This window comes from Martes martes (assembly GCF_963455335.1).
Source record: "Martes martes genome assembly, chromosome: 15".
Taxonomy (NCBI): domain Eukaryota; kingdom Metazoa; phylum Chordata; class Mammalia; order Carnivora; family Mustelidae; genus Martes; species Martes martes.
In genome coordinates this window covers 62,043,135-62,153,236 of record NC_137903.1, presented here as the reverse complement: position 1 = coordinate 62,153,236, position 110,102 = coordinate 62,043,135, and the positions used below count along the sequence as shown (strand labels likewise).

At 42.6% G+C, this 110,102-nt stretch overlaps 3 protein-coding genes across 5 annotated transcripts; 1 reads left to right on the top strand and 2 right to left on the bottom strand.

Moving 5' to 3' along the window:
- Positions 1 to 14,364: 14,364 nt before the first annotated feature.
- On the top strand, positions 14,365 to 60,942 carry KMO (kynurenine 3-monooxygenase). 2 transcript variants are annotated; one of them, XR_013967984.1, is made up of 16 exons: positions 14,365 to 14,486; positions 32,247 to 32,316; positions 32,609 to 32,706; positions 33,911 to 34,000; positions 40,743 to 40,791; positions 44,591 to 44,678; positions 45,590 to 45,755; positions 47,767 to 47,838; positions 48,629 to 48,750; positions 50,449 to 50,593; positions 52,422 to 52,479; positions 54,658 to 54,740; positions 57,505 to 57,593; positions 59,049 to 59,150; positions 59,237 to 59,296; positions 60,605 to 60,942. XR_013967984.1 is itself a non-coding variant. In XM_080824046.1 (15 exons), the coding sequence occupies exons 1-15, from the start codon at positions 14,433 to 14,435 to the stop codon at positions 60,776 to 60,778; spliced, it is 1,431 nt and encodes a 476-aa protein (XP_080680172.1). In that variant the 5' UTR covers positions 14,365 to 14,432; the 3' UTR covers positions 60,779 to 60,942. The 2 variants fall into 2 exon arrangements, 1 of the variants encoding a protein (XP_080680172.1); XM_080824046.1 differs by lacking the exon at positions 57,505 to 57,593.
- A 326-nt stretch (positions 60,943 to 61,268) lies between these two features.
- Positions 61,269 to 106,122, bottom strand: OPN3 (opsin 3; the record flags this gene model as incomplete). 2 transcript variants are annotated; one of them, XM_080825135.1, is made up of 4 exons in its annotated part: positions 61,269 to 63,531; positions 66,830 to 67,081; positions 74,373 to 74,692; positions 105,750 to 106,122. In XM_080825135.1, 4 exons carry the CDS (start codon positions 106,120 to 106,122, stop codon positions 63,268 to 63,270), a joined length of 1,209 nt encoding a protein of 402 aa, XP_080681261.1. In that variant the 3' UTR covers positions 61,269 to 63,267. The 2 variants fall into 2 exon arrangements, with proteins under 2 accessions (XP_080681261.1, XP_080681262.1); XM_080825136.1 differs by lacking the exons at positions 61,269 to 63,531; positions 66,830 to 67,081; positions 74,373 to 74,692 and adding an exon at positions 98,782 to 101,857.
- CHML (CHM like Rab escort protein) lies at positions 95,644 to 101,852 on the bottom strand. Its single transcript, XM_080825134.1, has one exon. The coding sequence runs from the start codon at positions 101,518 to 101,520 to the stop codon at positions 99,556 to 99,558; it is 1,965 nt and encodes a 654-aa protein (XP_080681260.1). The 5' UTR covers positions 101,521 to 101,852; the 3' UTR covers positions 95,644 to 99,555.
- Positions 106,123 to 110,102: the final 3,980 nt, after the last annotated feature.

Genomic DNA, 110,102 nt, shown 5'->3' with positions numbered 1-110,102 from the left:
CAGGAGCGTTCCAGGCAGATAGCTGCAGGCATGAGGGCTGTGGTAACATGAATAAACAATTATTGAGCAAGCCGAGTTCATCAAACAAATATCGTCAACTTCAACTCTACAACAATGACGAAAACGGCAAAGCAAATATTATATTAACCTCTGCTAAATTTTTAATTTTTTACAAACTTTTCTTTTTCCCAATAATACCAATTTATTAGGTGTATCAATATATGCAGAGAGAAGTGGAAATATTCAGTGTCTCTTGTAAAGCATACTATAAATTATGCTCTTCCCGGAGTCATTCTGTTGGAAAGGACTGGTTTTAGGGGTCAAGTAACTGAATCCCCATGAGGAGGAATTATTTCTGCCTCTGACACAGCAGTTACCCTGTAAATCTCTAGCTCGTCCCATTGCCTCAAGTTCTTCAAGCTCAGAGAATGGAGGAAAACCAGTTTCTTAATTTCTCTTCGCCCTCAAGAAAGCCCTATAGAGAAGGTGTGATAATCTTTAACTTTCCTGAGGCCTCTCTAAGGCAACTCTTTCTGACTTTTAGGAAGACTAGAGGGATAAGTAGCCATGCTCAATAATCTTTAAACTTTATTTAAGCTTTTTTTAAAAAAAGATTTTATTTATTTATTTGACAGATCACAAGCAGGCAGAGAGGCAGGCAGAGAGAGAGGAGGAAGCAGGCTCCCTGCTGAGCAGAGAGCCCGTCCAGGGCTTGATCCCAGGATCCTGAGATCATTACCTGAGCCGAAGGCCGAGGCTTAACCCACTGAGCCACCCAGGCACCGCTATTTAAACTTTTGATACCCTCTTCCCTTACTGGGCACCCAAGGGCCCTCATGCTATCCTTCAATTTCTAAAAGTTAACAAAATGTCGTTCTACCCAAATCTGTTTTCTCCCACCCAACCTTATACAGAAAGTTGATTATCTCTTCCTTCTTATAACCCACAGAACATCAAATCCACAGTATTCAGATATTGTTATAAAATGTAGCTACTTTATAAACTCAAATTTCATTTAGATTTGAATTACTCCCCCCCCCCAAAAGGCAAGATGAGACTTGAAAATTGTCATCTACCAGGAGGAATAGTCATGTAATATTCACTCTTCTTATTACAGGGGCTGGGGAAACTCCTGGAAGTTATAGTACAAAGTAATTTTATCTGTTCCACTAAGAGTGAAATGAGAAAAGAGCTAAGACTTATAGCAAAATAATAATAATTGCTACCTATCCAGTCTATCACCATGTTGTTTAAAGGCTACAAAGAAATGTATGATTCATTGTTAATCTTTTTTATCTCTTATATTTGTTTGACGTGTTTCCTTGGCCCATAACTGAAAAGTAATTTGACCCACCTTATACATAATCTAGAAATGTCATAGAACAACAGCTACCAACATCCTTATAGTCAATCTCAATGTCATAAATCGTTTTAATGATATCATTTGTAAGGTGGGTCAACAATGCCACACATAACTATTAAAGTATCAAAATTTAAAAGTTATTTTTAAATAATTAGATACTATGTAAGTATTACTCAGATAATAATATACTATCAGATGTGCTTTCTTGAGTAGAAGTGAAAGGGTGTGTTTCCAGCTATTAAATAGGGAATTCCATGTAAACATCAGGATATATTATCTGTGCCCAACCCCCAATATGAATATCGCCAAGAGTTTGTCTTCCAGGTGAGTAATATTCAAAATGGGCATATCACATGTTGTGAAAAAAGTTTTGATTCCCTAGGGTGAAAGAGAGCAAACAGAATGAAAGTCACTAGTTTAGTCTCATCTGGGCCAGTACAGATACCAAAGGAAGAACTTTTCTAGAGACATACAGATCCTGCTAACTTTACGCAGCAAATAAGTTCTGGATCACTCACAGGAAAATGGCAGAAGCAAAAATAAAACCTCTCTAAAGCATTATACTGATATCTGAGGCTTCAAACTACTCCTATTTCTTTTCTTTCAAATATGATTTTGAGCACTCAGTTTAAAATGAGCACATGGAGGGGCACCTGAGTGGCTCAGTCAGTTAAGCAACTAACTCTTGATTTTAGCTTGGGCCATGATCTTGGAGTCTTGAGATTGAGCCCTGCATTGGGCTCCATGCTGGGTATGGAGTCAGCTTGGGATTCTCTCTCTCCTTATTCCTCTGCCCCTTACCCTGTGCTTCTGCTCACGTGCACGCACACTCTCTCTAAGAGAAATAAATGAATAAATGAATAAATAGATAAATAAATAAACAAAAATGTGCACATGGAAAATAGACATCATGGGTATCTATCCGCCTCCCCCAAAATAAGTAAATAACCATCAGAATAAACCCACAATAAGAATTATAGACACAGATCCTAAGGCAATCATGTTTGTTATGTTAACCTACAAAACCCAAGCTTCAGAATTTTGTCAAGGATACTAGAAATAAATACTAGAAACTAAAAATAGTGCAATATGTAAAAGAATCAAATAATCCCAGAACTCAACATTACAATAGTCAAAATTGCGACCTCCCTAGATGGGTTTATCAACTGATTAGACACAGAAGAAGAGAGAATTGGTAAATTGGATTATATTAAAAGAAGTTATGCATAAGGAAGCACAAAAGGCAAAAAATAAAAGTAAAGATGAAAGGGTAACAGCATGGAAGACTAAACAATATTTGGAGAGGTAGTAGCTGAGAATATTCTAGAATTGATGAAAGAAACCAATCCACATATTTAAGAAACCCAGTGATTCCTTACTGGGATACATAATCTTTACCTATTTACATCTTAGTGAGACCCCAGAAAACCAAAGACTCAATTTAAAAGATAACAATTATAGATTGGATTTTTAAAATATTCAAATGAATGCTGTTCCCAAAACCCACATTAAAAACACACAGATCCAAGATAGCTGAAATGGAAAGGTTGGAAAAGGTATAACATGTAAATACTACAAAAATAAAGAAAAGTAACACTGATATCAAGCAATTAAACTTTGAGGCAAAAATCATACCTTGAGATAAAGATTCCCTCATTATGATAAAAGCTTTGTTTTGCAAGTAACATATAGCAATTTAATTTTAATTTTTATTTTTTAGAGAAGGTGGGGATGAGAGGGAGAGGGAGAGAAAGAATCAAGCAGGCTGCATATTCAGCATAGAGCCCAACACGGGGCTCAATCTCATGACCCTGAGATCATGACCTGAGCAGAAATCAAGTTGGGTGCACTTAACTGACTGAGCCACCCAGGAACCCCAGAATATAGGCATTTCAAATGTGGATTGTTTCATGTAGAGAGAAACTCTTGAGGAAATAGATGAATACTAATCAAACATGAGTTTAAACATAACTCTTTTAGTAATTGACCAAATGAGCAATCCAAATTTTGAACACATGATTACTAGATTTGACATAACAAATATGTATAGGAAATTGCACACAGGAACTCAGAGCACACCTTTTTTCCAGGCACAGGCAAAGAAAAGCTTTTATACAGATTTACCTTTTGCTGACCATAAAATGAACCTCAACTAATTTCAAAAGTTTGAAAATGTATAGAGCATATTCTCTGACTTCAGTGAAATTTTGCTAAAAATCAGTACTGGTAGGATAACTAGGAAATCCCATCTACTTAAAATGGAAGAAATACATTGCTATTCCATTGAACTGTGGGACTAGCTAAAACAGTAGGGCAATCATTCAATTGATAGGAAAAAAAAGAAAAGAATAAAACACTATCATGATGACTATGGTGGGAAAAAACACAAAAGAAGCTAGAGGTTGTGAGTATTAATAAGAGTTTAGAAATGTTGCTAGACATAAAATCAACAAACAGAAATAAATTGTAGTTCTATATACCATCAATAGCAGAAAATGAATTTAAAGATATCATTTACAAATAAAATGAGAAACAAAACAATAATTACCTAGAAATAAATCTAAGAAAAGAAGAGTGAAACTTCTTTCATATTTTGTATAAAACTGTAGAGACTTTGGAGAAGACCCAAACAAACAGAGAGATAGCCATGTTTCTGGATTGAAAAACTAAAATGTGCTAAATATGGTATGCTTCTCAGATAGAAATCCTCTCAGTAAAAAAAACAAAACCAAAAACAAATAAAACAAAACAAAACACCCAGCAGGGTTCTTTGTTTTTGGTTTTGGCTTTTTGTTTTTGTTTTTGTGGAATTCACTGATTAGTTCTAAAACTTAGATGGAAATGCAAAACACAAATAGTCACATAGACTATTGAAGAAGGATGAAGCAGGCAAAATTCTTTAAGATATCAACGCTTATTTCCTGGGTGCCTGGGTGTCAGTCAGTTAAACATCTGGCTTCAGGTCAGGTCATGATCTCAGGGTCTTAGGATTAAGCCCTACATCGGGGTTCCTGCTTAATGGGGAATCTGCTTTACCCTTTGTCCCTCTCCATGCTCCTGCTCTCTCTCTTTTATTTATTTATTTGTTTTTTTGTTTATTTATTTATCTTTAACATATAATGTGTTATTTGTTTCAGGGGTACACGTATGTGATTCATCAATTTTACACAATTCACAGCACTCACTATAGCACATACCCTCCCCAATGTCCATCACCCAGCCACCCAATTCCTCCCATCACCTTCACCTCCAGCAACCCTCAGTTTGATTCCTGAGATTAAGGGTCTCTTATGGTTTGTCTCCCTCTCTGGTTTCATCTTCCCTGCCTTCCCCTATAATCCTCTGTCTTGTTTCTCAAATTCTTCATATCACTGAGATCATATGATAATTGTCCTTCTCTAATTGACTTATTTCATTTAACATAATACCCTCTAGTTCCATCCATGTCGTTGCAAATGGCAAGATCTCAGGGCTTTTTAATGGATGCATAGTATTCCACTGTATATATGTCTATCACATCTTCTCTATCCATTCAACAGTTGGTGGACATCTAGGCTCTTTCCATCATTTGGCTATTGTACACATTGCTGCTATAAACATTCAGGTGCGTGTGTCCCTTCAGATCACTACATTTGTATCTTTTTTTTTTTTTAAAGATTTTATTTATTTATTTGACAGACAGAGATCACAAGTAGGCAGAGAGGCAGGCAGAGAGAGAGGGGGAAGCAGGCTCCCTGCTGAGCAGAGAGCCCGATGCGGGGCTCGATCCCAGGACCCTGGGATCATGACCTGAGCTGAAGGCAGAGGCCTTAACCCACCGAGCCACCCAGGCGCCCCTACATTTGTATCTTTAGGGTAAATACCCAGTAGTGCGATTGCTGGGTCAGTCATAGGGTAGCCCTATTTTCAACTTTTTGAGGAACCTCCATACTGTTTTCCAGAGTGGATGCATCAGCTTGCATTCCCACCAACAATGGAGGGTGGTTCCCCTTTCTCCACATCCTCTCCAACACCTGTCAGTTTCCTGAATTGTTAATTTAAGCCATTCTGACTGGTGTGAGGTGGTATCTCACTGTAGTTTTGATTTGTATTTCTATGATGCTGAGTGATGAGCACTTTTTCATGAATCTGTTGGCCATTTGGATGTCTTCTTTGTGACATGTCTGTTCATGTCTTCTGTGCAATCCTTGATTGGATTATTTGTTCTTTGGGTGTTGAGTTTGATAAATTCATTACAGATTTTGGATAGAAGCCCTTTATCTGATATGTCATTTACAAATATCTTTTCACCTTGTCTTGGTTGTCATTTGGTTTTGTTGACTGTTTCCTTTGCTGTGCAAAAGCTTTTGATCTTGATGAAGTCCCAATAGTTCATTTTTGCCCTTGCTTCCCTTGCCTTTGGCAATATTTCTAGGAGGAAGTTGCTGTGGCTAAGGTCGAATAGGTTGCTGCCTGTGTTCTCCTCAAGGATTTTGATGGATTCCTGTCTCACATTGAGGTCTTTCATCCATTTTGAGTCCATTTTTGTGTGTGGTGTAAGAAAATGATCCAGTTTCACTTTTCTGCACATGGCTGTCCAATTTTCCCAATGCCATTTGTTGAAGAGACTGTCTTTTTTCCATTGGCGTTCTTTCCTGCTTTGTCGAAGATTAGTTGACCATAGAGTTGATGGTCCATTTCTGGGCTCTCTTATTCTGTTCCACTAATATGTGTGTCTGTTTTTGTGCCAGTACCATGCTGTCTTGATGATTCCAGCTCTGTAATAGAGCTTGAAGTCTGGAATTGTGATGCTTCCAAATTTGGGTTTCTTTTTCAGCATTCCTCTGGCTATTCGGGGTCTTTTCTGGTTCCATATAAATTTTAGGATTATTTGTTCCATTTCTTTGAAAAAAGTCATTGGTATTTTGATAGGGATTGCATTAAATGTTTAGATTACTCTAGGTAACATAGACATTTTCACAATATTTGTTCTTCTAATCCATCAGCATGGAACATTTTTCCATTTCTTTGTGTCTTCCTCAATTTCTTTCATGAGTACTCTATAGTTTTCTGAGTACAGAGTCTTTGCCTCTTTGGTTAGATTTATTCCTAGGTATCTTATGATTTTGAGTACAATTGTAAATGAGATCAACTCCTTAATTTCTCTTTCTTCTGTCTTGTTGGTGTATAGAAATATAACTGATTTCTGTGCAATGATTTTATATCCTGACACTTGACTGAATTCTTCCTGTATGAGTTCTAGAAGTTTTGGAGTGGAGTCTTTTGGGTTTTCCACATGAAGTACCATATCATCTGCAAAGAGTGAGTTTGACTTCTTCTTTGTCAATTTGGATGCCTTTTATTTCTTTTTGTTGTCTGATTGCTTAAGGTTTGGATTTCTAGTACTATGTTGAATAGCCATGGTGATAGTGGACAGCCCTGTCATCTTCCTGACCTTAGGGGGAAAGCTCTCAGTTTTTCACCATTGAGAATGATATTAGCTGTGGGCTTTTCATAGATGGCTCTGATGATATTGAGGCATGTACCCTCTATCACACTGTGAAGAGATTTGATCAAGAAAGGATGCTGTACTTTGTCAAATGCTTTTTCAACATCTATTGAGAGTATCGTATGTTTCTTGTTATTTCTTTTTTTAATGTACTGTATCACATTAATTTATTTGCAGATGTTGAACCAACCTTGCAGCCTAGGAATAAATCCCACTTGGTCATGGTGAGTAATACTTTTTCTGTACTGTTGGATCCTATTGGCTAGTATTTTGGTGAGAATATTTGGATCTAAGTTCATCAGGGATATTGGTGTGTAATTCTTTTTGATGGGATCTTTGTGTGGTTTTGGGATCAAGGTATTGCTGGCCTTATAAAATGAGTTTGGACATTTTCCTTCCATTTCTATTTTTTTGGAGCAGTTTCAGATGAATAGGTATTACTTCTTTACTATTTGGTAGAATTCCCCTGGGAAGCCATCTGGCGCAGGGCTCTTGTTTGTTGGGAGATTTTTGATGACTGCTTCAATCTCCTTACTGGGTATGGGTCTGTTCAGGTTTTCTATTTCCTCCTGGTTCAGTTTTGGTAGTTTATATGTCTCTAGGAATGCATCCATTTTTTCCAGATTGTCAAGTTTGCTGGTGTAGAGTTGCTCATAATGTGTTCTTTTAATTGTTTGTATTTCTTTGGTATTGGTTGTGATTTTCCTCTTTCATTTATAATTTTATTAATTTGGTTCCTTTCTCTTTTTTGTTTTTGTTTTTGGATAAGTCTAGCCAGGGGTTAATCAATCTTCTTAATTCTTTCAAGGAACCAGCTCCTAGTTTCATTGATCTGTTCTACTGTTCTTTTGGTTTCTATTTCATTGATTTTTGCTCTGGTCTTTATTATTCCTCCTCTTCTGCTGGGGTTAGGCTTTCTTTGCCATTCTTTCTCTCCAGCACCTTTAGTTGTAGGGTTAGGTTGTGTATTTAAGACCTTTCTTGTTTTTTGAGAAAGCCTTGTATTGCTATATACTTTCCTCTCAGGATGGCCTTTCCTGCATTCCAAAGATTTTGAACAGTTGTATTTTCATTTTCATTTGTTTCCATGATTTTTTTAAAATTCCTTTTCAATTTCCTGGTTGACCCATTCATTCTTTAGTAGGTTGCTCTTTAGTCTCCATGTATTTGAGTTCTTTCCAACTTCCCTCTAGTGATTGAGTTCTAGTTTCAAAGCATTGTGATCTGAAAATATTCAGGGAATGAACTCAATCTTTTGGTACTGGTTGAGACCTGATTTGTGACCCTGGATGTGATCTATTCTGGAGAATGTTCCATGTGCTCTAGAGAAGAATGTATTGTAGTCTGTTGCTTTGGGATGGCATGTTTTGAATATTTCTGTAATGTCCATGTGGTCCAGTGTGTCATGTAAAGCCTTTATTTCCTTGTTGATCTTTTGCTTAGATGATCTGTTCATTTCCGTGATGGGGGTGTTAAAGTCCTCTACTATTATTGTATTGTTATCCATATGTTTCTTTGATTTTGTTTTAATTGGTTTATATAATTAGCTATTTCCTATGGGCATAGATATTTAAAATTTTTAGATCTTCTTGTCAGATAGACCCTTTAAGTATGATATAGTGTTCTGCCTTATCTCTTATTATAGTCTTTGGCTTAAAATCTAATTTGTTTCATATAAGGATTGCCACCCCAGGTTTCTTTTGATGTCCATTAGCAGTGTAAATTGTTTTCCACCCCCTCACTTTAAATCTGGAGGTGTCTTTGAGTGTAAAATGAGTTTCTTACAGACAGTATAACAATGGGTCTTGTATTTTTTATCCGTTCTGATACCCTGTGTCTTAATTGGGGCACATAGCCCATTTATATTCAGGGTAACTATCAAAAGATGAATTTAGTGCTATTGTATTGCCTGAAAGGTGACTGTTACTGTATATTGTCTCTGTTCCTTTCTGGCCTGTTACTTTTAGGCTTTCTCTTCGCTTAGAGGACCACTTTCAATATTTTCTGTAGGGGTGGCTTGGCGTTTGCAAATGCTTTTTGTTTTTGTTTGTCCTGGAAGCTTTTTATCTCTCCTTCTATTTTCAATGACAGCCTAGCTGAATATAGTATTCTTGGCTGCCTGTTTTTCTCATTTAATGCTCTGAATACATCATGCCAATCCTTTCTGGCCTGCCAGGTCTCTGTGGATAGGTCTGCTGCCGATCTAATATTTCTAACATTGTAGGTTATAGACTTCTTGTCCAGAGATGCTTTCAGGATTTTCTCTTTGTCACTGAGACTTGTAAGCCTTACTATTAGATGATGTGGTGTTGACATATTTTTATGGATTTTGAGGATGGATTCTCTTTTCCCCTAGATTTTGATGCTTGTTCCCCAAATTCTCTGCTATAATTTGCTCCAATATACCTTCTGCCTCCTTCTCTCTTTATTCTTCTTCTGGGATCCCAATTATTATAATGTTGTTTTGTCTTATGGTATCACTTATCTCTTGAATTCTCTCCTCATGGTCCAGTAGTTGTTTACTTCTCTTTTTCTCAGCTTCTTTTTTCTCCATCCTTAGGTCTTCTATATCACTAATTCTCTCTTCTGCCTCATCTATCCTAACAGTTAGAGCCTCTATTTTTTATTGCATCTCCTTAATAGCTTTTTTGATCTCAACTTGGTTAGATTTTAGTCCTTTTATTTCTCCAGACATGGATACTCTACTATCTTCTATGGTTTTTTTTTCAAGACCAGCTAGCATCTTTATAATTGTCATTTTGAACTCTAGTTCTGACATCTTAATAATGTCGTATCAGTTAGGTCCCTAGCCATTGGTACTGGCTCTTGTCTTTTTTTTGAGGTGAGTTTTTCTGCCTTGTCATTTTATCCAGAGAAGAACAGATGAATGAGAGAACAAAATACTAAAAGGCTAGCAATGTCCCCAGAAAAATATACACTAACCAAAACAGAAGAGACCTGAAACTGGGGAGAGAAGAAAGGAGAAAATTAATATATGATTAGGCTGGTGAATAGAACAGAGCCACACACTTGGTTTTGGGTGTATTTTGGTCTGTTAGAAGAGACTGCCTCCCAAAATTGTAAAGAAAGAAAAGCATATATATACAAAAATAAGGGTAACCAATGATGGAGGGTTGGAATATGACTGTAAAGATGAAAATTTAAAAAGATTTAAAAAAGGAATTGATAAGATAAAAGTTCATTGAAAAAAGAAAAAAAAAGAGAAAATGTGATCAGGATGGAGAGTAGAACAAATCCATATCCTAGATATAGGTTGTATTTTGGTCTGTTAGAAGCATGTGTATCCCAAAATTTTAAAGAAATAAAAACTTATATGTGTACAAATAATAAGGTTAAATACAATGAAGGGATAGAATATGACCATAAACACAAAAATTAAAAAGGATTTTTAAAAAAAGTATTTAGAAGATAAAATAGTTAAATAGGTTAAAATAGAAAAGAGGGAAATTTAAAAAATAGAAAAGGAAATAATAACAAAAATTTAAAAAATTTAACTTTGAGAGACTAAAGAATCATGGGGAAAAAGCCATGCATTCTATGTGCTGTGTTCCTATAGCTCTGAATTGGTGGGTGAACTTGGTCTGGCTGGATGTTCTTGCTGATCTTCTGCGGGAGGGGCCTATTGCCCTGATTCTCAAGTGTCTTTGCCCGAGGCGGAACCTCACAGCCCTTGCCAGCGGCTGCGCTAAGCAATCCGCTAGGGGTCGCGCTCAGAGCTTTTGTTCCCTGAGCGCTTTCCCTACCGCTTTGGAGGACGGGAATGAAGATGGCGGCCGCCCAGTCTCCCACCGGAGGAGCCGAGAGCTCACAGCTGCACTCCTCAGTCTGCCTTCAGAGAAAAGCCGTCAGTCCCTCCCGTCTCCCTCCTCTCTGGCCAGGCTCCAAGCTCACCCGGGCTGTGACGGACTGTTTCTATCTCTGGCGCCCAGGCCCGTTTGGAGTCTCCAAACCCAGCAGATTCCTGCCGGGCTCCTGCACCACTCCTCCTAGAGAAGGTGAGTTTCCCCGGATCTGCCGCTCGTGGGGTCCCTGCTCAAGGAGTAATGCCCTGACTGTGCATCAGATCATGGTTTAAGGTAACCCCAAGCTGAGAGCCCTCTCCTTGGCTCTGTCTTTGCCCCCAGCTTCTCCGCTCCAGTACCTGGGAGCTCTGCTGCACTCAGACACCCCCAGTCTTTCTGTGACCCAGCGGGTCCTGAGACCACACTGTCCCTGTGAGGGCTCCACCCCCCACTTAGCCTCTGGAGCGACGTCCCTCAGTGGAGCAGACTTGTACCAGTTCCGATTTTGTGCCCTGTTGCTCCCCCGCTTGCCGGGATCCAGCCTGCCCCCCACCATGGTTTAGCTTCCCGTTTATCACCTTGCATTTACTTCTCTGCATGTCCTGCCTTCCAGATAGTGGTCGTTTTTGTGTTCATAGAGTTGCTGCTGTTCTTCTCTTCCATCTCCTGTTGAGTTTGTAGGTGTTCAGAATGGTTTGATAAGTATCTAGCTGAACTCCTGGGACCAGATGAAACTTAGGTCTCTTGCTCTATCTCACACCATCTTGCTTCTTCTGCCTCCTGCTCTCTCTTCCTCCCAAATAAATAAATAAATTTTAAAGGCTTATTTTATAGTCACAGTAATTCGGCTGGAATAAATGGTATAAACTAGAATAGAAACCTAGAACCAAGTCCACGCACACATAAACACTGTACAGACCCAATAGTGGCAGAAGGAAAGTCTTTCACTAAATAGTACTGGGGGAAAATTTGTATTCATTTGGAAAAGAAAAAGAAATTCGACCTATCAAAACATTTATAAAACCTGACATAAAGCAAAAGCCAAAAGACAGAGTGATAAATTTGCCTATGCCAAAATTAAGAGTATCGTATCATCAAGGAAGGCCACTAAGAAAGCAAAAAGGAAAAACATATCAGAGTATAAGAAGGAAAGTAATTATTTGCAACATATATAAAGAATAAAACTCAAATCCTATGTCAGTTTTTTTTTTAAAAAAAAAAGGTCCACTGATAAGAAAAGAAGCATATGCAAAAGAAGAAAAGCAAATTGTGAACAACAGATGAAAAAGTACTCAACTTCATCCATAATGAGTACGAATTAAATTGGTCATGAGCGAGAGCATGAACTCACCAGACATTCACAACCTAACACTTGTACATGTCAAGTAAAAGTGAGTACCACACTTCAGAATATAACTCTGGTTTATTTAGAAATATTAAAAATGTGCACAACAAGCTTCTGTTTCTAGACATACTCATATGTGTGTGCACTGCAGTGTATATACAAAATTAATCAGGGCAGTGGGATTATTCATAATATTAAAATATTGGAAATACCTAAGTGTTCATCCACAATAGAATGGATAAATAACAAGCGATGGTAAAGATGAACTAGAACTACATGCAAAAGCTTGGGTGGAGGGGCGCCTGGGTGGCTCAGTGGGTTAAGCTGCTGCCTTCGGCTCAGGTCATGATTCCAGGGTCCTGGGGTGGAGTCCCTCATCGGGCTCCTTGCTCCGCAGGGAGCTTGCTTCTCTCTCCGCCTCTGCCTGCCTCTCTGCCTGCTTGTGTGCTCGCTCTCTCTCTCTTTCTGACAAATAAATAAATAAAATCTTAAAAAAAAAAAGGTTTGGAAGGAGCTTAAGCACGATTCCGAGAAAAAGAAGCAGATCGCCAAGAAAAAAAAGCATGAGTTTAGTAAAGTTTAGTAAAGTTCTTCAAAAGGTGAAATGAAACTATTTTAGGGATGCATATATGTCAGTGAAATTATAAATAATAGCAAGAAAGTGCTAAAGTCAGGATGGCAATTGCCTCTGTGAAGGAGGGGTGGTAGGCAAAGGCCACATATAGATCTCCAGGGTTCCCACAGTGTTCTTTTTCTGGACCTAAGTGATGGCTACTTTACAGAAAGTTATTGTACCTACTGTATACTGTTTGGTGTACTTTACTTTTTTGCATTATGGCCCATGATTAAAAAAAGAGAGAGCGCACTGTATATATTGCCATGGAAGAATTCTCCAGCTATACGTTGTGAAAAGATAGGGTATAGGAAAGTATAAAAGTGTACAGAATTTACTACTATTTGTGGACAGGAGTGGAGGGGGCGAGGCTTTAGAGGGACAGACAGCATGACCCAGACACCAAAACACTGGTTGTCTCTGGGCAGGAGAAACAGGAAGCCTAGGGACAGGGTCAGAAGACTTATTTACTCTAAGACCCTTTTGTTGTGTCTTTTGAATTTCATATCATGTGAATGCATTACCTTTTCAAAATAAGTAAATAAAAACGCCGAAGGGCAAAGTACTTTTCTAACAACGCTAACCATCCTTGTCCACAAGGGGCCGCTGTTCAATGGTTTTTTAACTAGTCCCTCACGGGGGGGGGGGGGAGGGGGGAGGGGGGGAGGGGGGGGAACCAGCAGGTTCCCTGCTCTTACCAGGAGGTGAGGAAGTGGTCATTCTTACTTTATTTTACACATCATGTTCCAGAAAAAAAAAAAAAAAATCAAAGAACAACAACAACAAAACACACAAGAACCCTCAATTCACAAATATGCACCCAAAATAAATAATATGCATATAAAATGGGATGAAAGAAGACAAAGTGGAGAGATCATAGGAATTCAGGGATGAGGTGTTTTTTGTTTTTGGTTTTGTTTTTAAGATTTTATTTATTTATTTGACAGAGAGAGACAGATCACAAGTAGGCAGAGAGGCAGGCAGAGAGGCAGATGTAGGGCTCGATCCCAGGACCCTGAGATCATGACCTGAGTAGAAGGCAGAGGCTTAACCCACTGAGCCACCCAGGCGCCCCTGTTTTTTTTTTTTTTTTAAATTTATTTTTTTTAGGGTTGAGTTTTTTTTAAAGAACAGCATTAAACATCTCCCCTGGAGTCAATGCACACATTAGATTCTAAAGTTTCTAGCATCTGATGCCAAAAAAGGGAAGTATGGTTAGTGACAAATTCAAAATCTTGCTTGGGAGACTATTAATACTAGAGGAAAAAAAAAATCTTCCTGGCGGTCTGTTAGAGACAATCCGTGAGGACCCTCGAGGTGTGCTTCCTGACTGGTTTTAATAACCAGAATAAATCATACAGCAGTTGTGACACCAAAACGACCTCACTCTCCCAGAGAAGTGTAAGATGCTTTAGGACTTCAGATGGGGGAAGTTTCATTCATGGTTAATCATGAATGAAAAAGAAAGTAAATATCCATGCTGCAGAAAACAGAAGAAGAAAAGCCGAAAGACCACGCTTTAAAAAAAATTCCCCGTCTGACACGCAAGACGGAGAGTGGCTGTCTTCACGCGGCTGGATTTTTCAAAATTTGTTTATTGCAGTGAATTCTTTTTGCTTCAGGTTGAGCTGATTGTGCTTCGAGCCACTAAGGAGTTAAATGCTGTCCTCTAAGTTCAAGGGGAAATTAGCCCTGCTCAAACACAGAGCTGGCTCACAGGACAGGGCTCTGGGCAGTATAAAGGCTAGGAATCAGCAGCCAGGAGACACAGTCTCCTTTGTGACAGGAGGTACAACAATCACAGAAATACTTTGGCAGTTATGGATTCATCTGACATTCCAAGGAAAAAAATAGCTGTCATTGGTGGTGGCTTGGTAAGACTCTATTTGGATACATTATTCCTGTTAGTGGTAATTATATTATTATTAGTCTTAATAATTATTATAAGTCGCTTGCACTAACTGTCCATCTTCTTGTGAAACTTCTCTGATATTTAAATACACCTATTTTAAATATGGTATTAGTGGTAATTTGCTCTTTTCTGTGAAAGGTATTTTTATTTCCATTAAATACAAAGGTGTCTGTTTTCCCTGGTCATTTTGGTTTAGCATTTCTTAAGAACAGAAATCAGGGCAAATTGAATTTGATGTATCTCCATGTTGGTTATGTTTTTAAAACAGAAATTAGTAGTCATTTTAATCCAAGCGTTTGCTTCCTTTGGTGAATACTCAGTTTATACTAATAATAAGAATAAAAGCGAATTCAAAATTGTTATGTAGGATGTTGGCTAGTTATTTATTTGGGTCATGGGGAATAGCACCTGTTTGGTGTCCTGACTTATTTGGGTGATCCCACAGAGCATGTTAGGTGGTGGAATGAGAGGCTCCCCTGTCACTGGGCACAAGAGACGAACTGCAGAGCCTTACCCCACACCTAGAAGATGTGGCAGGGGTCTCTTATCCACTGCCTTTGTTATCTTACCAAGCTGGTCTGTTTCATGTGGCGCTGCCCCAAGTAGACTATGTTTTAACCCCCTCAACAGAACTCTCTTATCTTGGAATAAAAAAGTATCACCATTGGTAAAAGCTTAACCATTTTGTTTTCGCCTTTGCTTTACCCATTTATAGGCTTTTAACTCCTAAGTATTCATTTATTCATTTACTCAACAAAAATTTCTTCTTCTTCTTTTGTTTTTTTCAACAAAAATTTCTTAAGAGCCTAGTACATGTCAGACACTGTTCAAGGCTGCATAGAAATTAGTGTAGTTCATACCACACATTTATTTATCAAGTCTATGCTAATTTTTGTCTTTTGTTCTGCCTTTCTTATGAGCTTTTCACCCAAAGCACTATGACAGTTCCTCTAACATTTCTGGTTTTAGATTTCAATTTGCTAACGAATGCTGTCACCTGCCATGTTGGTCAATGCTTGTGACATATGTTGTCATTTCTTTATACTGGGTCTCAGTCCAAGTCTTTCCTATAAAAATCTTGCAGGAAGTGAGATGTATGTATTCACCAAAATGTCACTGCGTGCCCACTATTTGCCAACACTGTTTTAGTTACTAGGAATACAGTGGTGAACATTCCTGGAAAGTGAAAGAGTGGAGAAGAAAACAAATAAATCATTTCAGTGAGAGATAGACATTGTAAAGAAATGCAAATAGGACGGGACTGCAGAAAGTCTTTGCGGGTATCTGTTTAGAGTCTGGTCAGGGACGGCCTCTCTAAGGGGAGTATATGACCAGAGACCTGAATAGAAGAAAGCAACCTTGTGAGGGGCTACAGAAAGTATTTCAGAGAGAGGAAATATCTAGAAGAGAAACCCTGAGGTGTTCAAGGAGCAGACAGAAAGGCAGAGAGAGTGAGGCTAGAGAAGAGGGGCTCCTGAGGAAGGTGAGCTGAGAGTCAGGTCCCCTCAGGTCTTACAGGGCAGGGCAAGAAGACTGGATTTCACCCTGAGCATGACGGGAAACCACGGGAGGACATTAGGCAGGAAAGTGAGCTGTGATTTTTTTTTTTTTTAAGATTTTATTTAATTTGACAGACAGAGATCACAGGTAGGAAGAGAGGCAGGCAGAGAGAGAGGAAGGGAAGCAGGTTCGCTGCTGAGCAGAGAGCCCGATGTGGGACTGGATCCCAGGACCCTGGGATCATGACCCGAGCCGAAGGCAGAGGCTTTAACCCACTGAGCCACCCGGGCGCCCGTGAGCTGTGATTTTGAAAAGATCCCTTGAGCTAGTGTGTGGAGAAGGAGTGGAAAATTTTAAGACAGGATAGACTAGTTAAGACACTGTTGTGTTTGTCCAAAACTCAGACTATGGGAGCAGCGGGGACATCTCTTAGAATGCCTCTTAGCAAAGGGGAGGTGACAAATACGTGATTGCATATATGATTTGGGGAGGCATAAAAATGTGGGCGTCACCCGTGGATTTCTTGCTGAGTAACACTTAAAGTCTCTGTCATATAACCACTTCATTATCTGAGCACATACCTGTGCTGGAACGTAGAAGATGTGCAGTAGAAGCAACTAAAATTCCAAGCACCTGGGTGGCTCAGTTGGTTAAGTGCCTGACTCTTGATTTTGTCTCAAGTCATGATCTCAGGGTTGTGAGATCCAGCCCTGAGTTGAGCTCTGTGCTGAGCGTGGAGCCTACTTAAGATTCTCACTCTCCTCCTCGTCCCCACTCACGCGCGCTCTCTCTCTCTCTCTCCAAACAAAACAAAACAAAACAAAACAAAACAAAACAAAACCAAAACCGAAAAAAACCCAAAACAAAAACTGACTAAAATTCCTCTGCAAAGGAATTCATCCACCTTATTGCAGAGGCTCAAGCCCAGGAATCGTGTTTGAGTCCCCTTTTCATTTTATGTGCAAACCTCCCTTCTTCTTTTACTCCACCTGTAAACCTTCGTGGCTCTACCTCCAACATCGGTGTCAACTCTGGCCATTACCACCACCCGTCCAGACCATCATCACCCCTCATCCACCTCCTGTGTGGTCCCCCAGCTTCCACTTTTATCCACAGACAGTCCATTCTCCACCTAGCAGCCGCAACCATCCTTCTAAAACCTAAGTCTGGTAACTATAACTCTTTGCCAATACCTCGTGATGGTTTCCCGTTGCAAATGAGACAAAATCCAACTCTTTACCGAAGGCCCCACTAGAACTGAGCCTGGCTACCTGCTTGGCTTCATCATTTCCCTGTTTGATGTTTTATTTTTTTAATATTATCCATCAGTACCAGAAATTACATACTTTATTTATTTTTGAATTTGAACCTATTAAATATCTACTCCAACTAGAACACAAGCTTGTATTTACCAATGTATTCCAGTGCCTAGAACCATGTCCAATATGACTTACTGTTATTATTTAGTTATATTTGATAGATGAATGAACGAGAGGGATGGAAAACTCTCTTAAGGACAGGATGAGAAGGAAATGTCGCAATAGACAAAACCTTGAATACTGAGCATATAATGAAACAAAATATTAAATAAAGCAATTCAAGAAGGTTAAATTAAAACACAGAGGATGAATTAATTTTCTCACTCAACTTCTTTCTTGTGTCTTTCTTTTCACCTTTCCCAATCTCTTCCTGCCAATGGGCCATATCCTAGTATCTTACACTGCCTAACGCATTAAAGGCTCTCCCCAGCCCCTAAAGGGAAAAATGCAACAGAATTGAGAACTTTTCCTTTGAAGTCCAAAGGAAGGCACCTGGGTGGTGCAGTCAGTTAAGTGTCCAACTCTTGATTTCAGGGTCAAGAGATCGATCCTGATCAGTGGGAAGTCAGGCTTCCCACTTAGTGTGGAGTCTGCTTGAGATTCTCTCTCCCTCTGTCCCTCCCACTCATTCTCATTCTCTTTCAAATAAATAAGAAAATCTCAAAAAAAAAAAAAAAAGGCCAAAGGATACAGTGAATTCACGTTATTTTTTTCAGTAGTAGCCTTGCCCACTGAAAAGTCACCCTAAGAATTTGTCCTTGCCCCACTGTAAGAGATCATCTGACCCCGTGATAGACCAATTAATTTCTTTTCTTTAAAGAAATTAATTTATTCTCAATTCAAGAAGGTCAGAAATCAACAGGTCAAGGAAGGAACTCTTACTGAGAAATGAAAGGTGACAGAAAAGAAATCACGATCTTAAGCTGGTCAAAGTTTAAAAAAAAAAAAAACACAACAACTTTAATCTGAATATTGAGAAAGATCACTGTATCAACTTAGACATTTTCCTCCTTGTGTGAAACACCGCTCCCCAAGCCCCCCGGCCAATGTCATTACAAAAGGGTCATTTCAGCCTGTGAAGACCTCTTCTCTCCTGGAAATGTCCACAAAGTTGTTGGCCTTTATCACATGCTGTGTCCTATAAAAGTTATTCATATGCATGGTTTATTTGCCCATAAAATATATTTTATTTTCTAAATCTTGAGATTGTTTTATCTTTGGGTCCCGCTCCCTTCCCTTTTATAAAGGTTATCTCAGTGCCTTATACTGTCAAACACACTAACATATTTTGTGTGCGTGAGTTTGCTTTCAGAAATGGGGAATCGTGCGCTTACAAGTTGTGGGCAATTAAAAGAAAGACAATGTTTTCCACCAGAATGGTGTCATAAGGAATGTAGTCCTTGCAGGATGATATTGAAAACAGATTTGAAAAGCAACCACTCCCTTTCAGGCTGGAAGAAAGTCTACGGGGGTAGCTTTCTGATTCTGTAGGCTCCGGTGGTGGAGGGAGGCGGGGAGGAAAACGGCCACATTAGTGCTCTTACTCTGTGTTAGTGATCTCTTTCCTGTTTTTACAAAGTGACAAGCCAGTGAAGTCAAAAGAAAGTCTAACTAACCTGTCTGGTATCTGAAGCTATGTTCATACTCAGGTCCGTGGTTTTCAGAAATGCTGCTTCTGCTGACTGTTTGCAGTATTTACCTGTGGGGTAGAAACGAGCAGAGTCATGAGACACTTTCAGCAACAGCTACAGTTCCTTGAGCCCTCATGTTTGGGGGGAAGCCAAGAGCTTTAGCTGGAAGAGCTATTGAGGATTCCAGGCTCAGCTGTAGCCTGCTGTCCAAGCACACGTTCAAAGAGGTATCGTAGGGTAGCCTTGAAGCCTTTCTTCTGTCTCCCTGCCCACAAGCAGCCCCACTACACAGTGTTTGGTGATCCGTCATCCCTGGGTTCGACCAGCAAAATTCTCCTTGGAAAAGTATTGAGAGGGTGAAGTCATTCAAACCATCAGAATGAGGAGACACATTTGTGATCCGTATGACTTGGTGTCCATAATCGTGCCGTCTCCTAGGATTCGAGTCAGGTTAGTGACCTCTGTTCATGAAATTGCCTTTGAAGCAACTTCATCTTGACTCTAGGAGAGTGTGTCACAGGCATATTCGCTGGAGTCTCTTGCGGGTTTATAGGGTCAGAGTGGTCTTGATGCTGGGCTGGCTCTAGACTGTGTTCCGTCCTGGGTTCCTAGGATCTCTCCACCTCACCGCTCACACTCTACTCACCTGAATGGGACAAAGCAGCTTCTGATAGTGAGGGTAAGGCATCAGCTGGAAGCCCAGAAAATCCCTCAGAACACCAGATCGCTGTGTCTTTTAACTCTAAAATTCGACTGCTTCCTTTTCACACTTCGTATCCACTCATCTCTAGCTTTGTTCTAATCTAGCCGTTATAAAAACAGAAATCAAATATCACCCAGAATTTTCCCTTCTGCCAAAGTCCATATCCTAGACACACAGAAACCATCGAACGTTTTATAGTCTTGGGTCAAGGCCTCTATTTCATTCTTCTGCAAATAATATTATTATTTTATTGATAAGAAAGTAAATTAAACTCTGTTCACTCCACTCTTGATTTCCACTCCCCAGACGCTGAGCCCTGTATGTGAGAAACACTCGCTTCACTTCTGCACTAGTATGGAGGACCTTCTGCCAACAGAAGGGGAGTGGGTTTCTCTGTGGCTGTAGAGGTCATCCTGAATTTGCTCCAGGCTAAGGACGAGTCTTGGTCCCATGCTCTCGTTCTCCTCAATCTCTTGTGTAGCTTTCCTTGTGCTCTGATCCGACTCATCAGAGGAATTTATTCTAGCCGTCTCCCTTCTCATTCAGCCGAATCTCTGCCGCTTTGGGAGGTTCGACTGACGCCTTGAGATTTTTTTGCGACCCAGACAGATCGGTAAGGTGTCTTGTAAATCCGGCTGTTACCTGTGTGATACAGAGAACTCACCCTTCAGAGCCTGCTTCATGTACTGCCTTGTGAGCCGCACCAGAGATGAAACCAGGACCTTGAGGCAGCTCAAAACTTAACTGCCTGTTTTTCTTTCCTTGTCATTTGGCCCCAGATATGGTCAGTCAGTCAGTCCATATCCACGCGTGCGTCTGCCCATGAATCTGTCCACTCAAAGAGGCCAGCTACCCCTGTCTTGAAGCTGGTCTCAGGGAGGCATTGGCTTGAGACAAACAACTGTCCTTCAAAATAAAACAAAATGCAATGAAGAATCTTTAACACGGTCTCTCAGAAACACCCGGTCTGGAGGCTGTTCAAAACTCACAGCAAAACTGTAAAAAGAACTCGTCCCGCGCACCCTCGGTTTCTCCCACCTGCTTTGCAGCTCTTCCAAAAACCAACCCAGAGATCAGACCCACTCCTCCAGCCCTCGAGGCTGGCAGCCTCCTCTCCCCAGCTCGTTTGTTTGCCTGCCTCCTCTCCTCTCTGTCCGCGTTCGTTCTGCTGTTCTCTTTATTTCCGCCTGGTGCTGGGGCTCAGCCGCCGCCGGGGCACCATTTCATTACTGCAGTCCAAAAAATTACATATTAAATATAATTAAATTAAATTAAAATAAAATAACTTCAATGTCCAAATATAAGGGCATTGCAGACAATGAACGGTAATGCGATTGTTTCGTGTTCTGATTTAAAATATTTTCTGACATGGAAATATATTCACAGAATCCTATTTATTTTTTAAAACAAAATCACAAAATAAAATATACGACATGGTGCCATTTTTAAAAGAAGTATTATATATTTATATATAATACTTTATATATATAATATATACCCATATATGATTATATATGGATATATAATATATATCCATAAATATCCAATAATTTATATCCATAGAAAATTTTAACATTGTAAGATTGTGGAGCATTACTTTTTTCCTTCATGTTTATCTAATTTTCTATTTTTTTAATTAAAAAATGCTGGGTTCTTACTAAGTATCAGGTATTATGGTTTGGACTAGAAATAGATAGAGTGATAAAATATAAGTCTTAGAAAAATTATTATTCTCAGGGCACTTACAGCCTGTGGGAAAGTCAGACAGGAATGTAATAATTCAGTTCTTTGTAGAAGGTATCAAAACACATATATCCATACACACATCTGTGGAATTACAGAAGAAAAGGCAAATATGTCTTTTGGAGGAAGAGAGGTATCAAGAAGAATTGTACTGAGGGGCGCCTGAGTGGCTCAGTGGGTTGAGCCTCTGCCTTCGGCTCGGGTCGTGATCCCGGCATCCTGGGATCGAGCCCCACATCGGGCTCTCTGCTCAGCGGGGAGCCTGCTTCCTCCTCTCTCTCTGCTTGCCTCTCTGCCTACCTGTGATCTCTGTCTGTCAAATGAATAAATAAAATATTTAAAAAAGAAAAAAAAAAGAAGAATTGTACTGAAAACATGAGTCTTTTTTTCTTTTAGAGATTTTCTTTATTTATTTGACAGAGAAAGGTCACAAGCAGGCAGAGAGGCAGGCAGAGAGAGAGGGGGAAGCAGGCTCCCCACCGAGCAGAGAGCCCGATGTGGGGCTTGATCCCAGGACCCTGGGATCATGACCTGAGCTGAAGGCAGAGGCTTTAACCCACTGAGCCACCCAGGCGCCTGAGAATATGAGTCTTAAAAGAAGACATAACCTTTTCCAGATGGAGAAAGCAGGAAAGGATTGTTCAGGCAAAGGGAACATTGTATTGAAAGGCATCTAAAGTGTAAAAATGAGTGGTATATTCAGGAAATAAGCAGTGACTTCGGTATGCCTGTTACAGATAGGGAATGGCAAAGAATGAACTGAATGAAAAGAGAGGTTGGGGTCACATATAAGGATCTTTTAGGTCATATTGAAAATTTGGTACTTTCCCCCGCAGATTTCTGTGGAGAAAATAAAGGACTATAAGACAGAAAATGCATTCTCTCATTTTTGTTTCCGGAGACACCCAGTCTATGGAGAGTGGCGTGGATAGGTAGAGACTGGGAAGCCGATGCCATCGTTCAGGTGAAAGGTCGTGAGAGCCCTGAAAAGGGAATGGAGGGTAGGGTAGGGCGTCTGTTTTGAGAGAGGCTCAAGGGAACCAACAAGACTTGTTGTCTAATTCAATGTATATTGGCAAGTAGAACGGGATGTTAAGCATTCCCTGAAGTGTCCTGGTTGGGTGAACTAGTAGGCAGCGCTGCCAGACTCTAAGCTATGCAATCCAGAAGGAGGAGGAGGAGGTTTGAAGTTTGAGGGAGGGGAATAAGTTGGATTTGAGGCACATTGAGATGGAGAAACCTGTAAGACCCCCCAGGTAGAAAGAGGTTTGCTAGTCAGAGATGAGTTCACGAGATGGATCAAGGCTGGAGAAAAAGTCCCAAGAACCCCCACAGAAAGCATCATGAAGGGAGGAGGGTTGAGACTGCTGCTTGCCCTCAAAGACCAAGTCCAGGTGATACAAGCTGGCATATTCAGGGTAAGGTTTGAATATACAAACTCAGAACATATGCAATTCTAGCAGATGGAATCATTACTAACAAAGTGTGAAGACATTTTTATGTGCTTATTTCATGGAAAGTGCAGTTAACATTCTGGTTCTTTTCATTCCATTCATATGTTCAAAGATCAAATTCTTGAGAAATCAAAATATAGTTGGATGAGTGGGAGGTATAAACAGGCTTTTCTGTTTGGGGACAAACTCAGAAAAGCCTAGGAATCTTAGGGAGAGTTTTATACACTTCATAAAGTCAAAAGGAGTTGACACGTGTTTGACATACTATCGGGTTAATTTCAAACACATTATAATCATGAGGCATAAAATGCATGACATTTTTATAGTTGCAGTGCCCCTTCCTACTAGGACCAGCATTTATAAATTAAAAGGTACAGTTTTCTCATTATCATTGGACACCTGAATGATCATTGCTGGAGAGGTCACATGGGAACCCACAGAAATTTGGCAAATCCTCTTGATAAAAGCAGGCTGCCCGTGGGGCACCTGGATGGTTTGGTGTTAAGCTTCTGCCTTTGGTTCAGGTCTTAATCCCTGGGTCCTGGGATAGAGCCCTGAGACCAGCTTCCTGCTCATCGGGGAATCTGCTTCTCCCTCTCCCTCTATACCACTCCCTCTCCCTCCCCACGGCTCCTGTGCTCACTCTCTGTGTCACTTAAACAAATAAATAAAATATTTAAAAAAAAAAAGGCAGGCCATCGAAACACTGGAGCATTTACATAGAAGAAGTTTTCAAACAATGTTCTAAATGGTAAGTTAGGTGCCCATAGAGCAGACCAGGGTGGGGTCAACCAAAACCCATGACTTACAGAGAAGGAAGTAAGAGGAGACATGAAAAGAAGGCAGAAAAACAGAACAACTGGGTCAAACCGGAATTATGTAACCGAGGAATCTCCTCAGAGCTCTGCTTATGCACAAACAGGCTAGACTAGTTGTTACTAAAGCTTTCAATTTGCAGGGACACCTGGGTGGCTCAGTGGGTTAAGCCTCTGCCTTCAGCTCGGGTCATGATCTCAGGGTCCTGGGATCGAGCCCCGCATCGGGCTCTCTGCTGGGCAGGGAGCCTGCTTCCCCCTCTCTCTGCCTGCCTCTCTGCCTCCTTGTGATCTCTGTCTGTCAAATAAATAAATGAATAAAATCTTTAAAAAGGAAGCTTTTAATTTGCAGATTATTCTATGATCAAAACAATCTACTCTTGTGGACTTCGGATGCCTCAGAACAAATAGACGTTTCATCATTGCCCGTGAACTTGAGAGAGCTGTCCTACCCCTGTCAAGGCAGAACTCCCAGAACGCCCATCACAGAAAGTGCGGATTGTTCCCAAGGGTCCAGCCCTGTCCCATTTCCTCTCTCCCCTCACCACCCTCATCTCTGGTTATGCTCAGAAGCCGGCTGAGCCTTAACGGAGAGTTTGTGGTGGGCTCGCCGTGGTGTACGCACGTTTTCCTTCCCGTTTGTATCTTCATGTCTAATAAGCCTTCCTACTGAGCAGACCGTCCCCATGAAGCACATTTTGTAGAAAGCGAGGAGGGGAAATAAAAGTAAAGTGGGAAAAGCACTTCATTAGCCATGTTACTAATCCTTCTGGTTGGACCATTATGCTATCTACCGGTATGCTTTTCTTTTATTTTAGTCCAACTTTAGTTACACAGAATTGGAATTACAATCTTTGTGTTGTTGTTTTAAAGATTTTATTTACTTATTTGTGATAGAGAGAGAGAGAGAACACAAGCAGGGGGACCAGCAGGCAGAGGGAGAAGCAGGCTTCTCACCGAGCAAGGAGCCCAATACGGCCCTCGATCCCAGGACCCTGGGATCATGACCTGAGCTGAAGACAGACGCTTAACCGACTGAGCCACCCAGGCGCCCCTGGAATTATAATCTTTATTTCAGAACAAACTCTGAACATATCGTGGTCTTGGAGAAGACTTTTATTGACTTTTTAAAATGAATATTAAAAAGCCGCATCAGTAACTGAACTTGCCACTCAACCCTAGAATCAGCACATCGCTGGTGACTTGTATTAACCTTTGTTTTCCCTCACCCATTGTAAGCATATGAGCCTGGAATCTTGTGTTTATCATTCTCTTGCATATGTGCGTGTGTGTGTTTTATGTATAGACGATATATTTATCTCATACATGTACATGTAAATAATATACATACTCCTAAAAATTATGTAGATACATGTATCTGGGATTCAGCTTTACTCATCCTTATTTTGTCAGAGTATCATGCAGGATGAAGTCATCTGGGACTTAACTCTTTTCATTTATAGCATTACTAAAATATTCATATCTTTGCCTTTTGTTGTGTGAATACACCGTAATTGATTTGTTCACTCCTCCCTGATGGCCGTTTGGGCTGTTTCCAGTGTTTCTGTTTGTCTGTTATGAAAAGTGCTCTTCTGAACATTCTGCCATGTGTCTCCCGAGCACATGCCCTGAGGAGACAAGGCAGATTTGCCAGAGATGTGGTTGACGAGGTCTTTGCTAGTGGTGCGCAAGAGCTGCTCCTGGCCCTCATTCTCTCCAGCACTTGATTTTTCAAGAACCAAGATCATATTTAACCTTACTTCCAAATTACTTCATGTAGCTTTATTCCAACATTCCTGACCCTGCGGGTCTCCTGATCAGTATCCCTCCCCGTCCCGCTCCCCACCATGAGAGGAGCCCTGAGTGTTACAGGCTGTGGCAGAAAGGGGGAGCTTCTGAAGCCTCTCTCCTTTCCTAAATGGAGACTGACTCCACTCAGCCTTTAATTGCTTCCTTAATTGTTTCCTAAATGCCACAGAACAATTTAGCCTTTGGAAGAGATTAATTTTATTGTATCAATTTCACCGTAACCTTTCAGTTTCCTTTTCCGTAAAGCCAACTGGCTAGTGCTATTGCCTTTATTAGATATTCTTTAACACACACATGGAAGGAATGTAGATAGACTGGCAAGTTTTCATGAATCAAAAGAAGCAGAGAAGGAAGAAAGAGATTTAAGATGTTTGTGTTTACCAGGAGGAAATCCTCTGTGGTTGAAATCAAAGGAGCTGTGATTAGTGAAACATAAAAGGGTCCAGGGCTGTGCTGGAAAAGAGTGAGAAGTGATGGAAAAGCTGTTGAGACACACAGTATTCTGTGCCGGGCACCAAGTCATGCTGTTGGTTGAGACGGCTTGACCCCTGTTGGGAAGGTGATGCCAGCAATCAGAGAGGAAGTCATTTCAGATTAAGGAATTGAAAGCAACCAGATGGAGGGATTAAAAGGAATGCAATTTGCCATGATCTCTTCTGACACATCAATTCTAACCGTTAATGAGCTCATAATTTCAGGAGTGGCTGCACAGGGTGAACTGGTTTATTTATTATGATTTTTGTTTAGAGCAGTTTTAGGTTCACAGCGAAATCAAGGGGAAGGTATAGAGATTTTCCAATATCTCCACCTCCCACACATAGTAGCCTCCCCTATTATCAACATCTTCCCCCAGAGTGGGATATTTTGTGCAAGTGATGACCCTACATGGACACGTCGCCCCTCAAAGTCCGTAGTGTACATTGAGCTGCATTCTGTGTATTTGGACAAATGCATGGTGACATGAAGGTACCATTAGGGTGTCATACAGAGTATGATCCGTTTGTCCATCCCCCACCCCAACCCTGGCGTATTTCTTTTAACAAAACAATTGAACATGGATTTCTTGGTTGGCCTTACATAATATTAAAAATATGTATTGCTTTGCAAAAATTAAATTTGAAACCTTTCCACATACTTCATGGTTTAAAGAGGGACTAAGTTCTTAAAATAACTATCATCAGTCTACAGAAACAGAATGATAGGAACAAAGTTTGGTGGCCACAGTATCAGTGAATGGTGAGAGGAGCTCATGCTTGAATCACTGGATTATTTAAAAAACAAAAAACCCAAGAGAAACCAAACAAAACACAAACATAGGTGCTCGATGTCAAGGCGCCTTGGAGCAGAGCAGTAAAAACTGGAGGAAATAGAAGAGGAATTGGGTCTGCCTGTGCCTACACCTGGCCTGACCAATAGGCCCTAAACTCTGACCAAGTGCACGGCCCCCTCCTCAGCCCCCACATATACCAGGGAGCTGCTGAGAACCTCTGAGGCCTCCCACCTCCCAGATGTGCCCCCAGCTAGCTCTGTGAGTTTTCTCTCCCATGTCTCACTGCTACCTTCCCTTCCAAAGCCATCCTCCCTCTTGTTGCCATCGGTCAACCCCTGAGCCACTTCCCCTAAGTCCTGAAGACTTCCGCACATTTACCTCATCTTTTATCTATACCCCAACACTGCCATCACCCTTAGTGATGATCAAAGTTGACATTGTTGACCCACATGAATCTCTAGCCCCTTGTCCTTGACCTGCATGCTTCCAGTATCTTCCATTTCCACCAGACTTCAGCCTCCAAGTCCCATGACCCATGTTGGGGTTGGACCTTATCATCCCACAGAACTGCCCCATCTAATGTAATAGAGCTGGACCTCAGACTCTGATTAAAAACCTCCTAATTCCCTCCCTCAGTTGCTGGCGCTACAACTGCTCTTCACGGGGGCCGCCTACTTCTCCCTGTTCAGAAGCCTTCCTCTGTCTTCCTTCCACTTCATCCAACTTGGTGTTATTGTCCCTCAAGCCACCTAAAATCTTCAAGTCCTTGCTTTCCAACCCATCCACATGGCCAAAACCCACCCTGCTTGGTTTCAATCCTCTGTAGAGAAATCCAAGCAGCCCAATGCTGTAAGAAAAAATATAACCTAACCTCACATCTCGGTGTCACTATAAATTCATAGTCTTCACCTTCAACTGTATCTTCAATGGTATTCAGACACACTTCTAATTTATTGATGAAGAGCTCATGTTCTGGAACCAGACCGGATCCACTTGAATCTCCACCCCAACTCCAGCCCTCACTAGCTGTGTTGTCTTAGGTAAGATACTTCACCTCTCTGTGCCTCAGTGACAGTGCCTGTAGGACAAGAAAACAGCAGTACCTCCTTCATAAGGCTGAAAAGATGAAGTCGAGTAGAGTGCTGAACATAACAACCACTTCGTGGCTATCGTGCATGAGTGTTATTATTTCCTAAACGCCATCTCTCTGTTTCCTTCTTTCTAGTCGATACTGTCAATCTTTGTCATGTGCTCCTTCTACTTACAACCCTCCTCTTGACTCACCCACCCTTATTTGGCACATTCTTTCAGTCTCAGTTTATAGTTTGTTTTTTTCCAGGAAGTCATACCCCATCCCATTCCACATCCCTAACCGGGCTTGAGGGTTCGTTTTCATACTGCTGATCATGTGGTGTTATGATCAAGTCTAATCCTCTTGAGAAGCCTGCGTTTAACTTGCTGTCTGTTGTATCTCTAGCACTTAGCACAGGGACGGTACATAGGAAAAAATTAATGTATATGTCTATTAAATGTAAATATACAAATAATATTAGAAAAAATGAAGACCTAGACAGGACCGTGAACTCCCTGAGGGCCGCTATTTTCTCTGGACCACTTTTAATGCCTAGCAAGGAATCTTGTAATACTTGGGAATCAATAAATATTTGTCAAGTAATAATTTTTCTGTATCTCTTGAGAGTTGTTTTTAAATTTCCAAAAGGATTCTTAGTCTTTATCAACTTGCTTTCCCTCTACATGTCAAAATAGTCTCACTCTAAAAGCTCAACTCAAAAGTAATGTTTTCCAGGAAGCTTGTTTTACCAATCCCTTTGTTCTGGCTACCTGTTGCTATGTAACAAACCACTCCAAAACCTAGTGGCCTAAAACAACACTCTATCCCTATGCCTTGTGTTTCTGAGGATGGTCTGTCATCTGGCTGCCATCATCAGAGAGCTTGACCAGGCTGAATGTCCAAGATGGCAGACTCCCATGGAGGTACTTGCTGTGGGATGTTGGCGAGTAAAGAACTCAGAACGGCTACAAGTGGCCTGTCCCTGTGGTTTGGGTTTTTCATTATGTGACAGCTTCCTGATTTTTAATTTTCCCGTGATCACTGGCTTCCAAAAGGCAGGAAGCGGAAGTAGTTTTCAGGGAGTCAAAAGTCCTAGGTGGATTTTCACCTGTACAGGGGGTCAACACCCCTAAGCCCCATGTTGTTCAAGAGTCAACTATAATTACTATTAAAGTATATGTAAAAGATTTTTATTTATTTGAGAGAGAGAGAGGGAGCGCAAGTAAGAGGGAGGGGCAGAGGGACAAGTCTACTCCCCGCTGAGCATGGATACCAGGACCCTGAGATCATGACCTGAGCCAAAGTCATATGCTTAACTAACTGAGACACCAGGTGCCCCAGTATATGTAAATGTTTAATGATTAAATTCATTATGTATTTTTTAACCACCCATATTAAAAATTTAAGTAACGCTGGAGATCTGCAAAATTATTACGTAAAAAGTGGGCCTTTATACTCAAAAGTGGCTTGCTAAGTAAGTATTGATTGGCTTATCTGTTTGTCTCTTCTTAACTGAATTAGGTGTCATTGAGCCCAAGGACTTAGCTGGATAACCTTTAATCTTTAGATTTATAAAGTTTAGTAGATTAAATCATACATCATAAATGGTCAATAAATTTTGACTTGGTTTCATTACAAATTTTATTTAACAATGTAATCTCTCATTCATTTCTACATTTGACAAATACTGATCAGGTACTTATTATGTTGCAGACACATAGAGGCTAGGGATCAAATGGTAAGCAAACCAGTTTGCAGCCCACTGGGGTAGACAGATATTGACCACACAATCACCTTACAGATGTGAAATTTCAATCGGGATAAGCTCTTGGTATTATTTTCTGGGGGCTGCCGTAACAAAGTATCACAAACCAAGCTGCTTAAAGAACAGATTGTTATAACCTCACAGTCCTAGAGGCTAGAAGTTCAAGATCAAAGCGTCGCCATATCGGTCCCTCTTGAGGACTGTGAGAGAGGGATGTGTTCCAGGCCTCTCTCCTGGGCTTATAGAGGCCCAGCTTCTTCCCATGTCTCTTAATATCATCTTCCCTCTCTGATGTCAATGTCCAAATTCCCTTTATAGAAGGACACCAGTTGGGTTAGGGCCAATCCTAATGACCTAATTTTAACTCAATTATCTCTGTAAAGACCCTCTCTTCAAAGAAGTCATACCCTAAGGTACCAGGGTAGGACTGCACAATGTGAGCTCGGGGGTACACAAGTCAACCCCCAACATTTTTCAAAGGAAAAGCGTGTAGCCCTCAAGGAACTCAAGGAAGACTTCCTTGGGGAAGAGATCCAAATAGCCAGTCAGTATATGAAAAAGAGGTTAACCTTTTTAGCAATCAGTCATGTGCAAATTAAAACCACACACATTCCTATTTTACCTGTCTACCGCAAGATTTAAAAGTTTGAGAACGCCAAGTGCTGACAAAGATAGATTCTTGGAAGCTGCTGGTAAGAAAACATGTTGATACAAAATTTCGAAACACGTTGACATAATAAATGTGAAGATACATAAACCTTTGACCAGGGATAAAGCTTCCATGTATAAAAACCTAGAGAAAAATTACACAGGTGTGTACTAGGATACAGGTACAAAAATATTCTTTGCAGCATTGCTTTTTATTTATTTTTGAGAAAGAGAGAGAGAGAGACAGTGAGTGAGCAGGGGAAGGGGCAGAAGAGAGGGAGAGGGAGAACCTTAAGCAGGCTCCATGCACAGGGTAGAACCCAACTCTGGGATCAACTCAAGACCCTGAGATCATGACCTGAGCTGAGATCAAGAGTCGGAAGTTTAACTGACAGAGACACACAGGCACCCCTGCAGCTTTGTTTTGTTTTGTTTTGTTTTTAATTTAAAATCAATTAACATATAGTATATTATTAGTTCCAGAGGTAGAGGTCAGTGATTCATCATTTGCATATAACACCCAGTGCTCATTCCATCAAGTGCCCTCCTTAATGCCCATTACCCACTTTGTTCCCTCACCCACCTCCTGTCCAGCAACCCTCAGGTTGTTTCCTATAGTTAGAAGTCTTATAGGGCTTTTTTTCCCTCTCTGATTTTATCTCATTTTATTTCCCCCCTTCCCCTCTGTTCATTTATTTTTTTTCTTAAATTCCATATATGTGTGAAATTATATGTTATTTGTCTTTCTCTGACTTATTTCACTTAACATAATACCCTCTAGTTCCATCCATGTCATTTCTGGCAAGATTTCTTTTTTGATGGCTGAGTAATATTCCTTTGTGTGTGTCTGTGTGTGTGTGTACCACATCTTCTTTGTCCATTCACCTATTGATGGACATCTGGGCTCTTTCCATAGTTTGGCTATTGTGGACATTGCTGCTATAAACATTCGGGTGCACGTGCCCCTTCGGATCACTACATCTGTATCTTTGGGGTAAATACTCAGTAGTGCAATTGCTGGGGTGTAGAGTAGCTCTATTTTTAACTTCTTGAGGAACCCCCATACTGTTTTCCAGGGTGGCTGCACCAGCTTGCATTTCCACCAACAATGGAGAAGGGTTCCCTTTTCTCTGCATCCTCGCCAACATCTGATGTTTCCTGAGTTCATTTTAGCCATTCTGACTGGTGTGAGGTAGTCTCTCATTCCTGCAGTGTTGTTAATAATATCCCCAGGCCATCATTTCATAATATAAACATTTATCAAATCATTATATTGTATATATTAAATGTGTATAATGTAACATTATACAATGTTATATAATGTCAATTACATATCAGTAAACATGGGAAGAATATCCTCAGACCAGAAACTAATGTCCTTCAACAGCACAACAGCTAAATAACCTGAGATTGTATGCAATGAAGAACCATAGAGCAATGAAGTGGATGGCCTGGAGTTTATGTACAATCATCTAGATGAATCTCAGAAGCATTTTGTTGAGTTAAATAGAGAAGATACACAAGTATGATTCTAATTATGTGATTCAAAGGCAAGGATGGGTTATTACCAGAGTCAGAATAACATTTACTCCTAGGTGAAAGGTTGGAGGTCATAGCTGGAGAGCAGGTGGTGGGAGCTATGGAGGGTGGGCTGTGATACTCTGTTTTCACCCCGAGTGGTAGTTATATGGATGTTTGCTTTCTAAGTATTCTATAAAATGGACACATGATCTTTCTGTATGAAAGTTATATTTCACTATAAAAAATTTAAAAAAGAAAAACACCAAAGTTACCTCTGAAATCATACCATTTAATCTTGAGTTCATCCCATTATTTTTGAAAACAATACTTTCCGCTAGGGATTAAGTAAATCAGTTGCACAGCCAAGGCTAATACAAGTATCACTGCGCACAATGTTGCATTTTGCCAGTAAAAATTCCCTATATTTGTGGAATCAAATAAAAATATGAAAAAAACCTGCTTTGATTCTCAGGTTGGATCATTAAATGCATGCTTCTTTGCAAAGAGGAATTTCCAAGTTGACGTGTATGAAGCTAGGGAAGGTAAGACAATACTGAAAATCGTGAGCTGTGAAAATTCTGATTCTCTGACATCTTTCTCTTTAGATTTTAAAAAGAAAGTTTTTTTGGGGAAGAGGAGCTTAGTTTTGTTTTGTTTTGTTTTTTTGCAGCCTCAGCTATCTAAATTTAATTTAATACAAAATCACAACTATTAGTGTTTTCTTTAAAGGAGATAACAGTTCTTTTAATTTGGTTCTGATTACACCAGTTCTTCAGGTCCTGTATTCTTATCCTGTCTTAAGATATAATACGGAGTCTACTTTCAATGTCTTAGATATCCGAGTGGCTAAATTTGCACGGGGAAGAAGCATTAACTTGGCCCTTTCTTATAGAGGACAGCAAGCCTTGAACGCCATTGGCCTGGAAGATCAGGTACCTTGTTAATGCCTTTTCCTTGTAAAAGATAATACTTGCCCTTTTCCAACAACTGTGTGCTCTTGATTTCACCCTGGCTCAAAATACGGCGTAATGCCAAGAACCTTTGATGAAAATGCATTCCGCAAAGGTTTTCAAACTTCTAAATTTGGTCAAGAGGGTGAACATTTGACACTTGAGGCAGCTGGGGGGACTGGAGCATGATGGGAAGAAGGCGGAGCCTGCCACCCCCACCCCCTTGAGGATGGCCTCTGACACTGGGTTCGCAATGGGCTGTTGGGTCTTGGCCTACAGGACGTGCAACTGAGGTGGCATTCGGGTGAGAAGAGACCTGCGAATCCCATTCTGTTGACCACACAGGTCCATCATCTCCTCTCCACAATTCTGAACTCTGAAAAGCTTGGAAACAGAAAGCTTTTCATCACCCATTCAGCAATAAGGTTGACCTGATGTGAAGCCTTCCATGGCCTTTTAAATATTCTCATGTAGTGTGAATTTTTGCTACAGATATCTTCTGCTCAGGACGGGGTGCTGACCCAGAGTCTGTGGGCTGTTCTGCGCATGGGCATGCGCACTCCACTACCTATCTAAAATTTGAAAACTTCGAACCCTGAAACCAAAGGGTCCCAAGGGTTTGGATAAGGGTTGTGGGGTCTCTAGATTTTTCCAATGGGGTCTCAACATTGCCCAACTTCTCACTGTCTAGAGTGTCACTTGGAAATGTGAACAGAAGTCATATATTTTGCTGATGGTACTTTTGCTGACAATGTCTTTGAGATGGTAACACGGGTCCCTACAAGTGCCAGCCCTAGTTCCAGATTTCCTTAGATATGCGTGTAGGAAAACACTCTGCATGGGGCTTCAGGGGTCCTAGGTTTTCCTCCTCGTGCATGGCTCACTCTGTTTTGTGATCCTAAGAATATGGCTTATAACCTCCTTGATGCTGAACCCTGTTCCTTAATCATAATCATAATAGGTGATTTAGACCAGATACAATTTAAGTCAATTCCAAAATCTAAAGGTTAAAAAAAAATCAAAACCTAGAATTTGCAGGAACATACTTTTCATCCATTAATCCTTTGCATTAATTTTTAATTTTTTTGAAAATATCCGAAAAATCACATTTTGAAATGGATATCTATCTGATTTGTGTGATGCCGCACTGTTGTCATTGAAACTGATGTTTCTGGTTTTATTTCAGATTGTATCCCAAGGCATTCCCATGAGAGGAAGAATGATTCACTCTCTTTCGGGGAAAAAGTCTCCACTTCCGTATGGGACCAACTCGCAGGTCAGTTGACCCTGAAGATAGTGTTTGCTTATGGTTGAGTCTAACGTCTGGAACTTGACACTTACTTATTGGTCCTTCCTTTCCTCTCTAGTCCTGCCTTTGACATTGTCTGTGTCAGTCTACCATTCAGAAACATATGCTAGTTAACAAGTTAATTGATAGGGGACCTTTAAAATAGGGCCCAGTTGCCAATAACCACTCAATAGGAGTTAGTTAGGTTCTTACATTCTATTAGGCTCATTTTTGCCTATAGGCATCAGTCATGGTGACCTGGGACCCCTTTCTCTCCCATCTCCTTTCAACTACATAGAGAAGATCACCATGTATTTATGGCCAAGCATAAAATGCAAGAACAACTCCAGAGGGTTTCCCCCAAACTGACTCTCTTGCCCCAAATTTAATTATAATGGAATGTATAGGATGAACCAGAAGTGTTTTCAGTGCTGCATAATTTCTACAACAACAGAGGCCAGATGGTGAGGTGGTTGACCAAAGAAAATCCATGATCCTGCTTTGTGTTCTTCTTGTCTTTACATAGTAACACACAGAGTTGGGGAAAGTATGTATTTTTATCTAATATTTACACCTTCTACGTTTGTTGCTTTGAGAGAGAATGAATGTACCAAACATCTATCCACCAGAGAAAAACCCAATTTGCTCGTCCAACAAGGCCTCATTTTAGTAAGTGCAGAACCCAAGGGAGGTTTGCGTTGAGTCTCTGCACTCCCACACATCTCCCACTGCAGGTGGATCGGCAATTCTCAGATTCCTCTGGGCTCTTGTTAAAATGCAGAGTCTGATTCTGTAGGGCCGGGATGGAAGCCGAGATTAGACATCCCAAACGCACACGGCGATGTTCGTGCTGCTGGTCTGTGGGCCACATGCTGGGCAGGAAGAGACAAAGCACAGGTGCTCATGGGAATGAGGTCGGTGTGGGCTTGAAGCACCTCATGCCTCTTAGGATGCTACTGTAAGAAAACAGAGAAACAGAAAATAGTTACTGTTGGGAAAGATGCGGAGAAGCTGGAACACCTGTGCACTGTTGATAGAGATAGAAAATGGTGCAGTCACTACGGAAAACAGTCTGGTGTTTCCTCCAAAAATTAAAAATAGGATTTCCATATGACGCAGCAGTTCCCCTTCTGGGTGCATATCCAACAGAACCGGAGGCAGGGACTTGAAGAAATATTTGAACCCTCATGATCATAGCGATATTATTCACAACAGTCAAAAAGCAAAAGTGACCCAAATGTCCATCAAGGGAAGGATGGATATAAACACAATGTGGTGTACACATATGTAAAGGTAACAGAAAATATATATCGTTTCCTGCCCCTGGTTCCTGGGCCCACAGAACTCCTAAAACTCTTGTAGTTTCCTGAAGGATAAAAGCACTAGGAGATCTTTTGTTCTAATATTTGGTCTTTGACTGTGGTTCCTAACACAGAGCTCCTAAATCCCTTGGAATTTCCTGGGTGATAAGAGTATCTTTTGTTCTAATGGGGTAACTGTTAGTGGGCTCCTGGATGGGGAGTGGTCACCAGAAAGACCAAGACATAATTAGAAGCTTGGAATTTTCCCCAGACGAGGGAGAGGGGCTGGGAGTGGAGTTAATGATCCATCATGTCCCTGTGAGGGAGTCTCCATAAAAATCCCCCAAAGTATGGAGTTTAGAGAGGTTCCAGGTTCACGAACACACAGAGGTGCCAGTGGAAAGGTAGCCCACCCACCCGTAGAAGGCAAACACATCCCTTGCCCTATACATCTTTACATCTAGATGCTCATCTGTGGCCTTGATCATATCCTTTTCTAATAAACTGATAAACAGTAAATCAACTGTTTTCCTGAGTTCTGTGAGATGCTCTAGAAAGTTCTTTCAGCCTGAAAAGGGGGTCATGGGAACCTCTGACTTAAGCCCACCGGTTAGAAGCTCAGGTGTAAGCTACATTGCCATTGGCCTTTGGTGTGTGTGTGATGGGGGGGAGGGGTGCAGTCTCTTGGGACTGAGTCCTTAACCTTTGGAATCTGAGGCTATCTCCAGGCCCATGGTGTCAGGACAAATTGTGGCACAGCCGGCTTGTGTCACTGAGAAATTGCTTCGTGGAGGAACCCCCCCCCCCCGCCCCACATCTGGTATCCGAGTATTGTGTGTGTGGTAGTAGGTGAGAGTAATGAAGACATTCCCCAGAGGAGAAGGGGGAGGGTTTTCTATATGACATGCTTTAGAATACTATTCAGCCTTAAAAAAAAAAAAAGAAAAAAGAAAAAAGAGGAAATCCTGACACCTGTTGCAACATGATTGAAACTGGAGGGGGTTATATTAAGTGAAGTAAGCCAGTCACAGAAGGATACGTGCCATATTACATTTATGGGAGGGTCCTAGAGTAGAGAAGTGCATGGTGGTTGCCAGGGCCTGGAGAGAGGGAGAAATGGGGAGCTATTCCTTAATGGGTAGAGAGTTTCTGCTGTGTAAGATGAAGCGTTCCGTGGATGGAGGTACAGACGGTCATGCAGCCGTGTGAACGTACCACCGATGGAGCACTTAAAAAGAGTTAAGATGGTAAATGTTGTATTGTGTATGTTTTACTACAATGAAAGTTCGCTTAAGAAGTGGTTGAAAAGAAAAATGCTCCAACAACGAAGCGCCCAGGGGACTGCGGGGGAGGTGGTGGGGAAGGATCAAAATTTTCCATTTAGCCACTTTCTCAAATAATAACCCACTGATTTTGGCATTATAAAAACATAGGTACAGAGGTAATGCATGAGCCAGGCAGGAGAAGGAAACGGAAGCAAATCTACTGACCACCAATAGGCAGATAAGCATCATTGGGTAGTTAATACGCCCTGTTTCATGGGCCTCAACTTGGGCTTGATGCTGTAGGAAAGAAACACAAGATGTACACACGCAGGCAAGGGTAAGCTGGACACATTAACTGTATCCGCGAACAACTGTCCTCTTGTGCACGATGCCCCGTGCTTGTGCTACTCACCCAGGACGGGGAGAGGAGCTTACAGCCTCGTGAGGACAGCCAGTATTCGAGTCCTTGCGGAAAGAACGCTTCCGAGGGAGGCTCAGCTGGGTGGTTTGGAGAGGAGGTAGCTTTAGTTTTCAGAGATCTCACAGAGAAGGTGAGGTTGGAGAGGGACCTTTTATTTAAATATCAAATCGGCGCCAAAATAGCATTTTCCCAATTAAATGAGGGTCCACTGGTGAAGGGGAGTAGGGTGAGACCAAAATTCTAAAAAAAAAAGTAAATCTTTATGTGTCCAGCGTGTATTGGTAAGAAAACATCTCACGCACTTTGGTATAACAGAATCTTAACAGCGATGGGCAGCCTTGGGCTCCTCGAATCCAACCACCTTGCTTCACTGATGAAGAAATAGGCTGCGTGGTATACAAGGTCAACATCAAGGGAGGCGCAAGGCGGGTGGTCTCATGCACAGTGGCCGGGGCAGCACGCTGAGGAAGGCGCTCCCAGACACGCAGGGCAGGCTTGACTGGTTGCACTCTTGCTTTTGCTAAATTGAGAACAAATTAAATAGTAACCCTCCCACTTTGTCTTGGAGTCACAGGGAACGAGCCAAGTAGACCAATTCCAGCATCATCCCCCCTTAGCCCCCGAGAGATTGAGCCAATAAAGTGTGAGCAGACCGAGGAGGAAGACATGGTTCAGAACGTCAGGAAAGTTAGACGAACAGAGCAACTTGGACTCGAGCCTCAAACTGGCTTCCTGACCCCCAGCTCCAGGGGCGGAGACAGGGGGCAGCTGCCTCTCCACGGACGCCCAAGAGGGTGAAGGTGTTGGTGGGAGTTTCCATCTGGGGCCTCCAACACATTAGAGGAAGTAGGAAATGATCGCTTGCCCACAGATCCTGCCCTTCTCAATTCTTAAGAACTCAGTGAATGCTAAATTTGTGGCCGCCTCTTTCTTTGGTTTGCGTTGTTACTTTTATAACAGGGTCGAACACGGAACATCCTTTAAGAAAAACTAAAATTGTTTTTGAATCGCTCAATTCCACAGCCTGTGGAAATGCAAAGCCCTCCCGGTGACCCCAGGATTTCTGCAAATCCACAGGGAGCTCCCCCTCCATTGGCCTCCCCACTTCTCTGAGCCTCCCTCCTCCACCTGTTTTCTCTGCCCTTACTCCCGGGCCGCGTCCCGACTCTTCGAGTCCTGATGGATCTTGCCATGTCTCTCCCAAACTGCCCTGGGAACTATCAAAATATTCCCTGGTATACAGAGCAGGTCAGAAATCCCCATTTTTTTAATGATGCAGAAAAATGTATTTATTTTATTTTATTCCAGTGTATTAACATACGGCATTATATCAGTTTTAGTTGTATAATACAGTGATTTGGCAATTCCCTGTAATACCCTGTATAATCCCCTTCACCAATGTCACCCATCCCCCACCCACTCTAGCTCCCCAAGTCTCGCCCCTAATCTTGTAGTGCCCCTTTACTGGAAAACATCCATGTTTGCAGACTTTTGGAATATAGAGTGGAAGCATGTTTTTATAATATACTCGAAAGTCTGCTGCGACCACTCTTGTACAAATATCCCAAGGGGATTCTCAAACTTCCTTTAGGTTTTATTAATAATGTTTTTGATTACCAGGGCCACTTTATCCTTCCTCACTTGTTTGTTCTTTTTTTTTTTTTTTCCCGTGATTACTGCTTAATTTTACTAAGGACCTTCGTGAAGGTTCATTTGAAACAATTTAGTCTGTCAGATGCAGTTGAATCACTAAGTGGCAACGGCAAGTAGTTTCAGTGTTAGATTAATAATGTCCCACGCATTGATAATTATCCACTAGCTGTCTGGGAAGAATACATAGAATTGTACAAAACACACTGTGATGAGGAAGGACCATTGACACATGACTCATAAAATAGGTTAAATTGTCATCATTTGAGCTGTTACTTGAAACACACGGCTGCCAGAAGGCGACCAGTGTTCTTTTTGTTCCTGTTTTTGTCTTGATAAAGCTATCCAGATTGGAAATCTGGAGCAGGAATATGAGAATTACTCCTCTGTAGCCTTCATCAGAGATGAGGGGTCCCCCCCCAGTTTTATTGAGAGACAATTGCCCAAGTTCAAGGAGAACCGCATGACGGTTTGATTGGTATGTGCTGTGAAGACTTGTCTGTTCTCATTCATATTTTTTCTTCATACAATCAACCTTTTAGAAGAGGCATTGGAGAAGTGAGGCGTGATGGGGGAGGTTCTAACTTTTGCTTATAACACAGCCTTATAGTATAAGGCTGCTCCCGGACCCCGGGGGGAATGGACAGGGACTCTCTGAACAGGACCGGTTCCCAGATGATACGGTGTCAACCACGCCTCCCGACTGAGATGGAAAGACTATTTCCCCCACGTAAATGAGCCTTCCTAATTTAAATGTTTCCTAGCATACTCTGAATGACAAGTGTGGTTTCCACTGAAATGAGGGATTAATGACACAGAAGAGTGGAAACCAGAACAAAGAAGCAAAGAATGAAGAAGTCCTCTTAATATTAATTTACGGCAAAGACACAGGAAGTTGTGTCTTCAGTCATTGTCTTTGTAGCATGACGGAGTTATTTTTACACCAACTCTAGATTTAGCTGCTAATATTAAATGTCTACTTTCGGATGAGCTGAAGATTTATAAATTAGCATATTTGCATTAAATGATGTAATGTTTCTAAATTTGGAAGACATATGCTTTAAATTTGTAAAGACTGGACTCACCCTGAATTGCAAGTTCCCATTTCGACTTTTGTGGGCTCTGGGTGGGAACTTTTGTTTTTGTGGGTCCGTCTCTCTCTGAAACAATAAATATTAAAAATTAGCTTTTATAAGTGCATTGGTATAGAGATTAATCAGGCTGGATTCATTCTCATGTATTCATTATATTTTTTTCTTCTGATTTTAGTATCAACTAAAATCAAAACATTTTCATGGACCCCTAAAAGTATGTGGGTCCTAGGCACTGTTCCCTTTGTGCCTCAGGCACAGTCAGCCCTGCCGAATTGTCCCATAAAGTCAGAAAAAACAAACATGTATCCCAGGGAGGGCTGATCCTACTTCTACCAGTACTTCCCCTCCCCCCTTCTTTCACGTTGAAATAAGTGCCTTCAAAGTAGTCTCTTTAGGGGCGTCTGGGTAGCTCAGTTAAGCAATTTCCTTCCATTCAGGTCATGATCCCAGTCCCAGGACTGAGCCCTGCATGGGGCTCCCTGCTCAGCGGAGTGTCTGCTTCTCCCTCTGCCTCTGCTTCTCCCCTCCAGCTCATGCTCTCTCTCTCACTCACTCCCTCCACCTCAAATCAATTAAAAAAAATCTTCAAAACAAAAACAAAGTAGTGTCTTTAGGAAATAGTATACTAATTCTAGTGATGCTGTCATTACTGAAGTTTTCCCAACAGCTCTATTTTGGAGCCCTAAGATGAAAATAGAAGATTTATGAGATGTTGTCAAAATCAAACTATCTTAGTGAGAATAACGCTTTTTGCTATAAGATGAGGATTTGGTTTTTGTGGTATCAAACCTGAAAAAATGCACTCTTCACAACTTGAACATTGTTTTGTATGTATTTGGTTAAAGTGCTTATTTTTTTTTTAAAGGCTCCTTAGCTAAATGACTACAAAACTAAGCTTGCAGCCTTCTGCTAGGTATTTCCTATTGCTGAGCGAATAATGTGAAACGTTATTTGTCCATTCTCCAGAAGCAAACAGTATCTACTGTGTTTTTCTTGCAGTACATTCTTTCTTTAAGCAGAGCAGATCTAAACAAGGAACTTTTGACGGGTAAGTCCAACATTTTAGTCAGCAATTGTCATTTCAGTAAAGTACATGAGCCTAACTAACCTTGTCCCATGATTTACTGGGATTTGCTTATATGATTCCTTTCCCTGGGTTACCCGTGGGTTATTCGCACAGGCTATGTACAGCCCAAAGCCCTTCTTGAAAAAATAGCGCTGGATCCTTCGGCGTCTCTCTCTCTCTCATCTTATGGCTGATCTAAATAAAAATCATATGTCCATCACACATTAAAGTCCTGCTGTCTTCTCAGTACTGGAACGAGTGAGTGCTCACTCCCTGAAGACCTCGTGGACTGGAAGAAGAGCAGACACCCTCGAAGGACTTGCCCAGGGGCACAAGGAGCCCCACACTGCAGACACATGAAAAGCAGTAGCTGGAGGCTGAATGGGGTGGTGGTCTTTAGGGTATTGCCATAATTCCTGGGTGCAGCAACCAAATGGTAGACTGAGCTAGAGCTGGGGGTGTGGGGGGGCACCAGTGCGGAAGGTGGAGGCCCGTGCTTTTGTAGGAGACCAAGGAAGTAAGACGGCCAAGGAGGCTGAAAAAGAGGAAGTTGTGAAATCCGCTCCGAGACTTCCATGTGTTACAGACCAACCCATTCATGGACAAGCCGCTGAACTGCAAATTAAATCTGTAGCTTGGATAATTGGATTGATAATCCAATCACCTCCCAGGTAGCCCTTGATGACAACAGTTTTGTTTCTGCTCCTCAGCGTTTGTGCTAATCAGGTCCATTCCCTGCAGAGCATAACCCTTGAGTAATTCTACCATCAGTTCCTCTATGCAATCCGACTGCCTCTGAGTTCTGGAGAGCAGTGATGCTCGGTGGTTTATCTGTGTTTTTCCACAGCCTCCGACACAGCGTGAGTTTGCAGTGTGTCTGTTGAACACTGAACTGGCGGGAGTCATCTGCGAAGCTTACTCCTGCTGACTCACCAGGGACTTCAGAAATAGGGCTTAGTATTCTTCCTAATTCCACTTCTTTACTTATATTTGCAAGACTATCCTTTGGTTGAGTAGATGTTGGGGGGGTGGGGTGGGGGAGGTGTAGATAGTTGCTAGATATACTCATACTGATCTCCAGAAGTCCCAAAACAGCTTTGTAAAAAGTAGCCTATAGCAGACCCAAGACAATCCCTTTAGAGCATCCTCTGAATTTATTAAGATAAAAATGAGAGCAAACATTCACTGAGGCCCCAGGAAGTATGTTCATTGCTCTATATGCATTGATTTATAGACCCTCCCAACAGCTCTGTGGGGTAGGAGCTCTTTTCCCTCTGTTTTACAGGTGGTGAAGGTTTCCAGAGTTCCCCCGCAACCCCGAAGCAGCCCACATGGTTAATAAGTGATAGAGTCCGGGCTGGAGCTTGGGCCCCTACTCCAAAGTCCATGTCCTTATCCGCGAACGTCAGTGCCTCCCACATGACACAAGACACATCTGCTGACAGTAGTAGCCACAGCCTGGGAAGAACTGACCTTGGTGGACAGACCAGAAGCTCCCAGCCCTGGTTTTCCTTAGGAATGTGCTGCATGCTGTGTAATTTCAGAAATGCCACAAACATGTGAATGAAATGAACATGGCCTCTCTTCACTCCTAAATGTCGTTGGGCATATAAATTCTTTCATACGGCTTTCATTCCTTTACACAAACATGTGAGCCGCCGGTTCCAGGCACAAACACTGGCTCCCGACCGAGCAGCACCCTGCCCCCCACTCCGAAGCCTCAGGAATGAAATCACGACCCTGCACCCCATGTAGGATGGTTCCATGGTTCACTGTGTGTGTTGAGGGTGGGGGGTGGTTAATAATTGTTAAGCAAAGCAAGCGGAAAAAGGCATATGGTCAAGAAAATGTGGTAAATTCTGCACGAAACAAGTTTTGTAAGTTTTCTTACAGTCTTTCTCTGATGGTCTGCATTGTGGATTTTTCTAGAGCAGGGCTGTCCAAGACCCGGCCACAGATGGCAGACTCATGTATAATTTAAACTTTTTTAGTAACCACATGCAAAAACCGAAAAAGAAACAAGTGAAGTTAACTTTAACAATATATTTTAACTTAGTATATCCAAAGTATTATCATTTCAATGTGTAATCAACAGGACACAGTTATTCATGAGACTTTTTTTGGGGGGGTGGTGGTACTGAGTTGCCCAAACCCACTGTGTGCAATTCATCTCCATTCAGACTAGCCACATGTGGCTGAGGACCAGGACGGCACAGCTCGGGGGTCAGAGTGTTAGCATCTTGCTAATGGCTTTGATCACAAAATGGTTTTTATTAGGAAGCATATTCCAGGACTACTGTTCTGTGGAAACTTCTTTGAGCTGTCTTAGTATACATTTAAATAAAAAATAGATTTTTTTTTTTTTTTAGATTTTATTTATTTGATGGAGAGAGAGCATGAGCGGGGGAAGGGGCAGCAGGTAGAGGGAGAAGCTGGCTTCCTGATGAGCAGAGAGCCAATGCAGGGCTCGATCCCAGGTTTGTGGAAGCAGGACCTGAGCCAAAGGCAGACAGTTAACTGACTGAGCCACCCAGGTGCCCCCCAAAATTAAATTAAATTTAATTTTTTAAAAGCTTGATTCCACAAACACATTTTGAGTTTATAAAAGGTATCCATCATGGTTCTGATAAACTCTGTTTTCTTTGAAGTTATTTTCCAAAAGATTTCTTTAACATAGATAAATAGATCTGATGTGTAGCTTTAACAACAATAAATAGCCTATAATTATAGATCTCCTAACCATGAGAATTCATAGGGACAAAAATAACATTTTACTGTTATGACAAGAACATGATGAATTCACTACTTTCTACAGATTGTTAGCAGGCAAAATTTAAAAAGCACCAAAATAGTTTGATTCTATTTATTGAGAAATTTTAAATCTTCTTACTCAATTTTTCCCCCTAAGTGTTCCGGTGTTTGACTACAAAAAGGATTAGTATCAAAAATTTATATTTGTGGGGCACCTGGGGGACCCAATCATTAAGCATCTGCCTTGGGCTCAGGTCATGATCCCAGCTGCCCCTGCTTGTGTTCCTTCTCTAGCTATCTCTCTCTGTCATAAATAAATAAAATCTTTTAAAAAAAAATCTATATTTGTGACAACGTGACTCAGAAGTTCAGAGACTTACTAAAAAGAGATAAAGAAACAGGCATAGCTTGAGAAAAGGAGTTTAGCTGCGTATTTCTTTCTCTCTTTTTTAATGAGAGAATTTTTTTTTAAAGATTTTATTTACTGATTTGACAGAGGGAGAGAGAGCACAAGCACGCAGAGAGGCAGGCAGAGTGAGAAGCAGACTCCCCTGTGAGCAGGGAGCTGAATTCAGGACTAGATCCCAGGACCCAGGGATCATGACCTGAGCCAAAAGCAGACGCTTAACCAACTGAGCCACCCAGACGCCCCTAGCTGAGTATTTCTAATCACAAGTAAGGTCTTAGGTCAGAGGCAACTTTTAAAATACTTGCCGCCTCTTTCTTTTCCAGGGTAACAGCCATCATAGCAATGTAAAAATCTGCATAATGGAATTGGTTGGATTTGTTTGTTTGTTTGTTTGTTTGGATGAGGATAGTTGATTTGTATTCATCACTTTTACTACCAAATGATCCCGGAACATTCGCCAAATAGCTGCCAAAAGACCATTTTAACTAATTCAATTTTACGTTCTTGAGAATAAACATCTCTATCCCACCGTTCTCAGAAAACGATGACTGTTTCAATGTGATTAAGTGAAACGAGCATTGGAATTTCATTTCTTTTTGGTTTTCTTCTTCGTCTCCTCAGCCGTTGAGAAATACCCCAACGCGAAGGTGCACTTTGGCCACAGGCTGTTGAAGTGTAATCCTGAGGAGGGCGCGATCACCGTGCTCGGGTAATCCCCGGGGGTGCTGCGGCCGGCCCAGGTGGAGGCTTGGAGTGGGGAACTGGACCTGTACACTTTGTTCTCTGGCTTCTCTGAAAGAGTTAAATGATTCCTAAAAGGGATTCAAAGAATCAGATCGAAAACCAGCACCCGTGGTTCTTCTTGGTTCTTGTGCTGCTTCAGCCTCCTGCCTTGTCCCACACCCATGCCCCCCCCCCCCAAAGACTCTCTGTCCTTGAAACAGATGAGCCGCCGAGGCCCGGCGTTTCCTCTCCTCTTTCGGAAACGACGTGGCTGCCTCCTTGGCTGCCTGCGTTTCCTCCGAAGCTCCTAGCTCCGTGCCCCATTCTTGGGATGTGTCGTGGATTCCCAGTCCGTTCAGCAACCACTTAGAGTCACTTCGCTAAAACGAGCCTCTCTAGTCCGTTCCTCTGTCTTCACTCTCATCACTCTCCATCCTTATTTCGACCCTAATCCGTGCTCTTTTCCTGTTCGGCACCTTCGCAGATACCTCTTGCCATGATCTCAAATGCATCTTAAAACTTAACCATCTTGGGGCACCGGGGTGGCTCAGTGGTTAAGCGTCTGCCTTTGTACAGCAGAGCAGTGACCCCCCTGAGCTGCTGCTTTTTATACCCAAGTAGATGAACATCACCATTTTTACCACTAGACGGTTTCTTTGTGTTTTTTTTTTTTAAGATTCTATTTATTATTTATTTGACAGACAGAGATCACAAGTAGGCAGAGAGGAAGGCAGAGAGAGAGGGTGAAGCAGGCTCCCTGCTGAGCAGAGAGCCCGATGCGGGGCTGGATCCCAGGACCCTGGGATCATGACCTGAGCCAAAGGCAGAGGCTTTAACCCACTGAGCCACCCAGGCGCCCCTAGGCGGTTTCTTTTAATGGTACATGTTATTTTTCAGATCTGACGAAGTTCCCATAGATGTCACTTATGACCTCATTGTAGGATGCGATGGAGCGTATTCTACTGTCCGAAGCCACCTCATGAAGAAACCCCGCTTTGATTACAGTCAGCTGTACATTCCCCACGGGTACATAGAGCTCACGATCCCACCTAGGAACGGGGATGTAAGTCCTTACCCTTCTTTGGCTCCTTCCCACAGCCCTCCCACCCCTGGGACCAGGGAAGACACAGAACCTAGTGCACTTGTTCTTGGCGGCATGTGTGGATGAATTCTGAGGTCTGTCATCGTCCTTCATAAGGCATAACAGGTTGGGTGTGCAAATGTCCCCTCAATAATATCGCTTCTGTCCCTTGCCTTCAAGATACGTTTTCCTGAGCGGGCAGGAAAGAAGAGGCATCCCCAGTACCCTACTGAAAATGCACAGGGAAATTGTCTGATATAATCATGTCATTTTTCTATTTTTTCCTTGGGAGAAAAAAAATGGGTTTGGAATCTTTCTGTATACAACAATCCAGACCTCTTATACTCATGATTACTTCAAATAATAGTCATTAGATAAAGCGACTAGCCAGTCATTACAAAGAGATTTCCACTGCGTTTTTCTGACTTCTGGGTTCCCAAGTTTGGCCCTATTTGGCCTGAGGCAAGTACAGCCTAGGTATGTTTAATATTGTCATAAGCAAATAAATGTAGGAACTTACTAAGGGAAATCAAAATACTAACAAAACCAGTAAGGATCTTGGCGTATAGGTAAATATAAGTAAATAGCATTTGTTAAAATTTGATTTGTATAGACAACATCCGTTTTTAAGGTACAGGTGCGATCTCTCCTATTTGAAATTCAGACGTCCATAAAATTGGTCAGTCTGTGATGGTGCTATTAACATATCGGCTATGCGCCAAACTGTATCAGCCAGGCAGATCCGTATTAGCATTGAGTCACTGTTTATTTCTTCCTCCCGGTCACAAAAGTATTTTTAGTAACTCTGAAGTGCTAATTTTACGGTTTTCAAGGGAGCCTTGTTCTCATGGCCCAGGATCTGATAATTCTGGGTAATAGGATACCAGGATTCTGTTGAAAAATTGCCCCAGACTTGAGTGGACTCATGCCTCCTAATGTAGATTTAAGATCACCATTTACTTTTTGTAGGGGCTCATATTTCATAGTGAAGATTCGTGGTTTACAAAAAGTCTCTGCTCTTAAAAAAAAACCCACTGTTTTCACATAGCAATGGGATTCAGACCTGGGAGTATTTTAATACGGTCCCAAAACAATCCTAGGAAACTCCCATATTGGGGAGAGGTGCTTAGAGAATTGGGTGGGAGGCTCATCTCAAAGCATAGCAAGCACCTGTTTCGCTCACATTTCCTGTTTGGGAATCCCTGGAGCCTACTCTTCGATAAAGATATCTATTGAGAGCATGACTTGATAATGAAGAAGCTGAAATTTTAAAGGATTATTTTCTAGAGTTGTGAAATATGCATGAACATCAAAATATTATTCTTGGTGTCACAATTTCAAGTAACACGTGCTTGAAATGGTTGGAAACAGATGACGTGTTTTTATGTGTATCATACCCTGGGGAACCTCCAGGATTAGGTTTGGCTGGGTCTTTGGGTTCTTTGATCTGCCCAAGCAATCAGTACTGACTCAGACCACTATCGGGTTGTCGTGGGGTCTCTAAAAAGAAAAGACTTCCTTCTATTATTTATGTTGTAGGAAGCAAGTGGTGAGAGGCTTGTTGGTAAAATTTTATTTTGCCCATGAAATTTAAACTTAGGTCCTTTCTGTTCATACAAATAAGCCCCCAAGTAAGGTGAAAAATAAAGTATAAAATATCACACACACACACATATATGTGGACATAGAAATACATAGTTTACGTGTGTGTGTGTAATGTGTATGTATATACATGTATGTGGGGGGGTGTGTCTGTGTGTGTGTGATTGAATTTTGTCTAGTATCGAGAACCCACATAAGTTATATGAATTTCTAAAGACAGGACAGAAAGCATTTTAAAGATAATTTCTACCTTAAATAGCAGTAGGTGTGCATATCACCAAGTGTGTGAGACTCTTTGAATCGCTACAGAAACAGTCAAGCAGAGTCAGTTTTCTAGATCTGCTGCCTTAGAGCTCTAATCCAACACAAATACAATTTCTTCCCCTTACAGTATGCCATGGAACCTAATTACCTGCATATCTGGCCTCGAAATACCTTCATGATGATTGCGCTTCCTAACATGGTAATATAGAGTTTATCAATGTAATTTTGCATCTGTCACTAAAGTTATGGCGTGTGTGCCCAATTACTTTCACACTCAGCATGTGTATACCTGGCATCGTCGTTCAGTCTGTTTAGTGATTAGATCATTGAAACCTTGGGATTCCTGAGGAAAACCCAGAAGGAATTCCAGTTACTTATAGTGGAGACGAGACGGAACACAGGTAAGGGACAAGCGGCAGTTTCTGTGTGGTGGTGCCTGTCCTGTAATGGCCTTCCCATGGAGCCAAAGAGATTCGGGCTCTCCACGAGACGGTGCTTCCAGTCTGTGAGGTGACGTTGGGATATACATCGTCAAAAAGGGGCTTGGCTGTTCTTTCATTAGACCCAAGAGAATTTTTTTTGCTCTCCAGACCGAACTACGTGTTCCTCTGGTTGGCCTTCTAAGTCCCTTGGCAGCAATGCTGGGGTCCTATGACTCTTACTGTTATCTGACGAGGAGCAAGAGACAGGAAAACGAGGCAAAATTCAATCCAACCAGCTGATTATTTATCCAAGGAGCATGGTGTTTGCAATTAGTGATCTAAGGAGGGTCGTGTTTGCTTGCTGAAATGGCTGAGGTTTACCGTGTAGAAATTCTGCTGAGCGAGAAGCTGGGGAGCAACTGGAACTTGGGGGGGCTTTTCTCTGGGAGTGAGGGGAGAAAGCCAGGCTCTGTTTCCCACCAGCCTGGACGTTTCTGCCGGGTGCCCCTCGGCCACAGCAGGAACCCGAGACTACGTTCTCTCACCCTCTTCCTCGTCTTCTCGCAGAATAAATCTTTCACGTGTACTTTGTTCATGCCCTTTGAAGAGTTTGAAAAACTCGTAACCAACAGCGATGTGATGGATTTCTTCCAGAAGTACTTTGCAGATTCCATCCCTCTAATCGGAGAGTAAGTTTCGAGACGTGCAGGGATGCCTTTCTCTCCACTGGTCTGAGTTAATCAAAATTCAAATAAAGGCCGAGCATCTTACTTCCGTTTTGATCACATGTGACTGGTCCTGGACAGGAAGCCTCCCTTAGAGCAAAGGTCCAAAGCAGATGCCGTGCTGTGCGCAAGGATTCAGAAAGCCCCATGCTAGGGCCAGTTTCCCTGGGAAACACAAGTCACCCATTAGACACCATGTCCCCAGGCCTTTCTGCCTCTGGTGAGGGCTCTCAGGCCCTTTGAGGTTGGTGTGCTGCAAAGCGGGGCTGTGCTTCCCTCTGCTGGTGGACACACAGGTCCAAGGCCCAGCAGGTGCAAGCGTGGGGCCTCACTTACCGGCTGGGTTCACTTTCCCAGCTCGCCGGGACCTCGCGGAAACATGGCCGTGCATGGCAATACCCGCCCCAAAGGGTTGAGAGGACTGGACGAGTTCATGCCTACAGATCATTCAGCACAGAGCCCCCCAGCTTGTAGCTAGCTTGTGAGCTGTCTGGTTTATGACCTATGACTCCTCTGCCCCCTGTCGACGCCTCCCTCCCCAGGGGCTTGTCCTTGGATCTCACTAAGTCCCTCTGCCCCCATGGTCCCTCCCTGGAATCCAGCTCCCTCCCCGCCTCCAGCAGTGTTTTCCTGGAGGCAGCCCAGTGTTGCCGAATGTGAGATTAATGCTGCTCTGCCCTTCCCTCCCCGAGTCTCAGATTTCTCATCTTTACAATGGGCATCAGGAGATCTACCTCTGGGTGGGGGGTGGGGGAGGGGTGTGGGGGCAGCTGTGACTGTGACATGCACTAACTCTGTAAAAGGGGTGGCCCACTGCCAGCCCACAGCAGGTCTCTTTGAAATGGTCGATTTCCATCCCTACCAGCAGACCAGTGTGCCCTGGTCTCTCTCTCTCTTGAGAAATCTCTGCCCGCTACAATTTACGCCTTATGTTTTGTGCTTATTTCTTGCCTCTCCAACCAGACTTAAAATTCATTGAGGGTATATACTGTTTCTCTACTTACAGCTGCCACAAAACCTCGTAGATGTTGGCACTCACTGGTTTCCAAATCTATAGCAAGTCGTGTTCATTTTAATTTTGGTTTGTGTGGCTTGAACCTGACTCACATCGTTCTCAGTTTTTCCATTAGAACCTAAAACACAGGGGCGCCTGGGTGGCTCAGTGGGTTAAGCCTCTGCCTTCGGCTCAGGTCATGATCTCAGGGTCCTGGGATCAAGCCCGCATCGGGCTCTCTGCTTGGCAGGGAACCTGCTTCCTCCTCTCTCTCTGCCTGCCTCTCTGCCTACTTGTGATCTCTGTCTGTCAAATAAATTAAAAAACAAACAAACAAACAAACAAAAAAACCTAAAACACACCAGAATAGCTGAAAATTGCAGGAAAATTTCATGACACCTAACACAGGCATATTTCGAGTTCTTGAAATGCGGAGTTGTCCTGGTTGGATGTGATTAACACGGATGAGAACGAAACAGGTGATTAGGACAATGGAATTTCAGGAACTAGAAGAAACTTCAGTTTCTCCCTTTCCTGTTTACTTCCTGCCATTTTTGTCTTGTTTCTCAATAAAACCCAATGGTAATGAAGTCAGTACCTCTGAAAGAATGATGCAGGTTCTAACACCCAGCCTCAGGTGCTTACGTTCTGGTCGTTTCCTTCCGAAGGCAAGCCCTGCTACGAGATTTCTTCCTGCTGCCGGCGCAGCCCATGATTTCGGTGAAGTGCTCTTCTTTTCACCTGAAACACTGTGTGCTGATGGGGGACGCAGCTCACGCCATTGTGCCCTTTTTTGGGCAAGGAATGAATGCGGTAAGTCCTTTCTCCCCGTCAGTCGGTCTCAACTAAAAAAGCGTAAATAACAAGCGTGCCCAGAACAGTCGCCACATAATGTCTGAGCAAACAATCAATCCCACGATCCTCCCAGCTGTTCAGATCACTAACTAGAGTCAAGGCTTGGGGTGCTTGATCCCGGGATTTCCCCTAGGAAAAAGCAATAGAGCGTAAAGTGGTCTTCTGCGCAGTTAGAAAATATATTGATAGCTTGAAATTTGGGAACTTGACTGTCAGCAATTCAAGGCTTAATTAAAAAATAAAATTAAAAATTAAAAAAAATTTTTTTAGAAATTATACATAAATATGTAAATGTTAGGCTCAAAAAAGAAAAAGAGCCCAAACTGTTGTTTTTTCTACTTTTTTTTTTTTAGCGTTATTTATTTGACAGAGACAGACACAGCAAGAGAGGGAACTCAAGCAGGGGGAGTGGGAGAGGGAGAAGCAGGCTTCCTGCGGGGCTTGATCCCAGGACCCCAGGATCATGACCTGAGCCAAAGGCAGAGGCTTTAACTCACTGAGCCACCCGGGGGCCCCTCTACTTTTTCTTTCCGAAGGAAAGGAAGACATAATTGCCAGAGTTGAATAAGACTATGAAATAGATTTGATGTTGAACACTACTGCTTTCATGGAAGTTTTATTGTTCTGGCTAGAAGAAATATTTCTGAAAAGAAGGAGTGCTCAGATATGCATCATTAATGTCAAGGAATCCTAGATTAGTTATCTAGACCAACAATTATTTTGTGTGTTTTTGATAACTGATAGCTTTGTAATCACAGCCCTCCATTGTTTTGGTGATGGGGATCTATTCCGAGTGTAAATAGGCTGTAAATCTAAACACTTATATTTTCCACAAAGCAGTGGTAAACACTTTGCTTTATGAAAACCCAAGAACACACCAACTTTAGGATAGTGGATAAGGGCCCCAGCCCTGGCAGTATAAGGCCCAGTTCAAATCCTGGCTCCAGGATTTATTAGAATATGTTCTTGCTCAACTAACTTAAACGTACCTTTACTTCCTTGTCTTTAAAATGGGTTTTCAATAGTGCCTACAGCATAGAGGTTCTTGGGAAATAAATGAATTAATTAAGTAAAGAGCTGAAAAGCATTATTATCAGCCTGTATGGTATTTTGCATCTCTAACTTCCTGTAACATTGATAATCTGGATAGATGCCAAGTGTGTTTGTTTGTTTCAGATGTAATCCTATAATTGATGTGAAAAATGTTTTTTTAACTTTGCATTTTTTAAATATTGTCTCTAAAGCCATAGTTTGAATTCCTAGAAAGCAGGAAACCTAGCTTGTGATTTTCTTATGCCCTACTGCATTGTGTGGAGAACCTTATTAGGGTTAATTTTGCGGAACTTTGTGGAAATCTGCTTTAATCTTTGGCTTAAAGGAACTGAATTAATACAAGAGTTCTATCCTGCCATTAATTGCTCTAAATGTGAAGCTTAAAGACCAGAACAGTTTAAATATGACTCGAATACTCATAGTAGAGCAGTATCATTTCTGTTGCTTCTTAAAGGAGCCATGGACTCCATCGAAATTGCAAGAACAATTTAAAATTTTGATCAAATTCCAAATCATTATGATCAGTAGGTATTAGGCAAAGACTAACCATCAAGAATGCCGTTGATGGTGTTTATAATCATAATTTAATGCCAAATGTGTCTAAGCCGCTGCTGTATGTGGGTTGAAGGCAAACATCCTATGGACTTACACTCACCAGCGGAAAGTCTGTTCAAAATTACTCAGAAGCTTTCATTATATCCAGTTAATTTTTCCCCATTCTTTCTTATTTCAGGGCTTTGAAGACTGCTTGGTATTTGATGAGTTAATGGACAAATTCAATAACGACTTTAGTAAGTAAAGTCCGTCAGATGGACATGGACTAGCCCTGCTGATGAATCGTGGACCCGATTCTGACCCCTGATGAGTGCAAACCCATGATGCGTAATCCCTGTCCAGGACTGTATATTTTTCTGTTAGCAGCCTACGCCACTGGTACCCGTGTCAGACAAGGAGCACCCAGAGAGGGAAACGTAGTTTCTTTTAAGGTTTGTACCTGGAGGTGTGTGCAGTGATCCCCACAAAGAAAGGAATTCCCAGGACAAACATTTGCCCAAAACGTGCTCCTTGCTCTCCCTTTCCACCTGGGGAAACTGCTCCTGCGTCCCCTACAGCAAGCCCTGGAAACACCCGTAAGAGCTCCGTTGTTTTCTTCTTTGTTGCCTCATCAGCGTTGCAGCTGCTAGTTCCATCGGCCTGTGGTTGAAACTGACTCCACCCACCGCCCAATATACTGATTTGACAGATACTGGAGTTTAAGATTTTTACATGTCATGCTGAAATTAAATTAAATGAAATGGACACCACTTCAGCTGTAAAAGAAGTGGCTGACAGTAGCCCGAGACCTGGATAACTTTTACTGCTTCTCCACATCCATGGTCTCAAAAGCCACCTCTGAATTTAGACCCCGTTCAGGTGAGGGATGGATCTAGAGAACTGGCTGTAATTATCTACACCCAGATTCCCATCCTGACTCACTAGCTTACTAGCTGTAAGACCTTGAGCTAGTCGTTTCCGCTTTTTGAAGTCTTGGATTTACTTTTATTCCTTTCTACCTAAAAAGTGGGGACAATAATACTAACTTCAGAGAGATGTGAAAATTAAGTAAAATCATTTGTGTAAAGCTTTTCTATTGATTAGTTTCAGAGGTAGAATTTAGTGATTCATCAGTTACATATAATACCCAGTGCTCATTATGTCACGTCCCCTCCTTAATGTCCAACCCCCAGTTACCTCACCCCCCACCCACCTCCCCTCCAGCAACAATCACTTTGTTTCCTATAGTTTAGAGTCTCTTAGGGTTTGTCTTCCTTTCTGATTTCATCTTATTTTATTTTTCCCTCCCTTCCTCTATGATCCTCTATTTTGTTTCATAAGTTCCACATATAAGTGAAATCATATGATGATTGTCTTTCTGTGGTTGACTTATTTCTCTTAGCACAATACTTTCTAGTGTCCATTGATAGATGAATGGATAAAGAAGATGTGACATATGTATACAATGGAATACTATGCAGCCATCAAAAAATGAAATCTTACCATTTGCAATGACGTGGATGGAACTAGAGGGTATTATGCTAAGTGCAATAAGTCAATCAGAGAAAGACAATTATCATATGATCTCTCTGATATGATGAATTTGAGAGGCAGGGAATTGTGGGCTTGTGGGGGGAAGGGAGGGAAAAATGAAACAAGATGGGACCGCAGAGGGAGACAAACCATAAGAAACTCTTAATCTCAGGAAACAAACTGAGGATTGCTGGAGGGGGGCGGGAGGGACGGGGTGGCTGGGTGATGGACACTGGGGAGGGTACATGCTATGGAGAGTGCTGTGAATTGTGTAAGCCTGATGATTCACAGACCTGTACCCCTGGGGCAAAAAGTACATTATATGTTAATTAAAATAATTGAATTGAATTGAAATTTTTTTAAAAGTCTGGCACAAAGTGAGTTCGTAGTAATTGTGTGTGATGGTGTTTTAGGAAGTCCTCGAACACTAGTATCTGGATCAGAAGAGACTAGAGTGTCCAGAGTAAAGTTCTGTTGGTCTTCTGCCTTCCTTTTCCAGTCATCTTGCTCAGATGCTCTGGGTCCAGAGACATTTTGTTTCCTCCCTCCTCAGCCCTGGTGGGATAGATCTGCATGTGATAGGGATAATGGAGGGAGTAGAGGGTTCATATGTCAGAACATCCTGTCAGCACTGGCCTTGGTTACTACAGAACAAAGATAAAACAATACTGATTATGACAATGAGACTCAACTAGCATTACTGAACATTTCGTATGTGTTGGGCATCTTGCTATAGTTTTTACTCCATTTTCCCATTTGGTCTCCATGGAAAACATGGGGCATAGGTACTATTCTCGTCCCTATTTTACAACTTGTCCCACCATTTAATTTGATTGCTGTAGAGGCCAGCACGTTTTCATAGACTGTATTGGAAATGATGTATTATTCAACTTGGCTCTTAGGTGTGTGTCTTCCTGAATATTCAAGATTGAGAATTCCGGATGACCACGCGATTTCAGACCTGTCCATGTACAATTACATAGAGGTGAGTGAGGGGGTTGGGCTCCCTTCCGTGAGATCATTCCTGATAGTCTAACAGATAGTTCTTTTCTTTTTAAACAACATTTTTTAAACTTTAATTCCAGTGTAATTAACATACAGTGTTATATTAGTTGCAGTACAGAAAGCAGTGGTTCAATAATTCTATGTGTTGCTCAGTGCTCATCATGGTAAATATACTCTTTAATCCCTATCACCTCTATCATCCCCTCACTGACCTCCCTTCTGGTGACCACCTGTTTGTTCTCTATAGTCAAGAGTCTGTTTTTTTGTTTGTCACCTTTTTTACTTTTTGGTCCATTGCTTAAATTCCACATATGAGTGAAATCATATGACATTTGTCTTTCTCTGACTGACTTATGTTACTTATCACAATACACTCTAGGTCCATCCATGCTGTTGCAAATGGCAAGATTTCATTCTTTTTTTATGGCTGAGTAATATTCTATTATAAATATACATATAAATCACCTCTTTTTTATCCTTTAATCTATCAATGGACACCTGGGCTATATCCATAGGTTGGTTATTTTAAATAATTCTTCAATAAACACAGGAATGCCTGTATCTTTACAAAATTAGTGTTTTCTTATTCTTGGGTAAATGCCCAGTAGTGGAATTGCTGATTAATATGGTAACTCGATTTTTAATTTCTTGGCAAACCTCCATACAGCCTTCCACAGTGGCTGCACCAGTTTGCAGTCACCAACAGTGCATGATGGTTCCCTTCTTTCCATGTCCTCGTCAGCGCTTGTTTCTTGTGTTTTTAATTTTTGCCATTCTGACTGGTGTGAGGTGATCTCTCATTATGGCTTTGATTTGTACTTCTCTGATGATGAGTGATGTTGAGCATCTTTTTGTGTGTCTGTTGGCCATCTGGATGTCTTCTTTGGAGAAATGTCTGTTCATGTCTTCTGCCCATTTTAATTGGATTATTTGGGGTTTTTTGGTATTGAGATGTATATGTTGTTTATATTTTGGATACTAACCCTTTATCAAATATGTCACATGCAAACATCTTCTATTTTGTAGGTTTTATTGTCTTTTAGTTTTGTTGTTTCCTTTTCTCTGCAGGAGCTTTTTGTTTTGATGTAGTCCCAATAGTTTATTTTTGCTTTTGTTTCCCTGGCCTCAGGAGACAGATCTAGAAAAATGTTGCTGAGGCCGGTATCAGAGAAATTACTCCCTGTGTTCTCTTCTAGGATTTTTATGGTTTCAGGTCTCACATTTAGGTCTTTCATCTGTTTTGAGTTCATTTTTGTATATGGTGTAAGAAAGTAGTCCGGTTTCATTCTTTTGCACATGACTGTCCAGTGTTCCCAACACCATTTGTTGAAGACTCTATCTTTTTCCCATTGCATGTTTTTGACTACTTTGTCAAAGGTTAATTGGCCACATTATTGTGGGTTTATCTCTGAGCTCTCTCTTCTCTTCCATTGATCTTGTGTGTCTATTTTTGTGTCAGTATCATACTGTTTTGGGTACTATAGCTTCAAAGTATATCTTGGAATCTGGGGTGGTGATACCTCCAGTTTTAATCTTCTTTATCAAGATTGCTTTGTCTATTTGGAGTCTTTTGTGGTTCCATACAAATTTTAAGATTATTGGATCTAGTTCTGCAGAAATGCCTGTTGGTATTTTGATAGGAATTGCATTAAATGTGTAGATTGCTTGTGGTAGTATGTACATTTTAACAATATTTTTTTCTTCCAATCCGTGAGCATGGAATGTCTTTCCATTTGTTTGTCATCTTCAATTTCTTTCATTAATACTTTATAGTTTTCAGAGTATAGGTCTTTCACCTCCTTGGTTAGGTTTATTCCTGGCTATTTTATTATTTTTGGTGAAATTGTAAATGGAATTGTTTTCTTACTTGCTCTTTTGCTACTTCATTATTAGTGTATAGAAATGCAATGGATGTCTGTATATTAATTTTGTGTCCTGCAACATTACTGAAGTCATTTATCAGTTCCAGTAGTTTTTTGTGGAGTCTTTAGGGTTTTCTATATATAGGATAACGCCATCTGCAAATAGTGACAGTTTTACTTCTTCCTTTCCAATCTGGAAGCCTTTTCTTTCTTTTTCTTCTCTGATTGCTGTAGCTGGATTTCCAGGGCTATGTGGAATAAAAGTGGTGAGAGTGGACATCTTTGACTTGTCCCTTATCTTAGGGAGAAAGCTCTCAGTTTTTCACCAGACTATGTTGTTGGCTGTGGGTTTTTCATATATGGTCCTTATTATGTTGAGGTATAGACCCTCTAAACCTACTTTGTTGAGGGTTTTTATGATGAATGAATGCTGTTCTTTGTCAAATTCCTTTTATATATTTATTTATTTATTTATTTGACAGAGAGAGAGATTACAAGTAGGCAGAGAGGCAGGCAGAGAGAGAGGGGGATGCAGGCTCCCAGCTGAGCAGAGAGCCCGATGCGGGGCTCGATCCCAGGACCCGAGCCCAGGACCCGAGCCAAAGGCAGAGCCTTAACCCACGGAGCCACCCAGGTGCCCCTCAAATGCCTTTTCTGCCTCTATTGAAATTAGCATATGATTTTTCTCTTTTCTCTTAGTGATGTGATGTATCACATTGATTGATTTGTGAATATTGAACCACCCTTGCATTCCAGGGATAAATCCCACATGCTCTGAGATCAGTAAATAAATCTTTTCGCATATCCTAGGCATTTTTCAAACTGTTGCTTCTATACTATATTGTGTATGAGTGATTCTGTTTGTTGTGCTGTCTCTTTAAGGGTGGGGACTCAGTTTCCTCTCACCCTCCAGCTCTCCCCCAGCGGAGCCGTCTGATTTTTGAAGATCCAGGTGTTAAGCTCCGCTGATGGTAAGAACTATCCAAGTTAGGCCCCTCTAGTTTTCAAAGCCAAATGTTATGGGGATCGATCGTCCCAGTGTGGGTGTCCTACGCCTAGGGTGCCTGGTGTGGGGCCTCCTGCTCTCCCCTCTCCATGCCAGCAGTGTCCTTACCGCCTATGGATAGTCCTGTGGGTCAGTGTGGCTCCTGACTGTGTCTCTGTCCTTCCTACCCTCTTCAATTGTGGCCTCTTCCCAATATTTAGTTGTGGAGAGTCTGTTCTGGCAGCTTCGAGTCATTTTTCTGGGTTTTTTACACTGTATAGTCATTGTTATCTAGGTGTATCCATGGGATGAGGTGAACCTAGGATCCTTGTACTCTGCAATCTTCCCCAGAAGTCACAAATGTTCTTTTTCTTTGCTCCAGCCCCATCACATACATGCTGAATAAGAATAGGTACAAAAAGAACACATACACACACACACACACACACAGCATTCCTTGCACATGGGTGGATTGTGACTATAGACATGACAATGACCCACAAACATCACATCCATCTGCATTTTAGGGACACTTAGGATGTAACAAATAATTCACAAGCATAAACCTTAGACATTTGGTAGAGCTAGTAATATTTTATTTTAAGGAAAATATAATTTTGATATGTATTAACATATTTTGAAGATTTAAGAAACATCAAATGATCTTAACACTGTTAACATTATACTCTGCAAATTTGGAGCAGGTTTATAATATCCTTTGGGGTCTTATGCACTGGAAAAAAATATGTATATATCAAAGAAATTCATGGTTAAAGGATTAATACTCAAAAGAAAAACACAATTACATTTGAGCCAGTCACATGAAAAACTCACAATAAATAGTTATGGTTACAGTTTTTAAATGATCAAATGAGAAAATTTACAAGTTTAAGGAAAAGAGTGTAGCTGTTTTCCATCTTTCCCGAAGACAGAAAATAGAAATAAAGTGGATTTCAGTTTGAGCAGAATTGTTTCACATGTACGGAAAGTCTTCACTGATGTAACTTGCCGGTGTCTTTAAAAGCAAGACAACTAAAAACAATATTTTTTTCTCAATATGGAGTAAGTCAAGACAGACATAGCTTCAACGATGCCTTCCTGCCATGAAGAAGATTTCAAACCAGCTAGTAAACAATGGCAATTAGTTACATCTTTGGTCCCACAGACGATCCCCAGATCTGGCTGAACAAACCTTTCACTGACATAGAGTTCCCGTAACGCCCCCTGAGCAAAGTGGTGTTCTCTAACAGGTTTTGTGCAATTGCTCAACCTTTTCAAGGTAACGTCTTATACTTTTACTAAAAAGGATTGGTAACGACTGTGAAGGGAGTACGAAGTTGACTACTCTGTGTCCTGCTTTGCAGTGAGTGGGACTGTGTTGTAGTAAAGAAATAAACGTTATTTGCTTGAGGTATTCTGTAAGAGTCTTATGTTATTGCAGATGCGAGCTCATGTCAACTCGAGGTGGTTCATCTTCTACAAGAAGGTGGAGAGACTTCTTCAGGCTCTTATGCCATCTACCTTCATTCCTCTCTATACCATGGTAAGGTCTGGGTTTAAGACATTTCATTTTATTCTTCTGTTTAGCCATTAAAGAATCACAAGTATACTTTTTAAACTTCCTTATAGGTCACCTTTTCCAGAATAAGATATCATGAGGCAAAGCTGCGTTGGCATTGGCAGAAAAAGGTGAGAACAAGTTGAAGTTCACGGTGTTATGCTTGTGATTCTTCAGGCAAATTCAGAAATGATGTGACAGACATGGTTGCTTCCAAATAAAAACCGTCCTGGGTACACAGGAGGTAAAACGCCTAATGAACAAAATTACAAAAAGGGAGAGAGAAAGAGAGAGCGAGCAAGAGGGAGAGAGAGAGTGAGTGCTCCGGAAGGGAGGAAATTCAAAAGAGAACTGATGCTAGTATTTCTTTTCTTTTCTTTTCTTTTTTTTTTTAAGATTTTATTTATTTAGAGAGAGTGTGTGTGTGAGCACAAGTGGGTTAAGGAGTAGAGGGAAAGGGACCAGCAGACTCCGTGCCGAGTTTGGAGGCTGATGCAGGACTTGATCCCACAACCCTGAGACCATGACCTGAGCCAAAATCAAGAGTCAGACACTTAACCAACTGAACTACCCAGGGACCCTTGATGCAGTATTTCTAAACTTTTAAATTTATTTTAGCAGTGTAATTTTTTTTTACTTTTATTTAGCAATTGACTTTTGCCTCATGCAATATTCTTACGGGTTTAACCTGTAAAATTGGACAGAGTTGAATCTCTTATAAAACATAATCTAATTCTAATTTAATGCCCTAACACGTTCATTTTGGGCAGCTCACCCAGAGATGCCAGTACATAGACGTTCAGATTCCTAGATTTCCTTTGGAAATCTAACAACCTTATTCATTCAGCAAATCATTGCGTTGAATGTCTAGAGACGGAGCTGGGCAGGAGATGAATAAGCAGCTCAGAGGCGGGAAGGGCGGGCTGACCGCGGCCAGTGGAGCGTGGGAGTGGCCAGGGTGGGCGGGGCTGGCTGGGCCTGGACGGCGGCCCTGATGTGTGAGAACCGCCAGAGGGGCAGCTGGAAGGGCGAGCAGGGCGTCAAGCGTTTTGAGTATCACGTCAAGGGAAGCAAGGAGGCCAGGGGAGGCCAACAGACTCTTCTCAGATCGCATTTATACCTCCTTTTCTAAATTGTGTGTGTGTGTGTGTGTGTGTGTGTGTGTGTGGCTACACTAGGGCTTACTGCTAAGAATTCATTGTGGACTCAGCTGTCTCTGGGGAGGGAGAGAGGACAGAGACAGAGACAGAGACCAGAAGCTCCAAATTCCTGACCCTACCAGCCATCCTAGGCCTTGACCTCGCGGTCATGCAATTAAATTGCCCTTTTGGGTTAAAGAACAAAGAAGACATTGTATACTCCTTGGTTGTTCAAGAACGAAGTCTTTTGAGATCTGTATCTCTGGACAAATAAAACGAGACTTCTTGCTGTTTTTACAGGTGATAAACAAAGGACTCTTTTTCTTTGGAACACTGGTAGCCGTGGGTGGTACCTACCTATTTCTGTGCTCCATGTCCCTGAGACCCCTGCACTGCTTCAGAAGACCATGGGAGTGGCTCACTGACTTCCAGGGAACAGGACATGTTTCCTTGCAAACTCCATGGAGTGACTAGAAAAAAATTCCCGATGTCATTAGCCGGTGACGTAAATATGCTGACGTGGCAAGTGGACTTCCTTGTCACTGAAACTAAGGACCAAAGCCACGTTTCCATCATCATATCTAATTCACTAGGGAAAGATATATGTCAGCTTACAATTAAAATCAGTATAAAATTTCTCTGTGTGTTCATTGTGATTATTGGGGGTGGGACCACCCCTAAACTACCAGTTTAAGTTGCAAAACACAGCTTTCCCATAATGCTACACATAGGTGTGGTCATTCTAAATATAAAAGTGCAGTGACCAAGATCTCTTTCACTTCTCAAAAAGTTAAAGCACCGGGGACCTCAAGGAAGATGCTGATCACCTCTTCCCTTTCAAGGACATGGTTAAAGTCACGATAGGACTGACTCGTAACACCCAAGACTAAAAACCGTGATTTGCCTAACACGTAAATTACACTTTGGATCACCCAGATGGAACTAATCCAACATAGAGCTCAGCTTCACTACCAAAACTGGAAGTAAAAATGAGGAATTTGGGGCACTCTAGAACATTACAAAATGAACTAATTTTACTTTACCGTCTTCGAAGGCCATTATTACCTTTTGAAGATTAAAAAAAGAGGGGGTTATTGCTGCCACACTAAGTGAAGAACAAGCAGTTTTATTTATAATTAAACAGCTATATATACGACAGAGTGGAAACGAAACAAGGGAGATAGTTTTCATAGAAATTATTCCATTTGAGATTCTCAAGAAGCAGTTAACTAACCAGCGATAAACTTGATTTTGAAAAGTTCTTTTAGGGAAAATATTTTCTTTGGTTCTTCCTTCTTCAGTAGACCAGCTGAAACAGAAGTCTTTCAGACATGATTAATTGTGAAGATGCTACATCAGCAGGACAGTCAACTAAGAAATAAAAACTAGGCAACAAAATAAAATGGTTCAGTTTCTTTTTTACATAGTCGAAGAAATCCTTGAGTTCTAATGAGCTGTGTTTAGTCCAAACAATGACTCGTGGGAAAATGACAACTTCACGAGCACTGACCGTTGATTACCCAGGAGACTGATTAAAGAGCAAAAAAGACTAAATAATACATTTTATGAATACGGTTTTACCCTTACTTTCATTCCCTTCAAAGTAGGTTGGTTGGTTGGTTTGTTTGCTTGGAACTCCTTTTCTAAACCCAAAACACTTGGCAAAATTGTGGCAAACTGTTGAGAGGATAATGTTGCCAAGTCATGTTTGAAATGAAACAGATCTGCCATCGACACATCCTTCCCATGGACATCCTCTGCTCATGGATGAGTCCCCAGCCTCCATGATTATTTTGAAATTCACGACCTTTCCTTTGCTGGGTTGCTTTTCAATATTCCTTCTGGAGCGTGCTTAGCAGGACAGTCATCTTGAAGCTCGTCTTTATCATACGGCACATACAGTAGATCTTTTGTCTCCAGGGTGCTGATTCTCTTTTTCACCCTGGAGTAGGCTCTCTGATAAATCTGATCGCTCAAACATAGGATAAGACAGTGATGAGGATCCAACACCACGGAAAAGTTGCGATTTCCGACACGTATGATACAAAGTTATTTTTACAGTTATTTCGAGCTATGAATACAGCTAAGTATTTTTGAGAAAAATGTATTATGTGCCTTGGAAAATAGTGTCATTTAAAAAAATATATTTGAAATGAAAATTTCCAACATGTTAGAAGTTAATGGTGCCAGATGCCCATCTTGTGCCATGAATGGTTTTTCGTTACACAAAGCACCCATTGAATTAAAGCAACTGTCTTGCTCAGTTGCTTCCAGAGGCTAGAAAGCATACGGGCAATTCAGATTTCCTGCTGACTCACAGAAGTTCTGTTGATGTTGTGGGGGTCCAGGGCAGGATGCCCAAAAATATGTCACAATTTTGAATTCAGCTTACTTAATAAACAGCAGATGCAAAAAGAACAGTCTGACCTTGTCCTCCTGAAAGCAGGAAATCTCTCGTGTGAAAGGTACCTCCCTAAACCAGGGGGTAGAGAGACATCTGTGTCATCAGAGACAGAGAACTGAGGGCTGAAAAACCTGTATGAACAAACCCTGTTACTTTTACTAAATTACTACCAAGCCCAGATCCTGTTTAGAATTCTTTACTGACTGAAGCTCAGTAAACATGAGTTTTCTTGTCATGTCAATGTCATGTCAATTCCTTACAGATTTATGCCTCTTTGTCTAAAATGTGAAAAAGCTACATGCCCTGCTCATTTCTTTGGGTCTCAATTTTCTCATTGGGCCTCCATGCACACAGAATTAAACTTTTGGGTTTTTCTCCTGTTCATCTGTCTCATGTCAATTTAATTCCTACACCAGGTAGAAGAAAATTTTAGAGCAGAGGAAAGTTTTTCCTCCCCCAAAATATTACATAGAGTGGGGATTCCAAAACAGTCCTCATAATGGAAGTCAAGAAGTGGTTTCCAGTATAAGGCCTCATCTTTCATTACCATTATTCCTCCCTATAAAGGACGAACTTGGATTACATCAACCTTTGACATACTGGTCTTGTCACTGTCATCAACTGACAGTGATTCATCACTGGTGATGATAAAAATGATGGAAGAAGAATTAAAAGTCACTTTTTTCTTTGGCCTGGCCCCATCTTTTTGTGACATCACAATGGGTCTGATCTGCATTTCACTCCCATTGGTTGGTAGGTCCTTAGCAGGCCTCTGGCATCTCAGAAGTCGGAAGCAGAGCAGTTGCAAAAGGGATCTTCGGAACTGGGCAGAGAGAAAACAAAGTTGAATATACAGTAAAAATTTGGCCCTTAATCTGGGTTAACATTCAATAAAATTACTTGAATTTAATTTCGGTTGTTCTTTTTTATTTGTTAGCTGGGGTGGGTGTGGGGTTAGGTGGCAATGCTCATATGTACCTAAATAACCCTGGAGTTTTAGGGTTTTTTAATTATTATGTAATTCTCATCAACAAAATCATATAGGACTATTACAATACCTTATAATCTCCATGGATTCAAGGTGCATGCACCATCTTTGAGGACAACTCAATCTGTTTCTTTAAGAAATTTCAAATTGGAGGGGAAGACGAACCATGAGAGACTGTGGACTCTGAGAAACAAACTGAGGGTTTTGAAGGGGCAGGGGGGTGGGAGGTTGGGTGAGCCTGGTGGTGGGTATTAAGGAGGGCACATATTGCATAGAGCACTGGGTGTGGTGCATAAACAATGAATTCTGGAACACTGAAAAGAAATTTAAAAAATAAATAACAACTTAAAAAAATACAAAAAAAAAAAGAAATTTCAAATTAATTCATTCCACAAATATTCAGTGAGCCACTACAAGGTAAAAGCCACTGGGCTACAATTTGGGATACTGCGGGCAGCAAAGGCTGACAAGGCCCTTCCCACAGAGTTTACAGTCTGCTGTCCTCACTAATTTCCTTTGATCAGGTAAGGAATTTTTTTCTATCAAGATTACAAACCATCTGGAGAAAAAATACAACAGCAGAGAGTGCTAGTGCTCACCAATACCCAGGATCCTCCCCTTGTCCTGGGTACAACACCGAACCCCATTTCTCAACTCCCTTTCAGGGGCTCCTCCCTGGTCTTCCCCTCCTACAAGACCTTAACGGTCAAGCCTGATGATTATAATATCACAACATGGAGGAATTTTGATTCCTACAGAACTGCATGAGACAGATCCCCTGCCCTCCAGCAAATAGAGTGGACTCTGGACCAGGATCTAATCAAAATCTTAGGGCCCCTGGGTGACTCAGTCAGTTGAGCTTCTGACTCTTGGTTTTGGCTCAGGCTATGATCTCAGGGTCTTGAGATCAAGCCCCGTAGGGGGCTCTGCATTCAGCAGGGAGTCTGCTTGAGATTCTCTCCCTCGGCCCCTCTCCCCACTTGTGCTCCCACATGTGTTCTCTTTCTCTCTCTAAAATAAAGAAATACATTTTAAAAAAATAAATGAAAAATATTTTTCTTATTAATTCACTGAGATGGTGGAGTTATTTGTTGCAATAGTCTATCATGACCAATAAAACATATAAATAAAAAGTTACTTAATTTGACTTTTATCCCTTTTATTCAGAGCAAAATTGAAGTTTTAATACATGGGCTTTCCCAGATCAGGAAATACCAGTGGAAAATAGAATAGCTAGCTACATTGATTTCTGTCTTCTTTAAACCCCTTTATATACAAGTTAGTATTTAGTCTATACTCACCTTTAAAAATATTTGCTTGAGACTATTCATCAAACTAGTGTTTGCTATATCAGCTTAAGTGCTAAAGATACAATATTATAAGGGTTAAAGTATGTCAAAATATGTTTTCCTACATAAATGGTAAGCTCTTTGAGGATAGGGACCATTGTTTTATTTATTTGTTTGTTAGTTTACTGTGTCTTTCAGGCTTTCCATTTTAAATGTGCTCCTGAGAACCAGAAACATGGGGACCACGTGCAATGTTACGGAGCAGAATCTTGGCCACCCAGGCATTCCAAATCTGAGTATGTAATTTTTTTTTTTTTATGGTCTCTCCTGGTGTGGTGTATGCACACTAAAATTTTAAAAGAACTGACATAGGGGCCACTGGCCCAGAGAAAGAACACAAAAGGTAATGTCAGGTAATATATGTTAAATGTAATTATTTGCCTGTTGAAGTGGTAGTTCTTAAAATATGAAGCCCTTACACTTCTTCAGAAAATTAAACTTATAAACCCTCTTGTTAGAAAAATGTACACGTGCATATTCTTAAAAAGTTTTATGATCATTTCAGGGGTTCTCATGGTTCTCCTGAAGCCAATTCAAGTAATTCTCAGATTTTAGGGGCTCTGAGTTAACATTCTCTGGATTCAAGTAAATAGATAAATGAAGGCATCATGAAAGAGAAAGAAAGACCATCAATGAATAGAGCTTGAAACCATATGAATGTACAAAGAGGGAGACTTAGCAGTGAACATTATAAGGTTAATAGAAAAAACGTCCTCTCATTCCAAACTTTTGAGTATTAGTAGCCAGGGTAGCTATTATGGCCTGTTACTAGTGTGATCTGTTACTTTAAAGTTCCAATGGAGAGGTTCCTGGGTGACAGCGTCTATGGAGCATCAGACTCTTGGTTTTGGCTCAGGTCAGGATCTCAGGGTTGTGAGATCGAGCCCTGAGTTGGGCTTGAGGCTCAGTGCAGAGTCGGCTTGAGATTCCCCGTCCCTCTCCCTCTGCCTGTCTCTCCCTTTCCCTCAGGTCCTCCCCTTCGTGTTCTCTCTCTCTCAAATAAATAAATAAATATTTAAAAAATAAAAATAAAAAATTTCAATGCAGGAATTGGCCATTATTTATAACTTGGCAATTCTCTGGTCTTTAAGCTTTGTTACTTAGAGGCTTAGCCTCATGCTTCATCGCAGTTCTAGTGAGGCCCTCATAGTCCTGGCTGACAGTCTCAAGTCGAAACCTGTCTCCCACAAACACAGATAATAAGCTTCCCATTCGATCTAGAGGAGTTTCTGGAACCAAATTAATTTGAGCTACACACTGGCCATGGCATGTGAATAATGATACCTGAAACCGTAAGTGGTGAGCTATGAGCATGGGCTTTGATATTCTAGCAAACCAGACTGGAATCCAGGCACCAACAATTCCTGGAGCAGGCCAGTCATTTAACTTTTTTGAACTTGTGTTATAATTCATAAATAAAGTAAGAAATAAGACTAATGTCTATTTCATGGTGTTTTGAAAGATAATGGGTATAATCTCCACAGTACAGTAAGAATTTTAAGTAAATTATTAACTTTGTGGCCATTATTATTACTAGACATAAAATGTTTCCTGATGAATTAAATATTAATTTTAATGGAATTTTACTTAATAAGATTTTTGGTAGATCTTAGAATTGTTACTATTTTCTTTGGGGAATATCTTGCATTTATTCCTGAATAATATAAAATTCTTGACTTAGGTTTTTAATCATTGAAGCAGTCTGAATAATCTCTATAAAAGTATTACATTTTCCAACAACCACATCTACATGGTGAAAACAACGTGTCTATTACCACACTTACCTTTCTGATCATGATGATATAAATAATCGGATTATATACAGTGCTTGACTTAGCAAAGAGATAGGAGACAAGAGATACTGTTGGAGTGACCAGGTGTCCGTAACCATTCACCACCAAGAAACAGATCACGATATAAGGCATCCAAAAGATAAGGAAGATAAATATCATTAAAAAGCACATTTTGGCCACTTTCTTTTCATATCTTAAAATCTTAATCACTTGAATGGTCTGAAGATCTTCAACACAACGAAGCTGCAGAAAGGAGAAAGAAAAGAGTTGAAAGTCAAAGAATCCTTTTCTCATGTTGCTTTGATAACAGATAAAATTCCGGGGCCTACCCTCGTGGAAAGACAACTCAACAGGACTTTGGGGGCCAACTTCTGACCCAAGAGCCTCCAGCTGGGTCCAGCCCTTAATCTTTCCATGTCTCAGTCCATGCATCTTTAATACAGTACTTTGAGCCACATAGTCTCTTTGATCCTTTAATGGTTTTTAATGTTTTCCAATTTATTTAAAGAAGAAAAAAATGGGGGCGCCTGGGTGGCTCAGATGTTGAGTGTGGGACTCTTAGTTTTGGCTCAGGTCATGATTTCACAATCCGGCCCTGCTGTGCTCCACGCCCAGTGTGTAGTCTGCTTGGGATTCTCGCTCTCCCTCTGCCCCTCCCCTCCCCCACCACAAACACACATGTTTTCTCTCTAATATAAATAAATAAAATCTTAAAAAAAAAAGAAGAAAATGAATTATTTTGCTTAGATCCTCCAGTCACTGAAAGCCTGACAGAGTCCTGACAAATTGGAAACTCTTTCTCCATGATCCTCGAAACTCTAATCCAGACCATAACCCTCAACTTCTCAAACCAGGCAGCAAACATGTGACGTTGGTTCTGCATGGTTAAGCTGGTCTTGATTAAAGCTAAATTCCCAAATGAATTCTTGCTGCAAACTATGGTGGCTTCCACTCACAGCTAACTACTGCAAAGTGGGATTTGTTTTTTTTTTTTTTTTTTTTTTAAAGATTTTATTTATTTATTTGACAAACAGAGATCACAAGTAGGCAGAGAGGCAGGCAGAGAGAGAGAGGAGGAAGCAGGCTCCCTGCTGAGCAGAGAGGCTGATGCGGGGCTTGATCCCAGGACTTGGGATCATGACCCGAGCCGAAGGCAGAGGCTTTAACCCACTGAGCCACCCAGGCGCCCCTGCAAAGTGGGATTTGATGGGGACCTCGCTTGTGGTTGGTTTCATCAGGGCTCAGGTGCACAGAACACTTGTAGCCACATTCCTGTAAACTCAGCATATCTGCTTTTAGTTTATCCCTATTAAAGCACTGAAGAATAATGGTCTAGAGTCTGAAAGTTGTTTGGGTTTCTCAGATAAAAGTTCTTTGAAGTTCCGGGGCTCCTGGGTGGCTCAGTGGGTTAAAGCCTCTGCCTTCGGCTCAGGTTGTGATCCCGGGGTCCTGGGATCGAGCCCCGCATCGGGCTCTCTGCTCAGCGGGGAGCCTGCTTCCCTTCCTCTCTCTCTCTCTCTCTGCCTACTTGTGATCTCTGTCAAATAAATAAATAAAATCTTTAAAAAAAAAGTTCTTTGAAGTTCCTTCTATTGTTACTATAAATTTATTAGTAAGGGGTGGGGGATAATATCCCTCTACACCAAAAGTATGTTCTGAAATAAAATGGTTTTTCTGAATATCCTAAAAAGTTTGCTCTAAAAATACAAATGCCTTATGTATTTAAAATAAGGTATCTCGCATACTGTTTATACTTAGTGCACAATTTTAAACTGGGAAATTTATTTCATTTCAACAAAATCTAAGCATTCCTTTTTATTTCCAGCATTATCATAAAAATTAAGGAAAAAATTTCCAAAAAATCAGAACATGTGCTTATAGTGTTTAAAAGTATATTTGAATTGATACAGCTAAGTTATTGATATCATCTAAAATTATACTGAAGAAACTATATTCTTAGTAGAATCACCTATTCATACTGACAGAGAGTAGGAAGAAAATATGGATAATTAAAATGATTGTGTTTTTATAGAGTAGAGGAAGGCGTAGGAGTGGGCACGGTTGTAGAGTTGGATACTATTATTATCTATTCTATCTATTATCTATCTATCTATTATATTTTAAAAGAAACTATTTTATTTAATATGATAGGATATTACTCTATTTTCAGAACAACATTTTTTGGGTGGGTGGGAATTTTTCCCTAGAGTTTCTTTTTTTTTTCCTTTTTTTTAAAGATTTTATTTATTTATTTGACAGAGATCACAAGTAGGCAGAGAGGCAGGCAGAGAGAGAGGAGGAAGCAGGCTCCCCGCTGAGCAGAGAGCCCGATGCGGGGCTCGATCCCAGGACCCTGGGATCATGACCCGAGCCAAAGGCAGAGGCTTTTAACCCACTGAGCCACCCAGGTGCCCCTCCCCAGAGTTTCTTAAGAAGGTTGTGGAGTTTGGGGCACCTGGGTGGCTCAGTGGGTTAAAAGCCTCTGCCTTTGGCTCGGGTCATGATCCCAGGGTCCTGGGATCGAGCCCCGCATCGGGCTCTCTGCTCAGCGGGGAGCCTGCTTCCTCCTCTCTCTCTGCCTGCCTCTCTGCCTACTTGTGATCTCTGTCAAATAAATAAATAAAATCTTAAAAAAAAAAAAGAAGGTTGTGGAGTTCTAATAAAAGGTTTCGATTTGGAATTAGGTCTGGATCCATATCCCAGACTCACCACTTTTGCTCCTGGCAATCAATTACTTCCTCTAAGAGTCAAGATTAAAGGAGATTCAAATGAATAACCTGTTGGACTTAACAGAAGTTGGGTCCTAGTTCCGCACACATGACTTTGTGGGATTATGTCCAAGATTAAATATTTATTTACACTGGAGTTATATTTGAAACTAACGCATTTAGATGCACTTGTACTTTTATGATACTATGGAAATATTTGGAATCATGATTTTTGGCTCCTCAGTTTCAATTAATGAGTATATATATTCGATATACTCGATATATAGTATATTTAATATACGATATATTGCATTGTATTGATAATATGCAATGTACTCAATATAACCACAGCTCAATCATCTGTCTCCGATTCCCCACCATCCAGAGCCCCCCCAGACTCATCTCTACCCTTTCTGGCAGCACAATTCCCATCCTCTCAACACATATCAAAGCAGAGCATTCATTTACCATCTTGAAATTACGTGCCTGCCAGAGAAATTAATTTAAGGAAATACTGGGCTGGGAAAGCCCAGTGTCTCTTTGGTACAAGGATATAGTTCTGATTAATGTTCTGGATTATTTGGGTTTGTGTATGTGTAGTTTCCATGATTATTTTTCATTTATCTCTTCTGGCCTCTCTGTTTTATCATTCTCCATTCCTTCACTCTGTCCTTTCAAAGTTTTCCAAATAAAGAGCCCCCCAAATGTCCTACCCCAATATTCAATCATTTGAGGATATTTTCTAAAACTGTTACAGATGGAGCAAAAGCATATGTATAGCTGAACTTGTCCTGAAGGTTGAACCACTTAAGACACATTCCCCAGAATTCCCAATAAAAGAGTCCTCTGCCTGTATTAAATTGGGCTTATTGATGCAGACACCTGTAGATTTTCAAACACTTCACCGTGAGTCCTTTTCTCACATGAGAAGCTCTGTCTCCATCACTGCTATGAGTCACCCCTCTGGATAAATCACCAGGTTCTGAGTGGAGAATACTGTGGTCTAGAGTCAAGTCTCTTCACACTTGTACCACTTCTCCTTCCAATGCATTGTTTGTCACTCATTCCAAAAATAGTCTCTGATCAACTATTTTATGAAAGTCCTGTTCCAGCTATAGGTGAAAAAATGAATAAGACTGGGTCTCTGCTTTTAAGGAATTCACTGTATTCGGAGGGTGACAGGCACACAGACTGCTTCCATAGATGATACATGTCGTGAGGGAGGTGACCAGAGAGGGCTATGAGAACACAGAGGATGGGTAATGGATTCAGACATGGGTAAGGGCAAGAAGATACTGAGCTCAGACGCCTGTGGTTAAGCCAAGTAAGGAGGAAGGACAGAGTGTTCCAGGAACAGGATGTATGCTAAGGTAAAGTAGTAAAAGAACACGTGTCAAGTTCTGGGAACAAGAAATATTGCACTTGACCGGAACCTGAGTTGGCAAGAGGGTCGGCATGTCAAGAATTAAAGCTGGACACACAGACAAGAGATGGTAATGCAGGACCCTGGTAGTCACACTCAGAGGCTTTATTTTTCATCATGAAGGCAGAGGAACCTCTAAAGGATTTTAAGCTGGCCAGTGATATGAGAAAACTTGCATTTAAGCATAAATGGGAAGGGGAGGTGAGCCATGAGAGACTATGGACTCTGAAAAACAACCTGAGGGTTTTGAAGGGGCGGGGGTGGGAGGTTGGGGGAACCAGGTGGTGGGTATTAGGGAGGGCACGGATTGCATGGAGCACTGGGTGTGGTGAAAAAACAATGAATACTGTTACGCTGAAAATAAATAAATTAAAAAAAAAAGAATAATTACTCCATATTGGAAGTGTGGAGAAAATGGATTAGAAGAAAGAAAGAATAAAGGAAGAAAAAACTAAGGCCCCTTTGAACTGAGTCTGTGACCATAGGAGAAGGGGGAAAAGGATATGAGGAAAAATAGGAGATTGAACACATGAAAACTGATCCTTGATTGTGGGATAACTGGGGAGATGTGGATGAGGAATAGTCAAATATTATGCTCTCATTTCTGGCTGAGGAAGAATGACCATCCACTGAGAAAGGGAATGGAGGAGCAGCCGATCTGGGGGAAAGATGACCCGTTTGTCTTCACGCACGTGGAATCTGTTAAGCCTGAATGTTCTGAAGAGGCACCTGGAAAGCCAAGTCAGTGAAGCCTCTGCCTTCGGCTCTGGTCACGATCCCAGAGTACTGGGATCGAGCCCCGCATCAGGGTCCCTGCTCCGTGGGGAATCTGTTTCTCCCTCTGTGCTTCACCCCACCCTCACCCTGCTCTCTCATGTTTTCTCTCACTCTCAAATAAATAAATAAAATCTTAAAATTAAAAAAAAAAAGAATCTGATAAGTCTGGGGACCATCCTAGTGGAGGTCTGCGATAGGCAGCTGACTGGGACCTGACACAGGCCAGAACACCCTGGTCAGAAATAGAGATTCCAAAGTCACCGAGCTATTGTTAGAAGGGGAAATCCTAAGAGCCTATGAGATGCCCAAGGCCAGCGTGTAGCATGAGAAAAGAGCGACACGCACAATGCTCCGAAGCCCATGGGAAGCAGCCCTTGGCAGAGACCTAAGATGGGCCGCAGAATCAGCAGCAAAGACAGGAGAGAGTGGAATCCTAGAAACAGCGGAGGAGAAAACCACCAGTGAGTGGAAGTTGTCAACAATGCCACAAGTGTCAAAGAGCGCGGATGTCAGAAAAGAAAAAAAGAGATAAGAATGTGTTCCCCGGATCTAACATGTGGGAGATCATCAGTTACCGTAATGGGGGCTGTTTCTCCGGCAGTGTGCTCAAGGAAGGAAGCACCAGTTTGCTATGGGTTGGGGAGTTAAATGCTAGGTAAGTTTATCAAGCTATAAACTCTATGAGGCAGGGGCGATATCTTATACATGTTACACCCTCAGAGCTTCGGCAACAGTTTAGTCAGCTTGGGCCTCCATAACCGTATAACATAGACTGAGTGGCTTAGACAACAGAAATGTATTTCTCACAAATCTGAAGGCTGGCAAGTGTGAGGTCCAGATGCCCACAGGTGGGTTTCAGTAGGAGACCTCTTTTCGTGGCTTGGAGATGGTTGCCTTCTCTCCGTGTACTCGTATGGTGGAAAGAGAGACGGAAGGAGGGAGGAAGAGACACAGAGAAAGAGAGAGCCACTGGCCTTTCCTCCTCTCCTTACAAGAGCACTAATGCCATCATGAGGACCCCACTCTCATGACATCCTATGACCCTAATTACCTCTTAAAGATCCCATCTCCAATACCGTTGACTGAGGGTTAAGCTTCCATATATAAATTTTGGAAAGAAAAAAAAAAAAAACATTCAGCCCAAAATAGTCAGTAATTGATGCATTCTAGATGTTCAACCGATATTGGCCGAATGAAGGCTTACTGAGTGGTGATAGGACATCAAAAGCCACTAATGGTTCTTTGAGTAGAGACTGGTAAGGAGAGCGATGAAGTGAGAGCCAGAGGGAGTTGAGAGCAGACTTTGCTTTTGTATAATAGTAGCATAGTTATTGCTAAACAGAAGGAGCCAGAAGTAAGGGAGAGATTGGAGATGTTAAGTGGAAGAGAAAATTATTACTTGAGAGAGGTCCCTGGGGCAGAAAATGGGGTTGGGAGAAAACCAGAAGCTACGGTCAGCTTGGTCCTCAGAGATCTATTCCATGACCCCAGAACTGAAGGGGGGGTGGGGGGGACCTAAGAATGAGGCTGAACAGAGACATTTGTATAAAGGGGGACAGGGAGTCGAGAAATTTCTTGATAATGGCTTTCTTTTGCCCAATACATAAGCATGATTATTTGATAAGAATGACTGGGGGGTAGGGCAAGAGCTGAATTCAAAGGAGAACTGAGGATTTGCAGAAGTGACCGTGTGAGAGAGCGGACCCTCCAGGGGCCCAGACGTTGCCAGACACCGCTGAGAGGACATCTGGGTATGGGCATTGGGAATCTGGGCGCATATTTTCCTGCAGCCGCTCTTTGTAGTTTGACTACGGGCATGGGGAAAACCTATCTTTGGATTGATATGGGGATTGTGTTTTCTTTTTTTACAAAATAGATGTGCATGAGAAAAGTTCGAATGTGGAAGTCGGCAATGGGTTATGATTTAAAGTGATGCATGTGGCCAAGTTCGTTTTTTTTGTTTGTTTGTTTTGTTTTGTTTTGTTTTTTCAAAGGTGAAAGCTAGAGGGGTTTAGCAGGGTGCATAGGAGACCGCTGAGCAGAAGTTCTGAAGAAGGAAGATGCAGACAGGAAGTCACGGCGATTAAGCAAGGAAAATGTACGGGGCTAGAGGAGGAGACTGCGTCCCACTGTCACTCCAGACGTCTTGCTAGCACTCAACAGGAAACCCATTTGTGGCCAGGCTCGCGCTTTATGATTCAGAAGTGATTTCCGGACAAAATATCTATACTATGGTCGAGTGGATTTACATGACCTTTGAATGCATACAATCATGGGAAGTGTGGAATTTCCTTGGTTAGAGTTCTTTAATTCTAACAGTGCCAGAGAATGCAGGTGTTCTTGGTTGTTACTGATTTTATCTGTCCAGAACCCCTTTCCTTCCTCTTTGTGGTTTAGAGGGTGGCAAGAGAAAGTAGATGTTATTCTTCATCTGCCTTTTAGAGAGTGACTCAGTGCCCAGTTCTACTGAACAGAGTAGAATTCTAGACTCTCCCAGGACATCCCCTAGTACTGCGCCAGCTGCGGACAACCACTGATCACGTAGGGAGAGTTTGAGTCTCTTCTGCCCAGAACTGCCCACCCTGGAAATAGAGGAGGGGAGGGGCACCCGCCGTTTTCAACTTACCATCCGAACGGAATACAGAATATGGCCATAGCAATGGGCTATGACTCCCAGGGGCACCACCAGACAGCCAAGAAATAAGAAAAGCACGAAGGAGGAGTCGTTGGCGTCCTTGGATTTCCAGTCCACAGAGCAGCCTAGGCCATGCACGTCCAGGATGTACCTGTTCCAGCCCAGCAGAGGCGCTCCCGACCACGCCAGTGAGTACAGCCAGATGTAGGTAATGGCCCTCCAGGCCCAGGAAAAATTGATCACTCTGGCATGGACCACGCGAATGTAACGTTCATAGGCCAGCACAGTCAGGGTGGTGATGGAAACGATGCCTGCAGGAAGAGAAAGCGGGACACTATGACATGGTGCGGCGGCGGCCGGACGTAGCCGAGGGTCCGCTGTCCGCTGGAGACACTTCCCAGAGCGTCTGGAACAAACAAGGTGCTCTGAAAGTCACACCTGAGAGGACTAATGCCTCACAGACCCCAGGACATTTGACTGGAAACATATTCACCCAGGAAAGAAAACCAATGGCAGGTGGGTTGTGCAGGACAAGAATAAAAGCTCTGCCCCAACCATACAGCTCCTGCGTTAAACTTCCTGCCCAAGAGAAGCTCTGAAGAGAGAGTCACTAAGTGAGTCTCATTTGATTTGACCTTTTCTCAGTTGTGTCTGAGCCAGGACTGAGCAGGATGAAGTCGAAGTGGGTTTCACAAGGCTGAGCGGACAAAGTTATGGTAACAGGAGCAGGGGGCTGGGTTAACCTTCCTGCTCGCGGACATAAGCCTACCAACTGTTCTCATCCAAGACGGCTGGCCAGGGAGTGAAGCCTCCTGTGCCCCCCGGGTCTACATGTATGCCTCCATTTGGCAGCAAATACACTTTAACAACATTCTCATTTATTTCCCTGCCTCTTCCCAGAGAGCGGTTCATTCCATCAACAGGCTTCTATTGGGCACCTGCTGTGTGCCGGTCACTTTTCCAACTCTGGAGGTTTCGGGATGACAGAAATGCAGAAATCTAGGTGCTCGGAGGGATCCCAATTGTGCAAACAACAGTAAGACGGCGGGAGGCGTAAATGTATCACGGGCGTCACGGAACAGGGGGCCTTTGTGAACCAGGAAGGAGAAGCATATTCCAGGAGAAACTAAGAATTATGTACCAGAGCAGGGAGACCATTTAAGGGTCTAAAAATGATGAAAGGATTCAAAGGTGCCAGGACTCCGAGGAAACAAAGCAGAGAGGAGGTTAAAAGGAGCAGATGAGTCTATCGGAAAAAAGGCTTTTGATTTCTTGCTAAGGGTTTTTGTTTCTCTCTCGTTCTTTAAAAAAAAAAACAAACCACTTTTCCTCTATAAAACAGTGAATTATAATCCTGTTAGTCTGTCATGTTTTTTAAGTGTGAAGGACAACAGTTAAGTTCTCTTCCTCTTCCTCCTCCCTTTCCCTCTGAAAGGACCCTCATTCCGGCAGTGGTACGGAACTCCCGTCCCAGGCCATGGCATGGAGAGCAGCTTGAAGGCTACTGCAAGAGTCCGAGCAGGTATGATGGGGCCTGAATTAGAGTACCTTTAAAGGTATGAAGAGCGAAGTCTGGATTCCAAGGACATGTGGTGGTTGTTACCGACAGAACCCACCAGCTCATTGAATGTGAAGAGGAAGGGAGAGAGAGGAGTCGAGAATCACCTGGAGATTTCTAACCTGTGTGGTGAGTTGAGAGTGGTTACATTAACAGAGATTGAAACTACCAGGTGTTACAAGCAGATATGGGGGAGAAAATGAAATGGTGAGCTCCCCTACTACACACTGCCATAAGTATTTCTAGAATGAGCAGATCAAGGGGAGCTGTAGAAAAGGTGGTCCTAACAGAGACTGAAATAAGACCTGTGTCAGGTAAGTGGGTGGGGGTGGGGCTTCAGGAAGGCTGGAGGGATCCCAGCTCCCACTACATAGTTCTGTGATTTCCGCAACTCATACAATCTCTGTAGACTTTGGGTTTTTGTTTTTACAAAATTGAAAAATCCCTTTGTATTATAAAATTTTCACTGTAGGAGTGTGAAGTGAAGAGGTCCCGGACTCGGAGAGCCACGCCCAGAACACGGTTAATATCGACTTATACCAGGATAGGTGTGTTATTTGCGGGGGAGGGAGGGCAGCATGTTTCCCCGTGTCTGATGCCTGTGGTAATGGGTAAGTGTTTGTTGAACACGTGAATGTTTAATCACTACATAAGGGACTGGAAGAAGAAGACGGGGTTTTGGAATATGATAGAGGGAAATATTTTAGGAAGTAGTGCTTTACTGACAAATAACAGACTTTCGTTCAGATTATATTAAGTAATTCTGGAGGTAAGGAAAATATCGAGTTGGATATTCTGCCTTCAGAACTAAAAATCAACTTTCCCATCATTAAGTTTTTACCTGAAGGGTGATACTGTCTTTTCTTTAACTGAGTACATTCCCAGAAGGAAACCCAAAACCCAAAGGTAGTTACACAGTTAAGACTCTAATGAGATTAGATACTGTTGGCTTCAGTTTACAAAATTTTTTATCAAATATAATGGCGTTTGATTATACAGTTGCCTGTAATTAAAACATAGTTTTGAGCTTTCAACTTTTAGTTAATTTTTGTTAATTTGCCTAGTTAAATTATCTTAAACATGATTTATTTCTTCTTAGGCAAGAAAACTCGCTGCAAATATGTTGTAGATTAGCAAATCTCAGTATACCCTACAGATAATAAATGAGTCCTTACTATTAAAGCAATAAGCTGGGATAATTTTAGCTGTCATTCATTCATTCATTCATTCATTCATTATTTACTGCATATCTATGTGTCCAGCACTGTGCCAGCAAATAGATACAAAGAAGGGAGTGACGCAGCCCCCTCCTAGAACAGTCCACTGGGTGAAGAGTGATAATACAATCACATCCAACAAGTAAATTAGTGGCCCACTATCAAAGAGAGAGACGGTGGAGAAGATGTGAGGGAGGAGGCTGTGGGCCTAGAGGAGTGGTGGTAGGACTGTGGCAGGATTGTCTGGGTGTCGGGAGAAGCCTTGCTGTGCTCAGGGCTCAAGTATGAAAAACCCCAGCACAGTGATCAGTCATGGTGCAGGAATGAGGTGAGTTTTCCCTCCTATTATTTAGGTCAAAAAGGGAAGAGGTTTGTTCAGTGTGATCTAGTTTTGGACCATGTCTGTATCCTAGCAAGCACCATGAGCTTCCGGGACCTGACCCAGCTGCTGACGTCAGTACTGTAAGCAGTTAGCACAGCTCCAGAATTTCCAGGCCTTCCCTGACTGCTTGGGTTATTAGTCAGACCGACTTAAGCTTCTAGGGTGACCCATTGGAACAGACCTAAACTACACCTGTTCCTTACATTCCCCCCTCTTTTTTTTTCTCTAAACAACACTTACTTACTCATGACTTTTGGTCCTGCCTGAGTGCTGTATTCTGGGGAAAGAGAATGATCAGACTGTGTTACAGCTACTTCATACATAACCTGCAACCGAGGTAGAGCCTGATTCTCTAATCCCTGAACACCATGGACAGGGAAGGGGAAGGTGACTGCCCCTAAAGGCGTGCCCATCATATGTGAGGCCCCAAATAATCATGCTACATACACTAGCCCTCTTTGTGGAGAGGGAGTTCTGTGGCTCTGAGGATTAAGGAACCAGTAGGAGGTGGAGAGAGTTTTGAAAACCCAGGAATGGCTGAGTCCACAACCCATAATTTTGCCTTTAAATCCACCTGTGCCCACAGGCTCTCCTGGGGGTAGCATGATGGCTCTGCTGTCCCTGCAAAGCTGTACACTGACCACACATGTACTAAGTCTCCCTGCACCCTGGAGGGTCTTCTAGGAGAAACCAGAGACGTGTGGGGCCTACCCTTGAAGAGACTACAATACCGTACATTCCTGTAGACCCAAGACCAACTCTATGCAATATTCAAGGGCAGGTAGGGTGAAGCAAAATCATATGGTATGATGACTGTGCAACAGCACACTCCAAAAATGAAAATTTTCATTTCATTTTGTGCACACGCAGCAATGAACAATCATTTAAACTTACATTTCCATTCCACTTTTCCCCTAAAAATTTTATTCTACTGGGAATATTGGTATGGCTGAAAGATTGTGAATTATTACATTATAGTCTTCAACTAAAATGTATTTAGAAATTGAAATTTTTAAATTTCTTGGATAGCAAGTGTCTAAATGTTTAAAAAATTGTCTTACGGATTAAGTTATCTTTTTTATTTGTATACAACTGATCAAAATATTTTGTTAAATATTAAAAATTAAAAACTTAATTAGAAATACATCTCTTAAAGTGATCAGTACAGCTTTCCCTCACCACAGAGATTATACCCTATCCACAAGTTACTATTACCAAGGCTAGAATGAATGATTAAGGATAAATTCTCTTCCTCTTTTTCTTGCTTATAAAGATTTCTTGTTCACACATGTATCCAGATGTAATGGAAGGAATTTTGTTATATTCAGTTCTTACTGATTATAAGAACATTCTTTTTATATTCAATGATTTGAGCTCTCCTGAATTTATATGCCAAAAATCGCAGAGTGGTTATTATCAAAAATTGTATTTAATCATCTACCAACTAACAAGTCAACTTTGTTAAAGGCAAATACCTGGAAACCACCAAAGTGGTCATCCATTTCCCCAGTTCCTCGTCAGTGTTATAACTTACCCCTTTGTTTGCCATCCTGGAACTTCCTCCCAGCCCTCCCTGGTAACGTCCACGGTAAGATTTGGGAAGGGTAAGGAGTGTATCTTTCTGTGGGCAGTAAGAGACAGGTGATGGAGAAAGGGAAGGTTTGGATCACAGAGAGCTGGTTTCTGGGAGAGAACACAAGCTGAGAATTTAGAAGCTGATTCTCCTAAAACTGTCCTTGCATAACCATCAGGAAGACCTGTGTCTCAAGCAGTATGCGTACACCCATTTGAAGACAGAAGTCTATGAAAACTAATCTCGGGGGCACCTGGGTGGCTCAGTGGGTTAAAGCCTCTGCCTTCGGCTCAGGTCATGATCCCAGGGTCCTGGGATCGAGCCCCACATCCGGGGTGGGGGGCGGTCTCTGCTCAGCAGGGAGCCTGCTTCCCCCTCTCTCTCTGCCTGCCTCTCTGCCTACTTGTGATCTCTGTCAAATGGATAAATAAAATCTTAAAAACAAACAAACAAACAACTAATCTCGGCGTATTATGGAGACACTGCTTAATCTTGCTGCATCACTTACTTACGTTGGGATACAGATGGCAAGCCCCAAAGTGCCAGCCACACTCAAAGCTGACTGCTTGGACACCACTGTTCCCTCTGCCTGAAATGCGGACAGAGATCTCAGAGCCTGCAGGAGAAGACAGACGTGTAAAGAAGTAATTACAGGAATGTGATACGTGCTGACCCAGAGCTGTGTCTGGGAGCTGGAGGGTACAATCGAGGAAGCACTGACCTCTGCCTAAGGAAACATTGAGGAAGGTCTTAAAACAATATTTGAATTGATGAATGCAAGGGAGTTTATCAAGTTGACGAGGGTGAGGATATTTCAAGGCCAAGGCTGTAGCATACAAAATGCATGGAAGCAAGAAGAGGTATCCAAGGGTTAACTCCGTGCACCAGCTTGAGTCAGTAAAGTTCTCTGTGATATAATTTGGTGATTATGCATTCGCTTACAACATTTATCAACAATCCAATATCATGCACATACAATAGACCAGGTACTGTGCTAGGAAATGGGCAAATATAAACTATAAAAGAAAGAAACAATAAGAGGGCGATAAATTCTATAACAGAGGAGTGTCTATGAGGCCAGTCTTGGATTCAACTTCAGTTTCTGTACATAAACACAGATCACTCTGGGAGAATTAATATCTATGAACCTCAATTTGCTCACAGTAAAATAGAAAGAAAAGTACCAAAATGCTGTCTCATCGTGAGGGTGTGTATATGTGTTACATAACCAAAATGCTGTCTCATCGTGAGGGTATGTATATGTGTTACATAAGAATATGAATGTACTCAGTTAGTTAATATATAGTTAATATATAGTTAATATATATATATTATATATATATAATATATAAGGTATCATCATCATCATTATTGTTATTGTTGTTGAATAGTTCAGTATCTAGGGGTAAAACTGCTTTAAGTGGTAGAAATCTGGCAGAAGGCACCGCACCAGGCAGAGGAGCTCTGGGGCTTAAATTGTTAATAATTTATACAGTAAGGATTTACTTTCCTTACTTGTTGCGTAATTATACAGTAAGTATTATTAATATAATTACTTAAGAACAGTCATTTCCCCCCTTGGCCACTAGATGTCCACAGTGACTAACTTATTTATAGCTCAGTGGTCAAGACTCTGGGTAAGCACGTTGACACTAGAACAAATGCTTAGAAGAGCGATCGCCTGGACCAGGCTCTGGACCTGTGATGACTCCTCTGTTAGATTAAAAAATTAATATGGCGTGGTTCACGTCTTCAAGGAGCTCACACTCCAGAGTATGAGGCGAAACTCCGAGTCTGATAATAGGAGGAAACGATCTAGTTTTTCTCTGGGAAGCAGGCCCTGTCTGAGTGAGTCTCGTAGATTAAATACGTTTTAACTGAGCAAATAGGAGGGGTGAGAGGGGAAAGCACTGTCAATCCCATTTCAGCTCATGTAAACACATGCAGACCTCACAGAGCTTATAGCATTTGGGTTCCTGCAAATAGTTCAATATGGTAGAAGCGAGAGTTCTAGAAGGAGAGAAGTTTTAATTACTTTCATCTACATATAGTTTTGGAAACCAGACTATTTGAAGTTGCTTCATAAAGATGTTTCTTTATTAATTAGTGACCTCTATTTGTATTTGAACATTACATAAGGAAAACAACATGCTTAATATGCCTGAAAAAGCTTATTCTCCTAGGAAGCAACCACTTCTTCTTTGGAATCTTGTTTCCATTGCTTATTAGTAATCTTTCCTGCTCCCTTTTACTTGAGTAACAAGGGCGATTTCCGCCGCGTACCACGTGGAGAGCACCTCCTGCGTGCCAGGCTCTGCTCTGAGCAGTTTGCCTGTGTTCTCTTATTTAATCCTCACAACTCTGTAAGACACGTAGAAGTTACTACCATCCCCATTTTGTAGGGGGAACTGAGATAAACGTGGTTTACTACCTTGCTCAGGTCTCCAACTCATAAAAAACAAGAGCCAACATTCAAATTGAACAGTCTGCTTCCAAAGTCGACACGATGCTAGACTCATTGTCTAAATCTTCTTGGGAAATTAACAAAAAGTTTCTACTAGTGAAGTAGACACTAGAGAAAACATGTGTTGCCTACTACTATTTTTTAAGATTTTCTTCATTTGAGACAGATACAGAGAGCGTGAGCATGAGCAGGGTGAGAGGCAGAGGGAGAAGCAGACTCCCTGTTGTGATGGGAGCCTAACGTGGGGCTCGATCCCAGGACCCAGAGATCATGACCTGAGCCAAAGGCAGACGCTTAACCATCTGAGCCACCCAGACGCCCCAGGTCTTGTTTTAAAATTTTTTCTTAAGTAGGCTCCCTGCCCGGTGTGGAGCCCAAAGCAGGGCTTGAACTCGAGACCCTGAGATCAAGACCTGAGCTGAGATCAAGAGTCCGGCGATGAACCGACAGTGCCACCACCCAGGTGCCCCTTGAAAAGGTGATTTTTTAAACTCAATTTCTTTGAAGCTGAAGAATTTTAAAGGAAATTAGAGATGACCATGCTCATTTGAATAGTTTCTCCAGCACTGGAAAGCCCAGCGTCCATTTGATCAATAAGAGCAGTGCTCGGAAAGGCCCACTGGCGCCCGGTCTTTCCATGCACGTATTTTAGGCATTCGCCCGCCGTCTGTTACGGCAGAAACTCAGTCCCAGTTAATAATTCCTTCTTCCATATCTGTTTCCCTCCCTCTTTTCAAATTCCATTTTTCCACTGTTTGTTCCCCAAAGTTGCTACTCCTCAAGATTAGTGCACAGACTCGGTTCCACAGAAATCCAGCACAGCGTGAAATCTACAGCTCTGTGGGTCAAAAATTTATGATTTCAGGTAAGAAACTTACACAGAGACTTGGTTTTGACCACCACTTGGACACCTCGCCACCAAATGCTTGCTGTGTGTTACGGACTGGGAATGCCCTGAACGAAAGGGCCAGTGAGCCCTCAGAGGACGGGGTGTGCACAGGGCTGCCTTTAGCCCGTGGGCTGTGGGCTGGCTCCTCGCCGTACACCGCGTCCTCTCTCTCATCGCAGTTCTGGCTTCTGCCGCCCTTCACTGGTGTTTCAAGGAGTTCATCCCCCTGCCCCCAAAATACTAGTGATTTTTCACAGGGGAGGTGGGAGTGAAGTGTTGTTGATTCCGTTGGTAAAATACAGGGGAGTTTTTCTACTGTCGTGTGTCCCCTCCTCCTAGGCTCCCTTGAGCGTCTGCGTCGTCACTTGGAAATCATCCCGGACTCATTTCCCCAATGTTATCTTTGATTCTTCCAATGTCAGCACCTCTGTCCTGCCTTCTCGGGCTTCAAACGTGGCTCTTCGTCTTCCTACAGCTCCGTTCGCACAGACAGCCCAGTTTCAGACTGTTCGCCTCGCCTCTGATTTGACACTGTTTTAGGGTTTGTTTGCTTTTGGGGAAAGGAGAGCCCCATCTTGGGATAAGGTCTTATTAGAACTTACTTTACACTTAGGTCTGCTTGTCAGGGGAGGATATTGGACAAGATAGATCACGAGGGGGTTAAATGGATAATCATTATGCCAGGAGTCCCAAGACACACCCGTTGTGACTGGGGTCCGCAGGCCCGGGGCAGAAGGACAGTGTCGATATAAAATGACCGCCCCGTGCCGTTACTTAAGGTGCATAAGTGACAACCTAAACACAGCAGGACAACAGTCCAGAAAACAGTCGGGGGGGGGGGGTGTTTATCAGGATCTGAGATATTCTAATTCTAATCCTAATTTAACTGCACTCAAAAACGGGTTTGGGGCCACGCGTAAAATGGGAGGCACAGGCTGCCTTTGTTTTTATCACTTAATCAAAATGACGTCTTGCCAACAGCAACCTCGATCTTACGATAAGGCGCACAGTGTGCGCAGAAGAGCTGCATCCGAGACCTCCTCCAGCGGGACCCTGCCTCGGGCCACTTGAGGGACGCGTATCCTTGCTCCTCTCCCCTCTCTTCTGTCTGCATGTTCGCTCCACCAGAAGCTCTCCCTTGGAAATGTTTCTAAATTCCTCTCTGGGCCTCCCACGTCTCCTCATTCGCGTTCAGGCTCACAGCGCACGAGTGGCCGCTCTGACCTGCTCCTGATTCTTTTCTCCTTTGTCCGTCCGGCCTCTATCCTCTCTCGCGCCCAACGCCAGCGGGAGGCTGGACTCAGTTTACCCGCCGACCCGGATCTCCCGGGGCCAGCTCACGAGCCCCTGTTCCCCGACGGGGGCCGCGACCACCGCCTTGTTCCCCGGCGGGTGGTCCTGATGCGGTCACAAGGCTCAGCGGCGGCGGCGCCACCGCCGACCCGCGCCGTCGCCCTCGCTGGGCTGAGCACCCGTCGGCTGCGGCTCCCCCGGCTGTGCCGCGACTCCGCTGACCCAAGCCAGAGGCAAGGGCATGGGGACGCCTCACGGAGCAGACGGGACCGAAGGAGCCGAGAGCCAGGAAGGGGCCAGTGATTAAATCGTCTGCGCCCCCCCCTTCCATGGGTTATTTCCAGATGTGCCGGGGTCACACAGCCTCTCGGAGGATGTCCCGAAGGACAGAGCGACCGGCTGCTTCGGGGTGGGGGGTGGCGGGGGGAGCTACGGCGGCTCCGGGCGCGGCCTCGGATGCTTGGCCTCCCTGGACTCTCTCACTCTCCATCCCGGGAAATACGCTCCCGGTGAAGCACTGACCCGTACGCCTGCCTGACGCATTATGCGGGGGGAACTTGTGCTAATAACCTCGTGACCGTTTCGGTCTCCTCTCCGGCACAACGACCTGCAAAGCCGCCTCGGCTTCGCGCGCCGTCGCTCAAGGAGCCCCGCGCTCCACCCCCGGCCCGGCCTGGCTTCTCCGCCGCCGCTTCCGAGCCCCGAGCGCGCGCCGCACGGGCCGGACCTTCGCGGCGGCGGCTCGCGGCGTCCTGCGTTTTGGTCCCCGCCCTACGCACGCAGGTCTTACCTTCCCAGGCACACCGCGAATGCCTGAGAGCTAGGGAGCGCGTCTTGGGTATCTTGACGCCCTCCCTGGCTTCTGCAATACTCAACAAGAGACTGTAGGTGAGCGGGTGATGAGAGGTGTGCGTAGAGGACCGGATGTCTCCTCAAGTCAAGGATAAAAACCCTGAAGTAAACAGTCACACCCATAATGAAGCAAACACTAATGTGAAATGACGCTCGGAAACAGTCACGGTCAGACTTCAAAGAAAAGGAAAATGTTTTTAAAGGAAAATACAACCCATAGATCAGAAGAACATGAAAGAAGAGCCACTTCCTACTATTTTTCCTAAGGGGTCCCTAGCTCAAATCAAAATACTCGTTAACAGTCATTGCGTGATAGTTTTTGATTATTAAAAAGTCCCTATAAAATCCTCATTTTTATGGATGACATAAAGTCAAATGATAGTCCCGTTCGATTTGTCATCTCCTGTTCTCCAATGACAATACCAAATCACAACACCTATTTTGTATGGTGTTTTATAATGTTCAAAGCACTGCCCCACGTGTGTTTACCCTCAGTTCTTCACAGACCTGTCAGGCAGGGAAGGCTCATGTCCTCATTGGATTAGGGTGTGAGAAAGGAGGTTGGGATTTGGGATGAGCCTCATGTCACAGATGAGTAATGTCTCGCTTGGAGGAGAACCCGCATCTTCTGATACCGAGTCCAGAGCTCTGCTCAGATTTTCCTCAGAAAGAGTTGACTAAGTGAGTTGGTTGTGATCAAAATAGAGAAGCATGCAGTCTTGTGAATTCTGTGGGAAAACTCTACACATGAGTGAGTTGGGGATAGCCACGTGACCCCTTGCCTGCAACCAAAATTCTAGCTTCTAAGTACTCTCTGGGTTGCTACCTGGCACTAAGAGCTGAAAATCTGAGATAGCCCAGAAGAGCAAATTAAAAATACAAGGAAATCAGAGAGGTACAGACTTGAATCTTAATTTAGTCATTTGTAATTTATAAACCCTCAAAGGAGCTCAGAATTTAGGTTTTAAAGCAGGTGGTAACACTGTGGTTCCATTTTAAGGTCATTTTCTATCACCAGGTGGCCGACACAAGTGGAGAATGCTGAGATATAGCCAAGGACCAGCGTCACTTTCCTCTAAAAATGAATATAAGACAGTCAGCTTTACGTGTGTGTGTGTGTGTGTGTGTGTGTGTGTGTGTGTCCAAGTAACTTATCAGCTAAAAACTGTGGTGTGAGATTCCTCAGGACCTAGACACAGGCGATGGGAAAAAAGAACAAACTTGCCAGAATGTGTTAGGGACCACCCTTGCTGCTCTGCCCGGGGCCGTGCATTGACGGTTGGAAACACTGGAGGTTTAACAGGCACATCTGGGAGGTGGGCGTGTAACGTAAAACCCATCTCGGCGACTACTGTGCAGCAGTTTGGGTGGGCAAGAAAAGATCGTTTTCTTGAAAGTCTTAGTCATCCTGAGCCGAGAATGTCAAGTGGAAAAAGGCTAAGGAAAGACTGGAGGTCGGGAGGGAAGCTTTACAAACAGGAAGCATTCCGCCCAAGGACATGGCACAAAGCTAGCAGGTGCTCCCGCTGAGTTCCAGACCCATTCATATGCTACGGTTTCCAGCTCCCATCCCATGCTGCCAGCTTGGGCTTCATATGGGTTCTCCCTTGATGTTTAATTTAAAACCTTCTATATCTGAGCAGTGAGTCTTTCTCCCATGTAGGAACAGTGACTCCAACTGCCAGGTCCTGAAATAGCTGCAGATGAATCTCCTGGGGAAATTGTTGAAATGTGAATTCCAAGGCCCTGGCCAGAAGCTTGGGCTCGCCCGGGAGGGAGCCCAAGAATGGCTGCTTCTGACTGGTTTCGGAACGGTCGGTCTAGATTAAAATCCCATGGCCTTAACATTATCTCTCTGTGGCTTTCTGCTCATTTCCCAGGCTTTCCTCCACAGTCAACACGAGTGGAGGAACACAGGAAACCACTACTTCATTTCACAGAACAGTGTCCCATAGGGGCACTGGCTTCTGGTCATGCACAAAGCGCCAGCTCTGAGGGAGGGGTCTTGTCTATGTTGTGGCGGTGGCTCGAAGTTTCATCGTCGCCTACTCACCTCTAGGATCATTCCTGCCTGCCCTTGTGAACAGTTTGTTGCTTCCTGCGCTCCCGGAAGCTGTCATGATGCCGTTTCATAGAACCAGATGCAGCCTGGCGGAGAGGGGCTGAACTTGGTGTCATTTGACGAGCAGCTTTTATAAACCTAACGGCCTTGTACGTGTGAGGCTGGCCCTGGCCTCGCCAGCTACCAAGACTCCAAAACCCATTAGAAGTGATAAATTTGTTAGAAAGACATTGGCAGGAGTTTCTTCATAGAAAGGGAAGCAGAGTGAGGACTAATGTTACTGCCTAGGCAACTTTGCCATATTAGGGAGAGCACAGAGAAGCCTGGATGCACAAGAAACACGAGGCATATTCTAGGTAAATAAGATAAAATTATTGTAGGACGAGTCAAAGCTTAAAAGCAGATAGGTAACATACCAGGAGCATCTAAACCTTCCTTAAATATTTAAGGAATCTTACTCCTGAACTCACTCCTGGGGAAGCACAGTCATCAGATATGGTCCCTGGTGTTAAAGGGGGGAAAGGCAGCATAAAAAGACAAACCAAAATACAGAACTGTGTGTTTGAATATCTGTGTGAGACATTCAGACCTAAGTGCCTTAGAAGCTCAGAGAGAGGAAAGACCACCAAGAAAATGGGGGGCTTGATATAAAGGGTTGGGACTGAAAGATAAGGGGAAAAATCTGTTTACCCAGCGTACACCATGTCCACCAACTCCAGATTTACTTATATCCCCTAGAGCGGTGCTGTCCAGTAGAAGCATGTGGCCCATATAGTACTTAACTTTTTTAGTGGCCGCACTTTAAAAAGAGAAACAGATAAAATTAATTTCAATAACATTTTATTTAATCCAATGTATCTAAATATTTAGATTTGTAATCAACATAAACGTACTCATGAAACTTTTTTTTTTCATACTAAATCTCCAAAATCCAGTGCTTTTTTTACACTTATACACCTCAGTGTAGACCAGCTCCATTTGCCGTGCTCAGGACGCACAAGAGTAGCGGTTACCAGGTTGGACAGCACAGACCTAGAGAAACTCTTGCACATTGAGTAGGAAGAGATGTATACTGGGATAAACTTTGAGGCACTGTTTGTTATAATACAGAGAAAAACAGGCAATAACCCAATGTCCATCAAAAGAGGGAAATGGGTAAATAAATCACGAGCAAAACAACGGAAACATGGCTTGGTTTCATGTTATATTCATGTCTGCAGTGACCTCGAGGAGGGAGGAGGTGGAATGGGCTGGAGAGAAATAGATGAAAATTGGATCTGTAATTTTCCATTCTTTGAAGATACATTAAAATACATATAGGGAGGCTCATGTCTGTTCACTGAAGGTGGCAGATGTGTGCACTCACTGTGTCACCCTTTGCTGTTTTCTGTATGTATAAAAACTTGTAAGTTTTACAAAAGGAATAAAATTCATTGAGGATTTGGAGGTAGCAAGGAGTAGGCATTCAGAATACAGGCTCTTCCAACAAAGAGCAGGACGGGGTGGTCCCAAGTCAAGGACCGTTGGGAGTGGCAGCTCGACCCTAAACCGATGATGCAGGAGGAGAGAGAGAAGACTGAATAAGAACCAGCGACCCGAGCCCTACATCCCCGCACACCTCCCTGACAGCCCAAGTTCAACCACACTGCGGGCAGGTGTTGACAGACCAAACATTTTCACAGGGGAAATGAAGGAGGGATGCTTTGGAAGCCGCAGTGATACTCAGTGGGTCACCCTCTCGACTACCTGGCCCTGGGGTCTATGGGGTACGTCGAGAATTCAGCCAAGCTGTTGTTTACTCATACTGTTGCTGTCTCAGCATCCCCTCGGCCAAATGGCCCGCAGGGCCTTTCACACCAGCCCCTCATGCAAGCACTTGTCTTACAGAATAGCATGCAGTCACAAGCAAACCTAAATTCCTCATAGGACTTTTCCCAGCTGCCCTTATGATTCAGTCTCCCCTGCGTCCCAGAACCTTCCCCTTGTACTCTCCTCAGAGGTCTCCATGTAGCATACCAAACTCACCCCTTCTGGTGGGATTGACCAAACGTGCCCTGGGAACCCTAAAGCACTCCATCCACAGACCCTCATAAAGGCATGTGTCCTGGGGTCCTGCCTCTCTCTGCCTGTACCTTGCTTTGACCTCCCCATGTGACCCCTTGAGGGGTGCGATGTACTCTTCTAGGACTCTGGGTAATGAACTATCTCAGCTTTTCCTGTGGTCTGTTGCTGAACCCAACTCACCATCCAACACCCTATAACAACGTCCAACATCCACTTAACAAATTACTCCACTTGTTAATTTAACAACATTATAATAAAGTGTTTTTTTAAGAAAAAGCCTCCGCTTGGTGGTGGGAAATCAGGGTCCACGGGGGCTGCCAGGGTTAAAGGAAAGTAAGAAAGTAGCAAAAGTGGTCAGAGAAGATGTTGAAGATACAAAGGAGTTTGCTGCTCATGACGGGAGGCTGAGCACACATGGCAGGAGCTCGGGATTGGATCAGATCAAGAAACACACTGAGCCATAAAGATGGGAGTCATCGCGGACTGAAGAGGTTTTCTCCTTCGGCACCAACTGACCTTCGCAGGGATGGGAGGTAGGACAGGATTTGTTCTGATCTTTTCTGGGGAAAGAGGAGTTAAAGAGTGTCTCCAGAGTCTGGGTCCTGAATAATTTGTTTGCTGGCATGTTGATTTCCTGTGGTCTGTTGCTGAACCGCGATTCGACACCCACCTATACTCCACTTAACAAATGTTAATTCAACAACACAGTAATCATCTGTAGATTACTTTTTGACGTTGGACTATTTTAACAATGCTGTGAGGAGAGATGATACAACATACCATCACAGGCACTGGATTCAGGCTCTGTATCCTCCACGTTTAATGAAACCTTGAACAAATTAATCTCCTGGTGCTTTCCTCTCTTGAGCTGAGTGATGGGGTTATAGTAGTATCGAACTGCCCCACAGAGTTGGGATAAAGAGTTAACATGCATGAAGCACATAAACAGTAACGAGCGTGTGGTGCACACGTACTAAGCCTTAGTCATGGACACTACAGTCCATTTGCTAGATATTTCCTTGCATCTATGATTACCTCCTTAGGATAAATTCTTGCAAATATAACTGTTGGGTAAGAAGCCGTACACAGTTTTAATGCTTTTCATACAACCTGCCAAAATGTGCACCGGAAGCTACTTTAAACCCTGCTACTGTGTCATCAAACACTTGTATCAGTCCCACACACCTACGTCACAGTGCCTGTCAACCCACCACCCACCCAGCAAACAATTCCGGGGGCCCCTATATACTCACCGACCCAGAATGCAGGTGTGGTACCTGGTAATCTGTATTTTAAAGACACTCCCATTTGAGTCATACTGTACAGTTTAAAACCATTGCTCTAGAATTTTATCAGTTGCGAAATCAATCAATTGCCATAACATTAGTTTTCGCAACCTCTTTGCAGTATCAACGCCTCAGACCAGGATCTTTCTGAAACTCCCCTTGGCTTCTAGAACCCTCCAGGAGAGGTTCTACCTCTTCTCCTATTCCTATGTCACCTTTTCTCCCCATTTAAGGAAAAAGAAACTGGATTATTTCATGTAACTGGGAAGTCTTTAAGCAGCACTGGCTGCAGACACATTGTCCAACAGAAATATAACATGAGCCATGTAAACTAGGGGCCGAAAGTAATTCATCTCCTCCCATCATTGACTTGGTTGCTCCCTATGTGGCCTGAGTCTCAGATGGACTCTCTGGGAATCAAGGTGCTGGAAGCCTCTGACTCACATCCTTGAGGCTTAACAAGCCGGGGGGTGGGTTGGGGGGATATAGCCAGGAATCCTAGAGAAGGAATCTTCCCAGTCTGGAAGTAATCCGGGGGCAGAGTTACTACATCAAACCCAGCGGAGTGCCATGTTTGCATTCCCAGCACATCCCTATCTACCAGCTCCTTCGAGCCATCTTCGATTTCTCTCGCTCCTGCAGCTCTCACATCTAATCAATCATGGAGTGAGGCCGATTTAATCTCCCCAGTGGTTCTCAGGTCTGTCCTCTGTCTTACCTGCTATGACCCCAGTTCAGACTCTCACCATCTCTTGCCCAAGTCTTTTAATAGCTGTCTGTTTAGTCTCCTTTCTACATTTTTTACCACCCTTGGATTCCTCCTCTCTACGTATCCAGATGCAGCCCATTTCCTTGGTTAATGATGTGACGTGCTATATCACTAGGACAGTCGAAACTCCCTGGCATACGAAATCCTCTAAGACCTTCCAGAACCACCTCCTGATCACCTTGCACGACCAACCCTGTTTCTATGTCCATGTTTTTCTCTGCCTGTTGCATTCTTACCACCCTGACCTGCCCAGACAATACCATATTTTTCCTCCTTCCCAGCCAACTGTAGGGTCTCTGCACCTTCCCAGCTCCCCTCCACATTGCCAGTGCGTACGCTTTTAATCACAAGCCCTAACTAGAAAAACTGCAACAGCTCATTATCCCCTTGTATTCACAAGTCCCCTGGGATTCAAGACTATGATAATTAGCATGGTTCAAGATAGCTGATACGCTGGGCTCTAACCCTCTGCCCATCTCTCCACACCAGGTCACTGCTCTAGCTGTGCAGACCATTTCAATGCCCCTGTGCTGTTTCTACATTCTCCCTATATGGAATGTTTCCAATATTGACTTTTAGAAACCCTTCTCAACCTTCAGAGCCCTGGACTTTTCTTTCATGAAGACTTCTTAGATTTCCCGACTCAGACAAAACACTCTGTGCCTCTGCTGAAGTCTGTCTTTACCTACATCACAGAAACGACCACGGCCTCATTAAAGGACTGGTTAACTGTGCGCCAACGTCAGCCCCAACGGAGTGGGAGTTCCACTGCTCACCAATTCTCTAACTTTGGGACAACTATGAGCCTAAGTTCTCATGTGCACATGGAAACATTAATACCTGCCTCCCACGGTTATCTTAAAAATGTGACAATATGTATAAAGAAATTAGAAGAGTTCCTGGCACATGAGGAGTTCGTTACTTGTTCCTGGACTTGCTCTGAGCCCTCTCGGAACACCTCACATCACATCTTAGTCGCAGCACGTGCATTTTGGAGTCCAAGTCCCTGGGACCAAGGCCCAGCTCTATCACTTACCAGCTGCGTGGTTTTGGTCAAGTTCTTTGCCTTCAGTGTCTGTTTCCCCATCTGCAAAACGAGGATGATAAGAGCGCCCATCCAACTGGGCTGTCAGGAGGAGGAAGTAAGATAAATATAGCAAACCCTTAGAACTGTGCATAGCATAAAGTGCTCAGTAAGTACCAGTTACAGTGACTAAGTCTTCATTCCCAGAGTCTAACACAGCAACTGGGGGACAATGTTCAGTAAATGTCACATTGTATTGAACCCTATGTTTCTCTTGCAGTGTAATTTAGATGAGGTTCTTTCCCGCATTAAGAATACTGACCTATTCCATTATAATTTAGGTATTGTCTGTAGATAATCCTTGTTTATAAATTGTCAAGCTGTTACCCTCTCTCATTGCTTGGCGAACCATCACTGAGTGAAAATGCAGGTACAATTCAATTATGAGTGGTTTATTTAGTCTCGGACTGGATTATCCGAAACTCACAGGATATTATTATATACATGTATTTTGATTCATCTGCGTATAGCCTGTCAAGCAAAAAGCACCCTTTCAAAAAAAAAAAAAAAGTATATTGAAATACGTTTACACTGATTTTGAGAGTTGTTTGCAATATATAGGAAGATATCATTGAGAAAGGTAACAAGGAAGTAGTATTACCAAAAAACACCAAAATAAGCAAGATATCATCCTCTCGTTTCTATAAATGTTTTGCAGAATTATTCTATTTCTGAATTCATGAATTTTTTTTAAACAAACAAAATCCCTAACCTATACTGACAATTGGTGCAGGATGAGATATATTCCCTAATTCTCTGAATTTTGTTCTGGAATTTGAGATATCTTAAAGCTTCAGAAGGAAGCAACTGCTGATTATCGAGGGAGGCACAGGGAGGAGCAGCCAAGACAGCTGTTCCTACCAGCAACAGCCATGTTGAAGAAGCATTTACATTAAAAAGATGCCAAGGCAAAAAGTTAAAAGAAGGGAAAACAAATACATTATAAATACTCAAAATTTTAATGAAAAGTTTCTCAACATTGGCACCATTGACGTTTGGGGCTGGGTAATTCTTTCTTGGGGAAGGGGACGGTCTTGTACATTGTAGGATGTTGAACAGTTTCCCTGTCCTCTACCCACTGGATACCAGTAACACCCCCTCGCGAGTTTTATAGTTTTGACAACCAAAAATGTCTCCAGACATTGCCAAATGGGCAAAATCACCCTGGCTTGAGAATAACTGCTTTGATGGGAGAAAATTAGCAAAAGTATTAGGTGGGACATCTTACGGGTTTTTAAAAATATTCCCTCTTTTTCAGTATTTTTGTTGATTTACATAGACTTATCAAAAAACTAATTATCTATACTACTAACAAAAAGACCCGGGACCATGGTTCTGATATATTTTCCCAGAGCTTGGCCCCAGGGGTCCTCCGTCTGGAACGGGGTGATGAAGGTAAAGGGGTAACGAGGAAAGAAGGGTCACCAAGCCTGGTTTGGGCGGCCTATGAAATGCAAGCCACTACAGAGGGCGTAGCGCTCCAGCACACTCAGACTCTGTTTTAAAGGAAACTATAGTCTCACGACAAGTGACTTCTAGTGCGGTTCTCATCTGTTGCTTTTTCCTTTTAATAAACACCTGGTTGGTGTTTGTCTCAGTAACAGAGGTCATGATAAATCATGGTATGCCATCCTAATGTGGGACTGTTAAAGGAAGGGACGGGCATACAGCTCATTCCTCCGTAATACTTCACTGAAATTGTTTTAGGAAATTAACAGTTATATTAATTGCCTAAAGACAAGATTCCCTGGTCTTCCTCAGGACATTCCCCTAAATTTCTTCTTTACAATGGGCAGTAGAAATGTTGAAATTGGGATAAAAACTTTAAACTTCCACATAATGATGAAATTAACTTAAAATGATGTAAAAAAATACTTCCGCATACTGCATTAGTAGTAGTTCTGCTATTTTGAAGTATAAGGGAAGAATCAAAAAAGGAACAAATAAAAGTCTCAAACAGGGGCTTAGTGTTAGACACTGTTGGCTAAGTGTCTACCTTTGGCTCAGGTCATGATCCCAGGGTCCTGGGATGGAGTCCCCCACTGGGCTACCCACTCAGCGGGGAGTCTGCTTCTCCCTCTCCCTCTGCTCCTCCCCCTGCTCATGCTCTCTCTTCCTCTGTCAAATAAATAAAATCTTTAAAAAATAAAAATAATTTTAAAAAATCTCAAATAGACACAGGTGCTCCAAAGGCTTTCATCAAGTGGTAAGTAATAAAAGGGACTGGCACAAACCCCATGGCACGAATGTCCCCAAGGATTCCTATTTCTTTAAAACTAGAATACGTCTAAAGATGTCTCTCCTGCCTGAACTACAAACAGGTGTTTATCTGCCTGTTACAGTTCATCAGCCCTGCACTTCTGAAGCCGCTGTTTCCTCTGATGACAGATATGCTTGTAGACGTCATTCAGAGGGTGTTACGGTTAAATACGTATTTAACACAGGAAAATGTCAAAATCCTAGGACAACAGCAGGAACCAATAGACATGGCTTATCAAGAAATGAAGCTCCTGTTTGATTTCAGGTATGACCTGAAGTCAACTCCCATCGCCTTCTCCCAACCCACTGTCTCACTGTAGTTACACAGATCTTAATTCATAGGAAGATTTTTTGCTACTTGTTGAAAAACAAATGCACTCTAGGGACACCTGGGTGGCCTCAGCCAGTTAAGCTGCTGCCTTCAGCTCAGGTCGTGATTCCAGGGTCCTGGGATCGAGCTCTTGCTCAGCAGAGTCTGCTTCTCCCCCTCCCACTGCTGCTCCCCCTGCTCGTACTCTGTCAAATTAATACAATCTTCAAAAAAAAAAAAAAAAAAAAAAGAAAGAAAGAAAACCATACACAAATGGCCTCTTAAATTCTAGGAGCCCCTCTTCCAGCAGCGGTTTCTGTTACACACGCGTACGTGTCACTCAGCTGTGCCAACACGGAGGTGGCCTGGCGGTCCCACTGCAATTCTCACACTGGTCTCGGCACCCACTATGGGCACATACACGTCAGACCCTTAGTTCCTCCAGGTCGTATCAAGGAAACGTGGGTAGATACCTGCCCTTTCTTACCTGGCACAGCGGTCCTGAGGTTCATGAAACAAAATGTGGTTGTCAACAGAAAAGGCAGTGTTCCTACCAGTGCTGCGTGCGGCAGGCCTGCTCTCCTAACACGTGCGTTAGAGGCCGAGTCTTCCAGCTCAGGCAGCTTCTCGGTTCATGCCTTACAGAGAGCTGGCCGTACTGCGTCCCCTGCTGTTGACAGGTGAATACATTAGGTCATCAGTTAAAAGAATAAGAACTACACTAGGAACAGTGTCTCTTATTATCGAAGGTAAAAATACTGAAGTAAAAATCTAAAAATCTTCAAAGACGAGGCGACTACCTCCGTGCAGTGAGAGCATGACTTCCGCTCGGGCTGCCAAGAGGAAGGAAACAGAACTCGTCCTAATCAGAACTTCTTGGCCTTGGAACTTTATGACCTACTTCATTTCAGTTTATTTACATTCCTGACTCCCTGAGCTCTCAGTGCTCGGGGTCCCTGGGACCTATCTCTTATACTTTCTCTTCATGTATTCTCCCAAGCAGCACAAAAACTTCTGATTAATGTCAGAAACTTCTTAATTCGCTCAATGGTAGCTAAAATAGACTTCAGAAAGTATTAACTGACCTTTTAACTCTTAAGCTACTTGTTTCCAACTGTAGTAAAACTTTTGGACTCCCCTTAAAGGAATGCCGTGAATCTCAAACCAGATTTCTCCTTTGTTTCTTTTTCTTTTGGGGTGAGGGGGTGGTAGTAGTTATAGCAGGTTGTATGATGGATAGAAAATGTCTTATATTCTCAAGAAGCATGTTCTCCAGCACAATGGTTCTCAGGTACAGAACTTACTCATTTTTCTATTTTGAATTCTTAGAATGTCAATTCATAACCCATAGCTGATGTTCAACTGATGTTTGTTGAATTCAGTCACCTTGCTTTGGATCAGTCGGGCTTAAAGGAAGGGTCTGCTAGCATCCTCAGTGCCCTGAGATCCATCCTTGCCTGTCCTTGCTGAGAACACTCCTCAGACAGAGAGGCTTGGCCATGTCTGTGAATCCAACCCCTCCTTCATTTACCCGGAATCCAAGACCCCCAGATGAAGAGTGCATTCTTGGATCTGGGGCCACACTTTTTAATTATTATGTAATGTCTTCATACTGATGTCCTAGGATGCTTTAATATTATTCCTATTATTTCCACCCCTGGCTCTGGGGTTTCCATTTTCTAAAAAAAGTCACAATATACATTATTTCTTAATTCTGAGCAACTGAGGAAAGATACAAGATACAAAATCCATCTTAACCAGGAAGTCCTTTCCATCAAGAGTTATAAAACCACCTGTTACGTTTTTGGAGATTACCTTCTGACATTAAAAATTTTAAAAAATACATAATTTTTAAAATTTGAAGAATTTTATATGTTTCCCAAAAAAATCAGTAACTTTCTCACCAATTCAGTAACCACTTTACCAATTATTCTTTTATTTGTATCATACACATCAACATTTTACAGAAAAAAAAGAACCCCTTAATGTTAAACTCCAATTTCCCTCTGATTCTTTTCGATGTAGACACCTAAATTTTTACACAAACATAATCTGTACATAAATAATGTTTTAACATTTTTGAATCTCATTTAACATTTTTCATACAACTTTACATATATCAATATCAGTTAATGACTACGTAACGGTCTACAATAGCAATACATCAAAATTTACTTATCCATTTCCCAAATCCTGGACTTTTTTTTTTTAATGTGTGTGAATGGAATTGCTAGAAGTATCTTTGTACAAGCAACTTATTTTTCTTTTAAATATTTTCCTGGGCATATGCTGTTCAAAGTAACTTGATCTAGCCAAAAATAGATTGGTTACAGAGGTTTTGATCTAAATAGCTCTTTTAAAAATTACTAATCATGCTACTGGTATGAAGACACATGAATTTAAAAATGTTTTGCTAATATAATAGCATAAACCAGGTCAAAGTTGTTTCAATTTGCATTTTTTGTACTAGGAAACCTGAATATCAATTCCAAGAATTGTCTTTTATTTTTGTCTTTTCATTTGTATTCTATCCTTCCATAAACTTACTTAGTAAAGAGTAGAAACTTTATGGTTTTGCATCTACTTTTTAAAAAATATTAAGCATTTTATCCATGTGTAATGTAAATAGTTTTTAAAAAATCCAATCTCTTCTTTTTTATCTTCTTCCTTAGTGCCATTTTTCATTTTTCTTTAGTTGATCTCACCTACCCCGCTAGTGGTATTTTTCAATGCCATGAAGTTGCTTTTGTACTCCTGGGATGAGAATTGTAGTCTTTTTATTTTCACCTTTATAATCAACATTTTAATTCATATGGAATGAACTGTCTTATATGTAAAGTGGGCCTAATTTTTTTTTTCACACTGACATCCAATTAGTCTTTCTCCCAGTAGTTACTACATAATTATTTCCTTCCAACTGGTTTATTAAGTCTTAGTTAAACTTCCTACTTAGCATCAAAGTGTATTTAGAAAGGTTACTTTAGGATTTAAAGGGCAAGACTCTCACTTCTTTCCCTTAAGTTAAAAAGATAAATCTATCTTTCCTTGCCTGTTTTCCTAATTTGCCACAATTCTGTCAAATTATATAAAATAGAAGTTGGAATGTTCAGTGCAAGTGTAGTAAATCTCCATATTAATGTCATCTAGTGGCATTCCTTTGGCTATGATTTCAAACACATTATCTAACTTAATCTTCACAATAATTCTACAAAATATTATTTCTGTTTTATAGATGGTGAAATTATTTTGATAGGTTCAAACCTTAGGCTATACCTAATAGAACCACTCTGCCGTATTAATAAATGCATAAATATTAATACCAATTCATGACTTCTATTTTCAGGGAGCTGTAAAGTACCTAAGTCTTTCTTGTTTCATTTTCCTCCCGTATAGAAGAGCAACGGAAGACTATTCACAGCTTATTTGGGCCCAGTATCATCTGCATATTTTTATAACATGTTGTTCAGATCAAAAGATACACTATTAAAAAGCATTACTTTGTTGAAATTTAGCCAAATTCTGCTTCCATGAGCTCCTTCGCTCTAACTTTATTTCTAATTAACCCTAAGCTTCACATCTCCCTGGTCTGAGTATAGACGGAGAGGCCGGAGCCCGTAGGCTCTGCTTCCCCGGCAGTGCCGCATGGACTTCCGTATCGGGACAGCCTGGATCCCAACACCGGCTCTTCCCCATACCAGACCCGGGCCGAAGTATTAGTAATTTGCCTCTTTGTTAAAAACGTATTCAATAGGATCAGCCTCACAGGATGGTTAAGACACGGTCACGAGGAAGCGCAGGTGCCTGGCACACAGTGGAGGCTGTGTGTCAACACAGATGGGCTCTGGAGGGCTCTCTTCCTATAGGAGGTACCATTCTGAGGAATGGAAACAGGAGACTGAAGGGGGAGGCACTTCAACTCTTCTGACAACTCCGTGGGCTTTCGCCACTGGAGTACAACAGCGTTGGCTTCCGAGTGCTCTAGAAAAAATGTTTCTGTTCTCCAGGTAACAGCTGAAAGGCTGAAGTGATCATGGAGGCGGTCACCTCACTAACTGTGAGTGGGGCACAAGGGAGGAGACATAGTGAATCCTCCTTCCATTCACGCCTATCCATCACACTCTGCTGCTAATTAAAGTGGCAGCACCACAAAGTGGTGCATCAGAAACTGAGAAATCACTGAGAAACCTCGGGAAACCTACAGACGGCTTCGAGAAACCACTGGTATCCCAAGTTACAAATGCCTCACTCCATCTCCTCTTAGGAATGTCAAAACAGCCAATCAGCAGGACCTTTTCCTGGAGCAATATATATATATATATATTTTTTTTTTTTTCTTTTGGCCCAAGTTAGTTGTTGGAAGTTCTTTTCTTTTAGCCCAGCACAGGGCTCTGCTGAAATTTTCTGAAGTAGTAGTAAACCAGAACTAACCCGATCCCGAGATCTCCTTTGGGACAAACTTCCCGAGAATGACCTCTTCCATGATCAGACGGACTGTCCACCACTTTCTGTAATACAGAGGATTGTGGTGGCGGCACTGCCTTGCTGGTTACAAGGGCTAAGTAGGGGAACTGAACTGCACAATGTGTTGTAAACACCAGACCTTCACAAGTAAAGGATCATGCAAATTTAATCTTTGAACAGTTGGCACTTGCACGGAAGTTGCTATTGCTACTACCATGTCTGTACATTTATATTATATACAAAAGACCCACAGAGTTTACTGTGTGTGTTTAACTATTCAGAGGCAGAAGCAACTAAATTAATTATAAAAGTAACTAAAATATTCCTTCCTTATTATTGTTACTATAGACTAATAAAATCTGAAGGTCATTAGCAGATACATATTACGTCCCTTTAAGCACAGTTGCTAATACGGAACCCTCACTAATACACCCAATACTAAAATAAAACTAACTTTGTCCAATAATCAATCAGTTACTGACAGGATAACAACAACATCCAATAACTGAATGTCTCAAACAGAATTAAAACACATCTGCATATATCATCATATAACCTGTTCTAATTAATCATATACGAAACAGTCCTTTAAGTGTAAATATTCTGATGCCAGGATGAATGTCCAATGTAGCATTTCCAGCTTGCTCTTTTCTAGTTTTGAAGGTGCTTCTCTGGGCTTTCTAGGTTTTGACTTCCCTCAGAGGAGTCTACTTTGGCCATGATTATATTATTGGTTCCAGGAGCCTCTGGTTGCTTATCATCACCATCAAAGATAATATCTTCCGGATTTGGAGGTGGGGGGCAGAATTCTTCATTGGGAAAGATCTCCTGGAAAAGTGTTTCAGCTTGCTTGACTGCATGCTCATTTCCCAGTGCGCAGTCAGGCCCAGAGCAGACGTAAACATTGGAAGGTAAGCCCTCATATGAGCTTCTGCTGATGCCCGAAGAGTCTCTCATGTTGAAATAAAGAGCCCACAAGAGTCTTGGCTTTGTACATTCTTCCTGGTCTATTTCTGTTTCATTGTATGGGGTGAATAATTTCTTCACTACTGACTCTAAGTCTTCTCTTGCTGTTTTAGAAGATGAACAGGTCAGATGTACCAGATAGGTGTCTTTCATGCACGTCATGGTCGAAGAACACAATTCGGTGACACGAACAGCACATGTTCCTGATTCCACTGGAGGCACTACCAAAATGGAAATCTGCTGATCTGAATCTGCCTTTAGTATAGACTGATCTGTAATGAGCACTGCCCTGGAGATCTGCTTATACCGCACATTTGAGCATGCTTCCTCAGAAAGGTAACTGTCCTCCACAATAAAGTATTTAGCATTTATTCTTTGACCTAAGTGATCTATAATTGCTTTACATTTTCCAGAATCTTTGTCAACTACCAGGCATTGAACTTTGTGACGAAGACAATAGATTCCACCAAAAACTGCACACATCCTGCAGAAACACTGGGGAATTTCTCCTTGCCCATACAAGGGAAATAAAAAGGGGGTGTTGCCAAACCGTCCAAGACACCGAAGGAAGTTTTTCGTTGCTTTAAGGCCATCTATTGTACTGCAAGATGATTCTGTCATTGCAATTGAATGCAGCACAAAATGCTGGAGGTTGGGGGTTAATTTTTTAGTTTGTAAGTACTCTGAAAACGAGCATTGCACAAAAGCTTGGTATTGATCAGGATGTTGTTCATAGTCTAAACAAAACGTAAGAAATTTCATCAGTATCCTCTTTTCAACCATAGTGAGTTCTTTGCTATTAAAGACATCTGCTCTGGAACAAGGCACCTGTTCTACTTTTCCTTCACGGAACGCAAGAATCCTAGTGACGTTTTTAAACTCTGCGTAACGACTAACATTTGATTTGATTAAGAGATCAATTAGCAATCCTTGAGAATACAGCAGCTTTGATACCAAATCAATATTAAACCTCCTGCTTTCTTTAACTATTTGAGAGTAAGTAATCTTCTTTCTCTTTGGTTGGTCAGTGCTGTCTTTCTCTACAGGTTTCTTTCCATCTTTATCTCCATCTGAAACTGTGGGTATACGGGTTTCATCTCCACAGTACTCTTCCTTGGCCAAGGTGTCCTCGACATCAGTTACTTCCAGTGAAACTTCTCCATCACTTTTTGGAGTGTCTTTGGTGGGCGTTTCATAGCTGGCAGCATGTAATGAGTGTGTTTCTTCAGACAAGCATGCAGAATGCAGAGGGTTAGGGGTGGTGCCGGATGTTGCTGAGGAAGGACTTTTCTGCAGAGCCTCCATCTCGTCAACACCGTCATCCACATCCTGACTGGCATAACAGAACACTTCTGTGTGTTGGATGGTTCCGTCCTTCTTGCGAAGAGCGACAGCTTCTTCTGTGTCATGGATCAGGCCTTGCCATGAGGCAGTATCTTCTTCCGCAATGTCACTGTTTTGCTGATACTCCTTCAACCAGGAGAGCAATCCCGAAAAGCTGAAACTTGCCCAGTTTCCTCCATAGTAGCTTCTGGAATCAAGATGCAGAACCCTCTGGCCACTTCTTGAACACGCGGCTGCAAGGATGGATTCAGGCAGACCTGTCCCTATTATGACCACATCAAACTCTGTGGGAAGCTGGTCCGCCATTGTGGGAGAGAAAGCTTCGGGTGACAACTGCTGACAAAGGAGATGCGTGGGAGTCTAGGCTGAGGGCTCCGCTGAGCTGCGCATACGCCGTAATCCAATCTCTCCTTGTGATAGTCTAGTTCATCCCAGAAGTACGGAGGTTGTAGGTCCTAGCCGTTTAACAGTTACCCTTTCTTAATATTGTTTTCCTTATAGGTCAGTAGCATAAAAAGATGATAAAGTATATCTAATCACATCTGAGAACACTAAAACGGATGTGTGGTTTTCATTCCTGCATTTCATCTTAGCAGTAAATGTCAAAATGCATCACACATGCATTTGTGACTGGAACTCTTCTCTGAAAGAAGAAAATTCAAGAAAGAATACATCTGTAAACAATATCAAGAGAAAAGTAATTTCATGCAACAGCAATTACAATGACTCCACTGGAGTCCAACTTGTTATCAGGACATGAGCCTCTAGGAAAGCAAATCATTAAATGCTTTCTTACATATTTTCTAATTTCTCAAAAAGGAACAGTAGAGATTTACCCCCCAAAACACACAGTAATGAGGAAGTAACATCATAATGTCCCATAAAAACAATTTTCATAATACAGTTCTGTACCTTTTGCTTTTAATAAAATTAATATTTGAATAGAACTATACAGAACTGTGAGCTTAGACTGTAAGAAATGTGTGGTTCCACTGTGTTTATGGAAACAGACTATACACTATGTGCACACTGTCATGATGAGGAATATTTCTGTGGCCAATTAAGCCTGTGGGTGATTTTAGAACAGCTGAATGAAAGACATTTCCATGCAACGAGCACCCTTAGGATCCCGTGGTAGCATCGTGAGACTGTTTCAACTGAATTAACCAGTCAGATTATTGCAAAAGGATTATTTCAGTAAAACAACTAGCATTTTGAGATATTTAGGTGCAAAAAAGGTTTACTGGAGGGAACATGCATTTAAAAAAAATATTTATATGAATGAACATATGTGCATGTGTTTTTTTAAGTGTAAGTTAAAAAGGAAAATTCCCACCTTTGTAAGTTAAAATATCTTAACATAAATCATACCTACTTCTAAAATCCAAGTGAACATAGGGTGACTTGCATTTTGCCAGACTCTGGCTCTGACCCTGAATCTCTGTATCACAAGATGAAGGCCCCGTCCAAACATCCCCTAAGATTAACATGTTGTTTGCCGTTTTTGAAGGGGTAGGAGGCAGCAGTGCAAAAAGGCTCTCCCATTAACTTCTGGCACAATACTGATTATATGCCACACACAGAACATTTCTGTGGCACGAGGTGTGGCTAGAGTTGCAACAACCGAGGGGCTGAAAGGCATACTCACCTGAAGTCTTTAGGCTAATGCACTATACGCACCACGTGACGGGGGCCTTTCTATCAGCTGTAATGGTGCAGTTAGAGGAAGAGTTCTTGGAGCCCTAATTTTCCCTACCATTATGCTTGCTGAACAAAACATCAGTACTAACTGGGCTGGCCTAGGCTTAGATGACGAATTAGCCTGGACATCTGTAAAACAAGCCATTCAACTGAAAGTCGGATTAAATTGACTAGTTCACGGAACAAACCGACTGGTCAGTTTAGTGGAATGGCCGTCTCAATGGTCCTCTCTAGTCAAAGCCTCTGCCTCAAGAATAGCGGTGATTCTACACTTGTTTTCGGCGTTTCCCTGAAAAAACAGGAATTGCGCACCGGTGGGGCAGTTGCAACGCCTACCCATAGGTGTGTGTGTGTCTGTGTTACTTCCCCTGCCTTCTTCTAGCAGGGTGTGAGGAGGAAGACAGCCCCCAGGAAGGTATGGGAAGAAAAGTAACCACAGTGTGTGCTTATTCTTGGCCCAGGAGATAGAGCAGAGGATACAAGGCCTAAGAGCTAAAACCAGGCACCTTCTAACCCACAGATGTTGAGAGTCTTCGAATAACCAAGCACGTAAGACAGAACAACCTTAAAGAACAGGTAGCTCACTCCCCCGTAAGAGAGAGAACAAAACTGACTGCAGGAGAGATTAAGTGACTGGCAAAGTCCACACAAGAGGTTAGCCAGGCCATGGAGTGGAGGCCACTCCTGTGTCATCAGGCCATTGGGCTTTCCACTTGATAGGGCAGCCTCTCCAGGAATCTCTAGAACAAGCAGCCACTTCTGGCATTTTTAGATTTCCTCCCCCTTCAACACACCACAGTGAGCTCTTGTTCAGGGATGACCACCGGCGAAGCACCCTCCCTTTCTTTGACTTTAACCCTTATCTAGAAGCACAAACCTTGGAATTTACTTCAGGCAAAGAAATTCTTAATCTTGGCTAAGAACTTTTTCAGTTCCATCACAACCCCACTACTGACTTGTCTCCCAGGGCTTAAATAATGTCTTTGAGTCGGATCCCAGAGTTTCCACCTCTAATCTAAAAATAAGGACAAAGTCATGGTTGAAAGCAGTAACTATATGCGCAGAGAAACAGAGCAGTCGTCAGGAGAAACACTGTGTGCAGTGAATGTTTCTAGCAGTCTTAGAAAATCCCTTCTGACTAGTAAGGCACCTGAGCAGGGGGGAATGAAGAAGAAAAAGCAACGGAAGGAGACGCAGCAGCAGAATGAGGTCACACAGGCAAGAGATGAGGAAGAGGGTGAATGCTGGTACTAATAAAGAACTCAACACACCCTTCATTTTAAACCCCCAGACCCAGAGTCCAAATAGAACTGCCCAGCATAGAAAAAGCACTTTTTGGAAACACGAACTTTAATGTCTATGATCAAACACCTGTTGCCCAGCCCAGGAAGCATTACTGATGACACTTTAGGGTTAAGCTTCAATCACCGTCCTTAATGGAAAGCTTAGCCCTGCCTAAAAAATCGCCTGACACGTATTTTAAATTAATATAAAGAGTATAAGCACACAGCCATCTGTATCACCAGTTGCATACACTTAACGGCCGCCTCCCAAGTTTCAAATCTTTGTATAAATAAAATTCTCAGGCTGCTTATTGAAGGGGGGAGTAGTATTAGAATATTAGAAAAACTCAAATAAATGAAATCATGATTCCTATGACAATTTTTGTTTCCTTCAAAATACCAAAAAGTGAATTATAACAAATACAATATTTGGGTTTGCCACAACATAGGAGGTTGGTAAATAACACAGTTTCTGATAATGCTACAAAGATTTTGTTCTCAAAAACCTGCCAAGATAAGAGCAGTGATAAATAATCAATATATTTCACCTTTTTTTTTTCAACGACCTTTAAGACCTGTGAAATACACATTCCTATTTCGCATCTCGTGCAAATGAAATTCCTGGAGTACACACCATAAAATAATTCCCAAGCTTAGAAAATCACATCTTCAATGATACATGCTTCAAAATGAGCATCTTTCAAAATGTCAAGTCTCAATAAGACACGAATCTTCCACGGGATTAGGAGGATTGCTGAAATAAATCTTCAATTAACAATCAAGTTCTACTTTAATGAAATCTACCGGCTGCACAGCTAACTGTCCATCTAGGGTGGGATTCTGAGCCAGCTGTAATCTCACCTTAGATTCTGGGGCGCTGGAACCCCTAAGGAGAAAAATACAGTAAAAACAGCTTAGAAGGCCACATGCCCATTCGCATTCTGAAAACCTGAATGAAGCTCTTTCACTTCTAGGAAGCATTCAAAGGTTTACATCTGCTAATGAGCAAAATTAAAGGAAAAAAAAAGTACACACTGCCACTCTGCCACAAACAGTACTGAATTCAACCTCTTCTCATCCCCCTCTCCAGCCTTCCTTAGTTACTTTTTCTTGAATCTGTGGACTCTACAGCCCTTCGTTTCCTTCCTCAAAGTGCAAAGCCGCGGCTCGTGCCCTGTTGAACTGTACTAGGGGTGAACACAGACACGAGAGGAACTGGACAGCGGATGGAGGGGGTCGGGGAGGAGCTGGGGCCAAATCCGGGCTGGGGTTTAGGGCCGGCTGCGGGGACAGGAGCGGTCCCAGGGACAGAGCCGAGGCCGCCGTGGAGCGAGAGGAGGTGAAGTCGAGGAAGGGAGGCCATGCAGCTTGGGATGGACGAGAGGCGGCGAGACCCGCGCGGGCGCTGAGCGGCAGGGCGGGTGGGAGAAGGGGACGCGCGGGGAGGCGCCGAGGGTGGGCTGGGCGGCCGGGGGACGCACAGAGACGGTGGCAATGCAGGAACGGAAGTTTGCGGAGGGGAGAACGCTTTCTCCTCCCAGCCCGACTCACCGAAGAGGCTGCTGCTAAACCCGTCCCACACGCAGCCCACGGTGTCCCAGACCCAGCCGTTCCTCAGGCAGGACACGAAGGTAAAGGTGACCCCGAAGAGGGAAACCAGCAGGTCGCTGAGGCTGATGTTGACCAGCAAGAGGTGGGTGGGAGTGCGGAGCCGCGGGAACTTGTAGTAGAGGACGAGCACCAGCAGGTTGTTGCCGACGCCCAGCAGCCCGATGCCGCCGAGCAGCAGCGCCAGGCGCTCGTAGGTGCCCGGGCTGAAGGGAGGCGCGGGGCTGAGCGTCCCCGCCGCTCCCGGTCCCTCGGCGCCCGCGGCCCCGCCGCCCTCCCAGTGGCCCTGGCCGCCGCTACGGTTCCCCGAGTACATGGCCCGGCGCCGGCGCGCTCGGCGGACGAGGCGCTCAGCCTCCCGCGCGGCCCGTGGCGCGCTCCGCACTGGGTGGGGCTCCAGCTCCGCCGCCCGCTCGGGCCATTGTGCGCGCCGGGACCGCCCTCCCCTACCCCTTCCGCCCGCGCGCCTCCGTAGCCCTGCCCCCTCCCGCGCGCCGCGTTCCCGACACGCCTCTGTAGCTCCGCCCCCTACCTCCGCTCGTCGCGTTCCCGCCGCTGCCCGCGCCCCAGCGCCCCCTCGTAGCCCCGCCCCCTCTCCCTGGGCGGGCTCCTGTGGCCCCGCCCCTCACCGCAGCGCGCCGCGTTCCCGCCGTTCCCCGCGCCCCGGCCCCCTCGGTAGTTCCTCCCCGTTCCTCTTTGGCTTCACCGCCGCTCCCCGCTCGCTCGGGCTTTGCCGGGTCTTCTGGTCCCAGAGTCTTCAGGCCCCGGCCCTTCTGCCCCGGCGTGTGCGCGCTCGCGTGCACGCGCGCCGGGCCCGAGGGGAGGAGAAGTCGGCGGCGGTGGCTCCCCACTCCCCGTCTCCGGGCGCCGCGCTTGGACGCTCCCGTTCACGCCCTCACTCGTGCACTCACTCCCTTGCAAGCGTGTGTGCGCCCCTGCGTCTAACTGTGCTGACTAGAAGGTGTGCGAGGGCCTTCCATCTTGGGCTTCTCACCTTCCCGGGAAGCCGCCCGCGCCCCGCCGCCCGCGCCCCGCGCCCCGCGCCCCGCGCCCCGCGCCCCTCTCCTCTCACACCGGAAACGGGGCCCCAGGCTGGACCCAGACCCGCCGATGTCGTCCCTCGCGTGCTGCTCCGGCGTAGCGACAGTCGGTTCTGTGACTGAGGCCGGCCGAAGCCCCTCCCCGGCGGCGACTATCCGGGCTGTGCCCTCCGAGCTTCAACCTAAATCCAGCAGGGGTGGCGAGGCGGCTGCTCTACTTAGAACAGCACACATTCCCCGCTTGGCCTTTCCCCAGTAGCCGTGGAAATAGAGTGCACCGCACATATAGGCTGTGACCGTGATCACGGCCTGCGGGGGCCGCGCCGCGCTCCCTGCAGAGCCCCTGGCGGGGTCCCAAAGGAGGAACACGTCCGGGCCAGACCTGAGGAGGCTCTGGGAGCTGGTGACTAAGGCGGTGTGGAAGGGCAAAGGAGTTGTCCCCTAGGAGGGTGTTGACCCCTTTCACCTCGGTTCAAGAGCCCGGCGGAGACTGACCAGCTTCACTGAACCCCCGGTCTAAACTCCCCGGACATGTAGCATCAAAGAGGGCGGGTGATCTCTCCGCCCCGGTGCACTGAGAGATATGTTCTGCCCTCAAAACCTTGATTTGTCTTTAAAGATCCTAATCTGGATTTGTCATCTATGAGACTACTTAACCCATCCACACCTTTAAAAATTTTGTTTTATATATATGTATATATTTATATAGAGAGATGTACAGAACCATTTAACAAGTTCTGTATATTTAACGTTCCCTGTGTTTTCATCACACTTCCTTCCCAGTCTACAGTGAGTTCTCAGTAAATATTCATTGAATGAATAAAGAAGGACTCACTGTATGTTCTCCATTCCTTCATCCAATCATTCTTTCTTTCATTGGTGCTGACTCCCTGCCCTCACAAAGCTTATATTCTGGTTGTGCTGGGACAGCAGACAATAATCAAATAATTACATATGCAGTGTGTCAAGTGCAGATACGTGCCATAAAGAAAAACAAGGCAAAGAAAGGGTATGGGGGAGAGAAGGAAAAGGGTATTTTGCATAGGTGGTTGTGGATGGCTGTGCTGAGTTCTGCAGGCACAGGGAACATGTACTGAGTCGGGCGTGTGCTTAGCTCCTTAGAGAAAAGAAACAAGGAAACCAACGTGGCCGGTGGAGCAAAAGGGGAATTAAGAAGCAAAGGCAGAGGGGGCGCCCGGGTGGCTCAGTTGGTTGAGCGACTACCGTTGGCTCCGGTCATGATCCCGGACTTCCAGGACCGAGTCCCGCATTGGGCCCCCAGCTCCTTGGGGAGTCTGCTTCTCCCTCTGACCTTCTCCTCTCTCATGCTCTCTCTCACTCACTCTCTCTCAAATAAATAAATAAAATCTTTAAAAAAAAAAGAGAGAAAGAAAGAAATGAAGGCAGAAAGGTGAGCCGTGATTGGGCAGATCATGCAAGGCCATGGCTATTTTAATAAAAGGACTTTGGCTTTTACTCTCTCAGGGTCAAGTCCAGGGCAACGTGTATGGGAGACGAATAACAGCAGGGAACGAAAAAGGGGAGTAGGAGGCTCTTGGCAAATGTGTAAGAATTCCGATAGAGTCATTTTTACAATATTATTAATGGTTAAGGACGTTCATTATACTTGAGAGAAACAGGCACTGTTGGCACAAATATAGTTTAAATTGTCAACAATGATAGGCCATTCTTTGGGGAAAGGAACGTCTTTCCAACAATGGTGCTTGGAAACCTGGATGTCCTCCTGCAAAAAATAAAGTTGGACCTTTCTCTTAACACGGTATAGAAAAATTAACTCAGAAAGGATCAAACAGCTAAGCTTAAGCACTCAAACTATAGAACTCTTAGAAGAAAGCATAGGAAAAAAAGTCTTCATTGCATTGGATATGGCAAATAATTTCTGGGACATGGCACCAAACGCACAGGTAACAAAAGAAAAACATGGATAACTTAAACTCCAACAAAATTTAAATTGTGCATCAAAAGACGCTATCAAGAGAGTGAAGTTACAACTCATAAAATATTTGCAAATCATAGATCTGTAAAGGATTAATATCCGGAATATAAAAAGAACTCCTACAACTCAACAGTAACAACAAAAAAATCCCCAAGGACCCAGTTCAAAAATGGGCAAAGCACCTGAATAGACATTTCTCCCAAGATAAACGAATGGCCTATAAGCACATGAAAAGGTACTCAACCTCATTAGTCATTAGGGACATGCAAATCAAGGCCGCAATGAAATATCACTTCACACCCACTAGGATGGCTATTTTCAGAAACTAAACTCTAAAACAAAAAATGGAAAAAAGGGGTGCCTGGATGGCTCAGTGGGTTAAAGCCTCTGCCTTCGGTTCAGGTCATGATCTCAGGGTCCTGGGATTGAGCCCGGCATCGGGCTCTCTGCTCAGCAGGGAGCCTGCTTCCCCCTCTCTCTCTCTGCCTGCCTCTCTGCCTACTTGTAATCTCTCTCTCTGTCGAATAAATAAATAAAATCTTTAAAAAAAATGGAAAATAATAAGTGTTAACAAGGGTGTGGAGAAATAACCCTGGTGTACTGCTGCTGAGAACGCAAGATGGTGCAGTCACCATGGAAACAGTGTGGCAGCTCCTCAAAACGTTAAACAAACAAAACGTTAAATGAGTTACCATATGATCATATGATATGCTCATATCATAGAATTATCACATGATGACTATGTAATAATTATAATTAAGTATTATAATTATGTAATAATATATTACACATAGGTAATACATATCACCAAAAGAACTGAAGCAGCGATTTGAATAGATATTTGTACACCAATATTTATAGCAGCCAAAAGGTGGAAATAACCCAAATGCCCATCATCAGATAAATGGATAAACAAAACGTGGCATACAATGGAATATTACTCAGTCATAGAAAGGAATGAAATTCTAGTACGTTATAACATGCATAAACCTTGAAAACATTATGTTAAGTGAAATAAGCCAGACACAAAAGGACAAATATCATGTGATCCCACTTATAGGAGGCACCTAGCATAGGCAAATTCATGGAGACAGAAAGAATTGTGGCTGCCAGGGGCTGAAGTGGGAGGAACTGGGAGTTAGTGATTAGGATCACAGAGCTTTGGTTTGAGATGATGCAAAAGTTCTGGAAATGGACAGTGGTGATGGTTCATAACATTGGGAATGTACTTAATGTACTTAATGAACATTAATGTACTTATGTACTGAATGTACTTAATGCCACAAAATTGTACACTTT

What these genes read in the sequence shown, in the direction of transcription:
- KMO (XM_080824046.1), top strand. Translation starts at nt 14,433, where the DNA reads ATGGATTCATCTGACATTCCAAGGAAAAAAATAGCTGTCATTGGTGGT. An exon ending in CTGTCATTGGTGGTGGCTTG is followed by an intron (nt 14,487 to 32,246) that starts GTAAGACTCTAT and finishes TTTGATTCTCAG; the next exon opens with GTTGGATCATTAAATGCATG. An exon ending in TCATTCCTCTCTATACCATG is followed by an intron (nt 59,151 to 59,236) that starts GTAAGGTCTGGG and finishes ACTTCCTTATAG; the next exon opens with GTCACCTTTTCCAGAATAAG.
- CHML (XM_080825134.1), bottom strand. Translation starts at nt 101,520, where the DNA reads ATGGCGGACCAGCTTCCCACAGAGTTTGATGTGGTCATAATAGGGACA.